Source organism: Xiphophorus couchianus, chromosome 5 (assembly GCF_001444195.1).
Source record: "Xiphophorus couchianus chromosome 5, X_couchianus-1.0, whole genome shotgun sequence".
NCBI lineage: Eukaryota > Metazoa > Chordata > Actinopteri > Cyprinodontiformes > Poeciliidae > Xiphophorus > Xiphophorus couchianus.
The window spans coordinates 7,664,508-7,793,282 of NC_040232.1; the positions used below are offsets into that span (position 1 = coordinate 7,664,508).

Sequence of the window (128,775 nt, forward strand, 5' to 3'; positions counted from 1 at the left end):
AAGCTGGTGTCATTTTCCACCCCAACAATAATGATTTCTTGGAAATAAGGGAATTAAACAAGATGAAGTCGTTCAACTGAAACTGCTCTAACAAGGTCTGCTTATAAAACATTAACGTGCACTGCAAAAACATAACATTGTCTAGCTTCTAGTGCAAATATTTTAGTATACTTGAAATAAGACAAAACTAACTTAGAAGTAAATTTTCAGCCAGACATAGGTGGGTGTCTTTAGTAAATAATTCCTTAATATAGATTTTTTTAAAGTGCTATTTCCACTGGCAGGTTATTTAACTAAAAACACATGAAAAATATCTTGTTATAAGTGAAATAATCTCCCAGTGGAACTAGTGCGTTTTCATCCATATTAAGGAATTATTTACTTAAAACATGCACCTTTATCTAGCTGAAAAGTTACTTTTATTTCTAGTATACCAAGATATTTGCACTATATGTAGACCTATAATACTTGGTAAGATTTTGTTTTTGCAGTGTAGTAGACATTTTGTTTCTCTTTTTTCTTCCTTCTCTTGTTGTGTAGTGAATGTAAAGCTTGTATTTAGGTATAAGCAGCAGTTTTTAATTTTTAAGCTAAAGAAACTAAACATCTCCCATTTTCAGCCTCCATGTTGCCAGCAGTGAATGTTTTGCTCTCAGACGTCGATGCCTCTTCCGCTCACTTTCTGGGTGGGGTGGGAGACTTCATGAACCGGGGCGGGGTCGGGGACTTGACGCTGCGGGGAGGAGTGGGTGACTTGGTGCCAGGGGTGGCGGCGGGGGCCGGGGTCGGGCTTTTCACGGACTGAGCCGGGGTCTGGGGCTTGGATGGGGTCGGGGTCTTGGAGGGCGCCGGGGATTTTGGCGGCACAGGCTGGGCCGGCGGCGGCGCCGCTCTAGGCTGTCCCAGTTTGGGCTCGGGGATCGGCTCGCCGTGCCGGTAGACGCTGACGGTGATCTCCACGAACTCGCCGCCGTACTTGTTCCGCACGTTGATGCTGTACTTGCCGGAGTCGTCGGTGGTGACTTTATTGATGACCAGGCTGGCGAACTTCCCGCCGTCGAACGTCACCCTGGTGTGCTCGTTGGAGGCCACTTCCTGCTCGTTTTTGAACCAGGTGACCTCGGGGGTCGGCTCGCCCCACACGGTGCAGGTCAGGCTCAGAGACTGGACGGGACGGCAGAGTTTAACATGATATAACATGATAACAAAGCTAAAAAAGAGTAAATTTTACATGATTCCTCCCCTTTAAAGCTGTAGCTCTTTGGCGTATGGCGACATGCGCCGAGAATAAATAATTCTGTTTTCCTCTGTCTCTTTTAGCTAGCTGCAAAGCTAACGAAAATGTCATGTTGGGAAAGGCTAAAGGATATGACACAGAGGGAACGCCCTAGCTCAGGTAGAGGCTAACAAAGGGACTCACAAACATTTGCTTGATGCCATTTTGTCCTGCCAGCTCCTAAAGGTAGCATGAGAAATGGACCAGCTGTATTTTGGTATTAATAAATTAAATTATGAATTCAACTCACTGACTCTTCTTCAACCTCATACATGAAGAACTCAGCATGGAGAACGGATAATTCTCCTTATCTCAAGTTTGGCAGCGATTGGTATCAGAGGAAATACCAGTTTGATAAACTGGTTATAGATCTATTTACTGTCTGCCTTGTTTTCTGTTTCCCCGTCTGGGGTTTTGTTTAATAAAACATCTTTTACAAGAAAAACAACAATAATTTTAAGGTGTTACCTTCAGAAAACCAAAATGAAACACTTTTTTATTTTTTATTTTCTCTTACAGTTGTGCAGTTGTTTAGCTGATAGTCTGAGACTTCTGTGAAAACAGAAGAATGTCTTTAAAAATGTGTTTTTGTCTGTTGACAGTGAAGGATGTGAACTGCTTTACGAGATGTAACTGGAATCTCTCTGTCTTGGTCTGGAATAACGAACCCAGAAATCCTTACTGACCCTTTAAACCAGTTTATGCACTTGAATCTGTTGTGGAAGATTTTTGCATCATAGTAAATACTGCAGCCAAGGAAGGTCAGACCTTGAATTTAGGCAAATCCTAACTTCAGATTATTCCAAATTTTGACTTTTTGATTGAAAAGGTTTTGGGATAAATTAAATTTGCATAGTTTTATTTTAAAAAAAGAGGGTGAAAATGTTTTAAAATCTAAAATTTAGTAGTTCTTGTTCTTGTTTTGTGTCTCTTTTTATAAGTATGTTGCAGCCCTGACGCTATTTTGTCTCGCTCCAGCATTCGCTCGTCAGGAATGCTGCTGCGGCAGTTCAGCGCTGACCCTTGACCTTCTCAGCACAGAGCTGATTTTACCGTGCGAAACAAACATTTCTTTAAGGTTGATGCGGGCCTGAAAGCCTCTCACCTTCTCCTCCATGATGGTGACCACATCGGGCAGTCCACCCACCACTCTGCCGCGGTCTGGAACAAAACAAACATCAAGACTCAAAAACTCACATCAAGAACAAACAAAAACCCATTTCTGGAGCTCAAAGCGTGATTAAAATGTTGGTAAAAGTCCTTTACTTTAGGATTTCTACCTTTTTGTGAGTATAAAATAATAATAAGCTAAATTTAGTTATTGTGAGGGAATAAATACACGTTTGGTGTCAACATTAAAAAGAGATCTACTTACTCTTCTCAGCAAATGCAGCTGCCCTAAAACCCAAAAGGTTCAGTGTTATTAAAATGATTTGGATCCATATTGACAAACTATTATTTTCCAAGCAACTTACTTAAGCCGTAGATACTCTTCATAGGCATCAGTGTATGCTGTGAAAACAAAATACATAAATCAATATACACATCACTGAACATGCTGTAAACATTTCATTGTTTAGTCAGTTAAAATGTCGCAGTTTTAAATCTTTTTTTTTTTAGTGTTTTTAAAGGCGACCTGTAATGAAAAATTTATATTTTCCACATTTTTGTACTTCCATATGGGTTTCTGTTGCTTCTAAAAAAAAGCAAAGTCCCTTAGAACAAACAATTAGCCATCTTTTGAAATTACCATAATGGTTCTTGGTGTCTGGAAAATTATTTGTTTCAAAAACCTTCTGAAAAATCAACAAATCAGATCGCACTGAACCGTTACCTAGCAACCCAGAAAAGCCCAGCCCGTCACCAAGCAACACAAATCGAGTTCATAAGATGTTTGGTCAGTTGGTTTTACTGCTGTATGCGCTGTACAATGGCTGCTGGAAAAGACAACTGTTTTGTTGTTGACTTGCCATTCAGAAACCATTTGCTGAGTTCTTATTGGTTGTGCAGGAGGCTCTACTTTTGCTTTTCAAAAATGTACTGTTGTATAATTGCGCACCTGTTTGCAGCCATTTTCATGAACGAGTGTAAACGTTGAGTTGTGGGCGTGGTGCGGCATCTTATTTGTATTTAAAGTGACTAGAGGCTCTAAAGCTCAAGATAGGCAGAACTGAGCAGATTAAATCTCATTATCTAAGAATGATTTTGTGGAAAAAATGTGATGAACATGTTTTGTTTAGCCGTTGTATTTCTCCTAACTTGTTCAAGGAGCAAAATAGTTTTTCTTTAAAGAGAAATCAGTAGCTCTGCTTTGAAATGTGGTGCAAAATCCCTGATTGGTGCAGCTCTAATCGTAGATTATATATATTTTTTATAGCTGCATGTGTAGAGGTGGAGGTAGTTTAATACCTTGTCCTGAGAGGTCAAAGGTCCGGGTGTGAGTCGTAACGCCGTCGGAGATCTCAATGGCGTAGTGACCCTTCTCCTTATCGGACGGATCACAAATCTGCATCCAGGCCATCTCTGCAGTGCCGCCGATCCTCATCTTCTCAGAGGACGCAATCTTACTGTCCCTGCAGTCACACACACATCACTACTAAGACTTCAAAAACTACACATACACATATACATATATATATATATATGCTACTTAAACTTTATGTTTAAGTAGTATAAAGTTAACATTTTCCATATCAAAAGTAAAGCAGTGCTGTGCAATAAGAACTGGTTTGTGTTGTTAAGGTATGTAGGCGTGTACTACACGGTTGACTGTATGTCACAGAAATTAAATGAGCTCTGACACTGTTGATGTTCATAAGTAAAACAAGTCTAACGTCAGCAGAGGGTTCTCAAGCTGCAGACACTTTTTACATTAAAGAAGAACTTAATAAATCAGATAATACTAGATATTTGTAATTAAACTGAAACATTTCAGTGTAAAACAAGCAAAAAATCTCAAATTCAGCCTCATATTTTGATCCAGATGTTACTAAATCCTGACATGGAAATGGATGATTTCACGTCTGTTTTTGCGTGTTAGTGCTTAATAAGTTGCGTGTAAACTCTGGTGATGTACTTGTGCTTCCAGACAGTCTTCATCTCCTCTGTGTAGTAGTTCATGTAGCACTGCAGTCTGATGCCCTCTGGAGTACACTGCATGACCAGCTCAGAGGCAGACGCGCCTGGAAACACACACACACACACACACACCGTCAGGAACCAGGAAGACAAACACCAGCCACCGACTCAGAGGGATTTCTGTCAAGCTGCTTTTCTTCTGCACCAGAAATCTACAGTGGCTTCTTCTCTCCTTCCTATGAAATGTACAACAACTTTTCCAATTGCATTACGATCCAAGACATAATCCAATTTACTGGTACTGCTGACAGTGGGGTGTGTCCTCATAGTGGAACATTCGGTAAAGTCCAACTTTTCATTAAATGCATTTATTCAGTGTAAAAAAAAAAACAATTTTCTCTTTAAAACCCCTTAAATTTCCAGCCATTTTGACCCAAAATGCTTTAAAAACATAAATCATGCTAAAGTTGTGAGAAACAGATGCATCTGAAGGAAGTTTCAGATTATGTTGGGTTGTGGACTAACTATTTTATTGGAACTAATTGTGGATGTAAAAATAACATTTTTGATCAAGATTTTGAACAAATTTGCTGATTAATTTCACAAACATAATTGCACAGAATAAAAGTTCTGTTTGAAATCCAATGTCTAAAAAGAGTCTGATTGTAACTGTATTTATTCTAATCTATTGTAAAACTCTGGTTCTTCAATAGGTTCTTCTGCTTTGACTAGATGAGAATATTTTTAAGCTTTTCACCAACAGAAGCTCAATTTAGGTTTGGAGTGAAATAGGAAGATTATATGGAAAAGCACCACACAGCTTCCATGCAGCACGGTGGAAGACGTGTGATGCTGTTAAATACCAACAACTGGTTATTGAGTAAACACTAGATGTAAGTGAATATTAAAAGTCTAAATAATCAAGACATAGACCGACTTTATTATCATCAACTGAACATTTAAAATGTACATAATGAGTGACATTTGATTGCAAGGCTCCAATAATAATAAACAAGTTAATAAATAAGAATAAAAGGTACCAAAATAAAAAGATTATATTAATAGCAGGTCAAACTTACCAGCATTGCGAGCAATTGCATTGATGATGTCATCAAACACTGAAAATCAAAGAGGAAAAACTGAATCAACACAGATTTTAACTTTTAAACAGATTAAACAAATCTCACTCTGTCATAAATACCTTTGCCAGAAATGTCAAAAACAGAAGTGTCCTTTCCTTTGTCGTCACTCAGCACGGCTTTGTAAACGCCTTGATCTTTTCTGGAGAACTTCACAAAACACAAACAGATTTTTATCCGTCAGCAGCTGCATATCAACCTTAAGAGGTTGATATTCATTGTATTTACCAGAGGCAGAGGAAGAGCGCAGGATCCAGACATGACATTGGGCGCAGTCTCAGGAACAACCTCATCATCCTCCTTGTACCAGTGGAAAACCGTGTCTTTTTTTACGTTGGCCACCTACGAGCACAGGCGAAAACCGATTCACCTCAACCGCCGAGATAAGGTGGGAAGCTGGTGAAAGCTAACATTAAAATGCATGAAAACATGAACTAGAAGCCTGTTACCTTGCAGGTGAGCATCACTGTGCAATCCTCAGTGACGGTGAAATCAAGATACTCAGAGAAATGTGGACCTGCAGTGGAAACAAAATGAGAACATATCTCATTTTGGGTCTGAAGAAAGGCAGCTATCAATGAAAGATGCATTAAAATTAAGGCTGCAACTAACAATTATTTTAGTGATCAACTAATTTATTGATTATTTTGATGATTACTCAATTAAACAGATTTTTGAAAACTGCACTTATTTTATTAAATTTACTTGCTTATGAAGTGGCACATCATGCAGATTTTTCACTTAGCCGCAAACTTATTTTATCACAACATTAGAAAGACATTAATAGATGTAAATACACAACAATTCAATTCCTTTTTTAAAATATTACATATTTTATTGCATTAAATGCAATAAAATAGCATTTCTTTAGTGCACACTTGATTATTTGTACCCGTCTGTCGCAGGGCAACACAGAGACAGACAGGACAAACAACCCTACACACTCACAACTAGGGAGAATTTCGAGAGACCGATTTACCTAACAGTCGTGTTTTTGGACTGTGGGAGGAAGCCGGATGTACAGAGAGGCAACAGCTCTACCAACTGCACCACTGTGCAGCCCCCCAAAAATAAACCTTGTGGGTCAAATAAGACTGAACTAAAGGGGGCAGTATGATCTAAAATCAACCTTTTTTAGCTTTACATCATGTTATAATATTATTATTGTTATAATATTATAACATGATGTTATAATAACATCATGTTTTGATTAATCGTTAACTGTTTCGATTAATTGAAACAGTTAACGATTAATCAATTACTGAATTATTTGACAATTATTTCAATCATCGATTTATCTGATTGTTTCAGTCTTAATTAAAATACTAAATTAAAATACAAGTTAACTCCCTTTGATTTTACCTTGCTTCCTAATGTGCTCTTTCCTCTGAAACTCGGCCTCCTTCAGAGCTGCCTTGAACGCTGAAAAGAAAAACAGCAACATGTTTTTCATAAATCCACCAAAAGTTGAAATATTTTAACAATAGCAGAGTTTACCAATACAATAGCTTTTCTCAGGTGATGTTTTATTTCAGAAATGTTGACCTAAAGTCAGTCTCACCGTCTCCCACCAGCACCAGGGAGCTCTGGGTCTTGGCTTTGCCGTCGTTGATCTGGACGGTGTACGTTCCCTCGTTGGCTCTGGTGAAATGATCCACAGTCATCTGGATGACCCCTGAAGCAACATCATGGCTGATCTTCTGACCCTGAGCGAAACGGTCATTTACATGCATCAGCGTTCGGTTTACAGTAAGGATTGAACAGGGCAATAAATCTGGACTCCTGCTGCGAGGATCTGTTGATTGTGTGATCTTTGGTTTGGTGTTGTATGTTTACGTTAGAGGACTGAAACCAGGGAAGTCGTGATCTGAATCCTGAATCGAGTCCCGCGTGGATACATTTAAAACATGAGGGGCAAAGAAACCTTGTTTTTTTATTTTATCCACCTTATTTATCACTTAACATAACACTGAGACTTTGTAAATCAAAGCATTTTTTTGTTAGAAAACAAACATTGGGCAATTTGAAAAACTGTATTTACAAAGGTTTTCCATGGCAGCTCTCACTGATTTCTGTAACCGCGGCGCTGCAGGTGTTTCCTGTTTTGTTACTAAAGTTTCCAATAAACCAGAGAAAGTAGCTGCACTTGTCACTAGTTATTGTTTTAATTTATTATGCGATTAATTGATTTACTGCTTATTGCGACAGGCTTAAGTCTGACTCTGTTCCACCATTTGGGTTTAGAACCAATATACAGATACAGCTCTGGAAACGATGAAGAGCCACTGCACTGAACCACTTTGAAAACCTTCTGGTTGTTCCACCAAATATTGATTTCTGAACTCTTCATGAGTTAAAACATTAGTGTTGTTGTTTCTAAATGAATATGGACTTGTTTTCTTTGCATCTTTTTCGTTATTTTGACCATTTCTCATTTTCTCCAAATAAAAAGTAAATTTTTGCTTGGGATTTCAGAGACATGTCAGTAATTCATAGAATAAAAGGACAAAATTCATTTTACTCAAATTTATACCTATAAAGAGTAAAATCAGAGAAATTGATCATTTTTAGTGGGCTCTTGATTTTTCCTAGAGCTTTATATATCTGATCTCTGATTGGGATGTAACACGCGATTCCGATCTAGTCTGAAGCCATGTGATCCGACCTGGACTTTCCTAATTGCAACCAAGTGAAACTAAAGCAGATTGCTTGATAAGGATGAGGAGTGTGTATTGCTTTCATTTCTTTGAGTAAAAATGTCAGATTCAGTGAGGTTTCATACTATCACCCTAAATAAACACAGCAGAACAATTAGCACATCATCTGATTCTAAAGTGAAACGTTTTACCTCCCCGCTGGTAACCGCTTTGTCGTTAACGATGAACCTGTAGGAAACGGACGGAGACAGCTTGACGGCCTGCAGCCAGAAACGCACGTGTCCCTTCTCCAGAATCTCATAGTTGAGGTTGTGTTTCAGAGGAACAACTGTAGAGACAAAGACACGCAAATGCACCAACATTTGGTTAAAGAGGAAAAAATAACGCAGCAGGTGTGATGGCAAGACGTTTACCTGGATGTCTGATGGCGTAGCTGAGCTCAAGCATCGTGTTCAAAGCTAACGAACAGATCCAAGAAAACAACCAGGAAGTCAGAGTGAACCAGAAGAGTCTGAACTGAGTACGAACTGGTTCTGAAGGTTCTGAAAGCGATGACCTACCGTCCTCAGTCAGGGTGTAGCTGGATGAAACTCCATCGGTGTCTGTGACGACCACAGAGTATCTGCCCAAATCGTCCTTATCAGGATTGGTGAAGGTCAGTCTGGAGCTGTGAAGCACAGAGTCATCACACTGTTTAATATACCAGAACGGCCTCCTCACTGTTATGACCTAGAGGGGCAGCATTACATGTTTTCCAGGCTCCACTTTATAGCACAATCAAGTAATTATGTCACCTTCAGTTGCTGTAAAAATGCTATATATATATTCTGCACAGATGTAGACGTTTCCCTCCTGAAAGAGAGCAAGCTTACGTTCTGCCCTTTGCTGTGACGGTGGCTCTGGGGCAATCACCAATGGGTTTGTAGTTCTTTGACCACTCAAACTTGGATGTTTCACAGATCTCACAGGCCTCAAATGACAGGAAAACATCTCCGGTCTCCTCGTCCACACCGGCTACGATCTCCGTAGTTCCTGTTAGTAAAGATAAACAGATATGTGCTAGCATAAACTATATAAATAATATTTGCTTTTACTTAAAGGGGCCCTATTATGCAAAATTCAAATTTTTTTTACTTCCATTTGGGTTTCGACTGCATCTAAAAACCGTCCAAGTGCTTAGAAACAGCCCATCAGGTTGTTTTTTGGCAATAAGTTAATGTTTTTTGGTGTCTGGAAAATGACCTCTGGAACGTAACGTTATAATCAGCAAGCAGTGTGCTGTTACCTAGCAACCTCAGCTAAGGCTAACCGTTACCTAGCAACCGAAGCTGAATCCCAGGATGTTTGGTAAGCTGGTTTTACCAATGTAAACGGCTGCTGGAAAAGGCAAGGGTTTTGTTGCTGACATACCCTATTTCTGCTTTTCAAGGATGTACAGTTGTATAAATGCTGTTTGCAGCCATTTTCACATGCAAGTGTAAACGTTGAGTTAGGGGGCGTGGCCAGCAGCAACTTATTTGAATTTAAAGTGACAGGATGCCATAAAACAGCTCAAAATAAGCAGAACCAACTTGACTAAAATCTCAATATCTAAGAATGATTTTGTGCAAAAAATGTAATGATCAGGTTTTGTAACTATCCTAACCTGTTCAAAGAAGCATACTAGGTGATCTTTAATGAAACATAAACATACTGAGGTGAGATTGCATCTAACATACATGTTACGGGTTGGCAGCGTTAATTTGTTGTTACCTGGAAGAGCTTTGGCACAGACTGGCTCAGACAGCTCAGACGTCTTTCCAACTCCCTTTGAATTGACAGCACGGACTCTGAAGACATAGCTACTCCCTTCCTCCAGTCCAGTCACCTGTAGAAAACCATGTGGAGCTGCTTCAAGGTGCTAAATCAAAACTGGAGTCTTATAGATAACTCCTCAGGTCTCCTACCTGCAGGTAACGATGACTCACAGGGTCTCCATTCAGAGTCACAAACTCACTTGAACCCTTCTTGGCCATATCCACAAAGTATCCAGTCACAGCATCGGCTCCAGTATAAATGGGAGCTTTCCATAGGATGACCAGGGACTGACCTCTGACCTCCCTGAAGCTCAGGTCGTAGGCCGGGCCTTTAATAACACAGAACAAGCAGGTTTGCTCAGGAACACAAAAGATAAAGCCTGGCAAAATCCAAAGTTTATTCCTAAATAGGACATTTACAGAGAACCTTTTTTAACATGTAAATGCAGGGCCGGATTTAGTGGAATGTGGGCCCTGGGCTCCTGCAGGTTTCGGTACCATAAACACACAAATGTCTGACAATGTCAGGATTCATCTGACCCAAATTGGTAAAAGTGGTTCAGGGAGCATGAAGCTTTGTATCGTAGTATCAGCTTTGTTGAATAATAATTGAGTGAAACGCAGTAGGAGTCTAAATATCCACATCTGTCAAACAAGATAACTCATCTAGATACTAAAACTCAGTAGTGTCCTCAAGAGGGGGTGGAGGGGGGCGAGGCTCTGACTGGAAAAAACAAAATTGACATTTTATTTTTCATTTTTGAAAATGAAAAATATCTAAAAAGAATATATGCAATACATATGTAGAGTTTTAATTTTATCTTTAAAAATAAAATTGAGAAATGTAAACATTTTTAATTTTATTAAAAATATATTTTTTATTTTTAAAATTTTTAAATACAACTAGGAATCAACTTATAAGTAAAATTTTAAAATTGAAACATCTACTTATAATCTACTTAAGATGTACTTGTAGGTAGATTACAATTTGACAAATAGGTAAAATAAAATTTTTTGAAATTAATTTGATTAAAAATATATTTTTTTAATTTTAAAAATTAAAAATAAAATTGAAAATCAAAATATATACACATGTACACACATTTTCTGGGGTCGCCACTCCCAGAACCCTGAAGCTGCTGAAAAGGTTATTATTGATCCAGCCTGATTAATAATATTACACTAATTAAAAACCTCAGAGGAACGGATTAATTAATTACAAAGGAACGGATACCTGGCTGCTCCATGGTCCAAGCTTCACATTTCAGCGGCGTACTGGGAGCTGATGGTAGACCAACACCAGCTAGATTAGCAGCCTGGATCCTGAACTCGTAAAAAGTTCCTTCTGTTAGATTGTCCACCTAAAATTACAAACAAAGCTTGATTTTAATTACAGTTAAAATATAGCATCCATCCATCCATCCATCCATCTTCTTCCGCTTATCCGAGGTCGGGTCGCGGGGGTAGCAGCTTCAATATAGCAAGACATTATTTTTCGATGCTTCAGCAAACTCACAGTGCAGATCCGTTCAGTGACAGCAGCCAGGTTGACCTCCTTCCACACCAAAGTGTCAGCGTCCCTCTTGTCGATGTAGTAAGCCTTGACCTTGGATCCGCCGCAGTGTTTGGGTTTCTTCCAGGCCAAAGTCATGGAGGAGCCGTCACAGCTCAGCATGGTGATGCCGTACGGAGCGCTGGGAGTCGCTGAAAATGTCACAAGTTCCCATTTGAACTTCAAACTTTTCACACATTCTCTTCAGGATTTGTACAGTAGTTTTTAAAAAGCATTTTAAGGGGCGTGCCGTGGTGGCGTAGGGGATAGCGTATTGTATTGTGATCACATGTGCAGAAGGGGTTTCTGATGGGATGAATTGGGCATATGCCCAGGGTGGCTTCTCCTCAGGGGCGCCATGAACTGTTATACTGGTAAACACTTTTGTAGTGAAATCTGTTGCCTGTTTCTTCCTTGAAAAGCAATTATTTTACAAATGATAGGGCTTCTTATAAAAGTTGCGCAAATTAATTTGTTTCTTGGCGTGCAATAGTGTTATTAAAAACATTAATTGACAATTGTGCAGTGAAATTTGTGTCTTGATTAAAATGGAACAGAAGAAAACAATTATATAAGTGACAAATGGTGCAATTTATTACAATTGTATTTATTTTCCACAGTATTTATTTTTTGTATTTGTATTGTATAGACACATTGCAACGTGACGTCAAGCGCACACGATTCTGCTGGCGAACAATGACTACCATTGGTTTTAGCTGTCAAGTTGTCATAACGCGCTAAATATGAAATGTACGTAAAAGACAAGGAGATGCAGTGCTTTGTTACTAGATAACAAGGTCAGGAAAAACTTTTAATTTAAAGAAAATAGCAAGGGACAGTGAAGTAGGTCAGTTATGCTAGCTTGACTATGCTAGCTTGACTATGACAACCTTAAGACGTAGATGTGCTGTGGAATTCTGAGTTTCAGTTCCGTTAAAAAAACAACTCTGACCGATCATTAGTAAATTAAATTAGCTAATCTGTCACCTCTATGTTGAGACCATGACTAATATCTGCAAAATAAAGATAATGAAATCATAATACTGTAAAGGATCGGATGTTCTGTTCTTTGTGTGGGAAATGCCTGAGTGTTTTTTGATGTTGAATCCTGATACACTAGTGGTGTTGTCAGTTGCTAAGGCAACGGGTCTGTGTGTAGTGTGGCCAACACAGAGAGCTAGAAAAGAAGAATACAAGTTGTTCTTCACCGGTTTTCTGCATAATTTTTCCCTATTCTGTGACGCACTGCTCTAGATTAACACCTACATCTCCAGGTTTCATTTTGTTAACACAATTGTTCTACCGCAGCAGTGCAGCTATGGATGGCAACATATCATCTTTTTGCCCTTTATTGTTGTGCAGAAGCGCAAAATTTCCAGATGTAAACAATAACATGCAACACACTTTTAACTGCCTGGTATATAGTTTGTCCCTTGCTATGTGTGTTTATACTATTATTCTTGTTTCTTGTGAATATTAACAGAAATTTTTAGTGTATCTATGATGGTACAGGGCATGTCGGCCCAGGGCCCCAAACAGGCTGGGACTGCCCCTGCACATGTGAACTTGTGTGTTTGAACTTTTACTGTGAAGAGTAAAAACTGGAACAGAGGGAGATGAAAGACGTGATTTTGTTAGGGTGAAGGAGGAACAAAAACAGGAAGTGAGTCAGTATAGTTGGATATTAACTCGTTTTAATACATACCGTAATCCACTCCCTTCCCTGGACAGAATAATGAAATGAGACGTACTGAGGATGAGCTTTGCCACCTAATGGGTTACTTTTTAACTTTTTATTTCAAACGCTTGTAGATTTATCTGACCAGAAGTAGGTTGAAAATGCAGTCTGAGTCCCAGAGGTATTTATTTTTCTTACCCAGAGCCGGCTCCACGGCAATGGGTGACGACTCCTGAGACTCTTCGCTGAGGCCAAAGATGTTCACAGCCTGGACGCGGAAAACGTAGCTCTCCCCTGGGATGAGGCCATGGACCACAAACCTGACACACATTCAGTACGTTTCATTATAAATAGCAATAATCATCGGCACTCTAATCAGGTTTAACTAAGATGACCGGGGTTTTTTTGTAATTCATAGCAATATTTTTGCAGACTAATATTAAGAAAGAACAATTGTATGGTTCTAATCCTGTGCTTATATGTTGTTTTTCAAACTACAGAAATATATTTAACGGGGTATTTAATCAGGTTGGGCTGTTCAAATCAAGAAGAAAATGTCTAAATTAAATAAATTTTAAGATGAAATATTATCATCCGTATGGGCTTTTGGAGTCACATATTGACTATTTTAAGTTTAGAACTGGTTTTTAATGGAAAATTACAGATCACTTGATTGCCAACAAGATAAACATGCTTTAATTTGGATCGGGACTTTAATGTGTTCATTTTGATTAATTAATTACATAGATTTTAATGCAATCAATTGCATTTTTTTAATGAACGTTTTTATTTAATTTATTTTTTATTTACATACAAAGGTTCTTGAAGGAACCCTGTGTATTTACATGTTTCTGGTACGGCCATAAATCTGACAGACAAGCTACATCCAAAAACAGCAAAATATGACAAAATCATTTCTTCTTGATCTGGGAATTAATTTTTGCATCAAAAACTGATCTGATGAAATGCTGGAAAAGATTATTGTTGTGTTGAAGTTATGCTAAAAGGAGTTAGCCTGTTAGCACCGCTATTCCAGCTGAAAATAGCATCTCAATGCTAAACGTGTAGCAGCAGCACAGACGTCAGCGACCACAGTTCACATTTCTAAATTTGTGTTTTTTCAGAGGTTACATGAATGATGAGATTTTTCTGAAACATTTTGAAATCTGGATGATTATAATAGCTCTTTGCACCAATCTGATGATTGAATAACCTAAATAAGATTATAACAACAAATATCTTTATGGTTAAACAACAAAAATATTTGTTGTTGCTTGTACGTCTATTTCTTCAATAATTTAGCAGCAAATGGCTGTTGAGTTGAAAATTATTTTTGTCAATATCTGGTTTTCCATTAAACTGATTAATTAATTACAGCCTCTGTAATTAATTAAATTAACAATTTTAATCGAGTTTCACCACTAGTCCCAGAGCAAATATTAGAAACACTGAGTTACCCTTTTGATCAAGGCGTCTTAATTTACAGACTTTACAGTTTGGTAGGAATCTCTCAGTAGTTCAGCTCTTAATCAGAAACTTCAGTGATTTTTTAAATCATGTCAAATTTTACCGATAAAATAAGAGGGGAACACCAGGCCTCTGTCTTGGGCCCACTTAATTTTTGGTCCAGTCTTGGACTGTGGTGTAAAAGTTTTGGACAAACCTAAAGTTTGTCCAAAAAGCAAAACATTGAAACTGAAAAAGTATTTTGAATTTTCTCTTTCGGACTCGATGTTCTTTTCAAACTTTTGGCCCAGTTTGGCGTTTGGGTAGCGCCTCAGGAGAGCAGGAGTGTGGGAATGTAACTAGCAAAAAAAGCAAAACAAAACAAAAGCAGAACAAAACGTTCCCTGCTGTTACATTCAGCAACAATGGGAATTAGAAATTACTGTAAAAACATCATCAACATTCTGTGTTTACGTGATTGGCTGCTTATGTCAACACACAGCAGGAAAACATGTTAATGTGACAAATTTGCTTGACCTCAGGTAAAGACAACTTTTTACCTCAGAAATCTCTCCCAGCAGTGAGAACTGGAACTGATCTGCCGTTCAGATCCCAGCACGTCTCACCTGTTATGTCTGAACGGTTTGTGGTTACAGGGGAACCACTCCTTGGCTCCGACAACCCGGCCGTCGATGTAATAACCCAGCAGGCTTTTCAGATGTTTTGGAGCTTCCCATTGGACAAACACAGAGGACTTGGTGTTTCTGGTGGCAACAATCTGCCCCGGAGCCGAGGGAACGCCTGTTTAATAAAAAAACATCTGTTAAAGAGGTCAGGATCTATCTACTGAATGCATTTAAATTAACTTTGGAGTCAAATGGAAAATGTTATGTTGAACCAAATATTCTGAATCAACAAAAAATATACATAAAAGTCACACTGATTACATTAAAATCATGTTTAAAGTCACTGAAGTTGAGTTAAAAAAGGACAGAGAACAATTTTACAATAATCTAAGACATGAGACATTATATAACCTGCTTACAACTTCTTCAAGATAATAGTCAAATGAACAACTCTTTGTAAAGTTTTTATTGTGTTTTTAGTGAAATAAACTGAGACAATTTATTTTGTGAAACAAGTGAGTGGTTTTGTTTTTCCAAGACATTTACATCAACACAGTGGGAGACGGAGACATTGGTGCTTTAACAGCAAACTGAAAGAGTGCATCAAAAACAGAACACAATAGAATAGTCATTATTGATTTAAATTAAAGGTGCAAGACTATGCATGAAAGTGATTTATGATTTCATTCATACATACCAACCGGCAGCTCGATACCTGCAACAACAGTCACTTTTTAAATAAAAAAACTGGCTAAGCTTAAACATTTTACATATTGTGAGGTAAATATTTACATTTAAATAATGGAAAACTCTTAGCTACAAACTATGGGGTTGTGTTGTGTTATGTTGAAAGTTGCACAGTCAAAAATTAACAGCAGTAATTTGGGTTAAGAAGAAAAAAATAAGAGTTAATTTTTCGGTCATTGTTTTCATAATATTATTCTTTTAACTATACATTTCACAGTTTCAAACTAAGTATTTAGTTTGAAAGCTAAATATTTAGTTTCACACCAAATATTTAGCTCCAAACTAAATATTTTTACTTTGAACATAAATATTCAGCTTCGAACTAAGCATTTATTTAGCAGGTTATAGATTAAGCTTCAAACAAAATATGTAGCTTAAAGCTAAATATTTATATTAAAGTTAAATATTTATCTTTTAGTTAAAGCTAAATATTTAGCTTTAATACTTATTAAAGCTAAATATTATTTAGCTTTAAATAACATTTAAAGCTAAATAATAGCTTTAAAATATGTATTTATTTTAATAAATATTTATTTAATTAATAAATATTTATTAAAGCTAAATATTTAGCTAGCAATGTAAATATTTAGCCTCAAACAAAATATTTAGCACAAAGCTACATACTTTCTTAGCAATCTAAATATTTCATTTGTAAACTACATATGCGGTTTATTTAACTAAATATTTTTGTTTGAAGGTACAGTTTAGTTTCTAAACTAGATAATAAATTAAATATTTAGATTGAAATTGTGACATTTATAAATGAATGAATATTAAGGTGAGAAAGAGACTTTGAAAAATGCATCCCCCTTTTCCTTTCTCTTATGACATACTAAATAACCCAAAATATTGACTGTGTAACTTTACAAACGACACTTGTTAACAAAAATAAAATAATAATTTCACGATGCTGCTTTTCTATAAAACTCTGTTTGAATTTGTGGAGACACAAACTGGTGAGATGATCTGAGGGGCCGTTTAGGACAAAAACTATGTTTTGTCTCTCACACATTACTAAAGACTCACACACACACACACACAAAATACTAAAATTGCACATATACACTAATAAAATATCACACACGACTAGAATTATTTTTCTCACACGCATACATAAAAGACTAAGATTGCACATATAAACCAATAAAATATTGCGCGAGCATGCATTTTCTTTCTCTCTCGCACACACACAAGACTAAAATTGCACATATACACTAATAAAATATTACACACACACAAACTAGGCTGAATGAATGAATGAATGAATGGGGATTTGTATTTTTCTGTGTGAGAGATTCGTATTTGTCATACTTTAAAACTGGCTGCTCTTACCATCCTCATCGACCTTTTGGATGGGCTCCGAAGGCGCCGAGGCCTCGCTGGAGCCGTACATGTTGACGGAAAAGACTCGGAACTGGTACTTTTGCCCATCTTGCAAATCAAAAACCGGGTAACGGGGCGAGTGCAGTTTGACGGCTGTGTTGATCCGCTGCCACGCTCCAGTGCCTGCTAAGCACTGTGGGGAGGAGGGAGGCATAGATGGTAGAGCTCCCATGAAAACTTTAACCCACAGAGACTTAATGAACGCTTTAACAGCTCAGGTTGTTGGACAAATCAAAACAGACGGGAACTATTTCCATTACTGTGATGTTTCCAGCTTCCACTAGACGCTTAAAGCTGCAGTTTGCAACTTTTATTAAAAAAAATTGTTTTCTTTACGTATTTGTTGAAACTGTCACCATGTTGTGACTGTATGGTATGAAACAGACAATCTGTGTAAAAACTGAGCTTCCAGTGCTAACTAGAAACAACCAATCAGAGCCAGGAGGCGGGTCTTAACTAACGATTCCTCGAATGATTCTGGTACCTTGATTATTAAAGTTCCTTAAGGAAAATTATCTGCCTTGAAGCTTCATTAAATTATGTTTTATTACACTGGTCAACAGCCAAAAACCTGTCTGGGTTTTATCAACTGTTTAGGGTAATTTTGATGTGCTGAATCCAAAAGTCACATTGATTTTGCTCAATCAGGCCAACTTCCTGAACTATGGAGGCATCATGAGCATCAAAATGAATGACTTGTTCTCACATGTGGATCGGTTTCCTGAGAATCTGGAATCAATGAGTGATGAGCAGGAGGAGAGATTCCAGCAGGACAGAAAAGAGATGGAGAATTTTACACAATGAAGACATAATGTTCAATTTACAAGGACTTACAGAAATCCAAGTTTACAGAAATCCAAGTTTATAACATTTAACTAAGATACTCTGTTAGAAAACTTTTTTTTCCTCCTAAAACCTATTTTGGATGAGAAAAATTAACGGAAATGAACTGCTAATGTCACAAAAATGCAATCAATTTAGTCAAAAGATTAGATTTCTCTAAATCAAATTAGAATAAAAACCTGACCTGATTGAGAAAAATGGATGTCATTTTTGGATTCAGCGGCGGAAAATATTCCCAATTCAGTTGAAAAAACATAGACAACGTCAAAAAATATGTTTTTGTAACCCAGCGTTATTTAGCGAATCGTGACCAGGTGATTATTTATGTTGTGCAACGTTCTCACTTCCAAGTTGTTGACTAAACCTAACTGCTAGCAGCAACATCCAATTTTCAAATTTGAACCGGGGGAATTTTATTAACTGATGATAATATCTGGGTTTTTATCGTTTTCAGGGGACCGATAAGCATCCTTAAATTGACAGGCGCGATTCCTGGAGTATGGCAGCCTTTCTCCTCCTGTCACGTTAAGTTGCATCTCTGCCATTAGCACATTGAGCAGCAAGTACATGGGATTGATTGACAGCGTTAAGCCCCTCCTCCTGGCTCTGACTGGTAGTTTTTGGTTGCAAGTGGTGCCAATAATAGTTCAGTAAGAAGGTTGAGGAGATTGATCTTTTCACCTATTATCTGTCTCATATTATACAGTAGCGACATGTTAACAGTTTTTAAATATGTAAAAAAAAAAGTAATAAATGTTATATGTTGCAGCTTTAAACAGTTTAGACAAGTGAAGGTTTACGGTTCTGTTTTGTGCAGCAAAGATGTTACTTGGTGTCTACTGATAAAGATAAAGGGCAAACGGTGAAGCAACACGCACCTTTTCAATGATGTACCAGAGCGGAGCTCGTCCGCGAGGGCTGGGAGGCTTCCAGCTCAGCACCACGTACAATTTGAAAATCTCTGACGCATGCACGTCCGTGGGCTCGCCAGGGATAGTTACGTAGCCTAGATCGGGAGTGAATGCTTCTCAGGTTCAAAGCACACACAGCAGAAGCCATTGCAGGAGTCCCACAGTACGAAGGCTTTGCTAAGATTTTCTGTTACTAAAATTTTCAGTTTCTCTCCAACAGAGAGGAGAAAACTGCCCTCAATAATTACATTTATTTAATTATTTTAAGGAATAAACACCACCTGTCTCATGTGTGTAAAAGATTTAAAGTCTCAGTAAGGGTCTAAATTGGATTTACTGTTTAGAAGGAATGCAGGACTCCAACAACAACCCTGTCTGTATCCTGTGTGTGTTATTTTCACTTTAATTTGATGGTCAGTATTTCGAGTTATTGGCGTAGGGTAGAGAATGAACAGTAATCAGGCTTAGTAAAAAATTAAACACTCTATTAAAGTGTGAACAGAAAAGCTGAAAGAAAACAAGTGGGAGAATCCAACGTTCAGTTAAAAAATTAATTTGTTAGAAATTCAAAGAATACTAAAAAGAGTTTAACCACCAACAAACCACCAGAGACAGAAATGACCAAAACCTACCAATGAGGTCAGGTCTGAAGGAAGAACTATGCAGGGCGATGCAACAAGAGGAACAGAAGAACAGATCTACAAAATCCTAGACAAACAGACCACAGAAACAATCCAGCATCTCCCAGCACAAGGTAAGATACTAGCAGGAAAAGATGGACCAAGTGGTTGGTTTGGTGCACAAAAACATCTGGAGAAATCCTAGGTCTAAATATGAGAAATGTCTCATCTTACTCCAGATTCCCCTGTAGTTATGGTTAAATATGGGTCTACAGAAAACAGGCAAATAAAAGGCTATGTTTTGGAAGACAGTTCCTTAAAGGAGATAAAACAGCATAAGACCAAAAGAAAGTAGGTGTAAAACAAAGCACAACTTTAAACTTTGCTACTGTTATCAGTCCAAGCCTGAGACATTTTTCTAACCCTGTTGCTTTTGCTGATCACGATGTACGCAGATAATAGGATATAACAGAAACTAGAGTGCCATCAGTTTGATTTTAAAGATGAAGAAATGTTGTTTTATTGTGGTTATTCCATGGCAGTGTGGAACAATGGGAATGGGTTAGTATTCGGTGAAAGTATGAATTATTCTAGATTAAAAAGGAGAGCCACACTCTGCACAAAGACCAGTCTTTGTGCACTACTGTACCTTCCAGTTCATCATCCTTGATCACTATGTCATATTTCCCTTCAATTTTTATCACTGGTTTTGGAAAGGAGGATAAAACATCCATTAGGATCCGCTGACGTCTTCCTTCCCCGTTCGCTGTATTTACCTTCGTCGGTACCTTGCAGGCGCTGACTCTCCGCGGCGTCGATGGCGGTCACTTTGCCAGACTTGCGTGACGGTCTGCTGATGCCTGCGCTGTTCACGGCTCTCACTCTGAAGTAGTAGGAGTGGCCGACGTCAAGGCCGCTCACCGGGTATTTGCAGACCTTCACGGGTGCCGGGTTGCACTGGACCCAAGTGTCAGTGCCAGCTTCACAGCTACGCAACAGAACAGGAGACAACATGACAAAAATATTAAGAGTGTTATTATTGATGGTTTTTCACCATCATTGGCAAACTTAAAGATCCAAAATCTTCTTTTGGTTGGTGAGGTCAAAGTTTTGTTTTAGGAATAGCTCCCTACAACAATGCTTAAAAAAGTGAATTATAATTTTATTCACAAAAACTGTGCAGTACCTGCAGCACACAGTAACTTTAAAAAAAAAAGCAAAACATTTTACGTATTGTGAGGAAAACATCTACAGTCAACAAATGCAAAACTCTATGAACTATGGAATGTCGTTTTTAAAGGTACATGGCCAAAAATCAACATTAAAAATTTGGATTAAGATTGTTTTAGGAGAAAGAAATGGGTTTTCATTTTTCAGCGATTTTTTATTCTTTAATTTATACATATCAAATTAATCATTTAGCTCCAAACTAAATATTTACTTAGGAGGTTAGATATTTAGCTTTAAACTAGAAAGCTTCATAGTTAGCAAGCTAAAGATTAAACTTCAAGCTAAAGATTTACCTGGTAGCTACAAGCTGAATATTTTCTTTGCTAAATACCTAGCTACAATGTAAACATTTAGCCTCAAATTAAATATTTAGCTCCAAATTAAATATTAACATAGGAAGGTAAATATTTAGCTTGAAACTATGCACTTAGTTAGCAAGCAAAATATTTAGCTTCAAATTAAATATCTATCTCTGATCTAAATAATTTGTTTGAAGCTAAATATTTAGTTAGCATGCTACATATTTAGCTGGAGTGCCAACGTCTATTGAGAGAGAGCCTGGAGTGCTTCCGGCTGCTGACTGACCGATCCACAAAGTATCCGGTGATTGGTGCCTCGTTGACTGTGTTGGGGGGTTTCCAGGCAACCAGGACGTAATCCGAGTTGACGTCATACGCCTTGACGCTCATCGGAGCTCCAGGAGCTCCTTTCACAGACGCAGGAGCATCTAGAAAACAAATTAAAACAGACCAGTATAAGCATGAAGTTAGATGGAATAGACTGAAACTCAGAGCAGGAGCTACAGCTTTGACGTAGCTAAAGCTACGCTACCCGTATGTAATGTCTGACCTGAGACAAACAGGTAGGCGCTGTGCTCAGCAGTGCCGTCCTTCGTGAAGATCCGGAGGGTGTAGAGTCCTTCATCGTCTTTGGCCAGCTGAGGAAGAGTCAGAGACGCTGCTCCTCCACCCACTGACATCTCCACCAGGTTACTGGGTTTCAACAGCGTGTCTGTGGGAATGAATGAATGAATGACCAAAACATGAACTATTGAATGAATGAATGAATGAATGAATGTCCAAAACTACAAAATGACTTAATGAATGAAGGGGAAAGACGAAATTGTGGGTGGGTGGATGGATGGATAGATGGATGGTTTAACAGATGGATGGATGGATGGTTTAACAGATGGATAGTTTAACGGATGGATAACGGTTGGGTATTTGTCTGACCGTCTCGGTACCACTGGGCCAGCGGTGGTACGTTGGGCAGGTCAGGAACCACCACCATGGTGCAGGAGAGTCTGATGGAGCTCCCCTCCACCCCAAAGCTCACTGGGAATCTCTCCAGCAGGGTGACTTCAAGCTTACTGGGATGGATCTCAGTCAGATGGGGGACTGGACCGGGACAAACAGGAAGTGGTCACCATAAGAATGTTTAAAACCTCTGAACTCACATCTCTGGGACAACATTAGGGCCACTGAAGTCTGACTGAAATCTGACTTTAATACCAGAATTAGAACTATTTTTTTATCATGATTCTGACTGTGACCATTAGTTTCAGCCCCACAGCAGCACATAGAAACATTTATTGCTACTAATAATTTATTACTACCAGCTTGTATTTATAACAGTGTAATCTTACCGAGACCAAGCTGGCAGGACTCTCCAGCTCCTGATGGTCCTGTCAACAACATAAAGTTACGATCAGTGCAACACCGGCTCCGTGCATCAAGACTATGAAAAAGAAAGCGTCATGGAGAAGCTTACTCTTTACAGTAACCATGGCCTTGCTGGTAGCTGTGCCATGCTGATTGGTTGCCACGGCGCTATACTCTGCAGTATCACTCACTACACACCTACAGACAAGCAAACACAGTAAAGAATAAATACATCTATCAAATCAACTTTAGAAATATATGAAAAAAAAATGTCCCCATTTGAATTTGGTGTTCATATGTAATGAATTAAAAACCGTATTGGGATAGATGTGGACTTTCTCTATGGATTTAATTAATTGTTGTTTGTCACTACACACACGTAAAATGAGATATACAAAATAAACAGAACTGCACACTATAAGGTTTATAGTTAAGAAGAAAAGGACCTTTTGTGTTTGTGTAGGAATAGTTGGACCGTCATATCACAAAAACATTATGGCAGAGGTGTCCAAACTGTGGCCCAGGGGCCATTTGCGGCCCTTGAATTAATTTTGTGTGGCTCCTGACTGCAATTCAGGAATGGCACAAATTTGGTCAACAGATACTTTTTATTTTTGTATGATATTTTCCATGGAAACTTTATATATTAAATGGAAAATGTTAACACAAAGATTTTTCTTAATTTAGGCTTTATTATTATTATTATTGTTGTTAGTCATGCCACAACATGTTTTTACCCAAAAACAGATTTTGGCACACCCATGAAGGTTGTAAGAAATAATTCCTACTTTCATTGCTGCACTGTAAAAATGTTTTACTGTAAATAGAGTCATTTTTTTACAGGGTGGGAATAAACTAAAAACATTCTATAGACTTAAAAAATGTCATATAAATCCAAAGACGTTAAAATATTACATTTCTAAAATCAATTAATCAGGATTAATTGTTCCAGCCATAATTTTGTTTATCTTTTCTTACAGAAAATGTAACCCAAACAAAGATGAATCTGTAAATGAAATGCCATCTTGGACAAATAAAATGCTGTTTTATTACAGATTATATATTTTTTAGGTTATGACCTGAGCTTTAACACACATGTTAACTCACTCTTGAAGCAGAATCAACAATAGAAGTGAAAAACTGGCTCAGAGGTCCAAAATGCAAGCAGAAAGCACATTTTGCATTTTATTGGGAAATCCAGGTCTCAGAGTCCGGAGGACGAGTTGAGAAGCTTAGGATTCAGTCAGTAATGATTTGAGTCATAGCATCTTCAGAAAGTTGAAAAACACAGAATCCACAGGAATAAACTCTTGAAATAAATCACATTGTGTTAAATGAACCGTAAGATCACCAGGGATAAGAAGTCATCAAGGCAGTGACATTACTTATTGTGAAGGTAAAAGAGAAATAATTCACAATAATATTGCTTTTAATTGGGAGAAAAAAGAAATAAAATTTTGGCCACTGAATATTTTCAGCTTGGGGATTTTGGCCCTCAGTGCAAAAAGTTTGGACACTACTGCATTATGGCATCATTGTATGCAAGTATATAATGTTGCTGATACAAAACTTTAAATATTTTTATTGTCTATTTATCTCTTTCAGATCATTTCCTCCAAATTCACTGTTTTAGTTCTGTTTTTAATATATATTCTATTAATTAAAATTCCTTTTTGGGCTTCAGTGGTGCAGGAGGAACTGTTGCTTTGCAAAAAAAAAAACGGTTCAGGGATTAAATCCCTGCTTGGTGCTTTCTGCATGAATTTTTCATTCTCTCTGTTTGCATGTTTCCATTTATTGATCTCCCTATCAGTTTTCCGCTCATTCGAAATCTTAAAAAAATGATCAAAATGTTGTTAATGTCCAAGTCCGGATGTGAACCTGATGGAAATGTTGTGAAACTGAGCAGAGCTGCATATAAACGACATTTTTTCAAATCTTAATGAACTGGAGGAAACTGGAACAGAAACAGTAAACCAAAAATAATTTCAGAAACTAATAAAGACGATAAGAATAGAACGACTTGAAGCTATTCATTCATTGGGTGTACTTAGTTTTTCCAATGACACTATAAGTTGGCAGGGAAACTTTTTTCCTGCGCTTGTGTACAGGAGTGGCTAGTCACCCGATCAGGTTTATGTTTTTATAACTATTTTTACCCTAAAACATCCAAATCAGAGGCTTGTTACAGCTTTAATCCATTTGGCACTTTCTCTTTTTTTAATTCTGGCAGCTTTAAAAAAAAATCTCTGGATTCATTTTACAGCTGATCCAACAACAGATCTTCCAGCTTCTGTATTTTTCTGTTTTTAGGCTGCCAACACTGAGTCAAGGGTCTTCGTTCCACCCTGAGGGCGAAACTTAAGGACCAGACAATCTGCCATGACATCAAGTGCATTCCCTCTATAGAAGGAAGAAATGTGACCTTCACTCAAGACAGAACTATTTTAAGACGATCCTCTTTCTCAGCTGCTGCAGCATAAAGTCACTCCTCTATCTAACTCTGTTCTTACTTGTTTTCACGTCATGAATACGATCTTTTTTTATTTACATTGAGTAAAACGTTAATAAAAAAACTTCAGGGAAAAACAAACAGAGAGGGAAGAAGAGATTAAAGGAAAGAGTGAAGCAGGAAGTGAGAGACAGAGGGATAGAAATCACATGCGGAGGGAGGAATTCATGTCTCGAATGACACAAAGGTCAGCACTTTGATACGAACAGCTGATGGCTCCGTCAACTCGATGCCGTAATCTGTAACTTTCAATCTCCTGTCTCCTGAAAAACTCAGCTCAGAAAAACCAACGGTAAAAAATAAAAAGAAAGAAAAGTTGGGTTGGAATAATTAGTTGTGCAGTATTATGTGTTTTCCAGACACTTAATGCCATTTTACAGAACAATCAAGTAACTATGTACTTATAAAAATGTCGTATATATCAAATATGACTTAAAAGAAGTTTTACTTTGTAATTTAACGCCTTGAAATTGAGCCTCTGTCTCTTTACAAACTCCTGCTTTCTGAAACTACAGGAAGTCATCACAACATGGCTCCTCTATTAACCCTTTAACAGTGTTTTTACCAGGGCTGCACTGAGAAGCTCAGCAGATGTGCAGTTCCACCAGATGTTTGCTAATTGCTGCTGGCTAGTCTGAAGGAGCCATGTGGGGGGAGACGGCTGCTCTGCTGCAGGGAGGAAACTTGGAAGCTGCAGCTCAGAGGAGGAGCAGCGCCGTGAAGGCGGAGCTAAGTCCACCCAGGCGTTTTTCACAGCTGAATGATTGCCATGGAGATTAAAGGAGATTAAACACACATGGAAGAATCAAAGCAACACTCCAGGTATGTTTTTGATGAGGGAATAACATTATAACATGATGTAAGGCACAAAAAAGTTAATTTCTTTTTGAGAAATTTTTTTTTCTTTTTTCTTTCTTTTTTTAGCCTCGTAAAGCATACTGCCCATTTAAGAGATCATAATTTTCACATCATAATTTTGCTGAACGCAATAAGATCCAGTGTTTGAATACCTAATGACCTAGTGGTCATTCTGCATCTAAGTGCTCTTTTCAGACTCCAGCTTCCTCTCACAGTCCAGATTTATGAATTTTGTTATACATTTGTCAATTATGTTGTACACTTCTTACAAATCTTGCTGTATGCTTTGTGAATTTTTTTGAGACTGATTTAGCTCCATATAAAACTATAGCAACTCTTTAGATTTTCTGATAATTTACTTACCTGCTAATGATCAGACTGTGGACGCCATACTTGCTCTCAATCTTGTACTTTCCCGGGGCGCTCAGTGGGTCGACTGGAACTCCTCCTTTATACCTAAAGCCAACCAAATATGACAGATATTCATTTTACTCTTATCCCGGAGACGTACAGAAAAAATATTTTGAACATTTGTTGTGGATTCAGTGCCAGCCAAAATGCACATTAAGCTCCTAAATAAACGTTTTAGTTCTTATTTCTAAGCAGAAGTGAGGAATAATGTTAATTTTCAAAGTTAGAAACACATACGGGAAGCAGAAACATTTTAAAAGGTGAGCATTCCTACCATTTAACAATGGGCCGTGGGTTTCCCTCCACAGTGCAGAACAGCTTCACCGGGGTTTTCTCCCAGACGGTGTGGGGCCGAAGGGCCACCAGGAAGTCTGGCATCTTGGGAATTTCCTCCAATAAATCCACTCTCTTTTTCATCATGTCCTTCACCTGGTGAATGTTTGGAGTAAAACGTGATTCAAATAATGAGAATATTTGATTGCAGGTTGGCTGTTTTTAATCTAAGAGTCCTAATCACTTAAAATGAGTTCATACTATAATTTATTTTGCTTTTTATTAAAAACGGATTGGAAAAAGTGACTAAAACCAACCATACCTCCTCTTTTATAGAAATGGTATTCCTGTTTTCGTTGCATGGCTGATAGGATGGTTGGATTCTCCAACAGTAATAAGAATAAAAACAACACATGGCAGCCATTTTTACATTTTCTTTATGATATGCCGCCACAGCTATATATCTGGAATAAAAACAACCAATCAGAGCCAGGAGGAAGGTCTTATTGCTGTCAATCAACCACGTGTATGTGCTGGTAAATGTGTTAATGGTGAAGAAACAACAAAAGTTACATGTCTGCTGCATTAAGAACTTTGACCAGTTCTCAAAGTCAGTTTCACATAACCTGGTTTGAAAATCCTTCTTCTTTTCATCATTCTGGAAACCAGCTTTCTCTTTTGTATGGGCCTTGTTCTTAATGCAGCAGTATGTTACTTTGTTGTCTTTCTACCATTAGCACATTTAGCAGCGTGTACATGAGGATGACAGACAGCACCAAGACCCGCCTTCTGGCTCTGATTGGCTGTTTTTGGTCGGGAGCATTTCTTCAGACAGCAACAGTAGCTCAGGAAATAGGTGGAAATCGATCTTTTTACAGATTATCTATCTCACATTATAACCTCATAGCAAAATGATCATTTTAACAAATATGTAAAAAAAAAAAAAAAATTAATAAAAGTTATTTAACTCAGCTTTAAAGTAGAGAAATGATAAGAACATATTTTGTATTTATTTATGTATAAAAATCTCCCAGATTTTCAGATTTCTATTTAATTTTTATTACATTTTATCTGAAGTTACAGTTGTTTATAATATTTTTAGATAATTTTATATTCAGTGAGGTATGCTACTGTGCTGCTGTAACAAGTGAATTTTCCAACTGTAGGATTAATAATGTAAGAAACTGTCATCATAAAATTTTTAAATTAACCCCAAACACAGAGTGGGCGTCTAGGGATCCAAAATTTGGGAATTTTCACTTCCCTGTTCTTCATGAAAAACTCTAAACCATCAATCACTGCTTGGTATCATTGTATAAATGTGAGCAACGTGACTCAAGAAGTGTAGAGCAAAACCCTCTTGAGATGTCGGTATGACTATTAAAGTGCTAACTAAGTGCAGTCCATTTACCGTTTCCTTGACTACTTGCCTCTTTTTGGATCGCAATACTTTCCACTTGAGCTTTAGTCGCAATCCTCATCCTGTGCAGCTCCTCCTGAATAACAGCCAGACCTTTTCCCACATTTGAACTCACTCTCTGGTACTCCTCGGTTTCCGCAGTAGTCCTAAAACCAAACACACGAAACGAGCGTTGAATACTTTGTAGAATTATATTTGATAGTGAATTCCTAATGTTACACTGGGATCTAATTAAGTGTTAGTTTGCAGAAATAAATGCTGGCAGTAAATTAATCTAGAACAGGAAACATGGAACATGGGGAACTCTGTGTACTAAACTGCTATGCTTTCTAGAACAGGTTAGGATACGTTTATGGTTTATACAAAATATGTTCATTACAGTTTTTGAATAAAATCATTCTTAGGTAATGAGATTTCAGTCTGGTCAGTTCTGCCCGTGAGCTGTTTTATGGCCTTTTGCCACTTTAAATAATCTGCTTCCAGCCACACCCTCCAACTCAACGTTTACACTCGCACTTGAAAATGGCTGCAAACAAATGTGCAGTTATAAACTGTACATTTTTGAAAAGTAGAGGTGGTGCCTCCTGCACAACCAACAAGAAAGCAGCAAGTGGTTTCTGGATGGTAAGTCAAGAACAAAACACTGGTCGATTGTAAAACCAGCTGACCAAAAGTGCTGGAGTTCATCTTGAGTTGCTAGGTAACAGGCTTGGATTCAACGGGGTTGCTAAGTAACAGCGCAGTGCTTGCTGATTTGTGATGTTACATTCCTGAGGTTTACGGCTCATTTTCTAGACACCAAAGAACCTTAACTTACTCCCAAAAACCAGCTGTGTGGATTTGTTTTTCGAACCAGTAGAAACCAAAATAGAAATATGTAAACATGCAAAATGTGAATTTTGCTCAACAAATCCCTTTTAAGGAACTCAACGAGAACTAAAGAGCAGTAATTAGTGAGTGAAAACCTCAGCCCAGCTTAGAATAAGCTCAGATATTAGCCGGGGTCAGCATGGACTCACCGCTGCCGGGAAGCCGGGATGGTGTAGGCTGGTTCTGCCATAGCCTCTGTGGCCTGCGTCTGCACCTGCTGTGCTGACTGGAAGCTCGATTTCCTGCGGAGATCAGATGTCTTTAGAGCTTTTACAAAGTCTTTCAGGCGCTAAAGTACGACAGAGTATTAGGGACACGCTAAGAATTATGAGACTAAAATCATAAAATTACAAGAATAAAGTTGTATTTTAATAATAAAGTTACAATATTATGACTTTCTTCTTGATTATTAGAACTTAATTCTTGTAATTTTCTGACTATTTGTGTAAAATGACTTAATTTCCAAAATATAATTTTTTCTCATATTATTTCAACTTTATTTTTGTATGAATTTATTCATGTAAAACTTTATTCTTTATTTTTTCTTAGCACGGGCCTTAAACTCTGTCGTACTAAATAGGAAGATATTTTGTTCCTAAAAAAGCAAATTAACACATTTTAAAAAAAATCAAACTAGAACTAGCCATTCTTAGAAAAAACTTGGCTACCTAAAGCAAAGCGTTGCAGATATTTACATATTCGAACTAAATACTTAAATGTTAAACAGAACAACAACTTTGTTGTTTGTGAAGAGGGTTTTGTGCTTTTAAATGATCAAACTGACGAGATGAATAACTTAAAATACTACAAAGAAACTTTATTCTTTTTCTTATCTGACTGAATGAAAAACCTAAAAACTATATGCCACCAGCACTGGTGTAACTATGTTTACATTTCAACTATTGAGTTAAATCGGGACCAGATGTTTTGTTAATTAGAAAAACAACATTGTAACAGAGAAAGTCAGATTTGAAATTGAAAATACACTGCAAAAACACCAAAGTATTTTTGGTCTCATTTCTAGTGGTATCTATCTTAGTACTTGAAATAAGATAAACTAACTTAAATGTAACTTTTCAGCAAGACATAAAGACTTGTTTTAAGTAAATAATTACTTAATATTGATGTAAAAGTACTAGTTAGAATAGAATACAGTAGAATAGAATTCAACTTTATTGTCATTGCACTGTCACAAGTACAAGCAACGAGATGTAGTTGCATTGGCAGATAAATTAATTTGTAACATGGGAAAATGTCTTAAATTAAATAATCTGCCAATGGAACAAGTACTTTTTCATCAATATTAAGGAATTATTTATTTAAAACAAGTTTCTATATTTAAGGTAGTTTTGTCTGATTTCAAGTTTACTAAGATATTTGCACTAGAAATTTGACCAAAAATACTTGTGGTTTTACTTAAGTTTTCAATTTATAATTTAGTTTTTCAAACTAAGAAAACATTTGGCTCTAATTTAGCTCCATATTCCTGGAACGAAGCAGAAAAACCTGGCAGTTTGCTACAGTTTGAGCACAAACTTATGAAGGTTCTGCTTTCCTCTTATGACTGAATGAAAACTAGCACAGCCTCATAGCAGATTCCAAAAACATCAACATATGAACGTTACGCTGTTTAGCTGACAAACCAGAGCAGAAAAATTAATTCATTAATTCACCTGGATTAAGCAGCAGAGCATTAGTAGGAATCACACGTTCACAAGTTAACATTGGCTTGAGCTCAAGAGCTTCTAGATTATCAGAGAGCTTAAAATAATGCTAAATCAGGCTTTTTAATTATCTGCTTTCATCATTATTATTATTATCTGTAGCACAGAAAAATTATTTTGTTACAAAAATAAATGGAATTAGAATCTAGTTGTGTCAAACAGTTCAGGGTTTCTTTCTTCAAACAGCTGTGACATGTAAGGAAATAAAAACCATAATATATTTTGTGGTACTGCTGTGATAACAATAAAAGTGATAAGAAATATTAATTACTTAGTTTTTAGGTTACTATAAAGCTACGACTGAGTGTTACAACAATTATAGCCCCACAAACACAAGTAATGTTCTTGAAAAATGTTCCCATTTGTAATTTGCTTCGTTAGGACAGAAGCCACATAAAGAAGTTTGATTTGTATCACTAAACTGCACAAAATCACTGGATTTAATCATATTTTCAAATTTATTGATACTCTCATTGACAAAACAGTGGGAAAACAGTAAAACAAAAAATCCCAACAATACGGTTAGTTTTGAGGCAAAAAATAAACAATTTTTATCACAATATAGAATAGATGATTTAATAAATGCCCTCCGATAAACAGGATGTTATTTGATCCTGTTTTGAATTTATGATAAAGTTAAAAAAATCTCAAGAATATGGTAGCATATTTATTAAACTTAAAGTGCAAGAAGTATATACTATTGATGTTTACAGAACACAAATGATTTAAGCTTTTAGTTTTATATTGAATGCGTTAGAGGGAAATAGATCACACTTTCAGGATTTTATTGATCATCAATCAGAGATAAACAAGGGAAAATTGGCCAGTTTCAATCTCTGGCCAAGCAATCGGTGCAAAAACGTTGTTTTTTAATCAGCATACAGAACCAGATGACTAAAAGTTACCAACTATTATACATATGTACCTTTTCCAATTTTTTACTTTTCTTACTTATTGAGCTTTGAGAAACATGAAAATAAATAATACCCAGCTGGTCTTCAACTAGGTTTTTTTTTTTTTTTTACAAGAATCTGCTATAAAACACTGAATATTGAATCTGAAAAACTACCCATTTGTTTAAGGAAATAAAAAAACAACACCATTATCAAGGCTCTTCGGTTATATATTGGTGGAACTGCAGCAGCTGTTTACATTAATGACTTTGTAAGGAGATGATTTGTTCAAAGCAGAAAGCAATTTAAAAATTACTCCAGGTTCACTGCAAAAACACAAACTTACAGAGTTTTGTCTAGTTTTTTGAGCAAATATATTAGAATACCGGAAATAAGAAGAAACTTTTTAACAAGATATAGGATTTTTTAAGTAAATAATTTCTTAATATTGATTTTACTAGTTTCATTGGTAGAATTTTTTGTTTATAGCAAAACATTTTTGTTATGTTTTATGTGAAATAATTTCCTAGTACTTTTGATCAAAATTCAGCATTCCTTAAAAAGCTCCTTAAATTATAAATTAGTACACTTGAAATAAGACCAAACTAACTTATATGTAACTTTTTAGCAAGATATAAGAGCTGGCTTTAGGGAAATAATTCCTTACGTAATATAGATATAGAAGTTCTGGTTCCACTGGCAGATTATTTCACTTATAACAAGACGTGAAATAATCTGCTAGTGGAACTGGTAGTTTTTCATCAATATTAAGAAATTATTCACTTAAAAAACCTCCTATATCTTGCTAAAATTTACATAGAAGTTAGTTTTGTCTTATTTGTCTTATTAAACTTCTTTCATGGGTACCAAAATATTCGCTCAAGAAATTAAATCAAAATACTTGGTAATTTTGTGTTTTTGCAGCGGAAAAGCCTAAAATGAGTCTGAATCACATCTCCTGCAGCGTCCATTGTAAAGGTACAATGGACGCTGCATCTGGCAAAGCAGCAGCAACGATGGCAGCGGCTTCACAAAGCAGCAGGTAAATTTCACCTTCATACCTTTCTGTCTGCTGCTTGACAACATGTTTACTGTGATGATAAGCATAATCAGTTTTAACTTGGCTCACAGCCTTCTTCTTATACCAGGGTATGACTTTGGAAGCCATGACAGGAAAACGTCAGGGAGCTCAGGCTGAAAGCACCGGGGGAAGGGAGAGACCAAACATGGATTATCATGTGAGAAACCTCAACACCACAGTCGCAACCGCCTTTATTTATTACATCCACAGGATTTACACTTCATTAAACTTCACAAGTTTCTTCGTTATGGTCACAACTCCACTCACTGGAGTGAGTCGTTAAGATTAATTTCTTGCCAAAATCCTAAAATCTAAATGAAAACAGCCTCACAGACTGACTGAAATAGATAAAAGAAATAGACTTTTATCCATTTCACTGATAAAACTCCAACAAATTGTACATATTCAGCAGTTTGACCTATGTTTAGATCTTCCAACCTGTGCTGCTCAGCTATGAATAGCTTTTAACAGTCTGTGGATTCAATTATAGGGAAAAAATTAGAATATTTATTATTAGCAACATACATGCTTTACACCACTGATAAAACCACTCAGTCAGATTAGCCGCCTGTAATCAGATTCCAATTATTCTTTCAAAATAAACTGCAAACCACTTATTTAATTCACAATTAACACCAGCAATAATTAAAAAAAATCTAATTTCAAGTGTATTTAGAACAGACATGTAAGGATTTAAGTGAGATTTCACACCACTGCTAACTAAAATTTTACTAAACCCCAAATTAATTTTTCTACAACAGATGAACAATAAAAATCAAAACGTTTTCTCCCTAAGGATAATTAGCAACTCAATTTAAAAATATCAACAAAAGCGACTTACCCCAAAAAACTGAAAACAGCACAAAGCGGTGGCAGACCAGCCTAATGCCACTTGGGAAGCTCTTGCTGATAGCAACAAAAATATTACCCTCTCACCAGAGGAATGCTGCGCTCCTTCCACCCCATGTATGGATGCACTTAAGACTATATATAGCATTTACCCCCAAATTTCATTTTCATTCACAATCTGCTGTTTGGAGATGAAGGACACGCATGTGTACCTGCCCATTACATCAATCATGTAGAAGTATGTTTTATTCTGGGACTTTATCCCAGAATTTTAAAATGTTTTAGGGCTGAAATCTCCTTTAAAAAGTTAAAGGAGAAATCTGAATTTTCATGTGATCATGAAGAAAGCTGTGAAACACAAGCAACAACACAACACGGCCTTCACTAATAAAACTGGCATATTAAATCTCATAATGCTGGCTTTCATATGAAAGGTAGTATTTTCAGAAAGATTGATAAAAAGTGAAACGTTTCTGTGTCAAATGATTACTCTAAATAAAAGTCAGAAACAGGTTTAATGTTATTTTCTGGCAGATCCCCCAAGCTCTGAGCTTAGCGAGACCTTTTTAGGTTTCTTGAGACAGTCTGTTCTCCTGCAGGCAGCACTCAGGTTATTTTTAACAGCGAGGCTTGTGTTCCAGAAAGACCTCTCCTTCAGACTCCACAAGAGCTTCTGCAACTATTTATTTCACACAAGCCAATTTATAATTAAAAAAATACCACAAATGAACTGAGTCGATCCAAAAAAGCAACTAATTTAGAGGAAAAAAACGTAGCAAGATTGGGACTGGGAGGCGTTCTCCTCTCATGTTGTTACTCTGAGAGCATGAAGTGTGGAACTAGAACTTTCATCCCTAAGTGGTCGTTTCATGATTTCGTATGGGAAAAACATGCGACGGCAACAACAAAACAACAGAGTTATGCTTCTGTTCCAGTGCGATAGCATTCTGGACATGTACTAATATCCAAGACTGGGGAGCATAGTAAGTGACTCTTATTTTGTAGACATGTTTGACTACATGCACAAATTTCTTTCACATTTAGACCAACGTATGAAACATTTCTGATGTTCACCACAGCTAACCTGAACAGCTGAAATCTGTGAATACTTCAAACTTCCTCTAAAATCTGCATATTTTAACAGTTAAAACACCAAATATACCTTAAAATAAATTGATACACACATTGGAAACCGTCTTAGTGCTACCACAAAGTTTAACATCCACAGACATCCTTATTTCCACTCTTGGTGATTCAACCAATCAGTGTCAATCAAGATAAATGCTGCTCCTGGATTGGCTACTTTTCAAACTCCAACCAATAGCGTGTTGAGTAGCTTTGCATCAAGGTAGATAAGATTCCCAAGCATTTCTTCCTAATGTTATAGATATGCTCTATGAAAAAACCAGGCTACATTTCCAACAGGCTGGGCTCCATCGTATATGTGGCAAAATAAGAGACTGGCAGAAGTTTTAGAAATTAGCGAACCACTTTGCTGCTGAATTTCCATAAATTCTGCTTCTTAAATAGAGTTTATTAAATTTTACACAAATTTACACAAACACATAATCACGCCTTTCCAAAACTCTCAAACTAAATAAACCAACAAACGGTAATAATTTTATTATAGATATCTGTGTAATTATAATTTTTGATAATTTGTTCATTAGTTTTGAGTTGCTGTTTTTCTGATACTTTTATTGAGCTTGTTTTCTGTTTAATATCTCTGTGTTTTCTTTTTATTGTTTAAATCTTAGTTTTTTAATTGTTGGTGTAAATTGTGAAGCACTTTGTTGTTGTTTTAAATATGCTATACGGATAAATCTGACATTGACACTGATATTTTTGTCAAACATCTCAGAAAAGAAGTGCAATCCTATGGATAATAACTTAAAACTTTTTGTTACAATACAAACGTTCAAAATATTGATAACTATGTTAGAGTTTAAAATCAAGCCATTTCTGTGCTATATATGGGAAGATATAGATATGTAGATATATCAATAAAAATATAAATATTTTGAATCATGCATTATATTGTCTGTAAAGCCTCTTCAGTCTGTCGTTACTCTGTGAATGCTGCCATCTAGTGTCTGACTACAGTGAATGCTTTGGTGAAACTGGCACTTCAACATCTTATTTAATCATCACAAAAACACTAAGACAAACATGCAGTGACAGTTAAAGTGTTGAAAATAAATAGTTAAATATAAGAGAATTTTGCTGGTTTTCATATTTTCCTTGATGCTTTTTACACATTTAATGTTTAGAAAATAACTGAGTTTTGTTCTTAAAATCCTTCTTCAAACTTTCCACGATGTTGCAACAAACCACAGAGCCGTGCACTCGGTTTCTTTCCTCATTTTTGCAGAACAAGCACAAATGTTGTGCATGGAACTTAGATGTAGAAGTAATTTGGAGCGGGTTAGTATTTATGTGTGTGTGTGTGTGTGTGTGTCTGGCTTCAGATGGTTAACATAATACCAGTCTCATTCCTGTCTCTGGCCCCAACTCCAGTTTAAACAGGAATAAAAGCGATTATTGGAGCATGATAATGTGATGAGCAGAAAGTTTGAGGTGTCTCGCTCTGCCAAGCATTAGAAGAAGTAACAACTACAAACTAAATGCAAAAAACAACTTTTAAATCTTTGTTTTCTTTAAAATCAACAGACTAAATTTCAGCATATTATTGGAGTAAATAAATTAGATTTACAATTGTTTTTGCCTCATCTTAGAAGGAAGTGTTTCCTGAGATTTAGCTCATGTTTTGCGATTTGCATATCTTAAATTGGTTTCAGTTTAAGATATTTGCACCAAATAGTTATAAGTAATTTTAAATTACACTTCCGTTCAAAATCTAACTGGAAAGCAGTAAAGAAGATTTTAGCTATATTACATATGTTAAAGAAATCTGGAGGTGCAGACGTTTTTTTGAGATCTGTGGGTCATGATAGATGAAATAAAATAAATCCTTTGCTAAAACAGAGATAAGATGCACAATGTTGCAAAATTAAAACGTCGTATATTTACTGAAACTTTGCCTATAACCCTAAAGAAAAATGACCAAAAAGCAGCTTCAGGAGCTAAACTTGTTATTTTGCTACTTTGAGGGAAGGCAAATAAATTCATTTCCAAAGTATTTCCTTTTCTGGATCTTTTAGATTTGTCGAAACACGTTAATTCCTCACTAAAGTCAAAACATTTATGGAAGAGGCAAAAAATGAAGTTTTAAGACCTAGTTCAAAGCTTCATAAAGTTTACAGTGCATCTCAGTGTGAAATTTTACTTGTGTTTACTCATGCACAAGGGTGTGATTTCTATTAATGTTTCATGAAAACAAACACGCCCCGGTCGTTTTTATGAGTACAAACAGGAATGTTTGTACTATAAATTAAGAGTCACTTTAGGAAGTGCCATTGTGAAGAAGTAGTGGTGTTGTTGTCCTAATGCAAACTAACAGTTTAAATGTTTACTTTTAACAAAAGGCTTACAGGGAACCAATCATTCTTTCTTAAACATGTTAGGATAGGTCTGTGGCTATAAAAATAGGTTTATTACACTTTTTAAACTAAATCTTAGATAATGAGATTTCAGTCTGTTCAGTTCTGCCTATGTTGAACTCCTTTCAGAATGAGTTGTTTTATGGCCTCTTGTCACTTTAAATCCAAGTAAGCTGCTGCTGGCCATGCCCTCCGACTCAACATTTACACCCACATGTGAAAATGGTTGAAAACAGATACGCAATTATACAACCGTACATCTCTGAAAAGCAGAAGTAGAGCCTCCTGCACAGCCAACCAGAACGCAGCAAGAAGCTTCTAAATAGCAACTTACAACTAAACACTTGTGTTTTCCAGCAGCCATCGTACAGCGCATACAGCTGTAAAACCAGCTGACCAAACATGCTAGAGTATCACTTGCTAGGTAAGAATGCAGTGCCGTCGATTTTGACTCAACAATCAGTAAGCTTTTGAAACGGCTCATTTTCCAGACACCAAAAAAATGTGTATATTGGCAAAACAATGGTTGGGTGTTTGTCTCAGATGGAAGTATAAAGATAAGCAAGGTTTCCAGTATTAGAAGTTAAAATGCATTGTTTTACTGGCAGATTATTTCACCTATAACTAGTACTTTTTCTTCAATAATAAGGAATTACTGACCAAAAACAAGCTGCTGTATCTGGCTGAAAAGTTACTAGACACCAGACCAAAAATACTTGGTAAGATTTTGTCTTTTTTGCAGTATAACAACTCCTTTAATGCAAGGCTTTAAACATATATATTTTCTATCAAACTAAAAAAAAACCAGTGTGGTAGAGGTAGAAGTACAGTATCTTACAATCAATACGTACCTGAAATGTGTTTGATCCAATCTTTTAAACTAATTTTCTAACTCTTAAATACTTCTCCAAAAATATCACAATGCAAAACAAACAAAAATCTATAAAAGTATTTTTGTCTTGTTTCTAGTGCAAATCTCTTAGTACACTTTAAATAAGGCAAAACTAACTTACAAGTAACTTTTCAGCAAGAAATAGAAGCTTCATCTAAGTCAATAATTCCTTAATATTGACTTGAAAAGTACTAGTTGCACTGGCAGACTGTTTCACTTTTAATATGAAAAAAATGTGGACCCAGTACTTTCTTCATCTGTATTAAGGAATTATTTCCCAAAATTAAGCTCTTGTATCTTGCTAAAATGTTTCTTTAAAGTTAGTTTAGTCTTCATTTAAGTATAATAGTTTAATTTCACTACAGACTAGAACAAAAATACTTGGTAAAATTTTGTGTTTTTGCAGTGCAGGCTCAAATATTTGGAAAACTTTCCAAACCAGTTCTCCTTCAAACGTGTTTGTGGTGAAAACGTGTTTATGGTGCTTAAAGTCATGAGATGAGGGCAGCGTTGTGGGATTTAAAGCCAGCAGTTACTGAGTAAGCACTCGTAATGAGGTCACCATCAGAGAAGGTCACCTTGAAGCAGCCATGACACCGCGGGGGGGAGTCTGTCTCTGGGGAGCGAGTGAACTCAGCGCCCTCCTCCTACGCTTACGTCCTGTTGATTCTTTTCTCCTTTTCACAAAACCGACGCAGGCTGAAGTGAAGCTAACAGGGAGAAGAAATGCATTTTAGAGAGCAGAGAGATTTTAAAAGCTCTAAATCAGATGAATCATGAGGTTGGAAAAAAAGGAGACGTCACAGTTTTACTGCGTCAGTGAGGCGGCGGACGTGGATCCATTCACGCTCTGCGAGGTGACGCAGCGGAGAGAGGGGGCGGACTCTCACTCTGCACTGTAATGATGGGATTTGTTGAATCCCTTCACCCATTAACCCAATGAACCAAATGCTGAACAGAAACGAGAAAAAATGAGTTACTGTCCTCCAGACGAGAAAATAATTACTGTTTTACTGACATATTGCTGATCTGTTACAGTTTCCACTGAATCTGATAAGATTATCACTGCATGATAATGTTGGGTTAAAATCTCTTTAAACATTAAATAGGCTCAAGTTGCTTTTATATAAAACACAAATACAATTAATTCTCACATTTAGCATACCACATATAACACGATTAGTTATTTTTGATTATTTAAATTAACAAATCAGTTTCAAAAAAGGATAGAACAAGTTAGTAAGTGAAGATCATCAGACAGTTGGATTTTTTAATTATATAATAAAATTTAAAAAAATATTCCTACTGATACCAAAGTGATTTAATTAAGTAATTCATACATTTATGTGTATAAAACCTATTTATTATTATTTTGTAAGTTAATCGGTTTTAAGAATAGTGAGTTGAGTGGAAATTATTGGAAAAGTTGGATTTTCTAATAATATAATGGAAAGCAACACCTTGTTTCTGGCATTTTTTAAATTAATTTTTGAATGTAAAACAATTTTTAAAGCATTGGAAATAGTTATGCTTTACTATTTTAAAACATGCAGACTAGGGGAGGGCATTTATTATACTTATTATGATGAATTTCTTATGAAAAACTTTTGATTTATTGTCATGATGAATTCAAATCAATGATGTTTGAGAAATCCCCAAATTGTCTGTATACTTGGAATTACTTTTTTTTTTTTTTTTTACCATTTTCTCCTCTTTCATCAGTGAGAGTATTAATAAATATCAATAAGATTGAAAATATGATTCTGCACCTAAAAATGAACCAAAGTATGACAAAAATTAAACTACTGTTATAACTAATGAAAACCATACTTAACTAATAACAATGAATAAAAACTAGCAAAAGCATGAAAAAATAATTAAAACTAAAAATAATTATAATTAATAATTGTTAGACAAATAAAAAGTCACAATGAAATAAAACTAAACTACTAAAACCCCGATGTAGAACCAGTTAATATAGTTTAATCATTAGGAAAGCCCTGCAGGGCTTTTGATTTGGCTGCTGTGTGTTGCAGAGTTAAGACATCAAAACTATGAATCTGCATGACAGAAATGTGCGGGAAATGTTTCTGAAGTGATGCTCTGCAGCTGATGCTGAGTGAGCCACAGTCAGAGAAATGATGACATCACGGTGTGGTCCTGCCCCTCTGCACGTAGCAACACGAGAGCGCGGCCGGTGGCTTATCATACAGATGCAGCTTCCTTCTTCAGCCAACACTCCTCCTCCTCTCTCATATTCTCACACACTCCCTCCTCTTGTCAGCCCTCTACTCTCCTTCAGATTCCTCATCCAGCCAATCACCAGGCTTAGTGGGGGCAGGGCGTAGCAGAAAGACCATTCCAGTGCAAAGCTGTAACATCTCCCTAGAGCTAACCGGGAGCTAGCAACTGAGAGGGGAGAGGCAGAGTAAAAGCTAGCCTGTGTGTGTGTGTGTTTGTTTGCATGTGTGTGTGTGAGAGAGAGAGAGAGAGGCGGTGAGTGCTGCGTGTTGCAGACTAGCAGGCACCGCAACCGGACCTTTTTCCTTTTAACCTTGCCTTGCCCAGCTGCTCAGCTCAAGCCTGCTGCTTCTTTCACTCCAGGTTGGACGGATCAGTGAGGGGGGGAGAGGAGTAAACTTGAGCAAGGCCTCCTTCTTCCACAGGCTCTACTCTGAGAAGCACACGGCAGCTGACAGCTCCTGGGCAGGATGATAGCAGCTCAGCTTCTGGCCTACTACTTCACCGAGCTGAAGGATGATCAGCTCAAGAAGGTAAGCAGCAGAACGTTAAACCGGGAGATAATGCTGGAGGCTTCTGTGCCGTGACAGCTGCAGATGATAGTTACCAGCAGCAGCATGTTGGGAATCGGCTTCTGGGGGCCGATCACGTTGGGAGAGGAGGATGTAGCTTGTCACAGCTACAAGTGGGGAAGGTCACGATGAAGCGGTGAGTCAGGGGTTGGACCGTTTCCTGGGTTTCTGATGGATTATTGGTGTTTGACATCGATGTCCTTGAGCTGAGCTGTGGTCAGGGATGGTGTCTGCAGCACGTCGTCACCGTCAGAGGGTTTCACAGCACTGGTTGCCATGGCGTCCAGAGAAGACCGACACCGGCTGGAAGGCTGTTGTAAAAAGTCATATGAACTCCATCTTGCCTTGGTTTTACTCACCCATTGTGTTCTCCATTGTTACTCATCAGGTCTGAAACAAAAACATAAATCTATTAGAACATTGAAACTCAAATTCAAAAACACAAAATCTTACAAAGTATTTTTGTTCTAGTTTTTAGAGCAAATATCCAACTTGCAAGTAACTTTTTAGAAACAAATAGGAGCTTCTTTTATACGGATGAAAAACTACTTTTCCCATATTATAAGTTAAAATGTCTTGTTCCACTGGTAAATTATTTCACTTATAGCTTGCACGTTTTCATCAATATTAATGAATTATTGACTTAAAACAAGCTCCTATATTGTGGTGAAAAGTTACTTGTAAGTTAGTTTTGTCTTATTTCAAATGTACTAAGATCGTCACACAGACAGTCAACCTTGGTGATGGCAGTAAGTAGGGCTGGACAATAAATATATATCACAATAAGACAGACAGATAATGAATACATTTTCAATATATGGAATATTCATTGAACTACAATCCAGAAACGCACAGCATTCTGGGAAATGTAGGTTGAGGAAAGAAGGGGTATGCATAAGATCGACATAACTCTGTCATGGACATGAAGGAGTTGTTATGTATGTCTATGACTGTTGTCATGAAGGGTCATTCTGTACAAAATGACACTTAAATGCAAAGTTGGCACTTTTAATGGACTTCTATTGCAACGTTTAAAGCAACTTAGCATTAAAAGTGTCATTATGTACCCAATGGCACTTCATGACAATAGCCATAGACATTCATAAAGAGTCTTTCATGTTGATAACAGGTGTTATGTCATGTCAGTGTTACGCACACCCCGTCAAATAAAGTGTTACCAAAGAATTCATCACTCAACCTCTAAGAATAGTTGGTCCATCTACAGTAATTCTTTGAGGAATTTTAATTAATATGAGTTACAACAACATTTAATTTTCCTCTGGGATCAATAAAGTATTTCTGAATTTGAATCAACTAGCTCACTCGTTCTTTGGTTACCTAGCAACTCACTCATTCTTTGGTTACCTAGCAACAACCTGTTGAGGAACTCGCACAGTAGTGGTTTAAGTTTCACCACTGTGCCTCATAACTTCTTAAAAAAAAACAAAACCAAAAACGGCATGGAGTAACAACTGTGGACAAAACAGGAAAGGTCACACCACCAGATAAGCAATATTTCAGATTTACTAAAAGAAAAAAACTAATCAATAATTATTGGCATCGACTGATATAATGTTTATTTGGGATAGTCGATGAGAAATAAATGGCTAAAAATATGGATAGTTATTGTTGCTATTCCTACGTGGTAGGAGTCAACATGACACAGGAAATTTGGTCCAGGATTTACATAAACGCCTCACATCAACCGCCTCTTTTGTCTTTGTTCAACTACAAAGACAAACTATTGTCTGCTACTGGATTCAAGAAAGTGTAACAAAAGTCTGAATTACAACATATACACTTTGAATCCATTTAACGTGGTGAAACTAATGCTTCCCTTAACTCTCCAGCTGGTTAATTAGATAGGCCACCATATCTAGAGGACTGGATTGATTTTTCCTTCTGCGCAATCTCATTTTGCTTAGGATCCTATTCTGAATGCACATACTTTTTATGGTGATTTAATCCACAATGCACAGCAACATTAGCATCTTTCCACCAAGCATGAAGCAAAACCTGACCAACCCTTGTAAATTAGCCATTGTGCTAGCCATCATTATGCATGCACTGTCTGGAAACTATGGCCAACGGCATCACTGGATGAATTCATCATGTTTATGCAATATAATAAACAATATATCACTATGTTTGTACAATATAATTATGATGTTATAACGTGATCATAATCAAAATCTTATTTTTCTCTGACAGCAATATGCTTCCAACACTATTAAAATGTAATAAAAGGTTGTATAAGTCCAGCACTGCAAAAACATAAAATCTTACCAAGTATTTTTGGTATAGTTTCTAGTGCAAATAGCTTAGTAAACTTGAAATAAGACAAAACTAACTTACAAGTTACTTTTTTAGCAAGACATAGACACATGTTTAAAGTAAATAATTCCTTCATATTGATGTTCTATTGAGAAATTATTTAGCTTACAACAAGATATTTTCCCATGCTATTTATTTGCCAATAGAACAAATACTTTTCCATCCGCATAAAGGAATTACTTACTTAAAATAAGCCTCTTTATCTTGCTGAAAAGTTAGTTTGTCTTATTTCAAGTGTACTAAGATATTTGCACTAGAAACTAGACCAAAATTACTTGGTAAGATTTTCTGTTTTTGCAGTGAGATAGCTGCCTGCACTACATGTGATTATTTATTTCCAATAACCTAGACTTTGGCATTGGTATCCCAGCTGAATTGATCTTTCTATGTGACTGATTAACCTTCCCTTATGCCCATCTTTGTGTGTCTGTTCTCCAGATTGATAAGTACCTTTACTCCATGCGTTTCTCTGACGAGACGCTGAAGGACATCATGGGCCGTTTCCGTAGGGACATGGAGTATGGACTCGGCCGGGACACGAATCCCACAGCGACGGTGAAGATGCTGCCCACCTTCGTTAGGTCCATCCCTGATGGATCAGGTAGGGCGTGAATGCAGGTTTCACCAACTCACACTGAAGACTTTTTAAGACTATCATGAATGAAATTTAAGGCCTGCATCACAACAGAAAAGTAAAAAGGAAATAGCCTTAACCTCCGTAGTGCCAAGATTTTTTGCACAGAAAGAATGTAGCATCGTATGGGTTAGCAACAGAAGTCAGAGGTAAATGTCTTCCAGCAATCTGGCGATAAATTTGCCCTTAAACCATGATAGATACAGAAAAGCATCTCTCCACAATAGTTTTCTCCAAAATGGAGAAGGGATGAAAACTAGCTAGGAGAAGATAGGAAAACGGTCCATTTGAAGCCAGAAGTTGAAAGTTTCAAATCACAAAAATTAACTGAATTTTCCACAAAGTAGGAATTTTGATTTGGACAACTTCTGTCTTTATAATCAGTTACAAACATAGTAACATAAAGTCTCTGGTAGTGAAAGTGTTCAGTGACTGAATGCATGTAATACTTAGAAATCCATTGCTCTGGTAACCGAGTACCACGACTGGCAAGTTCCAATAGTTGCCTGAGTTTCAACCAGAACAGGGTCAAGTTGGGTTCAACTCAATTTCTAGATGCTTGTGCCAACTTAAAAAGGTAAATACAGGAAAGCAAACATAACTTTTCCCATTGTCTGAGAGTGAGCCCTGTTTGCCGAAGCTAAAAGATACAAAGGCAGCACATCTATTCTTACTGGGACCAGAACCCAGAGATAAGTGGCTATAAAAAGAAAACCACCCGACTTCCTCTTGGAGTGGGGAGCATTTCCATTGCTTTTCCTTAATAAACTACAAATTATTTATATATGGATATAAGAGTGAAGTACACGTCTGATTTAGTTGAGCAATAGCACAGCCTGACTCCAGGGTTCACACATTATAAATAGCCTTTAGTTTCAACATCAGAGAACCAGGGGAACAAAGGGCAAAGTTCAAGGCATGATGAGAGTTAAAAAAAGATTAATAGATAAGCAATGACAGGATCGATAGTTGTACTGTCAGAGACTGTATATTTCTGAGTTAATACCAAGAAATAAAGCTGAATTCTGCTTGGATCACAAGCTGTTTGTGAAAACATACAAAAAATTTAACTAGCAACAGAACAGGTTCAAAAATACACACTGGTCTTTAGCTGAAGTATTAAATCTAATTTTACTCTAGTTCCCTCTCACACCACATTATACATTTTTTTATTGTATATAACTATATTGATAAATTTTTTATTTATTTTATTATTAAAGCAATACAAGTTTGCTTAATATGTATGTACAGTTGAATGTCTAAATCTATTAAGCAAAATAAGATAATTACATTTGCTCATGTGTCATGTTTTATACTGAGCAGAAGTAATTTGAAAGTAGAAAATTACAATCCTAACAAAACCATACAATTTGAACTTATTATAGAGATGCACATTTGATTAGTCACTTTTTAGTGCTGGGAGGACAATCATAACTATGCATAGTTGGTGTATTTCATAGAATCCAGGAGCACAGAAGTTTAATATATGCATTATATCCAATGGAAAAGTGTGGTAAAGTTTTAAACACAAATAAAGGATTCAGAGTTTTGTTTGGCTTGATTTTCTTCCCCCAAGCACTAATGTTTAAACAGGGCTTATGCATTATGACAGTCAAAACCAACTGAATTTGTCTAAGCTTTCTAAACTGAACCAGATTTTTTGCTTTTGCAACAAGCTAAAGTATGGCCGAATAATTCTGGTAATAAATCTAACGTCTCATTATGTTCTCAATTTGACAGAAAAGGGAGACTTCATTGCTCTTGATCTTGGTGGATCAAACTTTCGGATCTTGCGTGTCAAAGTGACACAGGACAAGAAGCAGCCAGTTCAGATGGAGAGCCAGGTCTACGAAACTCCTGATGACATCATCCATGGGAGTGGGACACAGGTAAATGAAGCATTCAGGTGTTTTTAAGCCAAATCTAAACCCTTTTCCTTTTTCTATTGACCATTTGCAACTACGTCACTCAATCATTCGAGGCGACATGTTGGACGTCAATCAATCAATCAATCAATCTTTATTTCAGACACAAAAGAGGTCCATAGTAAAACAAAAAGAATAAAAAAACAAAAAGAAACATGACAGTCACTGAGCCACAAATAAATGATGACGCCAATGTTTCCACAATCTTGAGAAAAATCTCGCTGTACTAAAAACAGGGTTTACTAAAATTGCTATTATATTATTGTATGACACGGGTAATCTACACATACATTTATACATGAGATTCCTGAGCGCAGCTGCACATGTGGGAACAGCGTTATGTGCAAACATGTGGCTGGCACTGCTCCATCTAGGCACTTTGAGTAGGAGCCTCAGGCCATCATTGTATGCCACATAAAGTTTGTGCAGGCTACTTTTTTTATATCTTCGCCATAGATGGGCTGTGTAAAATGAAGTACAGAAAACTTTAAAAAGAGCTACCTTCACAGAGGATGAACACATACCAAACTTTCTGATCAAAATATTAGCCTGTGCATACATCATGCAATACTGCCTACAAATGTCACGATCATCAGAAGTGAGGGACGGGAGTATTGCACAGAGCGACTGAAATTGTTTTTCAAAGTTGTTTTTACCAGTTTATTCATGGCTTCCACTTGTTCGAGTCAAGCTCATTTGTCTGTGACGTAACACACCTGGTTGAAGCTCATAGTCGCTAGTAGTATTAACCGACGCTTGAAACAGCTAGCTAGAAACCGACCCGTACCTCCTCCCTCCTGACGTGTTGATCAAATTACTGACTTTGTCTGAATTCACACCACAGGATTTACATCAATGTCATTAACAGTGTCCCCCCTTACATCGGAGCCGGCTTAAAACCGTCCAAAACACGAGACGCTAACCATGCAGCTAGGCTACATGACGGTGCGGCACCGTCTCCATGGTTACTAACGGTTAGACGAGTATCTTCTCCACAATGCGATATTTGATACCTTTCTAATCATACTTACTTATAAAGTATATGAACGTTAATCTTCTTACCTTGAACAAAGTGTTCGCTGCAAATCCGCGGTTACACCGAGGGCTGCCGGTCGTTATGATTAACAGCTGCTATCCATCACCACCGTATCTTCTTTCATTAAAAGTTATCAAATAAAATGACAAGTTTGGTTGCATCCTTGTCTGCTTGTCCAGCCGACCGCTCAGCGTCCTGTGACCATTTTTAAAGTAAAATCAAATAAATAGAAGCGATATTAGGTTACAGATGTCTGTTTTTAGATTAGCTTTAAAAGGAGTACATTGGTTGTTTTTTTTAGGAGCACATTAGTTGTTTTGATGTTCTAGAGAGCGTGACGTCACGTGCAGAAGGTTAATGCAAACACTAGACTCTAAAGCCTTCCGACATCAAATAGATCTCCGGTTCAAATCTTAACTATGCATAACTTTATAGATTCTAAATTAATTGTTGTGATATTCTGGGGTTGGAAAGAACAAGCAGAGGGAATGTGGAGACGAAGTCTTATAATGGTGGAACGCAGGAACAGAACAGCCACTTCAGTACAGTTTTTCTGGCTAACCCAACCTAATCAGTTGGCCTACTAAGAACTATACCTAGAACAGGTGTATCTGTATTTCTACCACTAGGGGCAACAAACCACTCTATTACACAAGCTCCCATCTTGGAGTCTTAGGGTACATTCGCACCAGGCCTGTTTAGTCTGCTTTAATCAAACTCTAGTTCTTTATCAAGATGGTCCGGTTTGTTTGGGGACGTGTGAATGTGCAATTGAACTCTGAAGAGAACCAAAAACAAATTTTAGTCGGCCTAAAAACTTATGCATCGGTTTGGTTGAAATGAACTCTGGTGGGTTTGAATGCATAGGCATATAAGCGGACCAGAGACCGCTCCAAAAGCAGGAAGTGGACTATAGGGACATGGCATTCTGGGTAAACACAACCAAAACAAACACAAGAATTTAGTGCTAGTGGGGAAAACAGCTCATGGTCTTTTACTAAAAATAAAAGATAAATCCCACAGCCATTAAAATCTGACACTACTCCAATTTTGTTTGTATTTCGTGAATACAGAAGTTGCGCTCAGTGTCTTCTTCAAAAAATTGTATCTCATTTCCTTCAGTAGTTGTTGGTGCAGTGCCACCACTGGAGAGCAGCTGAACAGGTTTTTAAATTAGTTTGGATCGTTTAACAGTGCAGTATGAAAGCAAATCGCACCAGATGAAAATGAAAAAATTTTTTTGCAATTTAGTTCCTAATCAAATCCAGTCTACTGGACCATCAGGTGTAAAAAAAAACAACACAAAGTCGACCAACTAAGGAAACCTATTAAAACAGTTCTTGGACTGAGTAATTTGCACGATGAGATTAGTAGGTGGGCAGTTCCACCAGGTGTTTCCTAATTGCTGCTGTTTTTGTTGGTGGAATAACTTGACATAGGGCTTAAAAAAATTAATAAATTGCATGATACCGCCCCTTTAAAACTACAGAGTTTTGGATTATGGTGACATGTCAAACTTAAAATGCGACAAATGTTGCAATTTCAGTCCCCAATCTAACCCAGTCTACTGAGCTATCAGGAGTGAAAACACCCTTAATCAGTACATATTGTACAAGCCATGGGATGCATTGTTATTTATCTCTGCTAGAGTCTTTCTGTACAGAACATATTTACATGTCAGGACATGGTGAAGGTCAGTTTTTATGATCGTCTCTGTGAGCATTAGGAGGGGAGAGTTTCAGTTCTGCTGCACAACACCAGGCTTATAGAGACAACAGCTGCTGCTCAGGTTGTAACACAATAATCAAAACATGGCCGACTGGCAGCAGCGGCAGCGGGGTTGCCCCAAGGCCTGACTTATAACGAGACAAATTTAGTTAATGAAACGCTGCAGACAGCTGGCAAGAAATGTAACATGACCCATGAACAAACAAGTTTGTTCAACTGTACAGTATATCCATCGTGTGGTATTATTGTAAAACGTCTTTCTTAAGATTTTAATAATGTATTATGTTTTTAATTTCTTTTTAGTTCGACAATGAAAGCAAAGCCCAGATTGCATGGACTGGTTTTCTTAATGTGGCATCCAGGTTTTATGAAATAAAGTTATGAAACGTATATATAGCACTGACTATACGACAATAATTATCCTACAAATATGCGATTATGATGCTTTTTCTGACTAATTTGCATTGTAAAAATCTTTTTGTTTGTCTGCAGCTCTTTGACCATGTCGCTGAGTCCCTGGGTGATTTTATGGAGAAACAGAAAATTAAGGATAAAAGACTACCTGTGGGATTTACGTTCTCATTCCCCTGTGTCCAATCCAAACTGGATGAGGTAATCACTTTACTGGATTATGCCGTGCATGGTTGTGAAGAAGTACTTGGTCCCTTACACATTTAATCTTTTCTATATTTTTTAATCACATTTTTATGTTTCAACTCAAACTAATTTAATGTCAGACAAAGATAACCAGAGAAAATGTAAAAATAACCTCATTTATTAAAGAAAAAAATATATAACAAACCAACTTGACTCTTTAATTTCATGCCTCATCATTTCAATCTGATTTAAATTCAGACTTTAACTAGGTCAAACTTTTTTTTAACCATCCTATTATGCTTTGCCTAATTTTCAAATGATTGGGCAGACATTCTCCATCAGGATTTCTGAAATTATGGTTTCTTCAAATACGTAAATCCAACATTTATAACATTACAAACGACAGAAAATATTTTTAAAATGTTTATCTCGATAAAAGTTAAAATTACCTGATTTAAAAGTTGAGCTGAATAGAAGCTGTAAAACACGGTTGTGAAGCAAGATGGTGGCTCTTGAGTGGGTTAGCATCGCTCTGGAAACAAAGGAAGTGGATTGGTGAGAAATAAATTAAGATTTACCAAAAAAAGAAAAAAAATAGAAAGCTCAATTAATCAATAAAATCAATTTATCACACATTCCTCTATACACCTTGTAAAATGGTATTTTTTGTCACATCAGATCACACAAAACTTTCTCAAAAGTCTTGTGGATCATCAAGATCTAATTAACTGATTACTTGAATCAGGTTGGTATGTATAGCATTTTTACATCAGCGAATTAAACCATTTGATGATCTGACGAACAAGAAATCAAAACAAGAAGAAATTTGTAAGGGACAAATAATTTCTCATGACGTTCCATAAAAATGAAATTTTATAGAGAACTTTTCTCCAGCAAACCTTTAAACCAGGTTGACGAAAGCGTCTCTTTCACAGGCCATCCTTGTGACTTGGACAAAGAAGTTTAAGGCTAATGGTGTAGAGGGAATGGATGTTGTGAAACTTCTCAACAAGGCAATTAAGAAACGAGGGGTGAGTCTTAATTTTTTTTTTCATTTGAAAGCTTTTATACGAGTAAAATGTACTTAAATTTATGGATCTTTGTTTTCCCAGGACTATCAAGCAGACATCATGGCAGTGGTGAACGACACAGTTGGCACCATGATGACATGTGGATTTGATGATCAGCGTTGTGAAGTGGGAATCATTATAGGTGAAAATTAAGAGATGAGATGATTTTTTTTATGAATTCATTGTAAAGAGACAAATGTCAATGCAACATATGTTAAAATCTCAACATCAGGTCATGTGATGTGATCTTATTTGAATGGCTGACAACAGCTTTCTGCCAGTGAACAGTCAGTGTAAATTGGTTTCAAAGTTGTGTAACTACATTTCGAGACAGAGCTGCCCAAAGCTGTATCTTTTACAGTAAAGTTAGCAGGCCTGTCACGAAAACCAATGTTACTGGACGATAAATTACTGCGACATTAATTATTGCAATACTTATCCCAGTAATTATTGTGATAAATGATAATATAGTCACCTTTCTAAAGTAATAGCGTAAGCCATTTTTTGCTAAAAGCGATATTAGCAAAAGAAATTTAAAATCCTTGCCTCTTTTTTGCCAAAAGATGATTTAGGCAAAAACAAATCACTTTTGGCAAAAAATGTCATAGGCCATTTCTTTAGGAAGGTGACGATACTGTTGTTTTGAGACTATATACTACTGTAAGTAGTATATTGACTTTAATTTGGCAAAGAACACCTAACTCTGGAACTGGAAGATATTTTAAGCATCTAAAATAAAACAACAATAAAACAAAAAAAAAACACACACAACTTGAAACCATAAATAAAATGTATCGTGATGTCTTTGTAAACAAAATTACAATCATCAGAATCTGATTGTAAATTATTGAGCTCATTTTAGTTTATTATGCGATTAACTGATTATTGTGACAGGCTTAAGAATGAGGGCAAATGAGTTCAAACAAAAACGTTGGTTTACTCTGCATGTTTTCAGGTACGGGGACAAACGCCTGCTACATGGAGGAACTGCGACACATTGATCTGGTGGAAGGAGACGAAGGCCGGATGTGCATTAACACCGAATGGGGGGCTTTTGGGGATGACGGCTCTTTGGAAGACATTCGTACAGAATTTGATCGAGAGATTGACAGAGGTTCCCTCAACCCAGGAAAGCAATTGTAAGTTAAAGTGCAAATCAATTTTAAAAATGCATTTTGTCAAGTGAAGCTAGTCTAAAAGTTGAAGAATTTCTCTCTGTAACGAGGTTTGAGAAGATGGCCAGTGGAATGTACATGGGAGAGCTGGTTCGACTCATCCTGGTGAAAATGGCCAAGGAGGGGCTTCTGTTTGAGGGAAGAATCACTCCTGAGCTTCTGACCAAAGGAAAGATCGAAACAAAGCATGTCTCTGCCATAGAGAAGTGAGTGCAGAGAATGGCTTGTGTTATGATGTGAAACATAAGGACACATTTTGGGATAGACTGCAGGAGTTACAGTTAAGGGGCTACACTTTTTAAGGAGTATTAAACCTAAGGACTTGAATCATAATGTTAAAGGGGACCTGTAGTGCTTTCCTGAACAGGTTAGGATAGGTGTATGGGCTATATACAACATGTTCATTGCTTATTTATTTTTTCACAAAATCATTCGTAGATAATGAGATTTTAGTCTGTTCAGTTCTGCCTATTTTGAGCTTAATTTTTTTAGAATTTCTCTTGTCACTTTAAATCCAAATAATCTGCTGCTAGCCACACCCCCTAACTCAATGGTTATACTTGCTACAGAATATGGCCACAAAAAGATGCACAATTATACAACCATACATCTTTGAAAAGCATTAGTAGAGACTCCTGCACAACCAACATGAATGCAGAAAGCAGTTTCTGGATGGTAAGTCAACCACAAAAAGCTTTTCTTTTCCAGCAGCCTTTGTACAACCAGCTGACTAAACATGCTGGAGCTCTGTGGTGGTGGCTAGGTGATGGGCAGAGCTCCTCTGGGGTTGCTAGACGATGGGCAGAGCTCCTCTGGGGTTGCTAGGTGATGGGCAGAGCTCCACTGGGGTTGCTAGGTGATGGGCAGAGCTCCACTGGGGTTGCTAGACGATGGGCAGAGCTCCTCTGGGGTTGCTAGGTGATGGGCAGAGCTCCACTGGGGTTGCTAGGTGATGGGCAGAGCTCCACTGGGGTTGCTAGGTGATGGGCAGAGCTCCTCTGGGGTTGCTAGGTGATGGGCAGAGCTCCACTGGGGTTGCTAGGTGATGGCCAGAGCTCCTCTGGGGTTGCTAGGTGATGGGCTGGGCTTCGCTGGGTTTACTAGGTGCCTTCTGATTTATGATGTTACATTCAGAAGGTTGATGATATGGCTTATTTTCTAGACACCAAAAAACATTAACTTAATGCCAAAAAATGACTGGGTGGCTTTTTTTAAAGAGCTTTGGTTGTTTCTAGAAGCAGTGGAGACCTAAATGGAAGTACAAAAAAAAAATAAAATAGGTCCGTTTATGATGAGTTCAGTATATCTATTGTGAACAGAAAACTGATTAGTTCTCCAGCTTTCTCTTGAGGTATTCATTGAGGTAAAAATATTGTTTTAGGACTAAAGAAGGACTGAAGAAATGTATGGAAATCCTGACCAGACTTGGTGTGGAGCCATCAGATGAAGATTGCCTGGCCGTCAGGCATGTGTGCACCATTGTGTCCTTCCGCTCTGCAAATCTGATTTCTGCGTCTCTGGGAGCTATCCTCTCACGCCTAAAGGACAACAAAGGAGTTGCACGCCTTCGCACTACTGTGGGAATCGATGGTTCTCTCTACAAAATGCACCCTCAGTGAGTATTTAAGAAAACGGGAACTCAAGAAGAACTTAACAACAGAACCTCATGTAGTCATAAGTATAAAAAAAACTGTCTGTCAATGTTTCTAGTTGTTTTGTTCTTTAAAGATGGAGTATTGTGTAATTTCCAGGCACATACTGGCATTTTAATGAATTATAAAGTAACTACTTTATCTTCAGTTGTTATAAAAATGCTACATATATCAAAAACAACTTAAATGACATTTGACTTGACAAAATGTAATTTAAATGAAATTGGTCTTTGTCTCTTTAAGAAGCTACTACTTTTTCTGATACTCCACCTTCACCACATAGTTACAGCAATGATCCTCCAGACATGCAGTTCCACCAGGTGTTTGCTAATTGCTGCTACCACTAGTCTGAAGGAGCTCTGTGAGGGAGGACTGATGTTTCAAGGCGAAGCTTTGGGTAAATAGGTGGGGCATAGCAGGCGTTTAGGCACCCCCAAATGTCTGCAACAAGAAACTCAAGGATTTCTCAAACATGCATGAATGAGGAGTCGAAACAACACCCTGGGTGTGTGTTTGGTGAAGTTGATTTTTGCCTAATACCCTCCTTTAAAGACTTGCTCCCTTGAACCATAAAGCAACGGTGGGAAAGTATTGCATTCCATTATGTTGCAGGAAAGTAATCGTTCACATCTCTGTGTTTTTCAACAGATACGCCCGGCGCTTGCACAAGACCGTACGTCGTTTGGTTCCAGACTCTGATGTCCGCTTCCTGCTGTCTGAAAGTGGGAGTGGCAAAGGTGCTGCCATGGTGACAGCAGTGGCCTACCGTTTGACCGACCAGGCGCGCCAGATTCAGGAGACTATGGCAGAGTTCAGGTTGAGCAAAGGTCAACTGCTGGAGGTGAAGAAACGCATGAGAATGGAAATTGAAAGAGGCCTGAAGAAGGAGACCCACAAGGAGGCAACAGTTAAAATGCTGCCTACATTTGTTCGGAGTACACCAGATGGAACAGGTGACAGAAAGCGTGAATCTCGTTCAAACATAAACTATAGACAGGGTTGCTCTTTACTTGTTGGTATCAGTAATGTCTCAACAACACCAAACATAGCACAGGCTAACAGGGACATCAAGGGAAAGCTTCACTTTCTAGTGAGTTTCCATCACAAGGAAGCAAAGGAACATCAAAAATCCTAAAAAGCATACTGAAATTAGTTTGATAATCACCTCCTGGATGTGTTTACTCGCCAAACTCATTGCTTTCGAGTTAGCCTACACTTTACATCATTTACGAGAAGGACAAGTCAGCACATATTTACAATCTACCAACTTCCTGTTAATAAAATGATAGCGTTAAAAGGTGTTGGGAGCTCCTGACATTAAGTAAATGGCTGACATCACTAGCTGCGTTTCAGTTAACTATAAAACTGTGCAATTTGAAATTACGGAAATAAATTTGCTTAATGAAAACATGCCAATTTCAAAGTAACTCAAGTTTTGATAAGTTTTTGTGCTAGGACGAGGTGTCTTTTCAGCCATATCGAAAGACTTTTTCGCATCACACGAGTCACATGATCAACAGCCGGATGTTACTACTGGCAGAAACACAGAAGAAAACACGAGGAAGTAGTAGAAGGATGATAGTTTGTTTTTGGGGGGGGTTTGTACAATGTGCTGCTGGCTCCTCCATGGCTCTCACAGCATCGCACAGTTTATAAAAAGTCAGGTGTCATTCAAACGTGTTGAATATATAGCTCTTCTGTAAAATGACTACAATTTAAGAAGCCAACGTCTCTTCTCATAGCTGAAATATGAATATCTGCTTATATGCGTATCAGGTACAATGTTTTTTAGAAAGCCCTTTTTAGATTTGTCTCTCGTCAGTAGCAGGACGACAAACAGAAACTAAATCCTTGCATATAATAGTTTATAATGTGTCCAAAAAATAAGAAGTTGACTGAATAGATTCTGCTGGCTTTCAGGTTAACAAATGCTTTTTTTATTTTTTCAGAAAATGGAGATTTTCTAGCTCTGGACCTTGGAGGAACAAACTTCCGTGTACTTTTGGTTAAGATTCGCAGTGGGAAGAAGCGCACAGTAGAAATGCATAACAAAATCTACGCCATTCCCATAGAAGTCATGCAGGGCACAGGAGAGGAGGTAATGTTAATATCTCCCTCCTTAGAATTAGATCATTTTTAAGAATAACTTCCTTTCTGGAGGTTTTCTGTTTGATTGGTTTAAAAGTTTCTTTCTCACAGATTTATTTCAATGTTTGTGCAATAGCGTTATTTGTTATTGACACATTTCCACGAAAACACAGTATCTACCTACTTCTATATCCCCAGTGAATCTAACTTAAGTGTCTCTCTGCAGCTTTTTGACCACATTGTGCACTGCATCTCCGACTTCCTGGACTACATGGGGATGAAAAGCGCTCGACTGCCGCTGGGTTTCACCTTCTCTTTCCCCTGTCACCAGACCAGCCTGGACGCAGTACGTTCTACATTACTCCTTCTTTAACACACAGTTACATGTTGCTATTGTAAAAATAAATAAAAAATTATATAAATGCATATGTTTCAAACTGTTAGCTGCATATAGACTAAATACAGACTTCTTGTTTAGCTTCTTTCTTTTAATTTATATCAGTGGTGTCCAAACTTTCTACCTTATCGGCCAAAACTGTCAAGGTGATTGGTAATCGAGGTAATTGAGGGCCACAAAAGATTCTTTTAAAATCTTTTAATAAAAAAAAAGGTAACGCAATACAATATTTTAATAATATAAAGTCTGATTTTCATGGAGATTGTTATTATTATTATTATTAGTAGTATTATATATATATATATATATTTTTTTAACTTTATTTATTTACTTATTTTTAAGTTTATTGTGTGCTATGCTGGGACAAACAAAATTCCCCCTCCCGCCCTTTGGGGATCAATATAGTATTACTATTATTAGTAGAAGAGTAATTGTGAATTATTGCATAACAGGTTGCCTTGTTTTAAAAAAACAAAAAACTAAACTAAAACTATATTTTAAATGTTGACAGTTTTCCTATTATCTTTGGGTTTTTCATGTTTGTTCTCAGCAACAAGATACGGGTCGTTCGTTCTTCACAAACTTTATTCAGTGGAGTTTACTAAAAGAATAGATCAAAATCTGATCTCCAGTAAAAGCCGCTGTTCTGTTTACTGCAAAATTTAATTAAATGGCTACTTCCATATTTAGGAGACTTTATTTTGTATCTTTTTTGAAAGGCAGTGAAAATTTTTTAACTACATAAACGTCCAAACTTGAACTGGAAAAACAAGACTGTCATTTTTGTGTTGCGTTCGAGGACCAGACAAAATCACTTAGAGGGCCAAAAACTTTGATTTATATGGACAAAATCTCAAGTGTTACAACTTTTATCACACTTAGCATAATTATAGTTGAATTTTGCATTCCTATGCTCTCTCTATCCATTACATGAGAAGTTTTCCGATCAGCATTCTGTTTTCCTCAGGGTATCCTGGTAACCTGGACAAAAGGCTTCAAGGCAACAGACTGTGAAGGTGAAGATGTTGTGGAGCTTCTCCGAGAAGCAATCAAAAGAAAAGAGGTAATTATAAACATGAAACAACATTCCTCTGCAAAAGCCGACTAGATGGAAAATGTGTGGGTTGAAAGTCTGTGACAAAGCAGACAATATGTACAGAAATAGTTAAGAAAGGCTAAAGGAAGAATGAAGAACATTTCTAAAGATCACTTTAAAAGGAAGAAATATTTTACCCTGAAAGTACGTCTTTTAAGATGTTTCTCAACATTCAGGGTGAGGTTTTGTAAGAGCAGGAAGTAAATATTCCTATATTTTTGATTATCAATAATGTTGTATGTTCACATTTCATTTTTGATATCTCCATGTAAGCTTTAAATTTTTGTTAATCATTATGGTGCCAATTCACATCAACCAGCATAATTTTACGCTACTTTACAGAACAAACATGTTCAACTCATATCTAAAGATATAATTCTCCAATTTCATTAATAATTTGAGTACAAAACTCAAGCTGTGGTCGTTGAAAAAGCTCCATTTATACTTGAGTACAATGTTTGGGTACTCTGCCCACCTGTGTATTTGTTACAGATGATGAACTTTATAAACTGATTTCACTCTCTTTAGCTTGAAGACCCAGTAAGTATAAACTGAGAGTAAATCCCTGTCCAACAGGTAAAGCAGTGCAGGACTGGACTGAAGCTGTGTGTGGTGATGGTTGTGAAAGCATGTGATGACAGCTGGTGGCGGCAGCTCTCAGGAAAAGCTTGCATCATTTATTATCAGCGTGTCCCAAAATGTAAATAACATGCATTGTTCTCGGTGTGGCATCAGAAAGTAATCAGCCCTCATTTTAATTCTCTTGTCAACAGATTTCCATTTAGCATTGTTCTATTAAAAACGCAGCCTAACATTGCTTTTGAAATAGTCTGAACAACTGCAGTAATTAAGGTAAAAAAACAACCTAATGAGGATGATTTTTGAGTTACAATATCTGCTATGATGTAGAGGTGGAAACTCCACCACATTCTTTACAGCAAAGTTGAGGTATAAGGTTTAGTAACACAGTAATATGATGACATCAGAATAAAATCCACAAAACAAACCTTTAAATATGAATTAATTTGCAGTTTTAACAAGGTGCATGGAAACTGGTAAGGTTTTGTCATAACAGTGACTGCATATAAGAAGTCAGACGTTTGTATTTACTAGATTCACCTAAGAATAAGATATCAAATTACTTCATGTTGACAAGCTACTGGTAGACTGTGCAAGATCTAGTTCACAGATTAACCCTGAATTAAAATGGATTATAAATCTGAAGTAGAGTGGGTTATGTCTACAGTAGAGTGGGTTATGTCTACAGTAGAGTGGGTTATGTCTACAGTAGAGTGGGTTGTGTCTACAGTAGAGTGGGTTGTGTCTGCAGTAGAGTGGGTTGTGTCTACAGTAGAGTGGGTTATGTCTGCAGTAGAGTGGGTTATGTCTACAGTAGAGTGGGTTGTGTCTACAGTAGAGTGGGTTGTGTCTGCAGTAGAGTGGGTTGTGTCTACAGTAGAGTGGGTTGTGTCTGCAGTAGAGTGGGTTGTGTCTACAGTAGAGTGGGTTATGTCTGCAGTAGAGTGGGTTATGTCTACAGTAGAGTGGGTTGTGTCTGCAGTAGAGTGGGTTATGTCTACAGTAGAGTGGGTTATGTCTGCAGTAGAGTGGGTTATGTCTACAGTAGAGTGGGTTGTGTCTACAGTAGAGTGGGTTGTGTCTGCAGTAGAGTGGGTTGTGTCTACAGTAGAGTGGGTTATGTCTACAGTAGAGTGGGTTATGTCTACAGTAGAGTGGGTTATGTCTGCAGTAGAGTGGGTTATGTCTACAGTAGAGTGGGTTGTGTCTACAGTAGAGTGGGTTGTGTCTGCAGTAGAGTGGGTTGTGTCTACAGTAGAGTGGGTTATGTCTGCAGTAGAGTGGGTTATGTCTACAGTAGAGTGGGTTGTGTCTGCAGTAGAGTGGGTTGTGTCTACAGTAGAGTGGGTTGTGTCTACAGTAGAGTGGGTTGTGTCTGCAGTAGAGTGGGTTATGTCTACAGTAGAGTGGGTTATGTCTGCAGTAGAGTGGGTTATGTCTACAGTAGAGTGGGTTATGTCTACAGTAGAGTGGGTTGTGTCTGCAGTAGAGTGGGTTATGTCTACAGTAGAGTGGGTTATGTCTGCAGTAGAGTGGGTTATGTCTACAGTAGAGTGGGTTGTGTCTGCAGTAGAGTGGGTTGTGTCTACAGTAGAGTGGGTTATGTCTACAGTAGAGTGGGTTGTGTCTGCAGTAGAGTGGGTTATGTCTACAGTAGAGTGGGTTATGTCTACAGTAGAGTGGGTTGTGTCTACAGTAGAGTGGGTTATGTCTACAGTAGAGTGGGTTGTGTCTACAGTAGAGTGGGTTATGTCTACAGTAGAGTGGGTTATGTCTACAGTATGTTCTGTTATTTTATCTTCCTAAAATAAACTGAGGGAGGAGAAAGTATTAAAATATGTATTCTGCATGGCCGCAGGTGAACTTCAGACTTCAGCTGACCTCTCAAGTGTTACATGAACAAATTTTGCTGTACTTCAGTCTTTAGCCCATCATGCTTGTACTGTAGGAGTTTGAGCTGGATGTGGTTGCCATAGTGAACGACACCGTGGGAACGATGATGACCTGTGCGTACGAAGAGCCAACGTGTGAAGTCGGACTGATTGCAGGTGAGTGAGCCGTTTCGTTTTTCTTTTTTCCTTTGGTTTCCAGATGTTTTTAATACATTTATTAAATCAGTAAAAGATCATGAAGTATATCATTCATTTGTTGTTCCATATTTAACTTATTGTATAGAGCATGGGCGTCCAACGTGTGGCCCAGGGGCCGTTTGTGGCCCTTAGACTGATTTTGTGTGGCCTGCAGATGTAGATGGAGACTTCTAATTTGTAATCAGGGTAAAAATTGTTACTAACATAATTCTCTTTCACAGGAAAATGTAAAGTACAACATAAAATATTTGTGTTTTTATAACAAAGTTTTAAGAAAAGAGACTTTTACTGAAAAGCCAACTTTGCTGCACCCATATCAACTTGTATTTTTTTTAAACTTGGCTAAATGTAGCAAACATTTTGAAAGAACGTGACCCAAATCCTGTTCTTATTACTGAAAATAAATTCAATCAAGGCCAAAAGAAACTGAAAACTAAATGTTTTTCAATAAAGCAAACATGCAAAATTAAAGTAGTAGTAAGTAGTGAATTTATGACAAAAATTACATTTTTGGATTAATATCAAAAATTTTCTACAAAAAAAATTCTGAATTTCAAATGTGAAAAATATCTTTTGAAAATTTTCTACAAAATTTCTAAGTTTTCTAGAGAATTTCTGAGATTAATCACTAAATTTATGAGTTTTCAGCGAAAATGTATTTCTTTTGTCTATCTACAGTGGCCCTGATACACCGTTGTAAAAATTTCTTTCTAGTTTTGGATCTACAATAAATTTCGGTCTAACTCATTTTATTTTATTTATTTATTTATTTATTCCCCCACAACTACTTTTGAGTCTACAATTTTGGCCCAGATTGCTCTCTATACCAGGCAAAGAGGTTTGAGGCAATACATATAAATACCAACACTAAGCCGTTGTTTGTGACACAAAAAATGCCATAAGATTTCTGTATGAAGTGAATACAAATTTCTTTATTCAATAAAATATCTTGAAACTAGGAGATTTGGTTAATTTAAAAATGTTGTTAGTTATGTTCAAAGCTATAAAGACATTATTGCCAATTGATTTACAAAAGTTTTGTATCTTAAGCTCTAGTGACAAACAACCAAAGGATTTCAAAAGTAAAATTGTGAAAACTACTTTAAAACAAACGTGAATTTTGTATGGAGTAAAATTATGGAATAGTTTGGATGAGGACTTGAAAAAATGCTCCACTTTATTTTATAAGAAAAAAAAAGAAATTAGGGTTAAGCACAACCCACACAAGGAGGCTTTAGTCCTCGTCGCGGCTGTCGCAGGTTCGATTCCCGGCCTGGCGACCTTTGCCGCATGTCTTCCCCCTTCTCTCATTACCCCCTTTCCTGTCAATTAACTATCAAATAAAGGCCACTAGAGCCAATAAAACTTTTAAAAAAAAAAAAAAAAAAGAAAGAAAAAAAAGAAATTAAGTCTTACACATTTTGAGTTAACAATGGGGAGAATGAAATATTGTTTTAAGCTTATATTCTTAATTTACTGTATGCGGCCATGAAAGAAATGTGTTTTGTAATTATTGAGAAAGGTTCCTCATGTAGAGTGATAAGTAATAAGAGAATGTGTTTCTACATTGATGATGGAATTTGTTAAATTGTTAAACTTATTGATTGGTTGAAGTATTTTAAAGTTGCTTTGTATGTTTACAGGCACAGGAAGTAACGCCTGCTACATGGAGGAGCTGAAGAACATTGAAATAGTGGGAGGCACTGAGGGTCGGATGTGCGTCAACATGGAGTGGGGGGCGTTTGGAGATAACGGCTGTCTGGACGACATCAGGACAAAATATGATCAGGCGGTGGACGAAAACTCACTCAACGAAGGAAAACAGAGGTCAGGAGGTCAAATACAAACCATGGAAAGTTAACAACACTTTTAATTAGGGTGTACTGATTTATCGGCATCCAATTTATCTGTGCTGATTTCCTTAAATTTGGGAGATCAATGATCGACCGATAATTACACCAGGTCATTTCTGCACATTTGAAGTTACCACTAGTCACCCTACTGTTGCCAACTCTGCGACGTTCTTGCTATATTTAGAGACATTGCACACAAAATAAATTGGTATCGGCCAAAATCGGAATCAATAGATCAGGATTTTTAAAGATTGTTCATCTGCAATCGGCCAGAAAACCGCAATCTGTGCACCCCAACTTTTAACGAGACTTTCAGGTCAATTTTCCAGTTTAGAAACTTACTCTAATTTATACTCATGATCAAAATAATCAGACCGGTGTTTCATTTTCACAATGCAGTAACCAAAATCTCTTTCTCACGCCTGTCAGATATGAGAAGATGTGCAGTGGAATGTATTTGGGAGAAATCGTGCGGCAGATTTTGATTGATCTGACGAAGCGTGGTTTCCTCTTCCGAGGACAGATTTCAGAGACACTGAAGACTCGCGGCATCTTTGAGACCAAATTTCTGTCACAAATAGAGAGGTGAGTGAATCCATCACATTTTATGCTAACAGTTTTCCACAAACTGCTCTTTCATGTAAAAAAAAAAAAAACATTTAAATATTCCTAACAAATTGTTGCTTGCATTTATTGTGAACATGTTGAGAGAATTCACTGGGTAAAATTTATGTCTCCTCTGTTAGTGGCATTATTTATTTTATTTTTTTCCCCATCGCTTTAAGTTTTTCACAATATAATAAAACAGAAAAATACCAAAAGCATCATAAAAAGCAATAAATCAATTAATTGTATGATCAATTAAAACAAGGTCAATCATTTCCATTTGCATTATATATTATTTTTCTCTTTTTCTATCAAAATCTGGATGACTAAAGTCTTCATTTTGATGCTTTGGTCTCAACTAGTCCATTTGTTGAAGGCCAATTTTGTTTATAGAAACTCCATAACTAATTTTATTTGTTGTTTTTGTTGTTTTGTTTATTTATTTTGGATATTTAAAATGTCTTCCAGTTCCAGTGTTAAATGTTTATTGGAATTTAAAGTTTATTGATCTTTCGGAATCTGTTCTTGCATTATTATGCCATTATCATAATATTACTCAAAAATGGTCCCAAAACAACAATATTATCGTTTATCGCAATAACTTCAAATTTTGTCCGTAAGGCAGATCTAGCTTCTAGTGCAAATATCTTAGTACACTTCAAATAAGACAAAACCAACTTGTACATAACATTTCAGCAAACAACAGGTTTTAAGTGAATAATTCTTAGAGAAAAGTTTAACACTAGAACAGGGTTAAAATGTTCACAGAAAGCAGCATTACAGCCCAGAGTCTCTGAAAGGCAGCATTCAGTAAGACAACACATGAAAGAAAGAAAAGAGACGCTGTGGTGTACGATTACCTCTGCCTCTGGGAACAGCTGAGACGTATCCGGTGACTCCGCCGCTGTTGCTTGACCTCTGACCCTCTCCCTCTCTCTTCACTCTCTCCTCCACAGCGATCGTCTGGCGCTGCTGCAGGTCAGAGCGATTCTGCAGCAGCTGGGACTCGACAGCACCTGTGATGACAGTATTATCGTTAAGGAGGTGTGTGGAACGGTGTCCCGCCGCGCCGCTCAGATCTGCGGAGCCGGAATGGCCGCCGTGGTGGACAAGATCCGTGAGAACCGAGGACTGGACCACTTGGACATCACCGTGGGTGTGGACGGCACGCTCTACAAGCTGCACCCACAGTAAGACCCAGATTACAGTAAACAATCATCTACATCAAGGTGGAGAACCAGCACAACGCCAAACAGTACACTGCAAAAACACAAAACCTTACCAAGTATTTTAAATCAATAATTCCTTAATATTAATGAAAAGGACCCTTTCCATTGGCAGATTATGTCACTTATATCCAGAGTTGGGTAGTAACTGGTTATATTTACTCAGTTATATTCACTTGAGTAATGTTTTTGAAAAACGTTTTTTAGGAATACTTTTACTACCCTGTGCTTTTTACTTTTACTTGAGTAATTTTATTATGATATATTGCTGCTGTGAAAAACAAACATGTTTTAACCAAAAATTCACAAACACAGAAACACACCTGCAGTTTTTGTTAGACTAGAAACCGATTTGGAAATTATTTTTTACCTGAATTAATTTTTTTCTACTTATATGAATTGTTGTCATTTTGGTCCTTAAAATACCAAAATTTCAACTTAACTTTATATTGTGGTTTGTCTGATGACAGAATTTTTAAACATAAAATTATTTATAATTTAATCAGTTACTCAATACTTAAGTAGACTTTTTACCAAATACTGTTTTACTCTTGAGTTATTTCTCCAGTAAGAGAAATAACTCTTACTTGTGCTATTCTTGCTCCAGTACAATTTTTGGATACTCTGCCCACCTCTGCTTATCAAATGGGAAACGTATCTTGTCATAAGTGAAATAATCTGCCAGTGGATATAGTAAATGACTTGGTCAGTAGGTCAGTTTAAGCACAAATATTTCCCCTGGCCTTCAACACCAGTTAAAATAATGATTAATTCATTTTAGTTTTTGGGTAACTGCTGCAACTGTAACCAAGAATGTCTTGGTTTTTATTCCTATTATTGTTATTTTATTGGAATTTTACTGCCAATTGTCATACTTTTTAACATATAAAACTAAACTATAAGGAAAATCTCAAAACCCTTATCCATGTTTACTGTGCAGGTTTTTTTTAAAGTTTCAAATTGTTTTCTTCCTTGCAGCTTCTCTCGGATCTTCCACCAGACAGTAAAAGAACTTGCCCCTAAATGTGATGTTAACTTCCTGCTGTCGGAGGACGGCAGTGGCAAGGGAGCTGCTCTCATCACTGCCGTGGGCTGCCGCCAGAGGGAGCTAGACGCCCAGCAACACTGAGCCGCTCTGTCCCGTTTGTCCACCACGACTTCCTGCTGATCTCTTCTCACTTGCACAGCCTGAATCCATTTCCCCCCATCGCCAGCCGTGACTCCACCTCTGCCCCACCTGCAGCCAGAGACGTGCTCCATGCATAGTTTTAAAACCGAAGATGCAGATATTTATAACTCCAGAGGCTTTATTATTTCCCTGTTTGTATATTTCCCTTCATAGAATAACTCTAAGCTCCTTAGGTGTGCAATATTTGTGTCGCTGATTTTATTTTTATATGCAGGCAAATATTTAACTGTTTCTACAGCCACTTTAGACCCAAGGATTTTGCGCCATAAACTAGCAAATGTGTGCACTTTTTATATGAGAGATACAGCAGAAGCGTTTCATGTAATTTACAAGTTAAAAAATGAATGATGAAACTTGTTTTCAACAGGTTCAAACAACAGCTTTACAAGGACTGGCTAAATTCACTGCACAGACACAAAATCCCACCAAGTATTTTTGCTCTACTTTCTAGCAAACAATGGAAATGAGACAAAACTAACGTCAATCTAATTTTATTTTTAAGGCGTTTTAAAGTGCTTTATATCATGAAACACAAAAATGCAAAGTCATAGACTTTTTCTTTTTTTTTTTACATTTTCTTATTGCTTTTAATGTTTCATTGATTATTAATCAAAAGCAACTCTAAACAGGCTTTAGTCTAGATTTAAAGGAACTCTGTTTCAGCTGTTTTGCAGATTTCTGGAAGTGAAATCTGATTTGTGTTCCAGATTTGTGATGGATAGAAGCTGAATGCTGCGTCTCCATGTTTGGTTCTGGTTCTGATGACACAGAGCAGACCAGAACCAGAACCGCAACACCTCAGAGGTCTGGAAGGTTGCTATGACAACAGCAAATCTTTATTGTTTTGTGGTGCTACTCCATTCAGTGATTTATAAACTGATAGCAGTATTTTAAAGTCTAAACTTTTAAGCAAGATATAGCAGCTTGTTTTAAGTCAATAATTCCTTAACATGGGTGATAAAGTTCTGGCAGATTATTTCATTTATAACAAAACATTTTTCATATAATAAGTGAAATAAACTCCCAGTGGAACAACACTACTAAAACACAAAATCTTGTTTCTAGTCTAGTATTGTTGGTCTAGTTTTTAGTGCAAATATCCTAGTGAACTTGAAATAAGACAAAACTAACTTGCATGTAACTTTTTAGCAAGATATAGAGGCTTGTTTTAAGTACATAACTCCTTAATATTGGTGAAGAAAATACTTGTTCCATTGGCAGATTATTTCACCTATAACATGACAGTTTTCCATTTTATAAGTTAATTTATCTGGCAATGGAACAAGGACATTTTTTAACCAATATTAAGGAATTATTTACTTAAAATAAGTCCCTATATCTTGTTGAAAAGTTACTTTCAAGTCAACTTGTGTTATTTCAAGTGTATTAAGACATCTACACTAGAAACTGGACCAAAATCACTTGGTAAGATTTTGTGTTTTTGCATTGTAGTAGTTTTTCATCAATATTAAGGAATTATTGGCTTAAAACAAACTTATGATATTGTTGAAAAGTTAGTTGTGTGTTATAAGATATCTGCACTTGAAAGTAGAGTAAAAACACTTAGTAGGATTTTGTGTTTTTTGCAGTGTTGGGGTCAAATGCAAGAGTCACGGCTGTTCTAATCATTGTATTTCTACGTGCAACATGCTCACATGATATGTTTAGGCTACTAACCTGTTTGTGTAACTGTCATTGTCGCTAACATGTTTTAATTATTCCTGCTGAACCACATCACTTTTTCCTGAAGGGTGGACAAGGTAGAAAAACCCACGTTTTAGAATATGTTATTGGTATTTGTTCTTTACTTTTGCTGTTGTGATGAATCTAAATTCTATTCATCGTGTGTGCAAAGAATAAATGTTTATTGGGTCCTAACAAGAAAGGATTTAAGAGCGCTTCTGTGTGTAGTTGTGGCTGAGTGTCTGTGTGTCCTACTGTGATGACCTGTAGCTTTCAGTGTTCAAAGCTCTGTGGAGATTGCATGCCTTACATCAACCGAAACAACAGTACTGAATCCCTTTGTTTATTTTTACTGCATTTAAAGACTTGTGACCAACACATCCACCTACACCTCATTAAATTATGTTCTCTTGTGGAGTAAATCTCGTCTTTTTCTTAAACAATTAGAGGTGCAAATTTAAGACTAGGTAGTAAACGTGACATGGATTGCTACATCTTGAAGCACTAATTTCTTGATAAAATTATGAAGCAATGTCAAATATCAGGAATTGGGAAGAGTACAGATAAATGGCAAATATTTGAAACCAATTTACTGTAATTGCAGCTAACAGTTATTTTAATAATGGATTATTCTGTCGATTAATCAGATTTAAAACGTCATCTAGTGGTGTCCAAACGGTTAGCCAACAGGGCCAAAAATGTCAGGTTGAAAGTACTTGACGACCACATTTTTAAAATGAAAAGTGAAAAGATTTCCTTTTAAGACATTTATTGTTTTTATCTCTTCAATAGAGGATATTTTATTAAAGAAAAGTAGTGGAATCTGTAAATAATTGTCTATCCAAAATATAAGCACGGTCTTGAACAGATACTGTTTTAAATGCCAGATAAAAAATTTGTAAACCTATTTTGGGTTTATTGTCCTCATATTTATTTTACTTTCTCTTGTTTTAGAAAGATTTTATTTGTTTGTAAAAATCTCGAATTAATCGCAAATTCGCTTCATTATTGAACTGTGGACCGAAGGGCCAAACAAAATCATCCAGAAGGCAACAAATGGCCCCCGGGCCACACTTTGGACATCCCTAGTTTAACCACTGTCCGGGTTTGGCTTAATTACAGCTCTGAGTGTGGTCTCTTTTTAAGTCTATATACTCCAGTTAACGATTAATCGGTTACTAGATTACTTGACGTTTATCTGAACAATCGGTTCATCACGATTAATAGTTTTATCTCTAAAAGAGATTAAATGAGATCTTTTCAAAATCCCTCATTCAAATTACAATTTCACTTCTGTGCCAAATCCAAATATTATTCTTGTGAATTGAATGTTAGTCTTGACCACAACACTAAAATAAAATCTAATTTACTACTATTGTTTGTTTTTTATTCTCACCATACTGCGGTGTTTGAGTTTCAGCACTTTAAGTCACCAGAGAAAGAGCTGGAGTGACCGTAGTTTGTTTCTTTTACGAATGTAACAAAAAACTTCACCTCCCTCCTGCTGCTTTGCTCTACCAGTCAACTCCTTGAAACGAGCCTCCTGAACCTTTTCCCCGTTCGTTTGAGTAAGTCAAATGTGACTTTTTGGAAAAATTTTGAGCTGTACAAAGCCAAAGGAGCGGTCCATAGCGGCTGCAACTGGAGAGCTGAAAACAGGTGTTGGGTCTAAATACCTATTAAACAAAACACAGGAAAGACAAGAGAGTTAAATTCTTTTTGTACTCGCGAGGAGAGCAGACAGAGAGATGCTTTCAGTTACAAATCTCCAACCGCTCTGAAAACACATCTCCCGCTCCCTCTATTTTATTGCTTTTTTAGGGGACCCTCTTACACTGAGCGCTTTAACTCTCAAAGGGAGGGGAAAACAATTTATCACATTGTTGCAGCGCTAATGACATTTACTATTAGACACATGTTATCTACACTCTAAATCTTTCTGCTCCAGTCGAGTACCAGACACGGCGTCGAGTACCACAGGAGAGCAGACAGAGTTGTCTCCGCTATCTCCACGAAGGCTTCACTGCTCTCTTTCTCAAAGAGGTCACAGGAAGGAATCATAATTATTCAACACACAGAGACATTACTTAGAATAGAGGAAAAAGAGAAAAAGCATATAATTAAACATTATCTAAATGTTACTACAAAGCTACATGATACAACGAATATTTGATAATTACTAAAAATACAATTTATCCAACAACAGGTTTTTCCCAAATAAATAGCTCGACTAATTAACCAGCTTATTGTACCTGTGTTGCTTTCTAAAAAGTAGAACAGCAGAGATTTTTTTTCATGAATAATTTCTGTCATAAGCCGACAAAAAAACTGCCTTTTAGCCGCCTTCAGCTATTTGCTTTCTCTAAGTGAAGACGGCGATTTCACCCACAGCTGTTCTCAGAAATGAAAGCGTCCAGCTTCACTTTTAAAAGCCAACAGCTGTGTGGGACGACAGGGGAGATGCTGTGGTATTGATGGCAGCACTACAAGCAAAATCTCTGCACAGACTCACTTGTTTGTGAGTTTTTGAAGCCTTGAAACTTTTTGGGTAAAAGCTTCAAATTTGAATTTTTTTTCTCTCAGCTTTTTACTTTTCTCACTGGAAATGGTTTCTGAGTTTTGTTTAGCTTTTAAATCCAGCGTCTGTCTGGTTACACAAACCACATGTCATTGTTACATCCCACCCTCAACTTGTGGCCTCGGACAATGTGTTTTATTACCGCCATTAAGTGTGTTTTGAAAGAGATTTTGTTACATTTTCATTTTACAAAGTCCTAGGTTGGGATTAAAGGGGGGAAATGTGAAAAATTCACATTTTGCAAGTTTTTGTAATTACAGTTGTGTTTCTACTGCTTCTAAAAACAACCCAAATGCTTAAAAGAAAAACACCCAGATGTTTTTTGGCAAAAGTTAATGTTTTTGGTGTCTGAAAAACGAGCCATTTCAAAAGTCTCCCAATCAATTAACGAGTCACATTCAACGTGCACTGCACTGTTTTCTAGTTTCATCACCTGCTTCTTAATTTTGGCTCCTAAATCCAAAATTTTAAAGTGATGAGTTTTCTATTTCTATAACACTAACCAATATTTTTTATAATTTAATGCACACAAAGGTACTTTATAATTTTAATTCTTCTAAACAAGCAGTAGAAAAGAAAAAAAACATTACAGTAAATGAATAAAATATTGTGTCACATGAGCCAAAACACTAATGATTGACTTAAACCATGTCTTACATTCTGTAATATACCTGTTATTTCTAAATCAGCTTAAAAATAAGATGATTTAACAGTTAATATCAGCTGGATATTCTCCAAAGAGCCCTGCATCAAAAATATATAAAATCCTAAAGAATAAATGCTTCAAAATTACTACTTCATAAAGCAGTGTGCTTTAAAATTAAAATAAGTTAGAAACTTAGCAGCAACTGCAATAATTCTTCCTTCTCTTTGAAATAAAAAGACCAACTTACGATTAACATGTTTGTTTTATACTGGTTCTGTGAACCTGTGTTTTTTCTCCAAGGTTATCATAAATCTCAGTTTTAACATCCCTGCCGCTATTTGTAGTTTTTCACTTTTCAAATAACATTCCTGCTATTACTTGCACATTCCTTTTTGCTGTTTTATCCTCACTTCTTTTAGTCTGTTGTTTTTTTATTCACTACATGCACATTTTGTTTATCTTTTTTTATTTGTTCTACTCAGTTTCACATTTCTTTTAGAGTATACTATTTTTAATAATTGTGCAGTAGTTATTAAAATGTTGTATGCTGTAAATGTGTCCTTAGTGTATAGAATGTTATACTTGTTTTTGTATTTTTAGTTTTGTGTAAATCTATACTCTTCTACTCAAAGTCCCTGTTACAACTAAAAAGTAGAGATGCACCAGTACAAAACGTCAGGCTGATATCGACAACCAATATTTATCGATATATTTTACTACTATTTTGACACCTTTAGAAGAAAAAAAACAGAAACAAATGGCAATAATATAAAAATACATATCAGTTGTTCATATTGACACAGTTTAAAAAAATTACCATCGTCCGATACCGATGTTGGTGCCGATATATCGTGCATCCCTACTAAAAACATCCTATTGTTTGTGTTCCTGTTGAATTTTAAGAGAAGCCACGCTCAAAATGTCAGAAATTTCTAATTTGTGGTTTCTAGGAATCCTTGTGTTGCATTTAAACCCTAATCCAAAGTAAATTAAAAATAAGCACAAGTATACAAAACCCTATACGTTTTTCTTGTCTTTCAGGTATGCTTACTTGAAGGTGTGTGTGTGTATAGGTGCGTTTCTTTGCATTTCCAGGCATTCTTATCTTAAAGTGTGTGTGGGTTTGTAAAAAAAAAGAAAAGGTATTCGTCCCACTTTGTGCAGAAAGTCTGCTTGTAGTTTCTTTGAGTGCATAGAAACACCTACAGCTGTGGTTTAGTTGACGTTGTTGAAAAAAAAACCACCCCTCATTTTCTGTGTCTCTATGCGTCTGCCTGTGTGAAGCTGGATGTGTGTGTGAGTGCATTGGTGTTTGTTTGAGCTCCAACCAGACTGGGTGCGATACGTGAGGGCTTCCTGCTGCATCCATCTGACACCAAACTAACACGCGCCGAACCGAACTGTCACCGTCCATTTCCCCGGTGAGTAGCCGGGATTTAACGACACGCAATGACACCTGGAATATATTCAGCTGCAGTTTGTTGTTGACGCGCTTCAAACAAGGAGAACGCAGCTGCGTTAGCCGTCGGCAGGCTAACTTTACTAGTTGTGTCTTTGGGCTAGTAGTCTAGCTTGGTTAGCATTGGTTAAAGCGTGGGAGGAACCTTCAACAGGCAGTTTGGTGATACTAGGCAAGGTGCCATTTGTAGTTATACGTCTAATGCTTCGATTTGTGTTATTAAAAAATTACAAAATCGCGGTTTGCGTGTAGATTTTCCATGCCAGAACTACACGGCTAATGTCAACAGCTAGCGCTAGCCAGTGTTAGCCCGTTACGGATAACCTGTTTGCTCACTTCTGGCGCTGACGGTTGGCAATTATTAACATTTCCAGCAGACAAAACCTTCACAGGTTGCATCGACGACGGTTTGCCATTTGTCACAAACTGCTACCTCGGTCCTCGAGCTTTTCTTTTCACAGCTAACGGTCGTTTCTTGTGTTTTTTTTCCCCCCTTTCTTTTCTTTTCCCCCAGTCTTTGCGTTTCGGCACCGGCCGCCCGCTGTGCGGAACGGCCGAGTATGCTGACCCGAAGAGCCGCCGGACTCGCGCAGCGCACGTGCTGTCATTTGTCCGACACAGGTGTTCGCGAGGATGCGCGCGACTAATTTGATGATTAACCTGTAGCCGCTCAGGTGCTCACCTTTTCAGCCTTCAGGCGTATCCGCAGTAACTAGACAGAATTGAGACATATGCGAGTATTTGGATTTTTGTTTTGTTTTTTATTTTAACTGTTTGATATCTTTAAAATTAATGTTTTTATGTGTCATTAAAGTCTGAAGCACAATGAGTCACAATTTGATACCTCACTAGTGGATTTATGAGGCCTTTTGTGGGTAGAGTACCCAAAAATTGTACTTGAGTAAAAGTAGCACTACAACATATTTTTATTTAAATTAAAATATGTAAATTTATTTAAATTAAATAAATTTACTTTTATTTAAGTAAAAGTAGAAAGTAGTCGTCTAAGAAATTACTAAAGTAAGAGTAAAAAAGTATTTGGTAAATGATAAATAATTAATCATTTAATATTTAAAAACTGCATAATCAGACAGACCAAAACATAAAGTTAAGTTGAAATTTTTGTATTTTAAGGATGAACATAACAATAATTCGTGTAAGTAGTGAAAAATAATAAAGTCAGGCAAAAGAAAAAATTTCCAAATCAGTTTCTTTCAACAAAAAATGTACAAAACTCTTAACAAAAACTGCAGGTGTGTGTCTGTGTCTGGTTAATTTTTGGTTAAAACATGTTTGTTTTTTAATCAGTGAATAGAGAATCCATACATTTTACTCGAGTAAGAGCAGAGATACTTCATAATAAAATTACCGAGGCAGAAGTAAAAATTCTCCTAAAAGTAAATGTAATTGAATAAATGTAACTAGTTACTACCCAACTGTGTTCAAAGATGCAAAAATATTTTTTTCTTTTTATGAAATGTAAACTGTCATGCTCATTATGCATTAATGTAAATTTTAACTGTGCTCTAACAGATTTTCCAGATGAAAGTGAAGCTGTTTGGAACGACCACCTGACTTCACGTTAACAAACGCAGCTCCTCCTGCGCTTCACCGCCCAGATCCTCCATCGAACTCATGACGTTTTGAGCCGAAGCGGCCGCTCTGTGGCCACGCGCACCGCATCCGTTTCCCTCTCCGTCCTCCTCACACCTCAAGCTGACGCAAAACCCGAGGCACCTGACCCCCCTCCCCCAGCCCCACTCCCACCCCCACCCGGTCCCCAGCGACTCTCCGTCCCCGGCCATGGTGTCCGGCACGGAAACCGTGCACTACATCCACCTGCACAACTCCAGCCAGTCGGTGCTGGAGGCCCTGCGGACGCAGCGGCGGGAGGGGCTCTTCTGCGACGTGACCGTCCGGATACACGATGCCTCCTTGCGAGCCCACGCCTGCGTCCTGGCGGCCGGCAGCCCGTTTTTCCAGGACAAGCTCCTGCTGGGTCACTCTGAGATTTCCGTGCCGCCGTTGGTACCTGCGGAAACCGTGAAGCAGCTCGTGGATTTTATGTACAGTGGCTCCCTGGTGGTGCTGCAGTCTCAGGCCCTCTGCATCCTGACAGCTGCCAGCATCCTGCAGATCAAGACGGTCATTGATGAGTGCACCCAGATCATCTCTCAGAGGAAGGCGGCGGCGGAGGCGGCGAGTGCAGCTGCAGCGGCAGCCGCAGCAGCAGCTGCAGGGACAGGAGCCGGAGGAGGGATGCTTGCTGGAGTTCTCCCAAAACAGGAAGAGCGTGGCCTGAGCAAAGGGAGGGAGAGCAGCAGCAGTGGGAGCTGCTCTGTTGGTAGCGCAGGCGGGGTTGGAGGTTATGCAAACTTCTCTAATTTCATGACAGAATGTGGGGCTAGCAACATGGCCGGAGGTTTGGGGGGCTCCAGCGTCAGTGACAGTGGGCCGGGCCCCATGGATCAAAGTAGCACTGTTAGCCTGATGGCGCTGGGGGAGATGGGGCCCAGTTCGATGTGCGGCGGTGGAGACGGGATGCCCCCTGGTGCCGGCCCGGTCCTCATGAAGCAGACCTCCAGCTGCACTCAGGACGTCCGGTACAAGCTGCGAGACCTGCTGGTGCAGACCGCCAACGGAGCCGGCACCAGTAGCACGGGAAGCCTGTCGGCGGGCTGCAGCTCCGGGGTGGGCAGCGTGGACAGTGTCGGCAGGGACAGCCTCCGTGGCAACGCCGCCGACCTCTCCGACGACCTGGTGGGGATGGACCGCTACAGCGAGGAGGAGGACCTGGACGGGAGGGAGCGGGGAAGAGACGGAGACAGAGACAGGGGGGCGAGCCACAGCCGCAAGCAGAGGCAGCCGCTAAGACTCCAGGTAGGGGGATAAGGGAAAGGGTTGCTATGGTTACAGCTTTCAGGCATGCAGAGCTGCAACGTTTTCCTTTGCTTTCTTTATATGCTTTTCCCTCTTCTCGCACTGCATTGGCGTATATCGCAGAGATGTTTCTCCACTTTGCACAATTGTATCTATTGTCTCAACTCCAGTAGCAGCAGCTTTGGTAATCTATGGACTTCTGCATATTAGCTGTAAGTGCCTGGCGCTCATTAGGAGCTGCTTGCAGCCTGGACAGTGCCACTGTCCTTACTGACTTTTTTTTTTCCTGCTGCCTTCTTTTAGCTCTGTCGTCAGTTGTTGCATGGATTGACGTGGACCTTCCTGTTTTCAGGTGCTGGGAGGAGAGGGAGTCGTGGTTAAAGATGAAGGCGTGCAGGACTCGGATGGGACCGTCTATTCCCTGGAGGACGGGAGGCGGGACCAAGAGCAGGAGGGCGCCCAGGACTCCATGGCCAGCTTCGGACAGGTATGCTGATTTTTAATGAGGAAATGCAGCAGTTGAAGGCTAAAATTTGAGATTTTTATTAATAATTCAGCATTTGCTACATGAAGGAGGCTATTGTGTCTGCATTTAAAATATGGAGCATGGATTTTTGCAGAAAATGTATACATAAAAAGGGCTTTTTTATTTATTTTTTTCCAAGAATCTTCTTATTAATGTGCATGGTGCCGAACACCGCAGCCTACACAAAGAACATCTGCCACTCTGTCAAAAGGTTCCAGCTTTGCCTTCGGTTTTCTGTGAAGCATTGCACCAAGTCTTAATTACAAATGAAGTAAAGTGCACAAACGGGCACTTCTTCACAGATTACTTTTTTTTATTTTTCAGCAGTTTTTATTTTCTCTTCACAAGACAGGACGTGTTGGAAAGCAAAGTTCATTCTGACTCATCTCTATGCTACTTGAAGATCATAGGTTAAGATATGTTTGGGCTCATTAAATTATTTTTTTATGCAAATGAGCCAGTACCATATCTTATCAAGTAAAGGAAGTTGTGGCTTACTAGTATATAGAAGGAAAAAAACAGGAAAGGATTTTTAGAGTTCACATTTTAGGCAGCTTTTTGCATCTCAAATTGAGGAATAGCGTTGTTAATAACTAGCAGTTAAAACAAAAAAAAAACTTTTTCACCTCATTTTATGACTCCCAGTCCTCGGGGGTCGATATCCTGACACTTTTAGACGTGTCTCTGCCTCAAGAAACCTGAATCAAGTGAAGCTGAAACAATTAATCAAATTAATTGTCTTCTAATTTAGTAATCGATTAATTGGATACTGGAGTATACAGACTCAAATAAAGGCAATTGCTGAAAAAACAACATATTCAGGGCAGTAAATAAACCAAAACTGTACCAAATATCTATAAAATGTATTTAAGATAAAAACACCCTTGATGGAGGGATTTATGTCCATTCTCAGAAAACAACAATCAAAAGCAGAACAACTGTGGGAAAAAAATGGATGTTGTTTAAATTCAAATTCAGATTCAAAAATACTTTATTGATCCCAAAGGAAAATTAAATGTTGTTGTAACTAATTAATTCAGATTTTTCAAAGTGTTATTGTAGATGGTGATGACTGTTGGCAGGAAAGCTCAGGTCTGTATTACAACAAATCGGAAGTAGCTTCTGACTGAAGACTAGATCTTAGATTAGATCTAACATCTAATCTGATATAGATTAGATTACAAACCTTTACAAGAGCTAAACACCATAAGACTGTAATAAAAGAAGTTGTCACTGTGTTCTGATTTTCTTCTTTTTTTTTTACCCCTCCAGGGGTCTTTTGTGGGCTCTAGTGTCCCTTATATGATAGTAGGCTGACAGGAAACGGGGGAAGACATGCGGCAAATGTCGTCGGGTCCGGGAGTCGAACCCGCGACAGCCGCGTCGAGGACTCAAGGCCTCCAAATACGGGTCGCGCTAACCGCTACGCCACCACGCCACGCCCTGATTTTCTTCATTTTATACACGTTTTTTTTGTTCTGTATTCTGTAACAAAGGGAAATAAAAATTATAAGTTTTAAAAAAAAGAATTATAACTTATAATTCTTTTTTTTAACTTATAATTTATAAGTTAGAATAATAAAAAAAAAACAACATTTATTTGTAACCCAAAATTACCCAAAATTTCTGAAGTGGAATAGTTTCAGCTTCACCTGGTTCAAGTTCACCAACAGAATGTTATGTTACTGTTTTTTTAAGCAACAAACACATTTGTTTTCTTATTTTAAAAAATTATCTAATTATTTATTTTTGTATTTTTAAATGTATTTCTTATATTGTATGAAAAAGCCTGAAGCAGTTAAATGAAAAATCTGTGGAATGTGGCACTTTTTTTATCCGATTAATTGTCAGGATAATCAATAGAATAATCGATTATTAAAATAATAGTTAATTGTAGCCATAGAATCAAATAATTAGGTCATTAGCAGGACTCAAGAGCATTTGTTTGCATATTGAGGAGCTAATTCAGTGATTTGATTCAGGTGAGTTGGACCAAAAACATGCAGACTGGAGTTCATTCCTAGAGCCAGACAAAAAATCAATAACAATATATATATCATGATAGACACGTGATCGATATCAGTAGATAATACATCTGATAGAATATTTAGAATATATTCACTGAAGAAAAGCTGGTGGAATCAACTAACTTGCTCGTTCTTTGGTTACCTAGCAACTCACTCACTCTTTGGTTACCTAGCAACTCACTCACTCTTACCTAGCAACAGCCTGTTGAGTAACTGGTGCGGTAGCAGTTCAAGGTTCCGCCACTGTGCCTCATAACTACTTAAAAATAAAAAACAATGTAGGGGAGTGAAAACTGGAAAAAGCAGGAAAGGTCATTAACTAGTCAGGAAAAAAAATCTGATGTTTTAGTTTAGTCTGTTTCAGTTGGGGTGAAAATCATCCAGTTTTGATCGGCATGTGTTTGTGTCGTTGAATGGAAAGCATTGAAGGTTTTTTTTTTCGTTGCCAACAGTGCAAACGTTGATGCTTAGACTGCAAAAACATCACGTCTTACCAAGGCTTTTTGGTCTTGGTTCTAGTGTAAATAAGATAAATAAGACAAAACTAAATTACAAGTTACATTAGAGCAAGAAATGGGTACTTGTTTTAAGTCAACAATTCCTTATTATTGATGAAAAAGTACTGATTCCACTTGCAGATTATGTCACTTATAACATGGGAAAAATGTTTTGCTATAATTATAATCTGGCAGTACATTTTCATCAAAATTAAGAAAATATTTACTTAGAATAAGTTCATAATTCTTGCTGAAAAGTTAATTTTGTCTTATTTAAATGTACTAAGACATTTCCTCTAGAAGCTAGACCAAAAATGCGTGGCTATATTTTTTGTTTTTTTGTGCAGTGAATCATTTGTTCCCTTGCATATGTGGTACATTTGCAGTTTTAGTCGTTTTATACCTGACTTTGTCCATGGATTGTTTATACCAGCCAGACGGACCTTCTGCCATCTTTACCTGGTTCAGTCTGTGAAAACGGCTGTAATCTTGCAACACATGGGAAGTGAAATATACAAAATATTAACATCTTAATAAAATCTTCTTTTTTTTTTGCTTTCTTTTTTGTAATCAGTTGATGCCAAAGGCGATAGATATGAATAACTGCGCAGATTGTAAATGGGATGATAATTAGTTTAACCTGCATAATTAGAAATGATAATTAGAAAGAGAAAAAGCAGGGTTCATCAACACAATTTGCATCCATATTGTGTGGGAGCCGAGTCTTGACGGGCTGATTTTCTCCTTCATTCGTGTCGTTTTTCACAGAAGAGAGGTAACAGTTAACAATAAACCTGTTTGGGTATTTTATTTCTAATTATTGTGTAATATGTAGAGGTGGGTAGAGAACCCAATAATTGTACTCAAGTCAGAGTATCACTACTTCAACATATTTTCACTCAAGTGAAAGTAAAAAGTAGCCATCCAAGAATTTACTCAAATATGAGTAAAAAAGTATTTAGTAAAAGTTTACTCAAGTACTGAGTAACTGATCAAATTATCAATCATTTAATATTTAAAAATTGCATAATTAGACGGACCAAAATATTGAGTTTAATGGAAATGTTGTTATTTTAAGTCCAGAAATGACAATAATAAATTTATCAGAAAATATCATGAAGCATCATTTCTTTTCCTAATCACAATTCAAAATGTAACTATTGGTAAATAAAAATAAAAATGTCACTTTGTGTACAGTTAGAATATTTATTACAATTAGATTAGAATATGACAAGAAGCATCACTAAAGTTGAATTATCTTCATCATCACATTTTTTTACGACCCTAAATATCAAATCTGTAAATATGTTCTCTACTTGGTGTTCTGATAATTTTTTTATTGTTTAATTTTTTATTATCTAAGCAAACTTAGTTTACCGTAGAGAATATCTTCTTATTTCGTTTTTGATGGAGACCTAACTTAACATTTTAGGTTGTTCTTTTTTAAAGTTCATTATCTTCAATTTCTCTTGATGAGTTATGGTAAACTGAGTAATTTTGTGCAACCGTAATAATCTTCCCCTTGAAACTGTTGAACTCTTGAGGCAGCGCAACGTAGAAACAAATGAAGCATCAAGGCAAAAAATATATATTTTTTTAACCCCTCCAGGGGGTCTTTTGGGGGCTCTAGTGTCCCTTATGTGATAGTAGGCTGACAGGAAACGTGGAAGGAGAGGAGGAAAGACATGCGGCAAATGTCGTCGGGTCCGGGAGTCGAATCCGCGACGGCCGTGTCGAGGACTGAAGGCCTCCAAATACGGGTCGCGCTAACCACTACGCCACCACGACACGCCCCAAATTTTTTATTTTTAAAGTTTTATATATTGAATCATTCAATTAATCATCAGAATTCGAGTTAATTTGCATTTGGCCCCTTTTACTTTGATGCCCTTAAAAAAAAATCCGTAAATACAGCAGATCTGTTTTAATCCAGGAGCTGAAGCTAAACTATGAAAACAATTAAATGTTTGATTTTTATTTATTCATCTGTTTGTTTTTTAGATAATTTATGTGGCCTTTTTGTGTGGATTTTAGGATTTCTATGACGACCACGGGGTTTTCTCAGAGAGTTTCTGGCCTCAGAGTGAACCTCCTCAAGCCATGACATTTAACCCCAGAGGAAGGGTCAGCAAGCCGCTGACTCCGCCTCCATCCTCGCAGTCCATCAACAACCAGGTCAGTGCCTCGGGTCACATACTGTCAATACTGAAAAGACAAATATGACTGAAGAATATCTTACTAAAGTTTGAAAATTGTAAAAATCTGGTTGAAGATATAACACTTTGGATGCGAGTAGCTTGTCAACAAATAAACAATCTAACCTTGGGTATCAATAAAGCATACTCTGATCCTGATTTATCTGTAAAAAAAAAAAAGTTTCCCTATAACGTTAAAAAGTGTTAATCTGCATTAAATTCTAGAGTTGAGCTCAGGGTGGCCGCTCAGAGTCCTTCAGACGGCTGTAAATAGTCCCAGTGCCGCACTTTGGGCACCCCTGCTGTACTATAGACGTTTGTCTCTAGAGACCAAAGCTAATAGTTTGTGGTGAGCTATTCCTCATGTGTTAGATAATAAATCAAATATATACTGAGATAGACATATGATCAATATCAATAGAAAATACAACTGATAGACTAGTCAATATTCAATATATCTATATTCACTGAAATCTGATCCAGAACCACAAGGCATTCTGGGAGATGTAGGCAAAGGAAAGGCTTTAGGCACTCAATCTCTCATGGCCAGCTGAGCTTTGTTGGTGGAATCAACTAACTCACTCACTCTTTGGTTACCTAGCAACAACAGAACAGTGGAGTAACTGGCACAGCAGCAGTTTAAGGTTTCGCCATCGTGCCTCAGAATTGCTTAAAAATGTGTAAAAACAATGGGCAAGGAGTGAAAACAGTGGATAGAAGAGGAGAAGTCACGTCATTATTAGTATTTCATATATTTAAAACAATAAAATAATAATTAACAATATGAAATGCTTATATCGTGACAGGTTTTTCAGCCATAAACCCTGTCTTACGATGATCTGTCCATATTCTGTTGCTCCTCCATAGCTTCTTTTCCAGTACCCAGTGAGCCACTCACAGCCTCCTCCATTCTACGTGGGAGGACCCATGGGAGGGATGGACAACATGGCGGGAAGTGAGCCATCCCAACAGGCTCCGCCCCCTGCGCCGATGACCCCTGTCCCCACTTCTTCAGCGTCCTCCTGTTCGGCAGGGCCCTCTCCTTCCTCCCAGGGATCTGAGACCTCGTTCGACTGCACGCACTGTGGCAAATCTTTGCGATCCAGGAAGAACTACAGCAAGCACATGTTTATCCACTCGGGTGAGTGGATAAACACAATTTGCATTTGTGCAATTTATTGTTTTTCTCTTTTCTCTCTCTATTTCTATCAAAACTGGATGACAAAAGTTTTCAGTCTGGTCTCAACTAGCCTCTTTTTTGAAGGACAGTTTTGTTCACAGACTTCATAATTCAGTTTACGTAATTGTCGTTTCTGTCGTTTTATTTATTTATTTAGGATATTTAAAATGTCTTCCACTTCCAGTGTTAAATGTTCGTTAGACGTTTATTGATCTTTCAGAATCTGTCATAATACTTTATTTGAAGAGGTGTGCATAAGACTGCCATAATCGTAACATAACACCTGTTATTTACATGAAGGAGTCGTCATCAATGTTTATGACTGTTGTCATGATATATCATTTGGTAAATGATTACAATTTTAATGTAACTTTGCATTAAAAGTCTACAGAATAATACAAAGTTGACACTTTTAATGGACTTTTAATGCAGCTTTTAGAGAAACTTTGCAATAAAAGTCTTAATTATTTACGAAATTACACGTCATGACAGCAGTCATAAACATTCATGAAGTTTTCTTCATGTTCATGGCAGGTGTTACGTCAGTCTTATGAACATCCATTCAAATAAATATGCTCTTGCATTATTGTGCCATTAAATCAAAATCAAATTTTATTTGTATAGCACATTTCATCAACAAGGCATTTCAAAGCGTTTTATCATAAAAACACAAAAATCAACAATTGAAACATTAAATGTTTCGTCATTTACACATCAAAAATGTTGATGAGTGTTTCATTTATTATGGTACAAAAGAAACTGAACAGCTGGGTTTTTAGTCTAGATTTACAAGAACTCTGTTCTTCGGCTGTTTTACAATTTTCCGAAAGTTTGTTCCACTTTTGTTATATCACATGAAAATGGTCTTAAAAGAACAATATTATCATTTATTGCGATAATTTATCGTCCAGCAAAATTTGTTATTGTGACAGACGTAGTAACTAATTACTACCCAACTCTGATAATTTACACATACATTCCTTTTGAACTGAGTAAACATTTACTTTTTTGTCTTTTAGGTCAAAAACCTCATCAGTGCTCCATCTGCTGGCGCTCCTTCTCCCTGCGGGACTACCTCCTCAAACACATGGTGGTGCATACTGGCGTCCGGGCCTTCCAGTGCACCATGTGCGGCAAACGCTTCACACAGAAAAGCTCCCTCAATGTGCACATGCGCACCCACCGTGCCGAGCGCACCTTCCAGTGCAATGTTTGCCACCGGGCATTCACCCACCGCACCTTGCTGGACCGCCACGCCTTGCAGCACGCCCACCACGCCCCGCAGACCCTCGGCCCGGGTCAGGGGCGTGGAGCCGACATGACCTCACCTACCAAGCACAGTCCTCCAGGTATGGGAGGAACCTCAGGTATGGCTGGTGCAGCTGCTATGGTTGGCAGCATGCCGAGCATGTCCAGCCATGGAGCTTCCTCCACCTAAATATGGGAGGAAATGGGAGAAAGGGAAATTCAGGGGAGAGGAGAAGGCGATTAGTTAGCTCATTCCTCAAACCAACGCTTAACACTTTTAATTGTTTTTTTTTCTTTTTCATTATTTGGTGGTAACAGCGCTTAAAGCAGGGGTGTCCAAACGTATTGCCACATAGGTCAAAAATATAGATTCAAAAGGCCAAAAACACCAAATCTAAAACCAATCAAAAAACGTAGCCCTATACTATAGTAGATCCAAAACTTGGCAATATCAGGGCATTTGTAGACAGAAAAAAAATTATTACATTTTCACCAAAAACTCAGAAATGTTGCCATTAATCTGAGACATTTTCTAGAAAACTTTAAAATTTTCAAAAGAAAAGTTTTCACATTTGAATTTAAGAAATTTTGTAGAAAGCTCCTGATATTAATCTAAAAATTTTGGGGTTTTTTTTGCAAATTTTCTTGTTTTTTCCAGAAAATTTCTGAGATTACCCTCAAATGTTTTAAGTTTTTTTTTTTTCTACAAAGGCCCTAATACTCCTTAGTAGATTTTACATGTTTACTATATTTAAAGAAAGAAATCCAATTTTCAGATTCTTTTGGGCTCGATTGAACACATTTTCAGTAATAAGAACAGAATCTGGGTTACTTTGCTTCAAACTGTTTGCTGTTTAAACCAAGTTTAAGAAGGAATAAAACCTGATTTGTTTGCAGCAAAGTTGGCTTTTCAGTAAAAGTCTGTTGGTTTTACCTTTTGTTAAAACTGAGTTTTAAAAACACAAATACTTTGTGTTGTACTTTACATTTTCCTGTGTAGGAAAATGTTGTTGGTAACAATTTTTCACCTTGGTTACAAATTAAAAGTCTCCGTCTGCATCTACGGGTCAAATTTCAATCATATTTGAACTGCAGTTGGGGGCCGCACAAGATCAGTCCAAGGGCCACAAATGGCCCCCGGGCCTCACGTTGGACACCCCTGGCTTTCAGGCTTACATGTCTTATTGCATTAGCTTAACTCCACCTTCAGTTAGGGTTTGAGGGTTTGGGAGAAAAAGATGTTCAGTTCCCAGAAAGCTATAATAATAGTTGTAGCCTGATTATTATTATTATTATTTTTTATTTTTTCCTGTGTTGTGATGTATTGCTAAGAGCAAAGTGGTAAATCCAACACACGTATGGACAGCGCTTCAAAAAGTATCGAATTAAAAACATTTTTGTAGAATAGTGCAGAAACCCTGTTTCATAAAGTGCAGAGAGATTATGAGTTCCATTCACCTTCGTTAAGTTTCATTCAGGATCAGTTCTCTTTTTTAAAGCCATTTCTTGTCGGTGACCAGTTGGATGTTTCAAGTGAAATATAAAGTGTTAGGGTTGTTATTTTGTTATTATTGGTGGCGGAGTTGACTGAATAACTGTTTTTAAAAGCTCACCATTGCAAAAACCTCTCAAAGAATGTTATTTTCTAATATAAGAAGTCTTTCTAATGATATTCTAGAAAAGGTAATGAAACTCCAAACACAAATTAGTTTTTCTGTTTGGATAACACTGTTTTAGAAGCTAATATATGCAACAAGCGGCTAGATGTCTGTTGGTAAAATAAACAGCAGGCTAGCGACCAGGGAAGCTAACACAGATGATAAACAACACAATGTAAGCTTGTTGCACCTTCCTTACATTAGCTATAACAATAAAACAGCCATATATTACATGTAGGGGCAGCATTAATAGTAATATAATTAATTTTTAAATGAAAGCAATTAATTTCATTTTAAACATGTTTAAACTTTAAACTTCCTGCTTCAATTTCATACCCATAAACAAATGATTTCATATCCCTTTAATTAATAGTTTCAGATAATTTTATTTCTCTTGTGTTTGATGAATTTATGATTATGGGTAATATTTATTGAAGCAGAAAATTTGATTCATCACCTCGGCATCACTAACATCTCAGATAAATTGTTCAAACTTAATCATATGTGCGCTAATGAAGTGTTAACTTGTGAGTTGACACTGAATTTGAAGATCTGTTCACATGATTAAAGAGCTTTATCTTTAAAATGTGGCAGCAGATTTATATGAACTTGAAAGCGTCACTAGCTGCGTCTAAATTGACAAAACTGCACAATTTGATATTTTGAAAATAAATCTGCTTAATGGAAACACGGCAACTTCGAAAAAAAAACATTTCAATAAAAGATTTTGGCACTTTGATAAAGTGGGGTTTTTTTCAGTCAGATCAAAATTGATTTATTTCACTTTTTCTGCATCACGCATGATCACATGATCAACAATGTCACATGATCAACAATGTGATCATATTCCACCAGGATATTACTACTGGTGGAAACTACGAAGCAGATGAAGACAGGAAGTCACGGGAGGATTATGGCGCGTTGGTTTTTTAGGGATTTCAACCTTTTCACATTTGATTTTAATTGTGTTTCTTATTAAATAGAAACAGCTACTGCGAAGTTGGGTGTTTTTGACTTAAATGGACTATCGACAAAGTTTGGCACACATTTGGAATGGGAACGGAATTAAAATAATTCTGAAAAAAATTTGTTTGCGTGATAAATCATTACAAAAACATGTTAGTAGGTCTGTCACAATAAATTTTGCTGGATGATAAATTGTCCAGAAGTTATTGTGATAAACGATAATATTGTTTTGAGCCCATTTTCAAGTAATATAGTGGTAATGAAATAATAATGCAAGACGATATTCTCAAAGATCAATAAACTTAAAATTCCAATGAAAATTTAAATTTAGTGAACTGGAAGACATTTTAAATATCCAAAATAAATAAACAAAACAACAGAAACAGCAAATAATATTAATTGTGAACAATCTGTGAACAAAATATTCCTTCAAAAAGGCTAGTTGAGACCAAAGCACCAGACTGAAGAATTTTGTCCTCCAGTTTTTGGTAGAAAGAGAGAAAAGAAAAAAAACGATTAATCAGCCAAATGGAAATTATTGAGCTCATTTTAATTTAGCACGCGATTAATAAATGCTACGTCATCATCCAACCACTTCCTGTCGTCTTCTTTGTTGTTTCCACCAGTAGTAACATCCGGTTGTTCATCATGTGACCTGTGTAATGCTAAAAAAAGTGTTTTCATTGCAGTTTCGTGGAAAAACACTAATTTTAGTGCAGCTGAAAAACCACTTCATCCTAGCGAAAAACATGTTTGTTTGTTTTTTTAAATTATCATGTTTCCATTAAGCAACTTTACTTTCATAATTCCAATTTTTGCACTTTTAAGGTAAATGGAAACGCGGTTAGTAAGGAAAGTTGGTGTTTACAAGCCAACGCAGAACGTTGTTACTTCCCTGTACTCATTTATTTTACTTTTCCTGGGGCCCCCTTCTGGCCTGGAGGCCCTATGTAGTGGCTTAGTTCACTTGTGCCTTGGGCCAGCTCAGCATTGGCATCAAATAAGCACATTCCCTTACGGGGAAAAAAAAACAGAACAGACAATAGAAAATTTAAATGATCATTTACTGGTTGTATTTATTAATCAATTCATTCTTTTATGGAGGAAAGCTGTGTTTGTACCGAAAACATTCAGGTAGGAAGCGACCAAAACTGTAAAGCGAAACGGCAAAGTGGTGAAATGACCGCCAACCCCACCTGTAACACTATTACTCCACGCATAAAACATGTATATAAATATGTAAATAATAAAAAGTGACTCCTGAAGGAACTGAGTAGAAGGTGAATGGAACCTGGGATTATTCAGGAACAAACCAGGGCGACACATGGTGCTTTTTTAGGGATGTGTTGATGCAGATGAAGCAGTGAGACTACAGGAAATCATTGAAGTGGTGGGTGGGATTATAGGGGTGGGGGGAGGGGGGGTTAGACGCAGCACAGCAGAGTGAATGAAATTCACCTTGATCTGTTTGAATGCTTTGTAAGATTTTCCACAGGCGCCAGCAGTCAGCCCCGGCATCATATACCTCAAATTAAGACGGAGCATCTGAAAAGCTCAGAGGAACACTAGTTTCTCTTTTATGTTGTTTAGGGAAACAATTCAGCATGTTTTACACACACACACACACACCGACAATTACCTCAGTGGTCCAAAGACAGGCATTATGCTTCGCATCTTTAAGCTACATCAAACGAAGAAATGGTGAAAACTAAAGCTAAAATAGAGCCATTTGCCTTTCCTTTCTTCTCCTTATTCTTTCTGAACGCTTCGAACTTTCTTCTATGTAAAGATTCTTGCTTATTATAAAACCCAGTTTGCTTGTTGCTCATGTGATTCTTTGGTGTAGAGCAATTTTAAAAAAAAAAAAGAAAGATAACTTTTAGAGGATTCTCAACATGGAGAAATAATTGAAAAATCTGCGGTTCTTATCAGGTTTTTTTGGTTTTTTTGTCGAGTGTTTGGCTGTGTTTGTCTTCGGAGACTCTGGCTAACAATTCATGGGAAATGATTGTTGTTTTAAAAAAATAATAAAAGCTTTTCCAACAGCACTATATATGTAAAAAAAAACAAAAACTTTTTAATGTTTTAGTAAATTTAAATTTTAAATAAAAATGTACAATCACCCATACATGTTTTGACAAAACATGTCATAATGCTAGTACCACATTAATATTTATTACAATTTGATCTCTATGCACAATTAAGTTTGCACATCGCCTAGCTCTAGATATCGGTGTCCCCTTGAAGTATTTGGCCTAAGGTTGTTATTTTTTATTGTTATTATTAGTTTTGAACACATTGAAGGTGATCTTTAAAAGACCCTTGGTTTCCCAGTTTTTCGCTCACTTTCCCTTGATGTTTCTTAATAAAAACATTTTATGATGCGCAGGTTAAGCTTTGTACACAACAAAAACATAAAATCTTACCAAGAATTTTTGCTCTACTTTTGATGCAAAAATCTTATTACGCTTGAAATAAGACAAAACTAACTCACAAGTATCTTTTCAGAAGGAAATAGGAGCTTTAAGTTAAATGATTTTTTAATATGCAGTAGAACTACCGTATATTTCGCACTATATGGCGCACTGGAATAAATGGTCTATTTCCGATCTTTTTTCATAATAAAGCGCACTGGTCTATACGGCGCATTAAGCAAAAACAAAACAGTGCGATAGCTGTCCTGGTGTGCTCCCGTATTAGAGTAATTATGTCGCGATGACGCACTTACGTAGTCAACCCCGGTTCTTACGGTAGTCGATTGACTTCCTCCCCCCGGCTCTTACCTCTCACTGTAGTTTTCATCACACCTCCCGCACCACCAGATCAATACACGCACCGCCATACCACCCGCTTCAGCGGACGGATACAGATTTCCCATATTCTCAACTCCAAACCTTGACAGTTAGTCAGTGAAAGCACCGTACATATTACTCCGCGACGCTCCTGACTACGGAAGCCGTAATGTAATGCAACCAAAACATTTCGACATAGCGCCGTGAGCGCCGTGTACCACACAAAATCGCTTCGAGGTCACAGAAAACAACCAAAATTCATCCATACTAATTCACTAGATGGCGCTGTTTTACTCCAGATAAAGGAGCACTGTCCTTTTCTGATCTAATTATAGGCTTTGAAGTGCGCCTGGTAGTCTGGAGATTACGGTAGTACTTTTTCTTCAATCTTAATGCGTTATTGACTTAAAATAAGCTGCTATATCTCACTGAAAAGCTTGTTGTAAGTAAATAGCAAATTAATATTAATAAAAGACGAGGAAAATGCCTTGTTATAAGTGAAATAATCTGCCAGTGGAACTAGTACTGATTTTTAAAATCAATATTAATGAGTTATTTACTTTAAAACAAGCTCACCTATTTTGCTGAAAACGTATTTGCAAGTTAGTACACTTGAAATAAGACAAAATTAACTTACAAATAACTTTTGAGTAAGATACATTAGCCTGTTTTAAGTAAATAATTACTTGATATTGATAAAAGATGGGAAAAATGTTATAAGTGAAATAATCTGCCAGTGGAAAAATACAAATCAAAATTACTAGATTTTTTTTTGTTTAAAACAAGCTCCTCTATCTTGCTGAAAAGTTCTTTGTGAGTTAGTTTTGTCTGATTTCAAGTGTAATAAGATATTTGCACTAAATAAATAGACCAAAAATACCTGGTAAGATTTTGTGTTTTTACAGTGTAGGAACTATTCTTACTGACATTTATGTAGATATTCTCAACAAGTGACAAACTTTGTGCTTGAGAACTTTCCAAGCAATTATATAATATGTTTAAAAATAAAATATTCCCTTTAATTAAGATTTTTATGTAAAAGTGAATCCATGTAAGACAAATCTGTAATTTTCTTTTTCCTTTTTTTCTGCTTGGATTTCACTCTAAACATTGATATTTAATGTCCCACTCAGACATGGAAGAATGCTGCTTACTTTACTCAGAGCAGAACTGGCGGTATGAATTCAGCGGCTTCTCAACCAAAACTGCAGATTCAGTGCTTTGTTTCTCCAGTCTTGTGTATTTGAAAGGAAAAAAAATCAAATAAATAAAAAGGAAAACCGTTCGGAGAAGCTAGACTGAAATTCTTTCAATTTGCCGTTCTGTATAAGCTATATATATATATAAAAATATAAATATTTACATTTTAAGCACATTTAAGCCAAACCTTTGGTGCTTTTTTTTAGAAACATTTACCTCATTTGCCAGTTGCCAACGCCACACTGTGGTCAGGGTTCAGTAAATAAGCAGTGTTAAGCTGTTTCACAGGTTTGATCTATCCTCAGCAGTGGATGTGCTTTTGTTGCATTGTGTCTGTGGGGGGGAAACCCTTGTACAGTAGTGTAATATGTGTGCTTTGAAGCCATGTCAGCGCATTGTAACGTAGTGTATTATTATTACGCCTTTTATTTCTGTATTTTTGCGTTGTTGAGAGGAACGACAACTGTTTTTCTACATGAATATTTCTTTAACAGAGGTGAAATATGTCAGAAAAAGTCATTTTATAAACAAAAGAAAAAGAAAAAAAGGGTCATCTTACAGCTACATCTTTATGTATAAAAAGACTAATGGCATGATTTTAACTTTTTCCTAGAACTTAGATGTTGTTCTTGATGAATTCATTGACTTTGAAAAATTGAGTGATTTCAAAGATTTTTCTCCAAATAAAGAGTTCACTCTGGTTGTTTGTTTGTTCTTTTATTAACATTTTAATTATTTTTCATCAGTGAAACTGAAGGTTTGAATATCAGGATCTAATTTATTTTGAGTTAAAAGTCTGTAAGAAACTGAATAAAAAACAATTTTATTCAAAAATACTTTTAAAATACAGAAGGAAAATATCTCACCAGTTATAAGTGAAATAATGTGACGGTGAAATCAGTAGTTCTTCAACAATATTAAGCAATTATTGACTTAAAACAAGTTCAAATATTTCTTGCTGAAAAATTGCTTGTAAGGTTGTTTTGTCTTATTTCAAGTGTGCTAAGAGGTTTAACTAGACCACAAATACTTAGTAAGACTTTTGTGTTTTTGCAGTGAAGCTGTTATTTGGCTTTTTCTTTAATTGTTCTCAGAATGAACCCAATTTCACTGTAAAAACACAAAATCTTTCAAAGTATTTTTGGTCTAGGTTTCAGTGCAAATATCTTAGTTTTGTCTTATTTCATGTGTAATAACTTACAAGTAGCTTTTCAGGAAAACACAGGAGCTTGTTTTAAGTAAATAATTCCTTAAAGTTAATGATAAAGTTCTAGTTCTACTGGAAGATTATTTAACTTATAACACAGGAAAAATGTCTTGTTATAAGTGAAATAATCTGCCAGTGGAACTAGAACTTTTTCATCAACAATAATGAATTATTGACCTAAAAAAGCTCATATATTTGCTAAAAAGTTATAGTTTTTCCTTATTTCAAGCGTACTAACATATTTGCACCAAAAACTAGAACAAATACTTGTAAGATTGTGTTTTTACAACATATAACAGCTTTTTTATGCTTTCGTTCATTGATCACAGAATGAACCCAAGTCTCTTCAATAAATACATATCAGATACCAAGAGAGACGTTTTCTCTTCTTAATAGCAGGATTGTATTACTAGAACATTAAATATTCATTTTTCTTCCTGCAAAAACACAAAATCTTGCCAAGGTTTTTTGGTTTAGTTTCTAGTCCAAATATATTAGTTTGCTTGAAAGAAGACAAAACTAACTTACAAGTAACGTTTCACCACAATATAGAAGATTATGTGAAGTAAACAATTCCTTAATATTGATGAAAACTTACCAGATTTATTGGCAGACTCTCTTATAACTATAACAAGACATTTCCCCCATGGTATGTTAATTAATCTGAAAGTGGAACTAGTGTTTTCTCATCAATATTAAGAAATTATTGACTTAAAACAAGATCTTATATACTGCTAAAAAGTTACATCCCAGCCAGGACACCTAGGTGGGCCCCATATGGGATACATGAGAAGGTTTTGTTCCGGTGGCCCTACATGAATTTACCCAGATAGATTTTATATCTGAGCAAATTTAAAATCTAGATTTTCTTTCTGGGTAAATTGTCATGGCAAATATCTTAGTACACTTTAAATAACACAAAACCAACTTACAACATTTCAGCAGTTTTGTCTTATTTCAAGTGTACTGAGATATTTGTAGCAGAAATTAAACCAAATCTACATGGTAGGGTTTTGTGTTTTTGCAGTGTATAAGCAGCTGTAGCGCTGATTCATCTGACGGTCCGTGTTTCCATGACGGTCCGTCCCAGGTGCCGTCCTGAGGCTCGGTGCTGTCTGTGGCAGCACTACGGCCAGAAAGCATCTGTTGCTCAACAACATCTGTTCCTGCTGCTCTCTTTCTCCCAGCATGCCGAGGGACACGCAGACTCTCCCTAGGGTGGTCTTTTGTGTGCTTCATTGTCAATTCCATCATTGTCTGCTGAAGTCTGTTCCACTAATGGCGTGGCGCTGTAAGCCGAACCAGAGGCCCCTGATGCCGGGCCGATGATTTACAGTCATTCCCTTCCAGGGCCGCTGCTGCGTTCACTGAGCACTGGGCACCGACGGGCTGGAGGATCGGGGGCCCAAAAAATAAAACTCATGAAAGATTATAAAAACTAATTAAAGTAACAATATATTTAATTTAATTTTAAAAATGTGTAAAGCATGTGAATAGATATATACTGAGCCCTCTAGTGGACTTTTTTTTTGTTCCTTCACAATACTTTTGCGTTCGTTTTTGTCTTTTTAAGGTGAACTAAGATATTTGCACTTAAAACTAGACCAAAAAATACTTGGTAAGATTTTGTGGTTTTGCAGTGAACTTTGTAGGGAACTAAAACACTGCTAAAAACCACAAAATCTACGGTAGTATTTTTTGTCCAGCTTCTTGTGCAAATATCTTGATGCACTTTACATAAAACAAAATTAACTCGTGAGGAACTTCTCAGCAAGATATACGAGTTTGTTTTCAGACGATAATTACTTAATGTTGATGAAAATCTACCAGTTCCAACTACTGCCAGATTATTTCACTAAAAACATGGGGAAAATATCTTATCAATAAAATAATCTGCCAATGAAACCAGTATTTTTTCATCAATATTAAGGAATTATTGAATAAAAATGAGCTCATGTAGCTGAAAAGTTCATTTTTGACTCTTTTCAAGTACAGTAGAAACTAAACAAAAATACTTGCAGTGAGTAAAATTAAAATGGAAATGTTTAGCTTTTTTGTTAAGTTGTTTGGGACCTTCTGATCTCTCCGTTGAGCTTTCCAGGTGAATAAATTAAAGCATCCAGTTCAAGATATAGTTTGGAAAAAACAGGGAGTGTGTAAAACTACTCTCCATTGATCTGAATCTCAAAGGCATGATTTACCTGGTGTTGGTGGAAGCCGCACCAAGAGTGGTAAATCTGGTGTGAGGACATTGTTTTTCATGAATAGACCCCCTCGTTCGTCTCCACGGCGACACTTTCCAGAAAAAAGCCCGCCATGGCGCCATGGGGCGGCAGCAGATGTTCACACATGGATGTTCACACCAGAGTTGGACGCAGTGAGATGTCATGTTTAGCAATATTTATTGGAAAAATAGTCTTGGCTAATTCCTTCATTCACAACCAGTAAACTGTTACATTATTCATTTTAAATAACATTTTCTTAAAACAAAAGGAGCAACAAAAAAAAAAAAAAAACAAAAACATGAAGTGCCTTTGCAAATATTCTTTAAAAAAAAACTTAAATAATTATAACAAACATCACAAATATACATTAGAAAATAAAAATAATGCAAAGTTTTTAAATTAACATAAATTAAATCATAATTTTAAATCATAACACTTTCTTAGGTTTATTTTACAAAAAGGACAATCTGTGTCAAAAGGAAATTTCTTCTTTTCTTATTTATAAAAAAAAAAACTTTAGTTGTTTTTTGAAAGAATACTATATCATAAATGGTTTGGAGGGCTTAGGGGGAGAAAACGCACTTCAGTTAATACAGACATCAAGTATACATACAGTCTTCACTATGGCAGCGATGGGAGCACAGCCCATAAAGCGCCTTGTGAAGAGCAGGCCAGTATGGCCAAACATCCACCGTTTGATGCAGTTCCTGCGATCAGTAGCAGCCTGTGGGGTGCAGAAAGGGCCCGGCTGCAAATGTTGCATAAAATAAAACTTGTAGCATGCTCTACTGCAGGGGTGTCCAAAGCGCGGCCCCGGGGGCCGTTTGTGGCCGTTCGACTGATTTTGTGCGGCCCCCAACTGCAATTCAAAAGTGATACAAATTTGACCCGTAGATGCAGATGGAGACTTTTAATTTGTAGCCACGGTGAAAATAGTCACCACTTAGTCTTCTTACACAGGAAAATGTAAAGTAACACAAAGTTTTAACAAAAGATCAGCTTTTATTATTTCTTAAACTTGGCTAAAAATAGCAAACGTTTTGAAACAAAGTGACCCAAATCCTGTTCTTATTACTGAAAATAAATGTATTCAAATGTATTCAATGACTTTCTTTCAATACAAATATGCAAAATCTGCTACATTGTATTAGGACCAAATTAGAGGGAAAAAAGTAGTAAATTTCTGCCAAAAATCTCAGACATTTTGAGAGTAATTTCTGAATTTAGCTACTAGAAAAAAAATGTCTAGATTAATATTAGAAATTTTCTACAAAAATTTCTGAATTTCAAATGTTGAAAATTTTCTAAAAATTTTTTTTGAGTTATTGGCAGAAATTTACTCCTTTTTTTATCTACAAAGGCCCTGATGCACCGTTGTAAAAATCCCTTCCAGGTTTTGGATCTATAATAAATATCAGGTTATTTTATTTGATTGATTTTAGGTTGAGTTTTTTGTTTTTATTGCTACTTTTGAGTCTACAATTTTGGCCGACGTAGCAAAAAGTTTGGACACCCCTGCTTTATTGCCAATGCTTACATATAATCTCCAATGAAAGGCGGAATGGAAAGCTTACTGAGAGTTTACGTTCAACTGTAAAGCTCATTTACATCACTTTTACTTTTTTAAATTTTTTACCGTGCCAGTTCTTATCCCACAGGCCGCCGCTGCCTACACTTAGTTACCAGTAGAGAACCAGCTCACTCTGAATATCAGTTAAACGTCTCTGTATCAGCAGCAGTCTCAAGGCGGGACGTCGCCCCCTAGGGTTAGAGCAGCATCTGAAGGAGCATAAAAACTCTCCCATAGAGCAAATGAGCAACCGGCAGCCCATTGGTAGCGTCTTACACCTGGAAAAGTGGGAAAAGAAACAGAAATTAGATGTTACTTAGATCAGTGAAATGTGAACACTGCAAAAACACAAAATCTTAACAAGTAATTTTGGTTTAGTTTCTACAGCAAATATCTTAACGCACTTGAAATAAGACAAAACTATCTTATAAGTAACTTTTTAGCAAGATACAGGAGCTTGTTTTAAGTCAATAATTTGTTAATATTGATAAAAACTACTTGACAGATTATTTAACAAGATATTTTTCACATTGTAAGTGAAATATCTGCCAATTGAACTAGTACTTTTTTAAATCAATATTAACAAATTATTGACTTAAAACAATCTGAAATACAGCTCTGGACAAAACTAAGAGCCCACTGCACTGAACCCCATTAAAAACCTGGTTAGTCCACCAAATATTGATTTCCGAACTCTTCCTGTGTTAAAACATTAGTGTTGTTGTTTATAAATGAATATCAACTTGTTTTCTTTGCATTGTTTCAGGCCTGAAAGCACTGCATCTTTTTCATTTTTTTGACCATTTCTCATGTTCTGTTAATAAATAATAAATATTTGCTCGTAACTTCAGAGACATGTTGTCAGTAGTTCATAGAATAAAAGGACAAGCTTCATTTTACTCAAACATGTATACATTTTTATATACATATAAAAAGTAAAAATCAGAGAAACTGGTCGTTTTAAGTGGTCTCTAAGTTTTTCCCAGAGCTGTATATTGCTGAAAGGTTACTTCCCAGCCAGGATACTTAGGTGGGCCCCATATGGGATAAATGAGAAGGTTTTGGCCCTACATCAATTGACCCAAAAACAAAATCTAGATTTTAAATTTGCTCAGATATAAAATCTATCTGGGTAAATTCATGTAGGGCCACCGGAACAAAACCTTCTCAGTTATCCCATATGGGGCCCACCTAGGTATCCTGGCCAGGATGTAACTTTTCAGCAATATATATGAGCTTGTTTCAGTCAGTAACTTCTTAATATTGATGAAAATGTACTATTTCGATTGGCATTTTTCCTGTGAGACATCGATAAACTCACCTCAGTTGCAATTATACATTCGTCTTTCTCCTCTGACATCACAAACACAGATTTGTACTTGGTGTCCGCACATGCAGACAGTTCTGGGGCTCTCTTTTCTGATGCATCGCTTTGAGAGGAAACAAAAACACAACATTAGCGTTACTATTTTGGCTGCTGGGGGTCATTTGGCCTGCCGGCTTCCTGCTTTAAATTTTTACCATTTTAAACGTTTGCTGTGTTTCTCTTCAAACTCCAGCGAGTCCAAGGATTGATACTTGTCCTCGCAGGCCGCCTCCAGCATGGCCTCCTTGGCCGCCTGCTCGTAGTTCACCTCCCGCACCAGGTTGTAGTCTGAAGGTGGATGTCGGCTTTTGCAGCTGCTCCTTCCTGGCGAAGAATCTTCATCTGGGTCGCCGCTGCCGAAGTCCATCTTTTTATTGATGTTTTTGACGCCTGGCATCGGCATCACGCTGATAGCAAGGTCCCTGTCACCGCGGTGACAGTTGTTGGTGAGGTTATTTATTGTCTCTCCTTCGCCCCCCGTCTCCGCCTGTACGCTATGCTGAGCTTTCGATCGGAAAAACCCAACCAGCACGGCGCAGCCGGCCAGCAGCAGTAGCACCATAGCCACGCCAGAGCCGATGGCCATCCAGGGGACTTCGGACCCTCGGATCGCGGCGTGCTCCGGAAGCAGGAACTGGCAGTTCCTGCCTCCGTAGCCGGACACACACGCGCAGACGTAGCGGTTGTTTCTCTCGTGGCAGGTGGCACCGTTGTGGCAGGGGTTGTGCTCACAGCGACTGATGGGGGAGCTGCAGTTGCGGCCGGTGTATCCGGGTGGGCAGGTGCAGGTGTAGCCGGTGGGGCCCTCCTGGCACGTCCCGCCATTTTGACAAGGATAGGCAGAGCAAACATCACCTGTCTGGTCGCAGTTCATACCAGCAAAACCCTCTGGGCATTGGCACAGGTAAGAGTTGACTAGATCCACACAGCGGGCGCCTGAAACAGAAACAAGCTCTCATGCTACTGTCTGTTCTTCAAAGAGACGACGGCCTTAAGGACCTGCAGTAGCTGCATTTCCATTACAAATGTTTGTCGATATTCAGCTAATGTCAAAAAAACACAATTTCCCAATTGCGGTGTTTCCATTAAATCGCACGTTGATAAGGTTGTTCATGTGATAAGTCATTAAAACTCATGGCAGTAAATAGTTACATGAGATGTAATCATAATTCAGCCATGTTGCACATCATCTGCCAGCCAATCAGAAGAGATGTTTTATTCATGCGTTGGAGCAACAAACCCCGTATTCCAGGGGTGTCCAAACTTTTTGTCATTTGGGCCAAAATCGACAAGTCAAAAACAAGAAATAGTAAAATAATTTCAGGTTAAAATAAAATCAAACAATTATAGTTGCCTGATTTTATTGGGGTTTTTTGTAGAAACAATCCCAAATTTGAAATAATTTTGCACATTTTCTGTATTAAAAGAAATTGTAGTTAGTTTTCAAATTGTTTTGAAATTGTTTGAACAAATGTATTCTGTTATAAGAAAAAGATTTGAGTCACTCACCATCAAAACACTTGCTACATTCAGCCAAGTATAAGAAATGAAATAAAAGCAGCAAAATCTGCTTTTCAGTAAAAGTCACTATGTAGTTTACTTTGTGTTATTTTCTATTGTAAGAAAGTTTAATTATAAAATTATTTTTAATATTTCTTATTTTAGATTTTACATTAGATTTATTTACATATATATAATATAATGTACATATTTTCTATATGTACATATCAGGGTAATAAGTGAGTATCACTGGTCAAATTATTATGATTCTTGAATTCCAGTTGGGGGGGCCGCACAAAATCTCTCCAAGGGCCACAGATGGCCCCGAGCCACACTTTGGACACCCCTAGCGTTTGCTTTGGGGAAATCACAGTTGGCTATGGATTCAACACAACTTTTTATAAATTGTGTGATGCTGAGAGAGCTCAGATGCACATTGTCCTCCATCATCTTACAACTACTTCCTGTCGTCTTCTTCATAGTTTCCGCCAGTAGTAACAGCCGGCTGTTGATCATGTGACTCGTGTGATGCAAAAAGTGTTTCTGTTGCAGTTTTGCAGAATACAAAGGTCAAGAAAAACTACATCGTATTAAAAAATTTCAGCTTTTCAAAATTGCCATGTTCCCATTAAGCAAATTTATTTTCGCAATTTCAATTGGTGAAATTTTAAGATGAACGAAAACGCAGCTAGTGACCACATAATTTCACATATTGGATTTAGGAAAACAAATTTGCTTAATGGAAACACAAAAAAATGTTTCAGAATTAGGTTGCTTTTCATAAAACTGCAATGGAAACACTTCTTATGCATCACACATCATGTGATCAACAACCGGATGTTACTACTGCCAGAAAAGATGAAGAAGACGACAGGAAGTGGTTGGATGATGATGACATGGCATGTTTTTTAATAATTAATACGATTTATGTGACTTTAATTACATTTTTTATTCAATGAAAACACCACAATAGTAAAATTGTGTGCTTTTTCTTTTTTTACATTAGTGGAACCCCGATAAAGTCTTGCAGACATTTGTAAAGCACAGCTTTGCAGCAGAACATAAACTCCTCGGGTCGCAGCGTCTCTTACCGTTGGAGCAGGGACTGGAGGTGCAGTGGTCAATCTTTTTCTCACAGTTGAATCCTGCGTATCCAGTGGGGCACTGGCAGAAATAGCCTCCATCAGGGTTGTCGGCGCAGCGGCCTCCGTTGGAGCAAGGCCCATCCGCACACGTCATGGCACTTAACTCGCAGTTGTTGCCATAGAAACCATGAGGGCAACTGCACTTATATGTGTTTTCTGAATCCTGAGTGGGGAGAATAATAATCACACCGGGTTGACGTCAAGATTTTTCTCGCTGCTGCATCTGCAGCTATACATCAGATATTTTTTTAGAGGCTTCTTTGGTTTCGTCTGAATAAGTGGAGCAGGTGCCAGGCTAGATTTAGACGTTCATTTTTTCCACACTTACAGTGCAGCTTCCCCCGTTGCGGCAGGGGTTTCCAGCACATTCGTTGACCTTGATCTCACAGCTGGCCCCAGTGAAGCCGGGCCTGCAGGAACAGGTGTAGCTGCCCTGGCCGGTGTTGCTGCATGTGGCTCCATTCATGCACGGCTTGTGATGAGTGCAGTAGTTCAGGTCTGGAAGGACGCAGCAGAACATGTGGATTAGGCTCAGTGCAACATATGGCACAACCAAAGTGTCAGAATGCCTTTTGTCTTCCACTACATTTCACCAAATCTCTGGCTCCCCGTCTCTGCCGCTTATCTTCACACTTTGGTTGTTTTTCTTGTTTCACCTATAAGTTATGGGTTTTATTCTGGTGTTTTGTGGTGCTATTGTGATAAAAGTGACAAAAATAACTATTTATTACTCTGTTTTTTAGGTAACCGTAAGGCTGTTTCTACATGTCTCAGCAATTATAACCCCACAAACACAAATGATGCTCTTGAAACACATTCCCGTTTGTATGTGTTTCTTTAGGACACCAGTCATATAAAAAGTGTAATTTTTAGTCACTAAACTGCACATATGTGTTATTTATTTATATTTATTGATATTCCCAATTAAAAACAGAAGAGAAAATAGTAAAACTAACAATCTAAGCATTACAGTCAGGTCTGGGGAATTTTCAGCATAATTAATATTTATCATGATAACCTATTTGAGATGCAACAATGTGACATTAATATCTGTATCGGTTCCAATATTTTTTAAAAATCTAGATCAGGTGTCATTGGCAATGTGCAGATCTACTTAGTATAATTCTATACTAGCTTGGCAACACATTGTTTTTTAAATTTATCTTACATTATATTTAGCATTCCGAATTGCACTTTCTGAACATTTTTACAGGTTTGTTGCGGTTTATTTTACATGTTTGACTGAGGTAGTCGACCTATTGCTGTCAGTTTCAGTTTCTTTATTATTTATTTTACACTGCACTCCAAAGAAACTAAAGCTTACTACATTCTGGTTTAGTTTTTAGTGCAAATATGTTAGCACGCTTGAACTAAGATGGAAGTAACTTACAGCTAACCTTTTAAGAAAACATAAGAGCTTATTTAGAGTCAATAATTCCTTCATATTGATGAAAAAGTTCTAGATTCATTGCCAGATTATTTCACTTATAATAAGATATTTTTCCCATGTCATGAGGAAAATATTCTGTCAATAAAACAAGTACTTTTTCATCAATATAAAGTAATTATTGACTCTAAACAGGCTTATATCTTGCTGAAAAGTTACTTATAAGTTAGTTTTGTGTCATTTTAAGTGTACTAAGATATTTGCACTAGAAACTACACCAAATTACTTGGTAAGTCTTTGTGTTTTTGCAGTGTACTCCTTGTTCTTATAATCTTGTGATGCTATTGGTGCAATTAAATGTGCTGCACTGGTGCAGAGTTATCAAATAATTGTGTTTAAAAAAAATTCAACGTTTAAAGTCAGTTGAACATTGTTTTTCTGTGTAAGATCGATACAAAACTTCAGATATCGGTATCAGTATCGGACATCAAAGTGGTGGATTGGTGCATCCCTAATCACAATAAATGATTAAACTAATATCTGATCAGATTTTTAGGGAGGAACCAAATCATTTGTTGCAAACTCTGAATAAAGTTCAAACTTCTCCTGGTCTAAGAGTCCAAATCAATCCCAAAGTGCCAGAACCTCTAAAACCCAACAAGCAGTCCCATTTTCCCCCCCCGTCCTCTGTCTGCCGTCCCTCCTCTCTCATCACCGTGGCGCTCTCAGGAGACCCGGTCCTCACCTTGGTTACAGAAAAGCCCGCCCCAGCCCTCCTGACAGTTGCACTGCCAGGGCTGCTGGCAGGTCCCGTGGAGGCAGCCCGGGTAGCGAATGCACTCGTCGCAGTAGCGTCCCTTGAATCCCACTCTGCACCTGTTGTCGTCCAATTAAGAGGGAGCGCACCGATCAGTCCACTCGTGTTACTCCACTGCTGTTTCAGTAATAAAAGGCGACTTACTTGCACTCGCCAGGTTTCTCGCAGAAGCCGTGCTCCTCGTCGCATCCCGGCAGACAAATCGCTGCGCAGCAAGAGAAAATGAAAGTCGCACTTAGAGGAATGTGTGAATGGAAACGCAGGTTTATCACTGATTTTCATTTTGGGGGATTTAAAAGCTAAACTTGTATCTAAAACAAAGCGATGAGTTGCCCCTACACTGCAAAAACACAAAATCTTACCAAGTTTTTGGTCTAGATTTTTGTACAAATATCTTAACAGACTTTAAATAAGTCAATACAAACTTACAAGTAACTTTACAGTGAAATAAGGGAGCTTGGTTTAAGTAAATAATCCATTAATGTTGATTTTAAAAAGTATTTTTACTAATTTTTTATCAATATTAAGTAATTATTTATTTAAAACAAGAACATTTATATTGGCGAAAACTTATTTGTAAATTAGTTTAGTCATATTTCAAGTGTACTACAATATTGTGTTAGTAATTAGACCAAAAATACTTGGTAAGATTTAGTGTTTTTTGCAGTGTAAACTGTTTCTTCAAACTTAGTGTCCTTAATCTCATCCCTAAAACTTTCTGTTCAACATACTGCAGAGACAAAGAGTCTGTGTGAGAGTGTGTGTACCCCAAAGTGCACACACTCTCACACAGACCCCCACAGCCACCCCACCACCCTCCCTTTTTTCTTCTCCTCCTTTGCTGCAGGTCAAAACTCTTTTATTCATTCTCCCTGCACACACACACACACACACACACACACACACACACACACACACACACACACACACACACACACTCTCCTTAATGTCTCAGAGTCTCAGATTGGGGCAGATAAGAGTGGACAGCTGGCGAGTGTGTTGCCAGTGCTCGACAGCTGTCCCATTGTTTCCTCTCTGCCGGCAGCTGCCCACTTCAAACAATACCTCCCCCGCCTCAGCCAATCAGCGTCCGGCCCACTCCGGCAGCAGCCAATCGGAAAGCAGCATGTAAATTTATGGCACGCGTGAGATTATTCCAAAAAACTTTCCTTAGAATAAATGAAGTAGTCGTGTGTGTGTGTGTGTGTGTGTGTGTGTGTGTGTGTGTGTGTGTGTGTGTGTGTGTGTGTGTGTGTGTGTGTGGGGAGAAGCAGGGGGGCGGGGGACGCGTGGTGTTTACCCACAAGATCCCTTCTAACGGCACTTAGACCCTCTGACTACAAACCAGACATTTTTTAATATTTTGTAATACTATAATTTAGTTCTAAATCAAATATCGTCATTTTTAAATTTAATTTGTTTTTTTTAACTCAATTTTTGGCAATAAAGAAAACCATCTTGGCAAATTAAGAAGGTGATGGTCGTTTTTAGGTATCGTGTCAAAAGCGTTATGATAACGTCCACATCTGTATTATACTCTTTTTAAGTCATATTTGATGCTTCCTCTACCCCGTATTCCAGTAATAAAAGTTTCTTAAACTCACGCTCCGTGCAGTATTGGCCCTTCCAGCCGGCGTCACACACGATCTCCCCCCGTTCTCCGCAGGTAAAGTGCCCAAACGCGTCGTCTCTGGGCCGGCAGAACACCGAGCAGCCGTCCCCGTAGTAGTGCTCGTCGCACACAAAGCGGTACGAGTACTTTAGCTCGGTCCGGCCTGCGGTGTGCAGGTCCTGGGACCAGTCATCTCCCACCGTCAGATGCCTCTGGGTGGTCATTGTGCTGATGACGCGCTCTGGATTCTCTAAAAAATAACATAATAAAAAGGATGTAACAAAAAGCAGGTGAGTGCCTGAGCTGGAGAGGGAGGATTTGGTTCCTACCTGTGGAGAGGTCGTCTTTGGAGTCGGTGTGTAACGCTTCGATGATCAGGGAGAAGGTCCCCTGGGAACACAAATGGCTTGGTGAGACAGGTGGCCAGCGGAAGCGTGGTGAAAACACCAAGCAGCTAAAAAACCCCAAGGCGACACTCTCTGCTCTGAAAGCTGCTGAAACTAAACACCCCTGCCCTCAACTTCATGCGCGCTCAGCCGTCGCGCTCACTTTTACGCACAGAGATTCAATTAAAATGGCGCGAATCGCATTGTTTTCGAGAGTGAATCGGAATTTACCGGCCACGTGAAGCCGAAGTTTATCCTGACCGGGTTGGTGAACGCGCTCTCCGGGATGACGTCGGGGACCTGGAAGGAGTTGGAGCCCAGGACGGGCGTCACGGCGCCGCCGTACGTGCACGGCGGCTCCGGCGTGGCGTTGGGCTGGTAGTGCTTGAGGCAGATCCTGAAGAAAGTCTTACATTCGCACTGCTGCTGGAAGGAGGAGGTCAGGCCTCCTTTGCAGCAGTTCTTGTTCCCCTGAGCCCCCTTCTTGTTTAGGAACTCCTGCAGCTTCAGCTCAAAAACTCCCGAACAGAACCCCTGGGAAGGAAATAAACTCGTTATTGTCACTCACTAGTGGGTGGAGGGGATAAATCATGTGTTAATGTTGGAGGTAAAGATTTGAAGACCAACCTGGCACAGCAACATGAACATGACGGTGAGAGTCAGCAGAATAACGCGTCCCATGTTTAATAAATACATAATAAATAAGGAATAAATAAAGTAAAACGTATGGGGACTTGTTGGCTCCCTGTTCAGTCCCCTTGAGGAAGATGCATTGAGCTCGTTTGTGTTGTCTCAGTCAACCGCTGTCGCTGCTCGCCCCGCTGCTGGGATTCATCTCCCGAGGAACCATAGAGGATAAATCCCAAAACCGAACTTGCAGGAAAAACAAACTGAACTTGTGGGAGTTTATAGCGCAGATTAAAAAAAGAAAAGGAAACCAAAACTCCTCCTCTGGTCCGATATAAAGCGTAAATCCAGTGCGTAATGGTGATGATAGTTACTGGTCCATGCTTCCCTCAGCCTCCCTCCCAGTGTGTTTTGTCACGGTGAACTGCGCGTCTGTCTCCGGCCGAGGCCGCCTGCAGCCTGTTTTATACGGCCTGACACATGCTATGGTAATAACATGCAAATGGGCCCCTCCTCCTCCTGCTCTTCTTGCCCGACCCTTACCTCCCACTGAGCAGTCTGGACTGAAAAGAAGTCCAAACCAGCTTCAAGATGTTTACTAGAGTAAAATCCTCCAAAGGTAAAAAAAAGAAATAAACAGATTTACTCGTTAAATAAATAGACATCTGCGTAAAAATAGGCGTCAATCTGCAGTTTCTACCTAAAAATCACTCATTAAATCTCTACTTTCAGTGTATATTTATATTTTAACTTAACTAGAAGACGCTGTTCAATATAAACAGATTAAAATTCCGTTACAGAATCAGTAAATATTATAAAAACACCGCCTGTCTGCTTAATGACTCCCACTGTTTACATCTTCACTCTGCAGTATGAATTCCTGCTACATAGTTCAGAGGTTGAATGGGGATTTAAAATCAGGTTCAGTTCAACTTTCCGGGATATTTGGAATAAAATTGCCCCCTGTTATCCCTCGGTCTGTACCCCCCGCCCACCATGAAAAGACGACGGGGGGATGGGGGAGGGGGGTGGGGAAGTGGCTGCACACGTGGTGGATGGCACGTGGTCGCATTGATCCGCCCAGCTGTTGCCTCGCTGCACAAGCGCCTTTGTGTGAAGAGCGCTGATTTCTAAAGTTTCCCATCACAAAAAAAGGAAGGAAAACCGTTTCTTGATCAAACCCTGACTCAGTTAGGGCAGGCTAATTGTTTTTATCCCTCCTCCCTCTTTCTCCATCTCAGCTTCTTCTTCTTCGGGATAAACAAGCTCTAAATTTTGCTAGTGGGAAGAATTTCACGCTTTGAAAATGACTAAAGAAAGCATTCCTCGGCAGAGAGCTAAACGACCTGAGGGACGTTTTTCCTCCACTTCTGTTTTGCTCAAAGTTTCTCACCAAAAGCGACGTGCGCGCGCACTTGAGTCGCTCGCGCGGCCAACATGAGGGGCAGAGGTGGGCAGAGTACCAAAATATTACTCAAGTAAGAGTACTACTACTTCGATATATTTGTACTCAAGTAAAAGTAACAAGTTACCCAGAAATTACTCTAGTAAGAATAAAAAAGTATTTGGTAAAAAATCTACTCAAGTACTCAAACCATCAATCATTTAATATTTCAAAACTACATCATCAGACGGAACAAAATATAAAGTTATGTGAATTGTTTTTGGTATTTTAAGGACCAAAATGACAATAATTCATATAAGTAACAAAAGTAACAAAATCTGGTAAAATAAAAAAATTCCAATCAGTTTATTCACTAATAAACTTTAACAAAACTGCAGGTGTGAATCTTTGGCTAAAACATGTTTATTTTTTATTCAGTGGGGAGAAAATCCTGAAATTTTACTTAAGAGTATAAATACTTCATCGTAAAAATAAAAAGTACAGCTAAAGTACCCCTAACCCGTTTTTCAAAAGTTATGTAAGTAATGTAAGTAGTTACTAGCTAACTCTGCATTTACTCAATGAATGTTTTAACCAAAAATCCACCAGACACAGGCACACACCTGTGGGTTTTGTTAAAGTTTCATAGGTTTTTTATTGAAAGAAAGTGATTTGGAAATTTTTTTATTTTGCCTGTTTTTTAAAAATGTATTTATTTATATGAATTATTGTCATTTTAGTCCTTAAAATACCACATTTTCCACTCAATTTTACTTTATGGTCCGTCTGATTGTGTAATTTTTATATATTAAATGATTGATAATTTGATCAGTTTCTCAGTACTTGAGTAAGTATTTAACTTTTTACCAAAAGTAAAAGTATTTTTACCAAATACTTTTTTACTCTTCCTTGACTAATTTTTGGAGTGCTTACTTTTTACTTTGAGTGCAAATAAAAAGTACAGCGCAGTAAAAATACTCCTAAAAGTAATTTTTAAAAAAAATAATAAGTTACTCAAGTGAATGCAACTGAGTAAATGTAACTAGTTACTGCCCCGCCCTGCATGAGGGAGAAGTTTGGTCATTGTGTGGGGCAGATCGCTGCTCCCTCTGTCCTCAGCTGTATGGTAATTCAGGAAACACCTGCTCTGCTCTCCCTCAGAAACAGCATCGCGGCTGCGCGCGCCGCCACCCCCCGCACCAGCGCGCGCTCACACGCTTTCATGTCACACCAAACAGAGCAACCTCCTTTCTGCAGCTTTGTTCGTCTATCATCTTTAAATACTGACGGGAAACTGCGTGGACAGAAGATTAAGACCAAGCTTTTGTTAAGCCAAGTCGTGTTTGTGTCGTGAAAGTGACGTGGGCTCGCGCACATTCGCGCGTGGCTCCGTGTTAACACGCAGGAAGGTGGGGGGCTGGGGATTAATTAGGTCGTTCATTAGGTGGTTTTTCTGCTGTACAATAATTTCTGTCGTCAGGTTGCTTAGGTTGAATATGTAGCAGCCAGTCTGCTGCAAATTCAAAACTGCAAAAACACAAAATCTTACCAAGTATTTTCAGTCTATTCTAGTGCAAATATCTTAGTAGAAATACGACAAAAATAACTTATAATTAACCTTCCAGCAAGAAATGGAAAACACAGGAAAATGTCTTGTTTGAAGTGAATGAATCTGGCAGTGGAGCAAATATTTTTTCATCAGTTTGAAGGAATGTTTCACTTAAAGTCCTGCCGTACTTAAAAGTTACTTGTCTTCTCTTCTCTTCTCTTATTTCAAGTGTACTAATGTATTTGCACTAAAATATATGCGCTTGTTTGAAGTATATAATTCAGTAATACTGATGAAAAAGCTCTAGTTTTTCATAAAACAAAAACTAGTTATAATTCAACTTATAATATGGGGAAAATGTATTCTTATAAGTTAATAATCTGCCAATGTACCTAGAACCTTTTCATCAAAATTAAGGAATTATTGGCTTAAAACAAGCTCCTATATCTTGCTGAAATGTTACTTGTAGGGCAGTTTTGTCTTATTTCAAGTGTACTAAGATATTTGCACTAGAGACTAAACCGTAAGTACAGATGTCACCAGAGATCAACCTGGCATTCCCACCAAACAAAATTGATGTAAATTAATTTTGCTACATTTGTGCAGCTACAATGTTTGAAGCACAGTTGACTTTTTGATTTTGTAAATGTTTGGGTAGGGATACTTAACCTTTGGTGGCCTTTGGAAACATTTATTAATGTCTTTAAAGTGTTTGCAGCACAAACATATTAAGGCAGTAATAAAAAAAATTATGAGAATAAAGCCAAAATAATTTGAGAATAAAGTTGTAGTGTGCCAAGAATTAAGTCATATTATGACTTTATTCTCATTTTATAGCACAATCAATTAATTATGTTACCTTCAGTTGTATATATATATATAAATATATAAATATATATATATATATATATATATACAGTATATATATACGTATATATAGTACAGACCAAACGTTTGGACACACCCTCTAATTCAATGAGTTTCCTTTATTTTCATGACTATTGACATTGTAGATTCACACTGAAGGCATCAAAGCTATGAATAACATAGTTATTCATAGTGAACGGAAATATGCACTAAACAAAAAAGTGTAAAACAACTGAAAATACCCCTTATATTCTAGTTTCTTCAAAGTAGCAACCTTTTGCTGTGATTACTGCTTTGCACACACTCTGCATTTTCTTGATGAGCTTCAAGAGGTCGTCACCTGAAATGGTTTTCACTTCATAGGTGTGCCCTGTCAGGTTAATAAGTGGGATTTCTTGCCTTATAAATGGGGTTGGGACCATCAGTTGTGTTGTGCAGAAGTCAGGTGGATACACACAGCTGATAGTCCTACTGAATAGACTGTTAGAATTTGTATTATGGCAAGAAAAAAGCAGCTAAGTAAAGAAAAACGAGTGGCTATCAGTACTTTAAGAAATGAAGGTCAGTCAGTCCGAAAAATTGGGAAAACTTTGAAAGTGTCCCCAAGTGCAGTCGCAAAAACCATCAAGCGCTACAAAGAAACTGGCTCACATGAGGACCGCCCCAGGAAAGGAAGACCAAGAGTCACCTCTGCTGAGGAGGATAAGTTCATCTGAGTCACCAGCCTCAGAAATCGCAGGTTAACAGCAGCTCAGATGAGAGACCAGGTCAATGCCACACAGAGTTCTAGCAGCAGACACATCTCTAGAACAACTGTTAAGAGGAGACTGTGTGAATCAGGCCTTCATGGTAGAATAGCTGCTAGGAAACCACTGCTAAGGACAGGCAACAAGCAGAAGAGACTTGTTTGGGCTAAAGAACACAAGGAATGGACATTAGACCAGTGGAAATCTGTGCTTTGGTCTGATGAGTCCAAATTTGAGGTCTTTGGTTCCAACCACCGTGTCTTTGTGCGACGCAGAAAAGGTGAACGGATGGACTCTACATGCCTGGTTCCCACCGTGAAGCTTGGAGGAGGAGGTGTGATGGTGTGGGGGTTCTTTGCTGGTGACACTGTTGGGGATTTACTCAAAATTGAAGGCATACTGAACCAGCATGGCTACCACAGCATCTTGCAGAGGCATGCTATTTCATCCGGTTTGCGTTTAGTTGGACCATTTTTTTTTTCATCAGGACAATGACCCCAAACACACCTCCAGGCTGTGTAAGGGCTTTTTAGTCAAGAAGGAGAGTGATGGGGTGCTGCGCCAGATGACCTGGCCTCCACAGTCACCGGACCTGAACCCAATCAAAATGGTTTGGGGTGAGCTGGACCGCAGAGTGAAGGCAAAAGGGCCAACAAGTGCTAAGCATCTCTGGGAACTCCTTCAAGACTGTTGGAAAACCATTTCTGGTGACTACCACTTGAAGCTCATCAAGAGAATGCCAAGAGTGTGCGAAGCAGTAATCACAGAAAAAGGTTGCTACTTTGAAGAACCTAGAACATAAGACATATTTTCAGTTGTTTCACACATTTTTGTTAAGTATATAATTCCACATGTGTTGATTCATAGTTTTGATGCCTTCAGTGTGAATCTACAATTTTCATAGTCATGAAAATAAAGAAAACTCTTTGAATGAAAAGGTGTGTCCAAACCTTTGGTCTGTACTGTATATACACACACACACACACACACACACGGAGGTGTGAGTGTGAGGAGCAGAGGGAGCATGCTGTGTAATGCCTTTTTTGATATGTATGTCAAATATGACTTAAAAGGAAATGAACTTTGTAATTCAATGCCTTGAATTTGGGCCTCTATCATTTTAAAAACACCTGCTTTTTCTGAAACTCCGTCTTCAGTAAGTCATCACAACATGGCTCCTCTATTAACCCTTTAACAACTTTCTTTTTTTACCGTTTCACTGAGAGGCTCAGCAGATGAGCAGTTCTACCAGGTGTTTGCTAATTGCTCCTGGCTAGTCTGAAGGAGCGTAGTGGGAAAATCACAGAAGCTAAGAAACCTGGAAACTGCAGCTCTGAGGAGGAGCTGCATCTCAAAGGCGGGGCTAGGTCTACCCAGGCGTTTTTCACAGTTCAATGGTTGCCATGGAGATTAACGGTTTCTCAAACATGCATGAAATAATCAAAGTGAGGTATTGTATTTACACTTAGAAACATGAAAGTCTATTATTATTATGTTTTGTTGGTGAGATGTCTGTCTGAAATAAATGATCATCAATCAATCAAAAGCAACACTTCAGATATGTTTTTATGAGGAAATAACATTTTAACGTGATGTAAAACTAAAAAAAGTGGATTTTACACAATACTGTCTCTATGTGTGTGTAAATGAATGAAATAAACAAATTAATAAATCAAAATTCTACTGTGTAGCCATACAGACAATAAGAACAGACATTATGACAAATAAATAAATAAATAAAACAAAAAACTCTCCTGCTGCTTCCAAACAAAGAGGGAAAGTTGCAGCCAGGTGTTGATAATTAAATGCACTTTATTGATTGGCTGATCATCACCCGTTGGTAATTTGCTGTTCTGGAGCGTTCTGGTGAGTGTTAACACAAAGCCAAGATGGAAGGACATCAGCAGTGACCTCAGAGAGGCAGATCATTCTTACCCTCCATCTAGGGAAGCGGGTTCACCCCAACGTCAGACCGTGAAAATTTCAGAAAAATTCCTGAACACCAGCGATCGCTGTGTTAGACTCTGTCGGTCTCAGTTAGCATACTGGGTGTCAAAGGTCAGCAGCTCAAATGCCTCACATGTCAGGCCAGGAGGTCGGACTATACTCTTCCTCAGGACCGGCTCCTGAAAAAGAGAAAAACTTCAAATTTTAAAAATAAACTTTAAAAATCTATAACAGAGAATGAATTAATGGAATGGCTAAATCTATATTCGAAGTCTATTATCATTTATTTTTAATTATTTGCGTTTTTAATTTAGTTTTGGTATTTGTTTGGCATTGCTGTAATTGTGCAGTAACAATTTATGTCCTTTCTTATTGTTTAACTGTTGAAGTGGTGGATTTTAATTTTGTGTTTGAACAGATAAGTTCCAGACTAAACCAAAAAGTTTCATGTTTTTAATTTTCTTCAGTGTGTTAAATGTCCCCTGCATGAAACTGAAAGTGGAACATCTTCTGACTTTCCTTGAATAATGGCTTTGATCATGTCACTCCACCATAATAATATAAATAATTATAGAATGAGCAAATTGTCATGTTGAGCAACTTGGCAGTTCTCTGATGACGGCTCTTCTTGCTCACTGCAAAGACACAAAATCTTACCAGATATGTTTGGTCTGGTAATTACTTTGCAATAAATTAGCAAATGCACCTGGGTCTATTTTCTACACAAATGTCAATATAAAATTGCACATATATACATCTTTAAAGAGCCTCGGTGAAAACATGTTTATACATTTTTAACTCTGGTTCAAAAAAACGGATTGAAAATCGATCAATTCCTGCATTGATCGTTGATGGGACCGTCAGACAGCTAACACAAGACACAATCAGATGACTTAATTATCCCGTGAAAATTACTCAAAAATAGTCGAAATAGCTTGGATGTATTTTTTTCTCTCTTTCTGTCTTACAGAAAGTTTCTGTTAGAAGGGATGGAAAGAGATGGAAAGCCCATTTTTAACCTGTTTTGCCTTTGCGGTTTGTAATTTAAGGAAAAAGATATAAAACTTCAGATATGTCACTAACGTGATATTAACATACATGGAGAAACCTTACGAAAGCCTCATATTATAGCAGAAAGACTTTCAGTATTCAGTTATGCCGCATGAACCAACCAGTAAATATTGCGAGGAAACGCAAAAGAACAAAAATCCTCCATGTCCTCCAGGGGGCGCCATAAAAAATAGACCAATGAGTGTATTTGCTAATTTATTGCGAGGGAACACAAAACGTAATGCTAGGGAACGCAATATTTGCGAACGCAAAAGGAAAAATGTCCCCCTGTCCACTAGGGGGCTCCGTACCGTAATCCAGGATTTAAAATAAAAACCAAACGGGGCTCGCTTTGTAGTCGTTATCAAACCGGAAGCCTCGGTTTTGCAAAATGTTTTTTCTCCTCTTGAGCTCTGACTGTTTAATTAACCAGGATGCTACAGTAGGGTCCTCCGGTAGTTTAACTCCTGCCAGTAGCTGCGAGTAACAAAAAAATAAAATAAAAAAGGGTGACTCGGGGTCTGGCTATTCATCCATTCTCTCTGCGCTTTAATTTCCATTGATTGAGAATGCCTGGAGGGGGAGAGGCTGCAGAGGGGGAGTCTTCACTGAAGGACCACGACACGCCTTCAGACGCGGACAGACCCTTACAGGCCATCTGCCACTAAACCACTAACTCCCTCCTCTACCCATCCCATATGCGCGACGTTTATTTTCGTGTCTCCCTCCCTCCTTTCGGGCCGAAGCGCACGTCTCTATGCGGCCCTGTCCACCGTCTACACTAAACTGGAAGCATGTTTAAGGACCTGTAACGGTATGGGCCCTCCGGGGCCATATGGTGAGGGGCAAGCAGGAAGATTTTTTTTTCCTGGTCCCTTAGGAGAAGACACCACATGGTCACTCGTGGGAACGTAAACACAGCGCGCATCACACGATATTGATCATAAGAGGCGTTGATTGGGGAAGGGGAGGGTGAGAGTGCCAAACTGTGGTCATCAATTGACTTTTTTTTTTTTACCCAATATTGATGCTTTTTTTCTTGCGTCCTCCCACAGAATAAAGCTCTCCCACCATGATGCCATCGGCAGAGGTGGGTAAAGAGCCCACCAAGAATTGTGCTCAAGTAAAAGTAAAAAACAGCCAAGAAATTACTCAAGAGTAAAAGAATATTGGGTACAAAAAAAAAACAGGTGTGTGTCTGTAGTGAGTTTTTGATTATTTTTATTCAATGGGTAAAAAATCCAGAAATTTTACTCAAGTAAAAGTAATACTTGATAATATAATTACTGAAGTAAAGGTAAAAAGTACAATATGGTAAAAAAAATAATAAATTACCCTAAAAGTAAATTCTTTTTCAAAAACGTAACCCAAGTGAATGTAATTGAGTAAAAAAAGAGTTAAGGAGTAACTTGAGTTTTGAAAAAAGTAACTTTTATAGGAGTATTTTTACTACGCTGTATTTTTTTTAACTTTTGCTTGAGTAATTTTATTATGAAGTATTTCTACTCTTGAGTAATAATTACCAATTTTTGTTAAAGTTTCATGAGTTTTTTTTATTGAAAGAAACTGATTTGGAAACATTTCTTTTGCCTGATTTTGTTGTCTTTTGTTATTTATATAAATTATTGTCATTTTTGTCCTTAAAATATCAACATTTCCACCTAACTTTACATTTTGGTCCATCTGATGATGTAATGTTTAAATATTAAATGATTGATAATTTGATCAATTACTCAGTAAGTAGACTTCAACGAATATTTATTTGCTCTTACTTGAGTAATTTCTTGGACGGCTACTTTTTACTTTCACTTTAGTAGAAATATGTGGAAGCAGTACTACTCTTACAATACTCTGCCCACCTCTGAGTAAATGTAACTACTCAACTCTGGCCTCCGGTGGAGGGAGTACAAACGCTTCTGGGGTGAGAATTGGGATGGAGACGCGCCATTTTGCGTCCGTAAAAACAAAATGTAAAACTCATCACTTGCACAACATAACGGTTCCAAAGGACCAGAACAGAACTGCGTGTTGCTTGGCGTGTTTTATCAGCTGAAAACGAAATCAACTGCTTCTTTTGTGTCCAGATCAGATTACTGCGGCCAGCTGCTGCGGGAGCAGGGGCCACGGGCCAGACCCGCGTTTCCCCCTGGGCTCTTCGGGGTTCCGCTGGGGCTCCACGCGCCTTCCCACGACTCCTCACAGCCGCCCAGTGCGGCCCGCCGCCTCATTTGCATACGTTGCTGCTACTGGAGACATGACGTGCATTAGATTTCTGTTAAGAGTGCCCCTGTAATTACGTTGGTGGGCCAGAGACGCCCTTTGCAGTGATGTGTGTGTGTATGGGGGTGGGTTGTGTGTACACGGACACGCGTGCGCAGAGGCACACTGGGGTCCGCAGGGAGTGGCAAACAGTGAGCTGTGAGTCGCGTGCCAGTGTTTATGAAAACACATCTGCCGCGCGAGGGGGTGACGCACCGGAGCGCGCGGCCCCAGAGCACGTGGGTCCCTAGGAAGAAAAATCGATAATTCAACAACTGATAATGTGCACAACAAGTTTACCCACAGCAAATATTCCTGTTAGCCCAACGATACGCCAACTGGTATGGTAAAAAAGACAGAGGGTCAAATAAACACAACTCATATAGTCTGATTAAAATAATAAAGCTAAATCATTTCCATTCATATAGTGAACTACGAGTTTCAAAGAAAACTGACAACACAGAAAACAAAGAGGCATTAAAAATGTTTCCTTCTATGCATGAGTTTATGTACAAAAAATAAAAACAGGATACCATAATTATCCAAGGAGTTATGTTTTCATATTCATGCTTTTATTAGAAGGAACCAGTAAAGTGTCATAAACTTACTAGTGTGCTTTCAGATTGTTAATTAGGCAAATAAATAAGTGAATAAACACAAGTGAAAGAAAACTATACTTAGATATCCCCTTTGTCATAAATACTGTTTTAACCTAACAGGAAGTAATCTGGCTAACGGCTCGATGCTAATGGTTCAATGCTAACGGCTACGCGTCAAATAAACACAACTCAGTATGATTAAAATAACAATGCTAAACATATAATCATTTGCATTTATTAAGTATTAATCCCTTTTGTCATAAATTATGTTGTAACCCGACCGATGTATTATCTGGAAAGCGATCTGGCTAACGGCTTAAGGCTAACGGCTAAGTTAGCTCTAACGCTAAATCACGATGATCATGCTAGCAGAAAAAACTGACATTTTAAAGGGTACAGGCATAAAACGGCAGTCAAACACCAGCATCAGAAGCTATAAGTAACACCAATACATTCATATCACACGAGTATCAATACTACTCACATTGTCAAATAATTAACATTATTCGTTTAATTATTAGCATACCAAGTGATCAATTTCCTACCCTCATGATAGAAAGTATTTTTCATGGATCAAGGAGTTATTTGTCATTTCAGCTCATGCTAAAATCATGATGTGGAGCAAAATTAGCTACTCTGGTCGCAGTGTAAGCCTTTTATTTTTACAGGAAGCTTATTTTAGCTAGTCCTAGTGGAAGACATAAGGACTCTGAGTAACCACTGTTGGACAGTTTTGTCCCCCCTCATGCATGAAGCTGTTACAAACTAAAGAGCTCCTTCTGTGACAGACTATATATCCTTGGTACACAAAGGACTTTATAACCATCAGTGCTCCCAAAGGAGTCAATAAATGTTTACATTCCTGCTGTTATTTGCGGTTTTTCTCATTTCAGATAACATCCCTACTGTTATTTGCACATCTGAATTGTTTGCACAGTTTTCACTTCTTGTAAATAGTCTGTTGGTGTTTTTTTATGTACGTATTTATACATGCACATGTACATTTTTCTTTCTCTAATTACCGCGCTCAGCTGCATATTTCTAAGTATTCTATTTTTAATAACTGCACAGCACTATTTTTTCTGTGCAGTCTTGTGTTTTATTTTTGTTTACATTTATATAAATATGCATGCTCCCACTGACCTTAACTTGAATCTTTCACAGCTGCATGTCACCTCCGTGATACGGTAAAGGGTATTTCTGTTTCTATATTACTATATTTCTATATTATTACATTATTTTGACTTGCCAGAAATCCAATACAAACTTAGTTGGTCAATTTTTAAGACTTTTTTTGCTTTTTGTCACATTACAGCCACAAGGCTTGCTGTTTTGTTTTTTTGCTGTTTTATTTTCTGTTTTTGGAAATTTATATAATAGACCAACACTAAGTATCTTACATTCAGCTTAGAAATCTCAGCTGAGTTTTCTGTGTTAATGCTGGCATCATTAAGGTCACAATGTCACACCATTAAAGAACTTTGCTTGTTGCTGACTTCTTATCCCTGGTGCATCTTACGGTTGGCTCATATGAAACTCGTGTATAGATTCATTTAACACAATGTGATTTATTTCAAGAGTTTATTCCTGTGGAGATTCTGTGTTTTTCAACTTTTTGAAGAGGCTGTGACTCTCCAAATCATTACTGACTAAATCCTAAGCTTCTCAACTCGTCCTCCGGACTCTGAGACTTTCCTTTCCAAATAACATGCAAAATGTGCTCAAAAACGACCAGCTGCAGAAAGAACAACGCAGTCAGAGCAGCATCTAGCCAAAACTGTACAAAATGTAGAAACATTTGTCTGAAAATATGTTTCACCCAAAACATCTCAAATGGCATAGAAATAGCTTCACCTGCTACAAATTTACTACAGGAACGCTATGTTATTACATTTCAGTCAATAAAATGTTTATTTTCTCATTCACAGAAGGAACTGAATTATTTGTTTACTTGCATCTTTTAATGTGTTTCTATTACAGCATAAAAAGGCTTAAGTGGTTAAATGAAAAATCTGTAGAATGTGCTAATTTAATCTTAAGGATAATTGATAGAATAATCGATTACTAAAATAATAGATTTCTAAAAATTATTTTAAAAACACTTATTCACTAATTAGTATATACAACAAACATTACAGACTAAAAAAGTAAAAAGGGGTGTTGATCTACAAAATAAATAACCGAATGAATAAATAAAATAACCAACCAACAAACAAGTACATTAAAATGGATACATTTAAACAAAGACAAAATACAGAACATAATTAATAGGTGTCACAACAAAAGCCAACAAAATATACTTTTTTCTTTTAAAGTTGGCAATTATTTTCTAAATTGAATGATTATTTTCCTATTCTCTAATATTGCTAGATTAACAGATATTATGTAGAGGTGGAAAGGAGAGGGAGAGAAAGACAGTAAATAAATGGATAAATAAATAAGTAAATAAAAGTATATATCAGAACAAAGAATAAATAATTAAATAAATAAAGGATAACAAAAAAATATGTTATTATTAGATTGAAGAAATAGAAATCAACATGTGAAAAACATCACCCTGTGACCTTTTGAAATTATATACTCAAATAAATAAGCTCTTTGATTGGATTCTAATTTATTTAGATCCCTATGTACCTTAAACACTTTATTTATTTTTTTCATTGTTGCTTAATCATTAAAAGACAACAGTAAATGGAAGAAGTCCCTCTTCTCCTCTCGTCCCCTGTTCCTATTTCTCCCTCTGTATCTCTCCAGCCTTGAGCATCTGCCCAGAAATGAACAGATGCAGACACCTGCGTTGTGGGCCCACATATGCACACACATCTCCCCCTCCCCAAACCTCCTTTTAACTTTCTATGGGACCCAGAGTGGATCACAATGGGGAGCGATCAACGATCCAGTAACCAAATACTGCCTATCCCCTCAGGACACTCGCTCTGTTAGAGGCTTTGTCACCAGTTATGTCAATGCGGCCACACCAAACAATCTGCTGTATGACTGCTCATTTGAGATATAACATAATTCAGAGGGCCAGAGGAGGAGGAGGCAGGGGGCCGAGGTGCAAAAAGGGCACTTCAGGACTCCAGTTTGAAGTGGTGGGATTTTTCCAGACCAGTGAGCTCAGGTTTTTTTTCCATTGGGTTGGATTTAGAGTGAGTCAGACCAGATGTCCAGATTAATCAACATACTATTAATTGTCGATTAATGGTTTATTATTAAAACAAAATTTCAAATCGATTACCAATTAACTACTGCTTAGACCACATGTGCCAAACTCAAGGCCCGGGGGCCAAATCTGGCCAGCCGTAGCTTTTTATGTGGCCCTCCAGACTCCAAATTCCATCAATAAGTCCCTCAAATTTTTCCACAAATACGCAAAATTCACACAAAATCAAAAAATCCCCACATTTTTTCTGATTTTACTAACATTTCTTCTCAAAATTGGCCAAAAACATTTAGTTTAACCTTACTTGATGTCATGTTATATCTGTGACTGATACAGCAATTAATAAAAAGTCAGATTTAGCATCATATATTAGCGCAAATATCGTAAAAATTCCTGACAAATATTTCTATATTCATATTTCTATATTCACCACAAAATCTATAAAAACACAAAAACAAAGTCCTGGTTGGACTGATCAGTGTGAATAGTTGTTCAATATAATTTCACTTTAAGAAACATTTATTGAATGCTGAAACATTTATAAATATTTTAACAATTTAATTTTATCAATATATTCTGGAACAACCGGCCCTTTAAGAACATTAAGATTTTCGATACGGCCCAAAATAAAAAAGAGTTCGACACCTCTGGCTTAGACCTTCTTTCGATGTTGTGGTTTGGCCGCCATCCAGCAGAGGGCGCCGCTGGTCATCCTGAAGCGAAGTCAGAAACAAACATGGCGGCAGTGCTAAAACAGGTAACAGTTGCAAACTGCACTATCCGGTTCTAGATTGAAATATGAACACTCGACAAGCTTCTTAACGTTTCGCCGTAGCGCTCATTCAGCCGTGTTGTATGACGGAGTTGCGTTAAGGGCGACGAAGACAGAGAAAAATTGTAACATAATGGGGAAAAAATATGGCGCCATTAAGCACGGTTGGTTTTGATAGCGGTCGTAAGTTAAAGCACATCATGGCGAAATTTTAAAACATTCCTTGTGTATGAATGCGCCCCTGGGGAATTAAGTATTTCACATATTTTATTTTTTTTATCATTTATTTTTCTCTTTAGCAAACTAAGAGGTTTATAAAACAAAACACAATTTTCTGTTTATCTAGTCAGTATCAAATGCAGCTGACACAAAATAATGGTAACATATAATGTTTGTTTTTTAATTCAGCATGAGAAATTTACCCATGAAAAAACCCTCTTGGTACTTAGAGTAAACTCAGGTTTTTAAGAAAAATAATTGTTAGATGATCGAAATGATCAATCAACTTTAGTCAGAGGTGGGTAGGGTACACAAAAATTGTGCTCAAGTAAGAGTAAGACTACTTCAACATATTTTTACTCAAATAAAAGTAAAACGTAGCTGTCCAAATTATTCAAGTAAGAGTAAAAAAGTATTTGGTAAAAAAATTACTCAAGTACATTATAATATTTAAAAATCACCTAATCAGACAGACCAAAATAGGAAGCTAAGTGAAAATGTTGGTATTTTAAGGACTAAAATGACAATAATTGATATAAGTAGCAAAAAATAACAAAATCAGGCAAATCAGTTTCTTTCTAAATAAAACTTATGAAGCTTTAACATGAACTGCTGGTGTGTCTGGTGAATTTTTGGTTAAAACACATTTATTTTTCATTCAGTGGGTAGAAAATCCAGAAATTGTACTCAAGTAAAAGTAGAAATACTTCATAAAGTAAAAGTAAAAAGTACAGCATAGTAAAAATACTCCTAAAAGTAGATATTTTTCAAAAAAGTTACTGTAATTGAGTAAATGTAAGTAGTTACTACCCGACTCTGACTTTAGCTTAACTCATTAGTCAGTAATTGGCATCTCTAGTTCTTGCTTTGGATGTTGCTGCGGCAGCAGGTGTTGGCCGAGGTAGCAGGACGAAAAACAGGCTTGTTGGAGCAAGACTAGGTTACACATAAAAAGCCTTGTTTTGTTTTTAAAAAAGCAGGTCCAACAGCCCACCGGTGCAGCAGCGGCGCATAATGGTGCTATAATACCCCCGTGTCCCTATCTCTCAGCTGCTGCTGGACGACAGCGGATCCGCATGCACCTGTTGTGTTCCCCCTCCTGTGTCTGGCATGAGTTAACCTGCTACACCTTAGGAATGCTCCCATCTACAGGCCCGCCTCCCCATCCCAGGAGAGAGCTTTGTCACAGTTGGATGAGGAGAGTGTAAGTGGAGGCGCTGGGGCGGGAGCATGGGAACCGGTGGAGAAGGAGGGGAGCCGAGGCTGCAAAGCCAGTGTCCTTCTCTTGTCCGGAGAGGCCTGTCCTAAATCACTGGCCCCAGGGGGAAGGCTGTCCATTGTGATGAGATGGCCCCTGCAAGCTGGGCTGCCAGCTGCCGCGGCTGCAGTGTCATGCCCCACCCCATCCTCCCGTAAACACACGCACACTTCACCCTTACATCCTCCCCATCTTCAGCGGCATGACAATGCTTTTTGTGGCCTGGCCGCAGGTCGGCGGACAGAATTAAAAAGAATTTGGAGGAGGCTCTCGAGAAAGGCCGCGGCGCGGCAACATGTTTTCTGAGCCCACAATAATGATGACAAACTGAAGGCAGAGTTACAGTGCATGACATTTTAACCCAGAGATGAAACAGACCAGCAACAAACCGAATCAAGATCCTCATCCGAGCCTCGTTTCACTCAGATGCGTCAAAACGTCTCACATTCTCTACTTGGAAGTACAGATACTTATAAAAAGTACTCCAGTAAAAGCAAAAGTATACGTTTACGGAAGAAGATCAGGGCCACTGACAAAAAATAATTCAGACTTTAATCTCAGAACTCTGAGATTAAAGTCTGAATTATTATTTTTTTCAGTAGTCCTAATTGTATACAGGTTGGACTGTTTTACTCGAGTAAAAGTAAAAAAAAATACAAGTTTTGAAATGTACTAAAGCACAAAAGCGTAAAAAGTAATCTTAATTTTCAAGAACATAAAATCAGTTTAGATAACTTAAAAATACTTAAAAAGTTCTAATCACATTATTTTTTATTTTTGTTCGCAACATGCTCTGTGTTGGTTTAGATATAGTAATACCTTCTAGTTTTTCTTAAAACCGAATCTCAATCAGGAATATGTTGGATAAAACATTGGCACATTCGTCATATAATGACGATGAAATATAAGGAGTAGGAGTAGGAAGTAGAAAGTAAAGGTATTGCTCTTAAAATGCAGGAAGTACAAGTAAAAAATTGTCAAAAAGATAAATACTAAAGTAAAGTACAGATATCTGAAAAATCAACTTGAGTACAGTTACAAAGTACTTTTAATTTTTTACTTTTAAATTCTATTTCACTTTGTAGCCGACATTTAAAAGGGAAACGCTCAACTGAAAGTTTTATGGTCTCTGAGAAAGCTCTGGAAAACATTTTGAATAACCAAAATAGAAGAAGAAAACAACAGAAACAACAAATAAAATGAACTATAATGTCTCTGTAAACAGAATTTAGCTAGTTGAGACCAATACACCATTTTGAATACTTTTATCATCCAGTTTTTGATAGAGACAAACGATGAGTCGTGCAAATGGAAATTATTGAGAAATTAATTGATTAATGGCTTATGGCGACAGGCCTAGATGGAACGCCATCACCAGTGGGAAAAGGTTTCTTAGTTTGTTTGCAGAGTTTAGTACAAATTATTTCTGGGTTTATTTGTCCTGAACAAGCGTTTAATAAACTGACACAGTTCCAGGCTTTAAAAAAACAAAACAAAAACCTTCTCCTCCCCACTACAAGGCCCGGCGTCCCGGCTCCGTAGGAGGATTTTCCCATCCATAGCTGAGGAAGGCGTGCTCCATTGTGCAGCTTCTAATGATGATTGTAATGATAGCTTGTCCATCTTTGATAAGAAACAGCACGCCCCTCATTAAAGGGCCTGGGGCACCGGTTCTCATGGCTTCTGGCCCATTCCAGGAGTTGGACAGCAGGCGAGGGGAGGCGAGACGACACCCGTGGCACACGCCTGTTGACCGAGCCACAAAGCAAAAGCGTGTGATACTCCCCCTCCCGGCGATCCCCATTGTCCTCCCAGCGACAAAACCTCACGCTCCTTTTCCATCCATCCTCCATCGGTTTCACCAATCAGCTGATTCCCCTCAAACCCACCCTGTCTTAAACACACTTATTTGGGTGTAGATTTGGGGGGTTGGGGCTCTAATTCACCGATTCACATGCAGACAGTATTTCTTGGAGGTGCTGGTGGAGGAGGGTGTGGCAGCTGGGTGGGGTTTTTAGGGATGCTGGATGGTGTTGATGGTTGCAGGATGGAGGAGGAGGAAGGGCTGCTGGGGTCAGGCCTGTGTGTCCTGGGAAAGTTGGGTTCTCCATTTAAACCGGCACATGTTGTGGCCTTCTGGTGGTTGTATGAATGTGCCCGGTGACAGATGGCCCCAGCCCATAACTATAGAGCCTGAGAGCCCCTCCCGAGAGGGTGGAGGGTGGGTGGGGGGGAGTGACAGAAAGAGTGGGAGAGGGTAAAGACGGTGATAAAGAGAGGGTGAAGGGGAATGAAGCTGATCCCTGCAGAAACGGAGAGGAAAAGCAGAGGGATGCCGTTGTGTGTATTTAATCCCAAACTCTAAATTGAGTTAATGTATTTGCTCACTCCCAGACTCCCTAAAGGTCCTGATTAGGTGTCTAGTTTATCAGACGCTGGGGGCAGGTGGAGGCCAACAGTAGCAGCTTTGTATAAACCAGTGTTTGGGTTTATTTCTGTGCCAGCTCCTGGAGCCAAATGATGTCTCAATCCTTTCACAGGTCTGGCAGAAATGTACTGTTTTCCACTGACTTCTTCTTAATCCTGTTAAGCAGAGATGTCAGCAGCTGGTTAAAGATTATTTTATGCTTCACACAATTTGTTCCTCTGTGTTGTAGGCCATTATGCTGAAAGGGAGCTTTTGGCATGCAAAAGTATTCACACCCATTGGACATGAGTTGGGTAGTAACTAGTTACATTTACTCAATTACATTTACTTGAATAACCTTTTGGAAAAAATTTACTTTCAGGAGTATTTTTACTGCGCTGTACTTTTAACTGTTACTCGAGTAATTCTATTATGAAGTATCGCTACCCTTATTTGAGCAAAATAAAAAAACAAACATGAAAAACAAACATGTTTTAACCAAAAAATCACCAGACACACACCTGCAGTTTTTGTTATTTTTTTATTGAAAGAAACTTATAGGAATTATTGTCATTTTCTTCCTTAATTTCTGCATAATTTTATATTTTGGTCCATCTGTTGATGTAATTTTTTAAAGATTAAATTATTGATAATTTAATCAGTTACTCAATACTTGAGTAGAGTTTTTACCAAATACTTTTTTACTTTTACTTGAGTAATTTCTTGTATGGTTGCTTTTTCTTTTACTTAAGTAAAAATATGCTGAGGTATCACTACTTTTACTTTAATATAATTTGTGGATACTTTCCCCACCTCTGCATTTAACCTGATATTTCTAAATTTATCCAGAGTCTTCTGTTCATTTATATTTTTTATTTTTTGAAATGCTCATGACATATCGCTGCTCTGATCTCCTGTAACGTCAGACCAGATTTCTTCCTCTTTTTGTTTTGTTGTGTATCACAGATTTCAAGATTAAAACTCCTCTGCCACATTTATTATCAACCTGGTCTTGTTTTTTTTTTGTTGTTGTTTATTGTTTTTTGCAAAGTTCCACATTTCTAAAAGTAAAAAAATATATAGGGAACCAATTTGGACCTCTTTGTAATGCATCTTGTTTCAATCTCGGACCCAAACAACAAAATGGCTATAAAAAATCAAAGATAAGGTATACAATTAAACTTTGTAACTTGCACTTACTCATGTATTTTCTTATTTTCTTTTATTTCTGATTTGTCACTTACACCATGTGTCACATTTGTCAAATTATGCAGATATTTTTCCTCTTATATATGTTAGTATAAACACATAAAAAATATGCAAACAAACAAATAAGTACATTCCCTTTTTTAAAATAAATCATTTATAACCTAAAATGCAGTAACAGCTTTTCTTTAGTGTATGCCTGATCACTTGTAGAAAAGGATGCATCTGCAGCTAAAATACAAATATTCTTCCAACAGCAACATGTGTAACGCTCAGGCCTTTCAATGCAGCTTAGGGCTGATTTGTTGATATTTTAAATCAGTAACTGTCTAGTAAAAGGTGCTTAGTAGGAGATTTTTACAAAATTTGAACCAGGTGAAGCCAAATCTTTGCCACATGGGAAGCTCTGGGTAGAACGTATTTACAGAAAAATAAGTTTTTTATAATCTCAAACGCTAAATGAATATTTTTTTGTACATTTTTGGTTTAACTTCCTTAACTTGTGAATCTTGTTTTTTCAGAAAATTGCTTTTTTTGAGTCTGTTTACTTTTGTTATTGATTAATCGATTACTAAACTAGTTGAGGACTTTTTGATTAATCAATTCATAATCTGATTAATCGTTTCAGCCTTAATTGTTGGGATCTTATGTTATAGACTCTACAACATGCTAATGCTGTTAAGGACTGCTAAAGACATGAGACGATAGTCATATTACACTGCCCAAAAGGCAAATCCATGCCATATTTTTCAGATAATCTAAAAAAATTAGTAAAAAAAAACCTAAGAAAGTATAATTTTATTCCCACTTCAGAATAATCCACTATTTACTCACATACAATTAGGAGCTGCATATGATCCACAGCTCACTTTAGGAAATCTGATAAAATGACAATTATCTTGGTATTTTACTGCCAATTTTAATATCAGATTTTTCTTAGTCAAACTTAATTTAATTTCTTATTTTCTAATTTATCCGTCTATGGTGTTGTAATTATTGTGAAGGTTGTTGTGAATAAATAAACTTTAGCTTTACAGGACTGGAACTATCCATGACTGTTTAAGTTTGTTGTTGCAGTTCGTGTGTTGACCATCAGAGGGCGACAAAACTTTCTTAACTGTAAAGTTTTAAAAGGCAGATTGAAAATAAATGTTTTCAAAACTGTGAAAAGTATCTGTTTTTATATTATTTTTTATAACTCATAATCTAGGGAAACATTTTTCTACGTTTACAAACTTTCATATAATAAAACAATAAATAAATGTGAGCAAAGTGAGTTTGAATGTTTAAATAATATATATTTTTTAAAGATAGGCAGTGTGTTTGGATCAAAGGATTCCAGTAAGCGGGGTTGGTTTCACTGGGAAGTCCTGGAGTTTCAGATGGTGTTGTGCTCAGTAAGCCTCTTAAGACGCACGACCATGACAGATGTAGAGAATGCCAATCAGCTGCTCCCGCTGCGCAGAGAAACTTCAGTCTGCTTTGCACCACTGACACACTTCACAGTAAACCCGCTTACCGACCTGCTGCTGCCAACTCGAGCGTCAACAGAGATGGAGCGGCGCGTCTACACCGGGTAGTATTTGAGACCAAATCGAGAGAGAGGCATGTTACCCCGCGACGTGGGGAACCAGAAGCCCTGCCGCGTTTCAGAGCCGTTTGACGGTGGAGACCGACCCACGGTTCCGCCGCGGCGCTTCAAGAACCGGGACTTCCCTCAGAGCGCAAAGCGCCGCTGGTCCGGTTCCACTCCAGAGCGCAAAGTGAACTGCGTCCTGGTCGGAGACGGAGCCGTGGGCAAGACCAGCCTCATCGTGAGCTACACCACCAACGGGTATCCCACGGAGTATGTTCCCACGGCGTTTGACAACTTCACCGGTGAGCTCCACTGTCAGCGTGGCGCGGTGTGGGGATTACGCAAAGTGTGGGTTGTCTGACCTGCAGAGGTTGATCATTTTTAGCGATGTTTTCTGACGAAGAATCAATTTAAATGTTAAAGTGTGAAACTGGAAAACATTGTTTGGTGTTTTTGGATTTTTATTGCAGTGATGGTTGTGGTTGATGGGAAACCAGTCAGACTGCAGCTGTGTGACACCGCTGGACAGGTGGGTTTGTTTTTGCTTGTTTATAAAATGAACACAGGGCATGTATGAGTTCTCTCTCCAGTGTTTGGCAGCTGTAAGTTTAAACTCTGATCATTTCTTCCCTGCGTCGCCATGATAGAAATGGGGCCCAGTTGATGGATCAGTTAATGTAAGTCGTTCCTGATCTCTGTGTTTGGTTCCTCTGTTGGCAGATCGTTTTCTCTCTTCGTTGTTTTCATCTTGCTGTCCTGGTCAGAACCTGTGTGGTAGCTCCGCATCGCCCCCTACAGGATAAAAAGAAAAATCCAGTCTTTCAGTTTTACCCTGTTTATTTCCCTGTAAAACATCCCACAAATACATTAATTTAAGAATCTGCTAAGATGTTTTTAATTAGAAAGATAATAACTATTCTTGTTGTGATAATGTTAATTGTACCATTTATTTAATGTTTTTTCTATATAAAAAGAGATTTGAGGGAAAAACATGAAGACTTTACAATACAACCTCAAACAGACATTGACAGGATTCAGAAAATCCTCTTGATGTAACATGGTGGTGCCAATATAGCCAATAACTATACACATATTGTTTTATTTTACATTTGAATCCATTTTTTTACAATAATGAAAATTTGTCTCAATTACAAGCTTTACTGGACAATAAATGGTCCCAGAAATTATTGCGATAAATTGTAATATATTAAATTTACTAAGTAAAACACAACAAACAAAAATAACAAATATAAAGGAATAAAAACCACACACAACCAAAACCATAAACAAAACTGATTATGAAGTTTTTAAAGAAAATTGCCCTTCAAAAATGATTTAATAAAAATAAAAATTATCGCACTCATTTTAATATATTATGCAATTAATTGAGTATTTGCTTATTGCTGCAGGCTAAATGCCAGATTTAGGCTACTAACCAATATTGCAGTTATTTAGAGCAAAATGAGTACAAAAACCCCTATAAATACTTGGTAAGATTTCAGACAATTTTTTTGCCAATTTGGTTAACAAATTCTTACCATTGTTGACTTCTGGTCAGGGGCCGAACATAATCTTTTCTAGGGCCACAAATGGCCCCCTGGCCACACTTTGGACATCACTGAATTAGATGTAAAATACAGCAGGAAATTAATGCAGCAACCTCATTATCTCTCATTTTGATCAAACATTAATTAGATGATTTATTGAATAATGCACCTTTCCTACACTCATTTTATTAATGGTCTTATTATCCCTGAGCAGAACTAAACATTAAATTCATTTTATATTTTTTAAGGTTGATCATGTTTTACATTTAGCATGAAAACGCTGATAAAGCAAGTTGTTTTAATTTAACTCTAGTCGCCTATCAGCGGAGAAAGGATTTGTTATGTATTGTTTTTCTTTCTGAGAATATTAATTTTCAAGTTTACCCTAAATTTGATTAAGGTTTCTACTTTGACTGGGCCATTCAAACATCTGAACTGCCTCTGAAATGCCACTTTAGCTCTTGTTGTATGTTTAATGACCTCCGGCAGGAAGGTGAAACTCACAGTTTCAAATCTTTTTCAGCTTCTTGCAGGTTTTCTTTTCTTTACTATAAGACTAAAGGCATCCAAACAAACATACATGGCACACTTAATATTGGTACATATGTTTATATCACATAATATTATATTATTACATTATGTTAGATAATAATCCACTCAAAAACTTTGACATTTTTAGTTGGAACATGACAAAATGTGGCAAAAGTTAAAACTGGGTAAGTAATATTTATTTTGAAACACTGAAGTATTCATAACTTCACATAATTTAGTAATAATTGCTGAATTACTAAAGGAGAAAAAATAAAGGGACTTCTGAATTTAATTGACTGCATTAGATTTTATTTAGGGGTGTCAGAGTTTTATATGTAAAAAAAAACAAAAAAAAAAACAAGAACAATCCAGTTTACTTCACATTATTATTGTGTCGGTTTGTCATGTTGCATAACTGAAATGTGGTTGTAATTTGACACAATCTGGAAGCACTTCAAATATAAGTCACTATTTGAATTTCTAAGTTGTGTAACTGGTGTTTAATAAATGACTGAACATCCAATTTCTGCTGAAAAACCTTAAATATGGAATATTTTCTTACAGAGTCTTTATGTTTAGGTGGTTAAATGGTTATAATGTGCTACATTTGTTTTATCCTGTCAACATTTACAGCTTATATAGATTACACCACATGTGAAAATGGAGAAAATATTTGTTTTAGACCAACAGGTTCAAATGAAATCTTGTGCATTTTTATGCATTTTTAAATGCATAAAAAATATGCATTTAAAAAAAATAATTAAAGTGGTTCTAGCCAAGGGCTGCACAGTGGCGCAGTTGGTAGCACTGTTGCCTTGCAGCAAGAAGGTCCTGGGTTCAATTCCCGGCCCGGGGTCTTTCTGCATGGAGTTTGCATGTTCTCCCTGTGCATGCGTGGGAACTGCTCTGTGTTGCCCTGCGACAGGCTGGCAACCTGTCCAGGGTGAACCCCGCCTCTCGCCCGGAACGTTAGCTGGAGATAGGCACCAGCACCTCCCGACCCCTCTAAGGGACAAGTGTGTTAGAAAATGGATGGATGGTTTTAGCCAATAAATCTTGCTTAAAAAAACTTCTAAAATGCAGAAGTTCAAATCTTCAGCTGAAGATATTCCCTAACAAACACAGATTTAAGGTTTTATAGGGGAATTACAGCTTTTTTAAAGACGTCTTTAGTAAAAGTTTGATGTGAGACGTCAGTCTCCTCTGTTTTTTCTCCCTGCAGGATGAATTGGAGTGCCTCCGGCCGCTCTGCTACAGAAACGCCGACGTCTTCCTCCTCTGCTACAGCGTGGTGCGTCCCTGCTCCTTCCGAAACCTCTCCAACAAATGGGCCCCTGAGATCCAGCAGCTCTGCCCCGGCGTTCCCCTGGTTCTGGTCGGCACCCAGCTGGACCTGAGAGAAGACGTGCAAGTTCTGATCCAGCTGGCGCAGAACCAGCAGCGGCCAGTGAGCACCGAGGAAGGCTGCAGGCTGGCACTGGAGCTCGGGGCGGTGGGCTTCACAGAGTGCTCAGCGCTGACCCAGAAGAACCTGAAGGACACGTTTGACTGCGCTATCCTAGCTAGCTTCCAGCAGATAGACAGTAATGTGGTCCAGCAGCAGAGGATGACTCTGAGGAAGAAAACCCCCGATAAGATTAAGAGCTTGTCAGAGGTGTGGTGGAAGAAACTCAACTGTCTGATCGGAGAGGGGAGCTGTGAATTAAAATAAAGAGCTGCAGTTAGACGTTGTTAGCTTTTAATTTAGCCAGCAGGGCAGTGAAGGCATCTCACTAAACACAAATCTTAAAAAGTTTTTTTAAAAAATCTAGTTTATATTGCAAATATCTCAGTACACTTGAAATAATCCAAAACCAACTAATAAGTAACTTCTTCTATGAACTTGTTTTAAGTCAATAATTCCTTAAAGGGGCAGCATTATCTAAAATCTAAATTTTTTATGTTATTATAATAATATAATAATATTATTCCCTCATCAAAAAAAGACCTGGAAAGTTGTCTTGATTCTTTCACACATGTTTGAGAAATCCTTTAATCTCCATGGCAACCATTCAGCTGCAAAACGCCTGGGTGGACTTAGCCCCGCCTTCGAGACACATCTCCTCGTCGGAGCTGCAGTTTCCAAGCTGAGTGATTCCCCCACTCAGCTCCTTCAGACTAGCCAGCAGCAATTAGCAAACACCTGGTGGAGCTGCTCATTTGCTGAGCTCATTATAGGAGCTACTTCTCAGTGCAATGCTGGTAAAAATGTTGCTAAAGGGTTAGCAGAGGAGCCATGTTGTCTCTTCCTGAAGGAGATTTTAAAGAGACAGAGACCCAATTTCAAAGTGTTAAATTACAAAGTACATTTTATTTCAAGTCATTTTTGATATATTTGTCATTTTATTCAAGTTAACATACATGATTGTGCTATAAAATGGCACTATGTGCCTGGAAAACACCTAATAATTATTTAATATTGATGGAAAAGTACTAGTTGTAAGTGAAATAATCTGCTGAAAAGTTACTTGTAAGTTAGTTTTGTCTTTTTTCAAGTGTAGTCATATATTGCATGAGAACCTAGATAAATACCAAAAATACTTAGAAAGATTGTGTTTTTACAGTGCACTCACACATACCATCCATCCATCCACTATAAAAAAAAATTCATAATTTGTATGTTTTTACATTTGTATGAATTTTAGTCTGCATAAAAGTTAGACTTGAACAAATGCATAGGAAACCTTAACAATAAAATATTTATAATATTTATTAATTTATTTATTGGATATTATTTATTTTTATATTGCCAGTATTGACTGTGGCATTTCTCAGAATTCCTAATAAAAGTTGATTCACTCTGTTCAAAATACAATTTATTTTTCACTTTAATTGAACTTTGAAACAATAAAGGAAAATTGTGAATTTAATTCTTACCAGTTCATTCTGTGCATTTCTGTTGTGACTTCTGCACTTTGTTTCTCATTTGACAAACAAAAGGTTTTAGAGACGTCAATTTATGCTGTTGTTCTCTCCACACACAAAAAGTGTCTCTAACTCAGGGTACAGGTCTCAGAATGAGAGCCAGAGTTTTCCCTGCGCGGTGTTGCTGTGATCTGGAGGAAAGCTTAAGATTACACCGTGGCTCGGCTTTGCTGTCCAAGTCAGATTTGGCCTGCAGGAACCTCGTCTAATAGAAGCGGACAGTACCACCTGGGCCGGATTAGACCAGCATATGGAGCCCAATTTCCTCACCACAGAGACATCACGCCTCCAGGAGAAAGACAAGCTGTTTACTCTACTTTTAGAGATGATGCAGTGATATTCAGAGGCGAATTTTAATGAATTTTAAAAGTGGATTTTCTCTCATTTACATACAGGCAAAAATATTATAAACCAAAATACATTTAGCAGAAATAGACTGAACTTAAGAGCTTTTTTTTGGCGAAAAATAAACAAAGGTGGATAGCAGAGGTGTGACCAAGTCACTGTGTTGCAAGTCTCAAGTCTTTGTCCTCAAGTCCGAGTCAAGTCTCAAGTAAAGACAGGCAAAAGTCGAGTCAAGTCTCAAGTCAGGAACCTTTAATATCAAGTCATTTCGAGTCGTTTTTTTTTATTTTTATTTTTTATAATTTGCAAATATACATAAAATTCCAATAATAGACCATTTGTTCGTTTTAAAATATGTATTTATCTCAAATGATAGAACATGTGTAGCTGAACACAAAGTATAAAAAACATTTTTAAATTGGACCACTTTATTGCCCAGTTCTGTTAAACTTGATATTCAATAAAAAAAGAGGAAAATGCTGACATTTCCACAGCACAATACAAAGAACCATAACAGCAGTTTTTTCCTCTTTTCTCTGACCTGTCAAAACAATATATTGTCAATATAATTTCCCAACGTAGATGTCTTCAAATACACCAACCATCCTTAGATGATACTAGACCCGGCTCATCATCATGATGGGACAGAGAGACTCTGTTCCCTGTGTTCAGGTCCAGAATCTGCTTTCTGTTCCGGAGCCCCGCTCACTATCCACCGGCTTCCTGAGCTAACACGGTGCACATTATTTGTGGAGGCATTTGAAGGACCGGATTTATGGTAAATAATCACCAATTTAACCCGGAGTACACATGCTAACACGAAGTTAGCTAAAGTCAGCTATCTTACAGCAAAAGAAAAGCGCCACCTACCGATCTTTGTGAAGCTTCAAATGCCGGACAAAGTTGGACGTCGTGGCATCTCCATCCGATATTCTCTTCTTGCATGTTTTACAAGTTGCAGTTCGTTTTTTAGTCGAAAGTTCATAACCTAC

At 37.5% G+C, this 128,775-nt stretch overlaps 5 protein-coding genes and 1 long non-coding RNA gene across 13 annotated transcripts; 4 read left to right on the forward strand and 2 right to left on the reverse strand.

The window, feature by feature from the left end:
- Positions 1 to 513: 513 nt before the first annotated feature.
- myom2a (myomesin 2a) lies at positions 514 to 33,624 on the reverse strand. Of its 3 annotated transcripts, XM_028018553.1 has the most exons (37): positions 33,527 to 33,624; positions 32,666 to 32,798; positions 29,137 to 29,229; positions 28,128 to 28,263; positions 26,699 to 26,853; positions 26,377 to 26,469; positions 22,753 to 22,841; positions 22,628 to 22,666; positions 22,215 to 22,379; positions 21,832 to 21,993; positions 21,568 to 21,709; positions 20,541 to 20,740; positions 20,402 to 20,455; positions 19,100 to 19,227; positions 17,328 to 17,511; positions 15,249 to 15,423; positions 13,375 to 13,496; positions 11,463 to 11,650; positions 11,181 to 11,307; positions 10,097 to 10,275; positions 9,903 to 10,017; positions 9,023 to 9,182; positions 8,711 to 8,817; positions 8,564 to 8,608; positions 8,342 to 8,478; positions 7,055 to 7,199; positions 6,856 to 6,915; positions 5,943 to 6,010; positions 5,722 to 5,835; positions 5,556 to 5,643; positions 5,434 to 5,472; positions 4,353 to 4,458; positions 3,686 to 3,849; positions 2,752 to 2,788; positions 2,652 to 2,674; positions 2,382 to 2,437; positions 514 to 1,164 (listed from the first exon to the last, which is right to left on the reverse strand). In XM_028018553.1, the coding sequence occupies exons 2-37, from the start codon at positions 32,770 to 32,772 to the stop codon at positions 676 to 678; spliced, it is 4,491 nt and encodes a 1,496-aa protein (XP_027874354.1). In that variant the 5' UTR covers positions 32,773 to 32,798; positions 33,527 to 33,624; the 3' UTR covers positions 514 to 675. The 3 variants fall into 3 exon arrangements, with proteins under 3 accessions (XP_027874354.1, XP_027874355.1, XP_027874356.1); XM_028018554.1 differs by lacking the exon at positions 32,666 to 32,798 and having other exon boundaries at positions 33,527 to 33,602; XM_028018555.1 differs by lacking the exons at positions 17,328 to 17,511; positions 19,100 to 19,227; positions 20,402 to 20,455 and having other exon boundaries at positions 20,529 to 20,740.
- A 6,527-nt stretch (positions 33,625 to 40,151) lies between these two features.
- LOC114144939 (hexokinase-1) lies at positions 40,152 to 64,518 on the forward strand. Of its 2 annotated transcripts, XM_028018198.1 has the most exons (19): positions 40,152 to 40,700; positions 43,512 to 43,674; positions 45,448 to 45,596; positions 48,889 to 49,008; positions 49,929 to 50,024; positions 50,106 to 50,205; positions 51,019 to 51,202; positions 51,289 to 51,444; positions 52,620 to 52,853; positions 53,539 to 53,843; positions 54,840 to 54,988; positions 55,205 to 55,324; positions 56,343 to 56,438; positions 57,000 to 57,011; positions 58,999 to 59,098; positions 60,784 to 60,967; positions 61,423 to 61,578; positions 62,556 to 62,789; positions 63,804 to 64,518. In XM_028018198.1, exons 1-19 carry the CDS (start codon positions 40,638 to 40,640, stop codon positions 63,952 to 63,954), a joined length of 2,772 nt encoding a protein of 923 aa, XP_027873999.1. In that variant the 5' UTR covers positions 40,152 to 40,637; the 3' UTR covers positions 63,955 to 64,518. The 2 variants fall into 2 exon arrangements, with proteins under 2 accessions (XP_027873999.1, XP_027874000.1); XM_028018199.1 differs by lacking the exon at positions 57,000 to 57,011 and having other exon boundaries at positions 40,155 to 40,700.
- Positions 57,018 to 58,992, forward strand: LOC114144940 (uncharacterized). Of its 4 annotated transcripts, none has more exons than XR_003595584.1 (3): positions 57,018 to 57,938; positions 57,973 to 58,400; positions 58,456 to 58,992. It is a non-coding gene; the product is annotated as an uncharacterized LOC114144940 (long non-coding RNA). The 4 variants fall into 4 exon arrangements; XR_003595583.1 differs by having other exon boundaries at positions 57,973 to 58,379; XR_003595586.1 differs by having other exon boundaries at positions 57,973 to 58,358.
- Positions 64,519 to 72,084: 7,566 nt separating the features above from the next.
- Positions 72,085 to 81,476, forward strand: zbtb45 (zinc finger and BTB domain containing 45). The gene is made up of 5 exons (XM_028018886.1): positions 72,085 to 73,260; positions 73,613 to 73,747; positions 78,345 to 78,485; positions 79,373 to 79,646; positions 80,705 to 81,476. The coding sequence occupies exons 1-5, from the start codon at positions 72,184 to 72,186 to the stop codon at positions 81,121 to 81,123; spliced, it is 2,046 nt and encodes a 681-aa protein (XP_027874687.1). The 5' UTR covers positions 72,085 to 72,183; the 3' UTR covers positions 81,124 to 81,476.
- An 11,123-nt stretch (positions 81,477 to 92,599) lies between these two features.
- On the reverse strand, positions 92,600 to 102,412 carry dla (deltaA). The gene is made up of 11 exons (XM_028018495.1): positions 101,392 to 102,412; positions 100,996 to 101,298; positions 100,708 to 100,768; positions 100,371 to 100,628; positions 98,911 to 98,971; positions 98,695 to 98,825; positions 96,891 to 97,060; positions 96,509 to 96,725; positions 94,073 to 94,853; positions 93,873 to 93,981; positions 92,600 to 92,829 (listed from the first exon to the last, which is right to left on the reverse strand). Exons 1-11 carry the CDS (start codon positions 101,458 to 101,460, stop codon positions 92,824 to 92,826), a joined length of 2,166 nt encoding a protein of 721 aa, XP_027874296.1. The 5' UTR covers positions 101,461 to 102,412; the 3' UTR covers positions 92,600 to 92,823.
- Positions 102,413 to 122,277: 19,865 nt separating this feature from the next.
- Positions 122,278 to 126,200, forward strand: LOC114144033 (rho-related GTP-binding protein RhoU-like). Of its 2 annotated transcripts, XM_028016479.1 has the most exons (4): positions 122,278 to 122,698; positions 122,867 to 122,925; positions 123,044 to 123,073; positions 125,697 to 126,200. In XM_028016479.1, the coding sequence occupies exons 1-4, from the start codon at positions 122,428 to 122,430 to the stop codon at positions 126,183 to 126,185; spliced, it is 849 nt and encodes a 282-aa protein (XP_027872280.1). In that variant the 5' UTR covers positions 122,278 to 122,427; the 3' UTR covers positions 126,186 to 126,200. The 2 variants fall into 2 exon arrangements, with proteins under 2 accessions (XP_027872280.1, XP_027872282.1); XM_028016481.1 differs by lacking the exon at positions 123,044 to 123,073.
- The last annotated feature ends 2,575 nt before the right edge of the window (positions 126,201 to 128,775 follow it).

What these genes read in the sequence shown, in the direction of transcription:
- myom2a (XM_028018553.1), bottom strand. Translation starts at nt 32,772, where the DNA reads ATGGCTTCCAAAGTCATACCCTGGTATAAGAAGAAGGCTGTGAGCCAA. An exon ending in GTCACAGCAAAGGGCAGAAC is followed by an intron (nt 8,818 to 9,022) that starts GTAAGCTTGCTC and finishes TGTGCTTCACAG; the next exon opens with CTCCAGACTGACCTTCACCA. An exon ending in CTACGCCATCAGACATCCAG is followed by an intron (nt 8,479 to 8,563) that starts GTAAACGTCTTG and finishes TTGTCTCTACAG; the next exon opens with TTGTTCCTCTGAAACACAAC.
- LOC114144939 (XM_028018198.1), top strand. Translation starts at nt 40,638, where the DNA reads ATGATAGCAGCTCAGCTTCTGGCCTACTACTTCACCGAGCTGAAGGAT. An exon ending in CTCAACCCAGGAAAGCAATT is followed by an intron (nt 51,203 to 51,288) that starts GTAAGTTAAAGT and finishes CTCTGTAACGAG; the next exon opens with GTTTGAGAAGATGGCCAGTG. An exon ending in CTCTACAAAATGCACCCTCA is followed by an intron (nt 52,854 to 53,538) that starts GTGAGTATTTAA and finishes GTTTTTCAACAG; the next exon opens with ATACGCCCGGCGCTTGCACA.
- zbtb45 (XM_028018886.1), top strand. Translation starts at nt 72,184, where the DNA reads ATGGTGTCCGGCACGGAAACCGTGCACTACATCCACCTGCACAACTCC. An exon ending in CCATGGCCAGCTTCGGACAG is followed by an intron (nt 73,748 to 78,344) that starts GTATGCTGATTT and finishes TGTGGATTTTAG; the next exon opens with GATTTCTATGACGACCACGG. An exon ending in GCACATGTTTATCCACTCGG is followed by an intron (nt 79,647 to 80,704) that starts GTGAGTGGATAA and finishes TTTGTCTTTTAG; the next exon opens with GTCAAAAACCTCATCAGTGC.
- dla (XM_028018495.1), bottom strand. Translation starts at nt 101,460, where the DNA reads ATGTATTTATTAAACATGGGACGCGTTATTCTGCTGACTCTCACCGTC. An exon ending in TGTTCATGTTGCTGTGCCAG is followed by an intron (nt 101,299 to 101,391) that starts GTTGGTCTTCAA and finishes TTTCCTTCCCAG; the next exon opens with GGGTTCTGTTCGGGAGTTTT. An exon ending in CACAGCAAACGTTTAAAATG is followed by an intron (nt 93,982 to 94,072) that starts GTAAAAATTTAA and finishes TTCCTCTCAAAG; the next exon opens with CGATGCATCAGAAAAGAGAG.
- LOC114144033 (XM_028016479.1), top strand. Translation starts at nt 122,428, where the DNA reads ATGTTACCCCGCGACGTGGGGAACCAGAAGCCCTGCCGCGTTTCAGAG. An exon ending in GGCGTTTGACAACTTCACCG is followed by an intron (nt 122,699 to 122,866) that starts GTGAGCTCCACT and finishes TTTTTATTGCAG; the next exon opens with TGATGGTTGTGGTTGATGGG. An exon ending in TGTGTGACACCGCTGGACAG is followed by an intron (nt 122,926 to 123,043) that starts GTGGGTTTGTTT and finishes TCGCCATGATAG; the next exon opens with AAATGGGGCCCAGTTGATGG.